Source organism: Salminus brasiliensis, chromosome 14 (assembly GCF_030463535.1).
Source record: "Salminus brasiliensis chromosome 14, fSalBra1.hap2, whole genome shotgun sequence".
NCBI lineage: Eukaryota > Metazoa > Chordata > Actinopteri > Characiformes > Bryconidae > Salminus > Salminus brasiliensis.
This window is the reverse complement of record NC_132891.1, coordinates 7,826,360-7,970,538: the sequence shown is the minus strand read 5'-3', so window position 1 is coordinate 7,970,538 and position 144,179 is coordinate 7,826,360. Positions and strand designations below refer to the sequence as shown.

At 41.6% G+C, this 144,179-nt stretch overlaps 2 protein-coding genes across 4 annotated transcripts; one reads left to right on the top strand and one right to left on the bottom strand.

Annotated features, from left to right (window-relative positions):
* Window positions 1-8,490: 8,490 nt before the first annotated feature.
* On the bottom strand, window positions 8,491-11,074 carry birc5b (baculoviral IAP repeat containing 5b). Its single transcript, XM_072697243.1, has 4 exons — window positions 10,854-11,074; window positions 9,687-9,796; window positions 8,865-8,979; window positions 8,491-8,601 (listed from the first exon to the last, which is right to left on the bottom strand). The coding sequence occupies exons 1-4, from the start codon at window positions 10,977-10,979 to the stop codon at window positions 8,509-8,511; spliced, it is 444 nt and encodes a 147-aa protein (XP_072553344.1). The 5' UTR covers window positions 10,980-11,074; the 3' UTR covers window positions 8,491-8,508.
* Window positions 11,075-33,048: 21,974 nt separating this feature from the next.
* Window positions 33,049-123,278, top strand: znf385a (zinc finger protein 385A). 3 transcript variants are annotated; one of them, XM_072696133.1, is made up of 8 exons: window positions 33,049-33,674; window positions 82,048-82,193; window positions 95,408-95,518; window positions 103,579-103,750; window positions 113,127-113,456; window positions 118,317-118,501; window positions 118,822-118,914; window positions 119,473-123,278. In XM_072696133.1, the coding sequence occupies exons 1-8, from the start codon at window positions 33,665-33,667 to the stop codon at window positions 119,710-119,712; spliced, it is 1,287 nt and encodes a 428-aa protein (XP_072552234.1). In that variant the 5' UTR covers window positions 33,049-33,664; the 3' UTR covers window positions 119,713-123,278. The 3 variants fall into 3 exon arrangements, with proteins under 3 accessions (XP_072552234.1, XP_072552237.1, XP_072552236.1); XM_072696136.1 differs by lacking the exons at window positions 33,049-33,674; window positions 82,048-82,193 and adding an exon at window positions 88,074-88,160; XM_072696135.1 differs by lacking the exons at window positions 33,049-33,674; window positions 82,048-82,193 and adding an exon at window positions 88,188-88,931.
* Window positions 123,279-144,179: the final 20,901 nt, after the last annotated feature.

Here is a 144,179-nt window from a genome sequence, read left to right as displayed (position 1 = left end):
AAAGAATTTATTTGCAAATAATGCTGGAAAATAAGTATTTGGTCACCTACAAACAAGCAAGATTTCTGGCTGTCACAGACCTGTAACTTCTTCTCTAAGAGGTTTCTCTGTCCTTCACTCATTACCTGTATTAATGGCACCTGTTTGAACTTGTTAACAGTATAAAAGACTGTCGAAGGACATCAGAAACAAAATTGTAGACCTGCACCAGGCTGGGAAGACTGAATCTGCAATAGGCAAGCAGCTTGGTGTGAAGAAATCTACTGTGGAAGCAATAATCAGAAAATAGAAGACCTACAAGACCACTGCTAATCTCCCTCGATCAGGGGCTCCAAAAATCCCAGAACCACACGGGGGGACCTAGTGAATGACCTACAGAAAGCTGGGACCAACGTTACAAAGGCTACCATCAGTAACACACTACGCCGCCAGGGACTCAGATCTTGCAGTGCCAGACGTGTTCCCCTGCTTAAGCCAGTACATATCCAGGCGCGTCTGAAGTTTGCTAGAGAGCATTTGGATGTTCCGGAAAAGTACTGGGAGAATGTCTTATGGTCAAATGAAACCAAAGTAGAACTGTTTGGTACACAACTCGCTGTGTTTGGAGGAGAGTGAATGCTGAGTTGCATCCAAAGAACACCATACCAACTGTGGAGCATGGGGGTGGCAACATCATGCTTTGGGGCTGTTTCTCTGCAAAGGTACTAGGACGACTGGTCCGTGTACATGAAAGAATGAATGGGGCCATGTATTGTGAGATTTTGAGTGCAAACCTCCTTCCATCAGCAAGGGCATTAAAGATGAAACGTGGCTGGGTCTTTCAGCATGACAATGATCCCAAGCACACTGCCAGGGCAACAAAGGAGTGACTTCGTTAGAAGCATTTCAAGGTCGTGGAGTGGCCTAGCCAGTCTCCAGATCTCAACCCCATAGAAAACCTTTGGAGGGAGTTGAAAGTCTGTGTTGCCCGCCGACAGCCCCAAAACATCACTGCTCTAGAGGAGATCTGCATGGAGGAATGGGCCAACATACCAGCAACGGTGTGTGCCAACCTTGTGAAGACTTACAGAAAACGTTTGACCTCTGTCATTGCCAACAAAGGATATATAACAAAGTATTGAGATGAACTTTTGTTATTGACCAAATACTTATTTTCCAGCATTATTTGCAAATAAATTCTTTAAAAATCAGACAATGTGATTTTCAGAATTTTTTTTTCTCATTTTGTCTCTCATAGTTGAGGTCTACCTATGATGTCAATTACAGCCTCTCTCATCTTTTTAAGTGGGAGAACTTGCACAATTGGTGACTGACTAAATACTTTTTTCCCCACTGTATATAAATAAATCTATAAACAATCAGTGTTTTATCAGTGACATTTTTGCCTTCACTGATACAATTGTGGAACCGCAATATTGGTTAATATTATCCTTCAATATTGGGTGGATCCTAGTCACCAGAGTTGGAAACAAAATGCTTTATCCATACAGGACTGACATTTGTGCAGCTATGGGCTTCACACACTGGCAGACCACTTCAAATGGCATCTAAGCTTGCAGTGGTCTCTTTTGTTGCAGTGGGCCACAGACGAGTGGACGGACTGAGAGTTGTGATTTAAAAAAGCGAGTGTGAGATGAAGAGAGGATGATGGGACATTAAAGTGCAGTCTGAAACCTCTCTTTCTCCCCCTCGCTTTTTTTTGTCTCTCAGTGGCACTAATCCACTGGCCAAACAACACGAACTCCCACTAAATGAAAGGTCCTGATCCACAGGGGCGAGATGAGGGATAAAGCATTGTGATTAAGATTGTATTAATGGGGCCATAGGAGGCTGGAAGGCTTTAATCAGTGACTGTGCTGCCCTAATCCCTTGCCTTTAAGCTGCTGCTAACACTGTGATCCTCCCTCCTCCTGAGCCACGTCACACACACACACGAAAAAGAAGGGCCAAGGTGCCAAAGCAGGAGCCCAGTGAAATCGAGACAGAGTGAGCGAGACCCAGGGAGCAGCTGGGAGGAGAAACAAGAGAGATGGGGCCAGAGGGAAGAGGAGCTTTGGGAAAAGAGAGACAAAGAGGGGCCGAACTGAATGGGCAAGAACTAGCTGTAGTGAAAGGGACAGAGGGAGAGAGAAGAGGGATGGATAGTAAAAAAAAAAAAAAGTTAGAGATGCACAACTCCTATCCATTTTATTTTTTTTAAAGAAAGTCTTCAGGAAGAAAGAGGTTCATCTGTCAACCTAAAGAAAATATGATGATACTTTATATGGTAACAAGTGATTCAACTCAAATACATACTACATATCAAAGTATTTATTTGAGTCACCCAGTGTAATTGTTTGTTACCGCCAAGTAATTTTTGTTTTTTTGACTGAACAAAACACATTTGTCGAACCCTAATGTATGACACCTTTTCAATTTTAGAATTGTATAAACTTTACAAGATATTTTTAAAGGCCTCCTGCATCAAACACATCAAACACATTTTGTCTTAACTGAAATACTTAAGGAACAGAAGTACATAACCCTCAGGGCGCATTGCATTAAATGCAACTAGATCTGTTTAATATGGTTAAAATGTTGTACAGCACTCTTTGACTGCTTAAATGGTTCCTGGCCTGGGTAGGTGTATATCTGAAGATGTATACTAAAACTGGTTCAAATATTCAGTCCATTGGTCAGCCCTATTTGCCTTTATAGATTTTATTTCATGCAGCTCACAAAGCATAAGAGGCAAAAGTGAGGGACGTTCCTAAAAAAAAAAAATCCATCTATTAATTAGCTTCTTCCTGATCAGGGTTGGTGGGTCTGGAGCCTTCCTGCAATCATTGGGCCTACAACAGGAATACCCCCTTGACAGGTTGCTGGTAAGAGCAGAACATTTCAGTACATTCACTTTTTCTAAATGTCAAGACAAAAAATCTTGTATGCAGACATCCCACCTCTCCTGCACCTCCTGGGATCCTCCTGCATGTTGATTGCAGCTTCCTGATGTTTGCAAGTTGCCTATAATATCCTGGAAATCAGAATTCTGTATATCTGGCACTTTTTTGGGAGTGAGTAATGGGGTGAGAGTGACAGACATAACGAGAGCGAGTATCTTGATTGGTCTCTCTTTATCAGCGACTTATCAGTGTTCTTCTGTTGGCGCGATTTACAATCAACCGCTCTTATTCATTGTGCATCAGTTGGGTTTAGTGTCCTGCAGCTCTGTGGCAGGGCTACCTCCCTGAAATGAGTTTTTGCATGGCATGATTTTGTGTGAAGTCACAGAAGAACCACTTTTAGTTCTCTTTAGTTTTGGTAAAATGAGATGTTAAAATTGAGAACCTTCACCTTATATAAAACCTCTAGGAAGACCTGATTATAGAACAGTCACATTAAGCTGGTGACCTCCTTACAAACATGGATCTTCAGGCAGAAGTATCTCTGGTGTCTCACATATATGCAAAAACTCTAACCTTTACAAGAAAACACATAAAGCAAGTAACTCTATGAACATCTGTTGGAAATCTCTGACTTGTTTGCTAATGAAGGTGCTTCAAATGATTCTTTGTGTGACGCCATAGAAGAAGTACTTTTGACCCATTTCTGTAATAGAGATGTAGGAGTGAGAAGAACTTAATTTTTAAAGTGTAGTTTATTCAGGCTTACAGGAACTGCCCCCATCTCATTAATAAAACTACAACGTTTGCAATAAAATAAACAACACAAGCAACACGTCTTCGGAAAAGATCCAGTGGCAACCACAGAACAGCAGTGGTACATTCACACCTATTCAAACCCAGCTTAGAACAGACAGACAGACAAAGCTCTTAGGCGAGCCGTGTGAGAGCCTAAGCTCAGGAAGGGTTTGTGGTTGATATTGGGGGAAGAATAGGCCGTGCAGTGTGATATTGTGAGAGAAGGCTACAGGGTTGAGCCCGGGCCCTGTGCACAGGGCCCCGTGAGAGTGCCGGGGTGTCAGAGTTAAAGAGCTTCTAATGGGACGGGGATGCTGTCGTGTTTACCCTGGCTCCCCCCCTCCACACGCCCACTGCATTGTGGAGGTGGCCCAGCTTTGAGTTTCCACAATGGCTGGAGAGGAGGGACAGATGGGGGTCTCTATGGAAGGAGGCACAAAAAGAAGGCAAGGTAGGAGGGCCCGGTCGTGTGAGAGAAGGGAGCCTGTGGACCCCTCACAACGCTTGCCATGCAAAGTAATGGAGAGAAAAAGAGAAAGGGATGGAAAAGGAAAGAAAAGAGACAGAAAAAGGGGAGGGAGGGAGGTCGCAGTGGGATTTGGAGCTATGAGTTATTGCCTGTGCGGCCTTTAAACTACAGTACATGAGTACTGATGCGAGCAAACACGGTGGGGTATAGAGGAAGGCCTACAGTCTAGGATAAGGGTCATGGCACGAAAGTCTGTTAGACCTTCACTGGGATCTGCTCATTAAACGTGAGGAGCTTGCAACTGAGACCACATCTTTGATTAAATACTTGGAATGTGTTATAATCGATGAGTGATTCCGGTGATCTGAGTCCAGTACCAAAACTGGCTCCAATCAGATTCCCAGCAGGAAACCACCACACTGGATAGCCAGTCTGAAATAGCACATGCTTGTAGAACATCGTTTCTAAATACGATGAGCTGCAGATGAATACGGTCAGTAATATCACTTTGTTTTTAGGATCAGTTTCTTTAATGAGGCATTCCGGACTGGTTGATTTAGTTTTGTAGACTTTTCTTAAAACAACTGTTTTATAGTGTTTAATATCTCACAATCCAGTCTGACTCTCTTCCCTGACCAATCAGCTCCCAGCTCCTTTACAAAACTGCAGTCAGGTCACTTCCCGTGTGTGTAGTGGCACACACTCTGATATCTGTTGTTGTTTGTCGACTACTGATGTGAAATAACTGGTTTCTAGTGAGATGAATGTGCTATGGTGTGGGTTTTTATAGCGTGTGTATTAACATTAGCATTAGCCTCCACTCAGTTCTGCACTCTTCAGTGGTGGGATAAAAGCAAAGAAAGGCAAACGGTTTTGTACAAGGTGCACTGTACTGGCGATGCCATTCTTTCTCTTAGCTAGTAAATTATGTGAAGGGCTTTAATTAAAAGTAACTACTTTTAAAGTTTAGCAGTTGTTAAGTGAAAAATTACTTCAGTGGAAGGCAAGAGATAGAAGGCAAAAAAACCTCTAATTAATACATTAATTACATATTGAAAATATTGGGTGTGTATTGAATGCGACCAGGAACCGACCTGCAGTATTTCACACAGGGTAATGAACAAGTCTGCTGCTAAAGCTTCCTTAGCTGTGCCACGCCGGTCCGTCTACAGCTTTGAAAATTAATCTACATTGACGTTTGTCTGGCTATTCCATTTTTAATCTACTCTGAAAGGTTGAGCTTATGCAGACTTTTGGGTAAACATTTTAGTGCATCTTGCTGTGGATGAGCTTAAAGACATTATGAGAGTGCTTTAGAACCAATGTGTGCTACAGGATACAGTCTATGTGAATGTCTGTACCTAAATTATCACTATATGGTTTTGTTTTTGATTAATAAACACAGAAAAAAAAAAAGTTTCTTGCTAGAAAAGACATTTTCCCATGCTGATGGTCTGAGGACCACAAGGCCTAAAGGCAAGTAGTGCGAAGGCATTAATGTGTGTGTCAAAGTCCTTAACGATAGGATGTTAACTCAACATAGCTACTGCAGCATTAGCAGCGCACCAGCATTAACCTTGCTATCATGCCAGCTGCCAGGCTCTACCAGCATTGCTGCTGCGGTGTGAGCCACACACGATGTTCATGAGGTCCTGGGCCCTTCACATGAAAACTAGTAAATATGTGGTCTATATCTTAAGGCTCTGAGGACAAGCCTTGAGTCCTTTACCAGGGAGGTCACATGAAATGCTACATGAAATGCTACATGAAATGTAATAGAGGTCATTTTATGCCTCAGAAGTTTTTTCACAATAAAGAGCAGACATTTGGTCCCAAACTCTTCATTGCTGAAATGCCATTGATTATTCTGTGCAGCCAATGGTGGTCTGGCAAAACTAGACAATGTTTTAAAACCTGTGTGATTTTGTATAACTGCATCACAGATTTCTGAACTGTTCATGTTCTATTCATGTATTTCCAGTTGGTTTTCTCTTGACTGAAAGGAAGAAATCCATATCATTGTAACCTCCCATGTATCATGTCTTCAAATGGCAGAGATTGTCCAATCTGGACCCTGAAAGCAGTTTCCGTTGCTGGATGCTTGGTAGGTGTGACACTACATGGACAATCAATTCCACAGCTGTGTAATTAATTAATCAATTAATTTCGAGCAATGATAAAATCCAGGACGGGAAACTGGATTCGAGGTCCAGATTTGATGACATGGGTCCTATGGCTTCTGGTGGACCTTCTCTAGTTTATTCCTCCAATGCCATCTCTTAAGGCATCTGTACTGCAAGACTGAACTTTCTTACTTAACATCTAATGAAATCACCCTGTTATGGAAACATCTGACAAACATCTAATTCATCTGAAAATGTGCGACAATTTGCATTCATTATGAAGACCAGCAAGACCCTTCTGGTCCCATCTGTTACTAACATGAAAGGAAGCCCTGAGCAGCCCCTCCAAAAAAAAAAAAAAAAAAAAAAAGAAGACATTGCATAAAACAGTCTACTGCTGGAAGCCTTTAGGTCAGAATCATAGCAGGGTTAGGTTAAGGACTTGTGATCGACACTTCTAAAGGGAAATCATCGCCCGAAAAAGTCAGCCTGGTGCACTCTACCCTGCTGGGGCACAAGTGCATGGCCTTCATTGAGTGGCCTCCTGTGCTCTTGTGAGTTTAACCCCACACCTCCAGGTGAGGCCCTCATCATTAATTTGCTCAGCATGTAATAAGCAGTGAATGGCTTTGATTATGGGGTTGGAGCTGCTCTGGGTGAAGTGGGGTGGGGGATGCCGAGTGGAGGTGAGGGAGATGAGGGAAAAGGCCCCTCCAGTGTAAGATGAGGAGCGCTGAGGGATCGGGAGGGAGGAACCGAGTGCACACAGCAACAGATGGGCCCCAATGGCGCACTCTCAGGTTGTAAACTTTCTGTTAGGAACATCTGTCCGTTTGTCCATATGCCACACACTCAGGAGCTAAAGCGAGTAAATAACCCACCACCGCTTAGTATAGCAGGCCTATTGGGCACCCGTCACGACTCTGAGTGACAAGACCGAAAGCGATGGGCTATGAGCTGAACGAGAAACAGAGCCGATTATTGTTCTCCGCTCTTTATGTGACGTGGGGATGAAAATTAATAACAGCACTAGGGTGGACCACTAATTGCCAATGCTAATTGCTTGATTAACATAAAGACTAAATACTGTACAAATCCCCGGCACCTGCTACAGTTGGCATTTACACACGCAGCTGGTGCACAGGGCCACGTCCATGGCTTAGGCCAGTTCATGTATATAAAGGATGAATTTAAATGAGAAATAAAATGTATGCTTGCAGTTAGCCCATATAAGAATATAAAGAGGACTCTTCTGAGCTCCTCCACTTGACTGTTACATCATCCCCCTTTTTTTTTTTTGGATTGAAAATGTCTTATTTTTCTATTTGCTCCGTAGCGAGCGGATAAAAAAGAATTAAGCAGCTGATCGGGGCTCAGTGTCCAGAGGGCTGCATTAGACATTAATCCAGGACAGAGGAAGGGGGAGATGGGATAGTATCTCTAATCCTCCCTCCTGCCCCATCCCTCACTCACACACACACACCTCTATAGAAGACCACTCTATAAAGTGCCATTACAACTCTAATAGAGAAGGAAGCAAGAACGATAACACACAAGTAGGAAACTAGACCTGTTTACTTGAATGATTTTTTGTTCAGGTTTTAAAGAAAAGTTTAAACATATTTGATAAAGAAAACTAAAAAAAAAAAAGTGAGCTACTTATCACCAAGGGGGGGGGGACCCCAAAAGTAACCTGAGTCTCATTACCAACATTCACCTGAACAAACCATCACTCTAAATGAGAAACTTTGTCTTCTCCCTTCCTCCCAAAGACTGAGAGGTCTCCACAGTGACAGATGTTGCTGGGGCAACAGTTGGTATTGAGAGGGAGGGGCTTAAGACCATCTGCCCAGGGTCAAGGTTTGGATGAGTGGGGGCTTCCAAAGGGAAAAAAAAAAAGTGGCAACTTTAGCTAAATGTCTGAAACTGCGGTAAACATTTCATTTATTCAGTTATGTTATGTAGCTGCAGGCCTGAGCTCCAGGATTGTGGAAAGGCGGAGCACAAACTGAAAGGAATCTGTGTTTTAGTGTGTGTGTGCACGCACGTGTGTGTAAGCAGTCTGAACTGTAAGTGCTACAGGACACTGCCTCCTTGTGGTGAACTGATAACTGCACAACCAAGACAAGTATACGTGAACAAAATGGATACTTAAAGGGTAAAAAAAAAACAACATTTATTTAAACAAATTATTGAAGATTAACCAATAAAAGACAAGTTACACAAAAACAAACAGTTAAGACACAATATCAAAAAGAGTTCTCAGATTTTTGCTAATATTTTCCACTTCGTCACGGAAATGCGCAATCTTCATATGTGCCATTTTCCTCTGGGATTGAGGTTTGGGAGAGAAACAAGACATTTATTCAGATTTGTAGATCTTATAGGTTTCATAAGAGTTTTGGGCCCACAAAAAAAAAAAAGAAAAAAAAAAAAACCATTCATTGGCATGCAGTATTAATACGCAAGGGTGGGACACTCTTTCCAACCAATAAAAGGTTTGGAAAATCCACACTGAAGCAAAACTGCTTCTCTTATTAAGCAAAGTAACATTTAACACCTGTATTGTAGGCAGAGTGCACCCCTACTTACAATGTAGTTGCGAATCCTTCCGTGCTCCAGATGAAAAAACTCAATAGCTGTAAGCTGATCCCAGGACTTCATCTGAAGGAAGGCACAGTCTGGAGAGCGCTTGGCGTGCTCAGACCTTATTCAGACACACAGAGCAAAAGAAGGACTTGTTCTGAGAGGACATGCTATACACCAGAGCTCATCGGTTTCAGTCCTGGAAGGCCAGCGTCCAGCACAGTTTGGCGATTTGCCTGTAGTGGATGTATTTGAGCAGGATAAATCACCAAACTGTGCTGGACACAGGCCCTCCAGGACTAGAAATGATGAGCTCTGCTATAGACCATTTCTGATATCGCAGTCCTCTAGTCTCCCTGCTCTGGAGATTTCAAACATTATCCAAGCTTTTTTTCTTCTGCATGAAGTTAAGAACAGCACCTCTCAGAAGAATTTCAAATCAGAAGAATCTGGCTCTGGTTTCTTCATTTATTTAATGAATTAAGATTTGCATGTGTTGTATAAAAGTCCAGACAGCTTATGAACATGTTTACATGCATGCCAGCCAAAGTAAATGACAACATGAAATGCCTCTTTTATTGCACCTCACGTCACTCTTCAGTGTTGTAAACCTGTCATCACACGAGCAGAAGGTTGAGAAGCGGTTACGTCCAAACCCATCTTGAATATTTTGCCTACACCAGCCTCTACTTGCACCAACGTCAAGTCAACCAAGACCCTACTTGGGCGATAAACTGCCTTGTTTACATGATCATATTTTAGGTTAAACTAACGCTGAACCATTGGTGTGCAAGTGAACATTGTTAAATTACAGGAAGGAAGGCCTACCAAGGGACATCTTCAGGCTCCCAGCCCTCCAGCTCTTTGAGGCAGTAGAAACAGCAGACCACATCAGGCTCATTCTCACTGGGACAGTGGACGAAACCTGCCTTGGCCATCTGAGGGCAGACAGAGGGACATAAATCCATGTGACCAGCAAAAAATAAAGACATCTGGAGTTGATCTGGGCCCATAGTTATCAAACTTAGGAATTCTGATTAGGGATCAGTATATGCTTTCTACACTGTACAGAGTGAACCGAGACAGCACACATACTTGAAGACTGGCCCTGGCCTTTGCTTCACAGTAAATTAGCTCTCAGTGGACTGGGGGTCACTTTTTGCTTAAGCCAGTCACACAGATGCAGGAAGACCAGACAGTTTAACACATCAGATAAAACAAAACCAATCCAGCACCTGTGGGAGTTTTAATCACTCTGACAAGACAGGAACAGGTGTTTGAGTAAATGAGCCCTGTGCAGTCTTTTGGCTTCCCTTCCTGCTGAAAAATTCAGAAGGTCTAAGCTGTTTTTTGATGGTTAAGGTGGTTGAAAAGCTGCACATTCAGCTGCAAACATACCCTATGCTGGTACACAAGTTGATTAAGCTTGGCCATGTTGATGGTCAAGTTGGTTATACTGGTAAACCAACTAAACCTCCAAATTCAGGCAAATACATAGTCTATGCCGGTAAATCAGCTTAACCAGCTTGAACAGGCTTACTTCCAACCTTATACAACCTATCCCACAGACCCACCAGTCACCATTTAGAAATACTGGAGCCTGTTTTGGAAATATTTCTCTGCAAGTGCTGAAGCGTCAGTATTTATTAAAAATTATAAAAGGAGCCTGAGGGAAATGGAGTCACGTGACACCAAAGTTTTGCACAACATTAATTTCACAACTTCCAGACTTGGCCAAGCATTTTTTTCACTAACATTAACCAAGGAAAAATCTCAACAACATTAATAAAATACGTGACAGCTTTTATTACCAAGGCCTACATCACAACCCTGTGAGCACTACCCCCTTATGGATGTATGAGGGTGCGTTAGCCAATTAGGCTGCGTGGCACACGAGCTTGCTAGACGGGAGCTAGAAAGCCAGCTACACATGAGGTTAATGAGGTGCTTCTCACCTGAAAAGGCCTCCCAACCAACCGAGCACATTTTACTCACCAGCTCGGGTGTGCACTGGCAGTCTTCACGAAAAGGCCAGTCAGAGAAAGTCTGCAGGCGCCTCTCAAAGCTGTACATCTGATCAAAACACAGGAATCGAGCTGCAATTACTTCCGAATGAGACATGTTCAGAATGAGACACGTGAACAGAAGAGCACAGGGACCTTCTGAGCCCAAACCACCACCTCTGTCTGTCACAAACACACTTCACAAATCTATGGAGCTCATGTAGACACTAATGACTGATAAACGAGTCTCAGCTGATTACTCAGCTCAGGTCGCTGCAGTGGCTCAGCCCATTTTCCTGTTCACGCCTTAGACAAATGAAATCTCAGATCCGGTAAATACGGTCAAGTGATTCAAATCGGTGAGTTAATTTGTTGTTAAGTTATTTTTTTTTTGCTTTTTTGGTTTACATTTGTGGTGGTTTTGCTTAAGTGCTTTACATAACGTGACGTATTTATCACACAGGTGCCAGCACGCACCTGTGCTGCCTCCCAGTCTTCTAGGCAGGTTCCTCTTCAGTCTGACGAGATTTCTGTTCATGTGGTTTTGGGTGAAAACAACATGCAATTTATTTTTTGTCTATTTTTAGAATCTATTTTTCTGTTATTTATTTTTTTTTTATCTAGAAAGAACCTAGTATTTATTTAAATACAGTATCTTGTATTTATTTAATGCATGACTAAAAGTGAGCCATTAAAATAATTTTGGCTGCAGGTTTAATGTGTTACTGCTACAAAAAAAAAACAACCTAAAATACAACTGATTTTAAAATATTAGTGGTGTTTTTTTCACAGCAACTTAAGTTTCCCACTATTTAGTATGACTTTATGGTGAATGTGCTGATACCGATGGTTACTTTGCTGCTCTTCTTACAATATCCGCATTCTTTCTGCACCATTTTTCAATACTTGTACAGTACAGTTATATTTGTTGATAAATTTAAAGTGTTTGGCTTTATAATGCATAAAAATCGTGCCTTTTCTGTGTTGTTCTGGCTACTGCGCTTGTGCAGATCTCCACTATTTAGGAGATCCCGACAGGCACGTTGGCCCTCCTCTGCTTGCGGCTTAACCAGCAAGCTGATTGGCTCTTTTTGTTAAAGGCCGGGACTTAATCCGTAAACAGACGCCATGTTGAGCGTTACGAGAACTCCCATTCATTTTCCGGCCGGTCTCCACGTTTACACCGTCTCCAGTTCAGCGTAGATGGGACCGCCTGAGTCTTGGGCACTGAACGCCCTGTTGCTGGTTTGTGGTTTGTCCAGCCTCTGACCACTGTCAGGAGGTACTTACCATGCTGAATGCCTTGTTAGCTATATGACAGATGGACTAACCCAGTCTGGCCATATTTCTGCTGCAACTTTTAGATTACTATTTAATGTATGTCCTAGTCATTGAAATGTTATTTTAATGACATAAATAATGTTAATTGATTAATCTGTGAGGTGTCACAGTGTGTCCGCTTTGCTGTGGTATTTGGGAAAGGGTGTGTATAGTGTGGACTGTGTGTGGACTTTTACATATTTGGGAAGTGAGACACACTTTGACATTTACTGGACAGCACACAAACATCTACACAAATATACACAAGACCACAAGTGTTGACTTTAAGACCGGGTGGAAGTTTCATTCAAGTTCATTCAGACCTCCTAATGTGGTACAAATGTAAGAATGTCTCCCTCTGGTGGTGTAAACCATTATTATTGAGTGCATTTCTTACTTCATCAATACAGACAGCTTTTGTAATGTCTGTATAATTAAGCACCAAAATATGTTTAAATAGTAAGTCTTCTCTGGTCTGGTCTGGTCAGCTGATGCTAAACGGTCTTGCCCAGTAGCCAAGATGTAAACATGAATTGTGGTTTGTGGAAGTAGGGGACAACATTAGTGGTTTGTAGTGTGAACATTTGGGAGCTGTTTATGACAAGGAGACATGTAGAAGGCCTGTAACTGCCACCATGTCCCTGTAACCCTATCCTCCCTGCCCCTGGCTGCTGAAATGTGCTTACTGGTCCAAAATGCAGCCCCTCGAATCCCCTGTGCCCTTCTCCCGCTCACTTGTGCTCAGCGTGTGGCCTAGAGCTGTACTGAAATTACCCTGCTAATGTTCGGGATTAAAAAATCCTCATCCTAAAATGTATTTTATAGAGTGTCGATAATATAATAATTTCTGTTTGTATGCTTTCTGATGATCACACATCTGCTGAGCAGTGCTGTAATGTTGTGTGTCATTTGATAGTCTCTCTAGGGTTTCATATTAGACATGACATTTGGCACATTCATTTCAGGTCTTGGGTCGCTGTAGGTTTGACTCCTTACAATCCTTTTGGATGCATCATACATGAGGAATGGGAATTGACTGAGCTACTGTAGCTGCTGTCCATAGTGGCACAGAAACAGTCATGCAGTGACTGGAATTTTCCTCATGTACAACAGTAGCTGGAAACTTTGATGGAATCTAATGGAAAGTTAAGGATTTGTTCCCTTTACTAGTGCTGTGGCACAAGTGCTCCTTATTTTTGTGCCCCTCTCAAGCAATATTGTGACATAAGAACTTTAGTAGGATTGTACTTTGGTAACTTTGTAACTCTTGTAGCATCACCAATATACATGTGTGTGTGTGTGTGTATGTATATATATTTTACTCTGTAACTTTGGACCTTATCATAGATGGGTTACACAATGTAAATAACATGTGCCATTGTGATTCATTGATTGAGCATATTTGATTATTAAAAAGCGAATGACCCTGCACAGCATCCATAGGATTAAAACTCAATAAAGCCCTCATTTTATTATGGTCCTCTTGTTTGATCATATAGATCCTCATATATCATGTAAGTTTTTTTTGTTATTTTTTTTTTACTTTAATTCTTTCTAAATTTTTAATTAAATTTTAAATTAAAAAGATTTTTTTCAAAAATCTTGTTTCCTAAAAACATTAAGTCCTTATTACATGATTTCCCAGCCTCTCTTCATGCTGTAGAATTAAACAAGCTTTTTTTGTTATTTATATATGTAAAAATCCTGTAATAGATATGTAAATATCTGTTTGGCTTGTGTTCATGCTTTGTTTGAAAGGTGTCTGGGCCAAAACACTCTTTATAAGTTCAGTGTGAATCGGTGTAGCTACACTGCTGTACACTAAATAGATCCATTTTATAGGTAAAAGTATTGGGACATCTGCTCATTCTTTGTTTCTTAGAAAATCAAGGGTCCAGGGAAGGCTTTCTATTAGAGTTTAGAGCATTGTTTTGAGGCTTTGATTGCATTTAGTAACATCAAAAGCAAAAGTAAGTGAGGTCAGAATATTGGATGGTCAACACCCTGCCTCATCAAACCCCCCCCGCCAACTCCCCAACTCCCCAACTCATCAGCAATGGGGAAAAATATTCCACATTGTATTGTTACATTGAGGAAATTCTATTCCCTGAACGTGTGTGGAGTTTAAAAGGGGTTTCCACAAACCTTTGGACATATAATGTACATATGTAAAAAAGTTATTTTGTATAAAATGGGCTGTTTATAAGACACTGATTCGAGAATAAACCGAGGCAGTAAGACCGATAACAAGGCAGATAATTCCGAAATGACAGTGATGATATGCTGATCCCCTGCATTGCATTACAGTGTCCCGAGGAAAGGCTGAGGGCACTGCAGTTTTCCCATGTCTGCAAAGCTGAAGGTATGTTTCTCGGCTTGTGTGTACTGTATGTCTCTCTCTGTACCTCTTCATGCCTTCATTGACACTTGACTCTTCTCCCTGTCCCATCCTCCCCCACCACCCCCCTGCTGCTCTCTCGCTCCTACTTTCCTTCTCTCTCTCTCCCTCTCCTCTCCCCTGCCTGACACAGTTGTCCTCACTTATTAAGGTTCTGCTGTGATTAGCTGCTGGAATGTCTTGCACTTGTTCTGTATTCTCAGTGTGGTGAGATCGAGTGCCGGGAGAAAGGGGAGGGACGCGAGAGGGGCAATGTGTTTGCTCACTTTTTTTTCTTTTCTCAGCATGGCCTGTGTCTCTGCGAACGCATGCTGCCGGGTGTGGGACAGTGCCTCAGTTGCAGTTGACCAGAGTCCACCAGGACTGTTCTGCTTCTCCACTGTAGTTTTTCTGCAGAGTAGTTGAAGGTGCTTTTGGGACCCACAAGTCGTTTATGCCAGTGAGGACTCCTACGGGACATTTGTTGTGTCAAAGTGGAAGCGCAAAACCTCAAGGGGTTGAAAGAGGAGGACTAGAGGAAGGGCAGAGGAAGAGGGTTTAATGTGGGGCCCAGGTAAGAACATCCGTTTATTTCCTATGCAAGCTTGTATGGAAGAGCAGATTGCTGCTGCTGGGTGCAGTAGATGATAGGCCATAGACAAGTCTCTCTAATCTTTAAAGTAAAGATCCCAACCTTGAGGTGAGTTTTTGAGATGATGATGTAGAAGAACCACCAGTTTTTGGGTTCCCTAAAGAACCGTTCAGGAAATCACACTTTTTTTAAAGATCCATTTTGTGGATGAGAGCTTTACATTCTTTACTACTTACATTTAGATCTTTTTAGATTCTTTCAGTTTATGAACCTTCATTTTTAGGTGTGTACTCTTAATTACCCATAACATAAAGGTGTCAAAAAGGCTTTTGGTTCCTTAACCCTTCAAACCCTGTATTTGGGCCTACACTTTAATTCCTCATCAACAAACCACATAAGTTACATGAAACTGAATCATATATAGTAGAAGTCATTTATCATAGATGCTGCATTATTTATTGTAGATATTAAATCATTTACTGTAGATGCCACATTATTAATTGTAGTTGCTGCATCATTTATAATAGAAACTGAGTCATTTAAAGGATATACTGAATCATTTGTTTTATTTGTTGTAGATATCAAATGCATTATTGTAGGTACTGCATTATTTATTGTAGATACTGAGTCATTTGTAGTAGAAACGGAATCATATATAGTAGAAAGCAATTCATTTATCATACAAACCGATTCAATTCAAAGTAGATGCCACATCATTTACTGTAGATACCACATTATTTATTGTAGATGCTGAATAATTTATAAGCATTTATAGAATATACTGAATCATTTATTTAATTTATGAAATCCTTTATAGTATATTTATAGTAGATACTTACAGTAGATAGATACTACATCTTTTTTCCTTGATACTTATTGTAGATTATAATATTTAAACTAAATATTAAACTATTAATAGACAATACTAAATAATATCTAGAAGTCAATATTTGTTATCCAATTTAAATTACCTTTTTAAATTGTAGGGCTTTCCTAGGGCTTTCCTAGAGCTCCTGTTGAGTGAATATTGCAAACATTACAGTGTGGTGAAACTTCAGTAGTGTTTTGAAAGTTGAATTTATAGCTTCCCTAAAAGATTAAAGGTCCTGTCCAAGTAATGAAGGATCGATTTCTAGAGTACTTTAATCAGGTGTTGACAGAACAAAAGTTAAACACTTTCTTTAGAGCGGATTTTCATTTAGAGCAAAAAACAAATGAATTCACTGCAATTTAGCGGAAATCACTTAGTTCACAAACAGCGGTTTATTTATTGAATGTCAACAAATGTGCTTTTTTGTGTGTGTGTAGCTGTAGACACACAGTAAATCAGTGCACCACTAAGTGAACTATTTACAGCAGTGTTAATGTCATGATGCAACCTCTGTAAGCTATACATCAGCATGTAGGGTATAAACTGATAGTATGCGATCTGATACGACTCATGAGGTTACAGCACTCACTGTCCTGCAGTCGGTCTGTCTCTGAATATAGTCCTGTCACTCTTGTCATTAAGAAGATTATATTGCCTTTGAGGAGCAGTGGCACACCTTAACATTTAAACACACTTTTAAAAAAAGTCTTGTTTAATTTTATACCTTCATGCCCTTGGTAAGCTTAAACTCATACCTGTCTTCATGCAGCCATTTATCCTATTAATAATGCGCTGATGAGTTTGACCTCAGAGGCCATGAATGCGCTCTGCTCCCAAACCACAGAACACACAAGCACATAGGCTGTTCTGCAGGGAGATGGAGCGATCGCGCTATTTTCTGTGCGTGTGCGTGCCTTTATACACCATTCAGGCTTAACATTAACACCATCTGCCTAGTCTTGAGTAGGTTCCCCTTGTGCCACCACAACAGATCTGGACTCCGCAAGACCTCAGAAGGTGTCCTGTGGTATCTGGCACCAAGACATTAGCAGCAGATCCTTTAAGTCCTGTAAGTTGTGAGGTGGGGCCTCCATGGATCACTTTATGGGCATCATTATGTACTGTTGCCAATTCACAGGTGGTTCCTGTCTTGGACCACATCTGGTAGGTACTGACCAATGCATACCAGGAAAAACCCCACAAGACCTGCAGATGTTTTGCCTCATTCGGCTAACCATTACCTTCAAGATCTGGCTGATCCCTTCTGCCTAATATATCTACCCCTTGACAGATGCCCCTGTACATGAAGATAATCAGTGTTTTTCACTTCACCTGTCAGTGGTGTTAATGCTGTGGCTAATTAGTGTATGTGGGTCTTCTTCTTCATCTATATCTGTGTGTGTGTATCTGCAGCTTTGCTGTTTACATACTGTTGAGCTTTTTAAACACCCGTGCCAAGGACAAATGAGCTTTCATTTGATTGGCTGTTGTGCTGAATGAGAATTCACTGATATGTAACTGTTAATTAAATGTTTATATCAACAGCGTCCACATATTTTGATGATTGCTGAGGTGGTGTTTGATGTGGTGTGTGAGCTGTTGTAGAGTGTGTTCCAGAAATCAGTAGGCTTCCATGCACCATCACGAGCCTCTCTGTTTTCTGCCAAAGGTGTGAAATTGGTGTCCCCATGTGAGAGTGTGACAGTCAACATCCACATTCCCTCCATACACAGACTTGGAATGATTCACACCTTCGCTACACATTTGGAGGGCCTCCCAACCGAACATATTTTCGGGTGTCGCTTTCAGTCCGCGAAACTGTAAATCGTATCCCCCTTTTCCTGGTGTTGCAGAGGAAACTCACATATCTATCCATTCCTGATCGATATTCTAATTTTAGTGTGATCGCCATGCAAACTGATACTCATGTTCCAGTCTGACTGACTCTGTGCTTTTCAAGGGCAATCTCAAGCGCAGCAGGGGCCTTGTGTCAGCATCCGCTTAGAATATTATAAAGAATGATTCTTTACATTTACATCTGCCTTTAAATCCTCATATTTAAAATATGACTAGCAACCCTATAGGAGCTTTAATGAATTGGATCTTCAGAAGGCTTGTTTCTCATTGTTTCTCAGCAGTAATAAAGGGCTATTTTGGGCTAGGTAGTGCTCATAATGCTTAGATTCTGATATTAATACTGATACCTTGACTTTTTTTTTTTTTTTTTAAATATCGTTCACTTGTTCTCTTGCTTATCTATTTTTGCCATAATGTGAATGATGCTTCATAATATGGACCCAGCAGCTGTTCTTTATTGTATCAAAAAACACCAAAATGCTCTCATTGTATCAGAATTTCATGATGAATGAACCAATCGTTTATATTGACTTTCACTGGAAGTTAAGATTTTTCCTTCTCCTGTAAAGTTGCAATTTTGGATATACATTCTTTCAAAAGGGGGTGTGGTTTAATCTGGAAATGAATGTTAGGTGCTGGAAGTGGGTATATTTATGGACCGTCATTAACTGAAGATTAGTCAACAAGCTCTGACATTAATAAATGTCCAAAATCACTCACTACCTTGTCAAATTCTGTTCCCTTTACTCGTGCCCTATATAGTGATCTGGATTTTCGCATGCAGGGGATAGTGAATAGGGCACAGTTTCGGACATAGCTTGTGTGTTCTTATTTAGATGCTAAGCACCTCAATAACCTGGCTTGTAACTCACTTGCTCTCTGACTTATTTACTCCCTGATGTTTAGCAAGCTATTCCACAAGGTAGCGCTATTAGTCCTTAAACAGTCAACCATGCTTCGCATCAATGGCACAATGACAGCATGTCCTTGTGAATAATTTGACTTTGGTTAAAAGCTGTTTGTATCATTTTGCAGTAATCCTGCTGGAATTAATTTAATAATTGTCTCTTACTGTTCACTTTAATACATAACTAGGCTGAAGGAAAAATAATCTACACTAATCAACCATAACATTAACACCACCTGCCTAATACTGAGTAGGCGCCCTTGTGTGCATGAACTCCACAAGACCTCTGTAGGCGTTCTGTGGTATCTGGCACCAAGACTTAAGCAACAGATCCATGATGCGATCCATGGAGGCCCCACCTCAAAACATTACAGGACTTAAATGATCTGCTGCTAATGTCTTGGTGCCAGATACCACAGGACAGGTGAGCATTGTCCTTTCTTGGACCACTTTTGACATGCACTGACCACTGCATACCAGGAACACCCCACAAGACCTGCCTGATTTTTCGGAGATGTTCTGACCCAGTCGTCTAGCCATCACAATTTGGCCTTTGTGCCAATTTTGACCATTGACCATTTTACCTGCTTCAGGAACTGACTGTTCACTTGCTGCCTAATTAATGCCACTCCTTGACAGATGACACTGTGGATGAAGAAAATCAGTGTTTTTCACTTCACTTGCTAGTGGTGTTAATGTTATAGCTGAATAGGGCTATACCACTATACCACTGTATACTGCTTGCTTATAGACCTTATGTCTTCCAGGTAATTTCTATATTGATGCTTTTTAAGCACAAAGTCATGAAGGCAGAAATGTATGCAGGGGCTTCCGCCACTCCTCTGACCTTTTAGTGCAGACTCTAAATTCACCATCCCCACGCCAGAACACACAGTACTGCTGATCTACACACAGCATGCACCTGAACACATACAACATACACTAGGTCTTTTCACCACATACACGTCTGAACAGTTGCTTTCGAGTGAGAGAAGAGACAAATAGGAACCTAGCACAGGGCTGTGAAATGTACCTCACATGCACAAGTGGTCTATAAGGGCATGCACTTGTCCAATATGACCTTTATATGCTGAAATACAGTAAAGCCGTCAATTTACTTGATTCAAAAGTACAAAGAAAAAAATAATGGATTCAGTTTTGGTCTGCTTGATTTGAATGTGCACATCATTTCCACCTGGACACAATATATTAACTCAGCTTAAAGAGGAAATCTGGCCAGCATTGCTTAAGAGTGATAAGGGGAGAGAGCACCATCTACCCTGCTTTTGTGTGCTGTTGGCATAAAACGTATATATAGTTTTAAAAATATGTATATTTTTCTAAGTCTACCTGGATACTACTGTAAACAAAGTCCTGATTATAAGATTTCTACCTTTAGCATGGCCAGCACCTCAATAACCTGGCTTGTAACTCACTTGCTCTCTGACTTATTTACTCCCTGATGTTTAGCAAGCTGCTCCACAAGGTAGCGCTATTAGTCCTTAAACAGTCAACCATGCTTCGCATCAATGGCACAATGACAGCATGTCCTTGTGAATAATTTGACTTTGGTTAAAAGCTGTTTGTATCATTTTGCAGTAATCCTGCTGGAATTAATGTAATAATTGTCTCTTACTGTTCACTTTAGTACATAACTAGGCTGAAGGAAAAATAATCTACACCAATCAACCATAACATTAACACCACCTGCCTAATACTAAGTAGGCGCCCTTGTGTGCATGAACTCCACAAGACCATGTGGCCATTTTGTTCTCAACCAGATGTTAAAGTGAAATAGAAACATATTTCTATTGAATCAAAAATATAATAATTATAGCCCTGTATTTAGATTTAAATTTTAGTCCTGAATTTAAATGTTAATTTCCAGATATCTGAAGGCCTAGAAGCCCCTAAATGTTCTGCACTGTTTTTTTGGAGTGGTGTGTGCTAAACTACTTTGCCTTATATTAGGAATATTCTGTGATTCATGCATGCATCCCAATGAGGAAACTGAATTTTAGGTCTTGCTGATGAAGGCTTTGTCTGTGTATAATCTATTTCTTTACATTATTTATATCTGGATTCCAATAATTGAGATGTTATTGTAGCACTATAGCATACATAAAACTGAGTGGAAGTGTGGAAAACTGCTTCAAAATGAACAGTTCTGAAACTGCTTTTACAGCTTGTCACAGTCTATAGCTGCTTTCCTTGGCATTTGCTGGCAGCATTGTTTACCATGTAGTTCTATCATCTCACACTTCACATACAATTCATCAGCTGTGTGTGTGTGTGTGTGTGTATACACATTTTGTAAAGTATGACAGACATGCCAGGAATTTGCTTTGGCAACATACAAGGACATACAAGGACACATGGGAACATGTAAGGCACAGATTCGTTCCTACTTCACATGACAGATGAGTTGCTGGGAGCGCTGTTTTTAGTAGTGCAAACTTGGAAACGCAGCACATGTATGATCATCTATGCAGACATGACAGCAGCTGATCTGTGCCGGCATGAAGACAGGGTTAGGAAATGCATTAAATCCATAATAATAAGTAATATAAGTGTCTTGTTTACAGTGAAATTGCTGTGCAGTGACATTTTGCCATGACTGATGCAGAAAGGGCGCAAAGGTAGTGAATAAACGCAGAGTAACTGTAGTAGCAGCAGCAGCAGCATGCAAATGAAAATGTAGACCAGTTTTGCTGTGTTTTTTGGGCTACAGTGAAGTCCAGTGACAAACTGGCAGAAAAACCTAGCCTGAGGGTAATTACTCAAATAATAGAATAGTAGAAATAGCAGAATGTGCATAAATAAGCAATCTAACAGTTGGGCAATGTGAGCAAGCAACATTTGAAGCTTAGAAAACTACAGTGAGGAGATTTGTAGATCACCACTAAAATCCAATGTTTAACTAATTCAGGTCTGTACATTTTATTATTAAAATCCAATGCAGGTTTTTGCAACATTTCTGGTACAGAGAAACATTGACTGGAAAACTGTTGTCAAGATTCATTAAACATTTTTTGTGTATTTTCATTTTCACAGCCTACATTAACATGATTGTTTCCTGAATGATCATTGTCATTTGCATTCTGAGGTCCTGAATTAAAGTTATTAGTCTGTTTAACCAAAAAATAAATAAATAAAGATTTCTTTCAGTTATTTGTCTTGAAATATTTGAATAAGCCCAGTTTGGTTGCATGTAACCACATGTAATTGCTTGTTATTTTTGTAGGTTGAGCAGAGACTACTTTCCGTGTACTGTATATACTGCACGATGTACCCCCCCCCCCCCCCCCTGTAATTTGTGTCCGCACTGCATTCTTTTGAATAGATTTGCTTTCTGTTCTTCTGAAAAAATCTGCAGTGCGTTTCAGCCTCCTTGCCGTCTAAGTCATCTCAAACTCATTCAGTGATGTTAAGGTATTGACTCTGTTTGTTGCTTGTCTTGGATTGTTGCTTTTCTCAGTAAGGGCTTCTTGATCTGTTCCACATCCTTTCAGAACCACAGTGTTGAGTCATCTCCAGCTGTGGGTGTGTTCAGATCTGAAGTGAGAGTGAAGCTTGGTTTGTCTCTTGTTTCCCAAAAATGAAAGTGATTTTAGTGCTGTTTGTCTGATAAGGGCAGTTTTGTAGGTTGCCAGGTCTTGCACGGCTATCAGTGGTGCATTTTCTCTGTATCTTTAATACTTTTTTCTACTTTGATCCTACTACAGCTTTGCTCAAATGATCATTTGTAGTACCTTTATTTTTAAGAGTATAGGAGTGAATTATAAAAAGACCCTTCATTTTACCCCAAGCCAAACCATCTTAGTGCTTATTTAGACATGCAGTCTATAAAACGATACAACCTCAGTCATTCTTAGGCAAAGGACTGGTTAGGAGCACATGCATTGATTTAGATGATGAAGCTTTGGAAGTGATGTGCTGAGTGGGCTTTGAGCTGGCATTAATAGACAAAATACCTAGAAAGGCTGGAACAGACAAATGATGATGAAAGAGCTGTCAAAAGATCTGTGCTGTCTTCAATCCCCAGATCCACTATGCTGTATCTGGTATCTGCATGACTGGCCAGCCCAGTCACCTAGTCCATATTTAATCTCCTGTACTCTTGTCTCTCTTCTGACACATTAAAAATAGAGTAAGCAACCACTCTGATGTTACATTAGGTGCTTACCAATATTCCCCACACACCACCAGTCCTCTGGCCAGACAGGGAAGCCTCTAAGAGTGCCTCAAATCCTATGGCCCACTTCCACAGCACATCACAATTTGTCTCTGTGCCATTGACGCATCAGGTACCCATGGAAAACTCTGCTTCAGCAGCCTGGCTGTGGCCTTGTCCAGTGCTTGGTGATGAAGTGTTAATGGACGTCACTAATTTAAATGATGTTACATGAGGTGCTTTCTCGTACATTTTACCAGTTACCGGTTTCGTAGGTACACATGCCTTGTATCTCCCCTCATTGGCTGCTTTATAAGGTGCATCTACCATATTACAGACTTTAGCTTACCCACCCTTTGCCAGTGGAAAAGAACCCCATTGAACCATGCCATCGACCAGATATGGTTGGATGGTGAACTGTTCTCATTACAGCTGTGATACCACCATGGTAGTGGAGTATTAGCCAAGCGTCCTGTAGAGAAATACTGCCAATAGAATAGGACTTGCTGGAACAGATAAATATTAACCTATTGGCACCATGCCTAATGCCAGGCATGGGCTAGAGTTGTATAAGGCACCCCAGCATTGAGCTGTGGAGCAGTGGCACTGTGCTCTCTGGAATGATGGTGCTCCATCCCATACTTTTGGGATGAGGTGGAGTGGTGATCATTCAACACCCTGACATCAAATATCATGCAGCGCCATCAATAACAAGGTTATTAATATACTTTTTAGAAAAGTCCCCAGAGTATGGCATCATAAATTTCAGTCATGTGAGTGACTTACATTTCCGTCATGTAAAGCATGTTCCACAGGTACGGGAATGTAGCATTAGGACTTTTATTGGAGTAGTATGGTGTGCAGGCCTGGTCAGGGAATCAAACCTGTCTGCCATGGAGAAGGGGATGTTGTTACCCACTGTGCTACACTTACACTTAAAGTTGACTTTTAGGAGTTTTTGTATGACAGCAATGATGCATTCATTTTAGTGGTGAATAACTTTTTTTATTTTATTTATAATTTATAACAAGTCTTATTTGAAGATTTACCAACAACACCTGTATGTCTAATAATTTGGTCAGTGCATGGCTGCTCTAGCCTTGGACTAAATAGGGCAACTTGTTCCCTGAGTGTCTGTTTTGTAATGCCTGTAGGTTTCCGATCCAGTCTCCAAGTAGTTGGTTTGTGTCCAAGGCGTGGTGGGGTCAGTTTGCAGTCGGAGTTAATTTCCAGGCTGGAGGCCGTCCATGCTACAGCTACAGGGGTCTCCACTTGCTCCGAGGGGGGGGTTTGTGGATGTGACACCCCATGGAGTTGTCCCGCTTGTCTAAAAACAGCTCACTAAATAAACCATAATTCTCATGGTAATTGGTGCCCTTTACATGGAGCAAAAAAAAATCCCTAAGTAGCTGGTACGTGCTAAGTCCATGTGGGTACAGTGATATTTTTCTAAACATGCTTATCTCGCAGCCCTTCTCGATCCTCTTACAGTGCCAAAGAACAGACATCCTGTGGCCTACTTTACTAGAATATGTTCCTTAACTTGCATTACTAAACACATGCATCGATTAGCTGTTGGTTGCTATTCTTAAGAGATTGTCTACTGACCATTTGAACCCAAATCGACCAAATAGATTCTGATTTTAGAGGCTTGTGGTAAATAACAAGTAATGTTTAATGCAGATGAGGCAGATTTCTTCGAGAGCGAGCATGCTTGCTGAGGTTGCATGTGCGCCATATTGATTTCTCTCCTAGTTTACAGTTGTGTGCTGGTTTTATTGTACCTGCAGAGGGCAGCAGCGTGCTTTCACAGCGTCACACAGTTTGGGTCTACAGCTTCCACATTAAGTGGAGTCTTAGTTCTGTAATTGCAGCTAATATAAGGGCAGGACCTGAGGGACATGAGTGGAAACCCTCTCGTCTTTGTCGCAGTGCAGCTTCGCAAACCCCCTCACATGGCTCTTACTTTTGGGGACATGCTGTGTTCAGTCCCCCTTCACACCACTCCCCACTCCTGTTTCTGTACCCCTCTTCATCTCCATGATCCTGGTTTCTCCATATATATATGTTTTCTTTCTCTCTCTCACTCTCATTCTCACACTCACTCTCTCTCTTTCTCTCATGCTCTGTCTCTGAACCTCCTCTTTCTATCTCTCTCACTCTTCTCTCTCTTTACCTCTTTCTCTCTCTACCTTTCTATCTCTGTCTTCACTCTGTTTCTGCTGACTCTCTCTGCTTTGTTCTCTGACCACCTCTCTCTCGTAAGCTTTCTCTCCCTCTGCTTTCCTTTCTGATTTTCCTGCTTTCTGTACCTTGTTCTCCCTGCCTCTCTACCTTATTGCCATCTTGTTTCTTACTCTATCTCTCTACCTTGTTTTCTCACTACCCCACCCCTCTCTCTCTTTCTCTCTATACCTCTCCCTCCAATTTTCTCTTCTTTTTTTTCTCACAACCTGCTGACAGTTCTGTCTTCTCTCTCTATTTGCCCCTGTCACTCTTTTTCTGTCTCTATTGCCCCCATTGTCTCTCTCTCCCTCCCTCCCTCCCACTCTCTGCCCCCCCTCCCCCTCACTGTGGCCTCCAGCTGGTGGCGGGGATCGTGGCAGATTACAGGGCTCACACAGCAGCACCTGACTTGCTCGCTCTCTGTCTTCAGATTACCACTGTGCTTCATCATGGCTTATCCTGGCCTGCCATTGCCTGGCACGGCCCGGCATCACCCTAGAGCCCAGGATTTTCCTGTGCTGTTTTAACTTTTAGCTATTAATATCTCCATGACAATACACTCTACAGGATTATACCTCTGGCGGCACCTCAAAATAAGCATCTCTTAGATCATAATCTGCAATCATATTTCATGGATAATGGATGCCTTAGTACCACTTCATTCATTTTGCACATATATTTATCATCATAACTATGAATAACAAAGAAGCAGCATAACCTTGAGAGTGCTGGCACACATTTATGTCCCAGGAGGGGAATAGCGCTACGCCTTGAAGTGTTATTATGCCTCTAAATCTCCATGAAATTTGCTGGTATTAGACACAGCTAGCAATGGTCAGCTAATGAAGCTTTGGTTAAGGTCAAGTACTCAGCCTTTAGTATCCATTAATTTCTATCACAACTCTGTTGGTGTGAGTGGTTCCGCAGTCACTTCAGATCAAGAAGCCCTTAAACGAATGTGGGGTTATTCAATATTAATTATTTTTCACTCATAGCTTACTGACACTAGCAGATTAAATCTATTGAAAAACCATAATTGTGTTATTAGAGTTACCAAAAAAACATTTATTAAGTTTTTGATGAGTAAATAGTTATGCTGCAAGTAGGAGATTTTCAGCTGTAAGTTGAATTTCCTTATGGAAAGTCGGGAGAGCCTCACCATCCCAGAGTTCAGAATTTAAGATGCCTGCATCACACAACAGTAATAAAAGCAGTAGTTTTATTCAGTTTATTAGCACTATTTTTGTCTCATTAAATCAGCCACTGTCAAACGTCTATCTGTGGGCAAGTTTCCATGGTGTTTGGAAGTGGTGTCAATAACTATGCTAACCTAGGACATAAAAATATGGGGCATCTTGTGGTTAGACTTGCCATAAAACACTGGTAAAGCATTGTCAAACCAGTTGTGTCCAAATCTGAGGTCTTTAGCTAACTGTTGGACATGTTTTGAAATGGTGTACAATTATCTGAATCTAACTGGAACAAGCTCAACTTGAGTGTGACATTGTTCCCAGCTCTAACATCCAAGCAAGCCTATTTACAACCCTGTTATTTTGCTTAAGAAAAAAATTGAATAAATAAAATATTTGTTTTAATTTTATGGAGGACGAGCACCAAAAACAGTGTAGTATATTATACTATTTTAAGGCAGCTTTATAATTATATTTAGTAGCATAGCGACATGGAAATCATACTAAACTTTTAAGGGTTCGACAGTTATTTGAATTTAGACTTGTGTAAGAGTCTGTACTTTGGCTGATCTGCTGACCAGTGACCTTTTTCTCTCCTCTCTGTGGGGTGTGATGGGTCTAGTGACCTCAGGAGCTGACGCTGCTGTGCCATTTCTGTCAAACACACAATGACAGCCTAACATTATTGATGTAAATGGCTACTCAGGCAGGAGATGCTGTATACACCTTTTTTCCCCCTCTCCTTCGCCCTCAACTCACATTTCTCCATCAATCCTCCTGTCTGCGCACCTCTCCACTCATGGCCAACCTTCTCTCTCTCTGTGAGAGATATCTACCATGGGCTTCTCACCACACATACACACACACACACACACACACATACATACACCAAAGCCAGGGGTGACAGAGGATCCCCATTCTTGGATTTCACCCTCTCATCATGACATCCATTAAAGTCCTGCTGGGTCCCAGGCCCCAGCGGGTAGACAGCACATTAGCGATCGGCCCATTGAGCTCAACAAGGCCCGTTTCTGAATTATTGATACGAACACAACTAATGAGGAAACACGATACCCTCTACTGCTGACACATAGCGGGTTACACTCCTCCGCGCCCCCCACACAGACACACCGACGACAGTGCCGTCTTTCAGCACGCCTGCCCAACCTGTACCTATAGAACAAACAGAGTTCATCTAGACTGAAGGACAAAAGAGCCGACTTGCAGCACCGCTATCGGGCTGCTACGATTGGTCAATGCAGTCAATTAGCTTTCTTTATTTAATGTTTCAAAGTTGGACAAGCTTCACAGAATATTTAAAACACCCTTTAAAAAAGTGCCACAAAGGATCCTTGAACAGTGGCATGGGAGAAAGGGGGTTCTTCAGTTATGGTCCCAGAGGGCCAGAATCTAGCACCGTTTAATGTCTTCCCTGCTTAAACACACCTGACTTAACTCCCCTGTTAATTACAAGGTTTAGAGGGTGCGTTTTTAGCAGGGAAATGACAACACTGTGCTGGACACCAGCCCTCCAAGACTGGAACTTAAGAACAATCCCCACTAACATGTTCATGTGGAGCCTGCATGGTTGGCCCAACTGGGAACCAGAAAGTTTTACACTCGAGTTTCACATTGGCCCCACACACAAGTAGTGGGACTAGGAGGGGTTAAACATAGGCCCCATCTGGGTTGTACACTGCACATAGGGTACAAACCTACTCCGAGCCAATGCCCACCTGGAACCCATCTTGCCCACGTTCCACTCATGTGAACCCCACATGCGCATATGTATGGCTGGGATGCCAAAGAACCATTTAAGAAACCATCTCATTTTAATGATGGTTCTCCATCAGTAACACGTTACTGCTACTGATGTGTCGACTATGGAGGCTTTGTAATTTTGTAAGGTGACCTTGTCTTTAAATATCTATAAATGATAAATGAAAGTTAATTTGGAGCATTTCTAGTGGTTCATTCGTCAAAAGTATTGGGACACCTACAAGAGCAGAAGTGTAGTTTGCTGTAGTTTCTAAACACTTCCACCTTTCAAAAATACTATTTTCAGTTGATGGTGGAATATCTAGGAGAAGAAAAAATCACTTGTTGCAGTGTGTGCATCCTATTACAGTACCTGGGATTCAGTAAGCTCTTTAGAACCACCCATTTTTTGTGTAAAGGCAGACAGCATGACTAGGTGATTGATTTATACTCCTGTGGCAGTGGGTCTGAATGAAACACCTGAATTCCATGATTAAGAGGTGTATTCCAGTACTTTTGTCCATATACCCAGCTAACATGACCATGTGGGGTATTATATGGGTAGCTTTGTCCTTAGATTCCACATTGGCCCCATATATGGATGCCCAGCTGGGTTAGTGATTGGACCAGGAGGGGTTAAACATCTTTGTTGTACACTGCATGCTGGGCCCATTTGGGAAGCCCAAACTGCACATGCAAACACACTCTGAGCCCATGCCCACCCGGAACCCACCCAACCATGTGAGCCTCACATGAGTATGTTGGCTGGGTATATGTCAAAAAGTGAAAAGCAGCAGAAATAGACAAGGTAATATACAAGATTTATGCATGTCAGCAGCATGATAGGTTGGCAGCATGAGAAAGGAGAAATGCTAACAAGAACCTAGCTAGCTTTAGTTTTAATAGCATATTAAAAATGCATACTTTCTCCATTGTATCAATAGCTGTCCAGCTTGGTTCTCATTATAGAAGGTTTTAGATAGTTTGACAGAGCTGTTAGCTTGCCTAATTTAAACACACTGCTTAAATAGCATTTCTGTTAGCTTAAATTATGATTAGGCTAATCATTATTCAGAAATGAAAGGCAATAACAGTAGGCGATGAAAATACAGTTTGTGTAACTCATGGTCTGAAAACGTGGACCTACTTGCTGCTATAGTTCTGAGTGATGCCCTCTTCTTTGGTCTTCTGCAGACAGTGCCAAAGCAGGTGCTGTGACTCTGGCTTTAGAGGGGAGTTACCCGTGATTACAGGCGGTGGACAGGGTAATCCAGGCTGCTTTGGCATGGCCTTTGTAAAAGCAATGATAAAAAGTAGTTAATGAAAACCCGGCCTATGAACACGTGCTGTGTGCGTGAGCTTCACCATAGTGATCATTTTCAGGAGCCAAGCTTTGGCCTCATAACAATGCTGTTTGCTCAGGTGATGGCAAACAGTATGAGCAGTGTCCGGGATCAGATGACCGCATGTATGTGCGCGCGTGTGTGTGCATCTCTTTGTGTGTGTGTTTTATGCGTGTGTATTTGTATAGCTGTAGTATTATGGTATTAGAGATAATACACACAAATAGTACACAAAGAAAATGCCACTGGCTTTCTCTCTCTTTCTCTCTCTCTCTCTTCTCTTTTGTCCCTCATCCTCTATGCTGGCTGTGCACTGCAGTGCATGTATTTGTATAGTCATAAGTGACAACTACAAAGGGATATTGGGTCATATGCCCCCCCCCCCCCAAACAAAAGAGTGGGGGTCAGTCCTCAGCAATTCTACGGCACAATCACAAGAAAAGCCATCACCGCCAAATTAAGTCTGAAAAGTGTCGCAAAAATGAAACTGGACTATGATGGCTAGAGTGCGTTTCACTGGCTGGTTCTTTCCCCTGCAGGGTTGCCAGATTAATATTTTTCCTGCCAAAATGTCTCCCTCTGTGTCTCTTAGCCTATCACAGTTGAGATCACTGGCATTGAGGACATGAGGAGTGTGTGTTTGTACAGCTGTGGTGTAATAGCAGTACACTTAATACACATTAAATAGCTCTGTTTTGTGTCCTCTCTCTCTCTCTCTCTCTCTCTCTCTCTTTCTCTCTCTGTCTTCTTTATGTCTCTTGTCCTCTGTTTTGGCAGCACTGAACTGTGTGTGTGTGTGTGTGTGTGTGTGTGTGTGTGTGTGTGTGTGTGTGTGTGTGTGAGACATTGGTACTATAGTACTGGACTTAATACACACACACAATGTCTTAGGAATATTTAAACACTGTGACTATCTGTATTATCCAAAAAGACACACTCTTCATAGCCAAACACTTAACACACTTCACCAAAAGTGTGTGTGTGTGTCTCATTTTGCGTCTCTGTCTGTCTATCTGTCTGTCTGTGCGTGTCTCGTCCTCTGTGTTGGCTGAGCACTGTAATAGGCAATGAAGAGTGTAAACGTGCAGCTGTGGTACCGCATTAGTAGCCTTCTGTATTTCTCTCTCTCTCTCTCTCTCTCTCTCTCTCTCTCTCTCTCTCTCTCTCTCTCACTGTGTGTATCTCTGTGTATCTCTCTATGTCTCCTGTCCCCAGTGCTCTCTAATGGCCTATAAAAAGTGTGTATTTGTGTATTTGGGCGCATTCACTTAATCACAAAATGTTTTTGTGTGCACCTCTCTCTCTCTGTCTCTCTTTCTCTGTCTCTCTTTATGTCTCTCTCTCTCTCTGTCTCTCATCCACCGCATTGGCTGCACAGTGGCAGACTAGGAAGGGTGTATTGTATAACCATGGTAATACAGTAGTAGACTATAAAATGTGTCTGATATTGTGTCAGTCTCTCTTTCTCTCTGTGTTTATATCTCTCGTCCTCTATGCTGGCTGTGCACTGTAGTGGGCTATTAAAGAGTGTCAGCCGGCCTCTTTAGTATTCCCTTCACTACTCTCTGACTCACTGCACAAGCCTGAGACAAGGAAGAGGGAGAAAGAGTGAGGAAGATGAGAGAGACACAAAATAAGACGGCATTGCTCTACCTTCAGGCTCATGTTTGCTTGTGGGTCTCTGGATGTGTGTGTGTGTGTGTGTGTGTGTGGGGGGGGGGGGGGGGGGGGGTTGATATTGTATTGCTTTGGGGGATTAATTTCTGACAGCTTTGTTGAGTCCTTTTGCTGTAAGTGCCAGTCTCCCGCCGGCAGCGTGGTTTCTCTGGGTTTGAAGGCGGTGTTGAGCTCTGGGTGTGCTGCGGCTGTGTGCTGCATGCTTCGGGTGAGGGAGGGTTTACATACCAAAGGCACTCTATTTACAGAGCTTTATAAGCGCTGTTTCATCCTAAAAACGGGGGATTCAGATCGGCCTCATTGAACTAAACACGGCTGCAGCAAATTTCAGAGCAATTCCTTATCACATCTGTCTGTCCGTCCGTCCCTCTCTCCATTTCTTTCTCTCGGTCTGTGTTCCCTATGTTTGTGTCTCTCTCTCTTCACTTCCTATTTTTGTCTCGCTCTCTGTCCCCTTGTTGTTTGTTTCTCTCATAATCTTTCTGTCTCTCTCTGTTCCCTTACTATGTTTGTCTCTCTCTCTTTCTCTCTTTCTCTCTCTCTTTCTCTGTCCCCTTGCTGTTTATTTCTCTCTTAATCTTTGGCTCTCTCTGTCCCATTGCTGTTTTTTTTGTCTATCTCTCATTTTCCAGCTCTCTTTTTTTCTTTCTGTCCCCTTGCTATGTTTGTTTGTCTTTTTCTCTCTGTCTTTCTCTCTCATTCTCTCGGCCTAGCTCTTTCCCATTGCTGTTTCTCTCTCTCTCTCTCTCTCTCTCTCTCTCTCTCTCTGTCTCTGTCTCTGTCTCTGTCTCTCTCTCTCTCTGTCTGTCTCTGTCTCTGTCTCTGTCCCGTACCCCCATGCTGTTTATTTCTCTGTCACCTTGCTCTGTTTTGTTTCTTTTGCCGTCTCTCTCTCTCTATTCCTTCCAGTCTTTTCTCCTTGTCACTCCATGTCTCCTCATCCCTCTGTCAGTTTGAATTTAGTTTAATCTCTTCCCCCCTCCACCATTCTTTCGCTCCCTCCGCCCTGTCGCTTTCTATTCTGTCTTTCCATCAACCCCCCCTTCAACCCACCCCCTCCCACCTTCCCATCCCTCTCCCAAAACTCACCTATGAGGCGAAAGACACACGCGCGAGAGGCGTAATCCTAGGCACAACGATCAGAACCTGTAGAAAGATCGTAGACAGACACAGGCAGGGGAAGTTAATCCCCTTACAAGTCCACTGTCACATGGAGTCAAAGAAGAGCGGGAGTTGGGGGGGGGGGGTTGTTGGTTGGGCCGACTGAATAAACAGATTGATGATGAGCTAGAGAGAAAGAGAAGAAGAGATGTAAGGGGAGATGGGGAAAGAGGGATGTAGATAGAAGGGGATATGGTGTGAAAAAGGGACAGAAAGAATGAGAGAGAGATGGTGTGAGAGAGAATAAAAAAATGATTGAGAGAGAGAAAAAAAAGAGGGGATGGGACAGAAGGAGATGATAGGGTGATGGAGAGAGAAGAAAAGGACAGAAAGAAAGACAGACAGATAAATGAGAGAGGACAATAGAAGAGGGAAGGGGAGGTAAATATAAGGGTTTGTGTGGGGAGAGAGAGAGAGAATGAGAGAGAAGAGAAAAATGGATGGACAGAGCAAAATCAAGCAAGAGAGAGATAAAAAGAGAGAGATGAAAAGATGAAAAGAGAGAGAGAGAGAGAGAGAGAGAGATACACAGAGTGGGACTGTGGCATTCTGGGTCCAACGCTGCATGCTTTCCCATTCTGCAGAATGACAAGCGGCTTCTGCTTTTCCGATTGGTTGCGACTGCCACCAATCAGAGCACAGGCATGTAAGGTGCCTTTAGGTTATACCCAACCCCAAAAAACAAGGAGGGAGTGAGAGAGAACGGGAGGGAGTGAGGGAGCAGGGAAGAGAGCGAGAGAGAGAGAGAGAGAGAGAGAGCATCGAGCAGGGAGTAGAGCAGAGCAGGCACCGGCTTGACAGTGTTACTGAGGCATTTTTGTGTGCGCTCTCTGATGAATGGTGCCGTTGAAGGGAAATAGCTCATCAGCTTGTCTTTGGAGGCACACTGTCCGTCCTGCTCCTCCTGATCTCCAGTGGATGGAAATCACTCACTGACCGGAGGGAGCTCTGCGGTTTCTTCTCTTCCCCCCCACCCCTTTTTTTTTTTTTCTTTTGCCTCCTTCAAAAGGTACCCCTCCCCCACCAAACTGCCCTCAGTCTCACCTGAGTGGAGCAGAAGACCTGTAGCCCCCCCTTTCCCCCTCTTGCCTTGCCCCCTGCACCCCCCACAACCACCATCTCCCCAAAGAACACCTGGAGAGAGCAGACGCAAGGGACGCACAATGGACTACAGCTATGCTCCTGCTCAGATAGTGCCGGCTGCTTGAATTGCCTTTTTTTTTTTTAAATATATATATATTTTTTCCTGGAAGAGGAGAAGAGGCGTGTGGTGGAGCAGACTTTGGTCTCAAGGAGCACAGAGAGCAGAGGAGAAGCTTTTTTGATACCAGCAGCGAGAACTTTGTCGGGATGATTTTGGGTAAGTTTCACCTCTCCACCTTTTCTTCAAGCTTCCACATGTTTAAAGTCAGTGGATCGCTCGCTTGGAGCTTGGGAGCCTCAGTATCTCTCCATCGCGACACATTCCTTCGCTGTCTGACCAAATGACTAAAGCGTGTGTGATGGGGGGGTGGCACAGTGCACAGCCCCCTGTGCTGCTTTCTTTAGGGTGAATGCGTCCTGGCAGTAAAGGTCATGGGGCTGGCACTCAGTGGCTGGCTCTGGGAGTTGTTCCACCCCTGGCAAGACTGCCAGTGTTGGCTGGGTTCCTGTAGCTCTGCTTAAAACACAATAAAAGGGATTTGAATGAGTTAATAGTTAATGATGTGGCGGACGGTCAGTAATGCAAACAAATCTACTGTTTTTCAGTAATGTCATGATCTCGTACTTCAGCCTCTGCACCAGTAATTGATATTGCTTTTGATTTGCTTTTGTATTATCTGTACATTCAGTACATTACTTTATGAAAGTCTGTTTATTACTGTTGCAGAAATATAAGAGTGTATATACTATAAATAACGGTTACACAAGGGTACTTTGTGTAAATAACTTTTACAGAAATCTATACAAGTATTATTCATGAAAATAACTATAATATAGTTTATATATAATTATAAACTAAGCATAAATAAACAATAGATTGCTGTATGATAAAGGTCTATATATGTTAAATTACTCTTAGAAAAGGGTATATTAATGATGTGCCTCTAAATGCCTTTGAATTACTTGTATAGTTACATATATAAAATAGTTGATAAGTATTACTTTTCATAATGTAGATATAATTTTGATATGATTTAAAAGAAAGAGTGTCTCTACATTACTTATACAGTTAATAATTATATATATATATATATATATATATATATATATATATATAATCACAAGTATGGTCTATTTAGTGTATGGTATGAACAATTTAAGATTTTTAGATTAAGATTAAGTGTTTTGGTGGAGTTTCTTCACCACTCGGAGGCTCCAGCCTGCAGAGTCAGAGTAGAGCTGCTGCTGATGGCCAGCACACACTCCTGCATAAGCCTTGCACTCTACAGCAGCCCAACTTTGTGGGAGAAAGCCATGAATCATGTTTCTGCAGTGTGCTAAGCATTAAACTTTGTGAGGCTGTTGCAACATATGGTAATAAATAATAAATGAAGTATATAAATTATACGTGAACACATCCTGCGTCAAGGCTGTAAGCATCAAAGCTGAGGTGCTGAGTTGTTAAGCTCTTCCCTTTCTGGAAATGAGTAAGGTTAGGCTTTTATTCCTTAAGCAGTAGGAAGGATTGAACGATCCTAGGGTTTGCTAGGGTTTATTTGGAGTATATCTCGCTTTGAAGTGCTGCAGTGGTCAGAGTGAGTTTGTGGAAGCTTGTATGAAGGCATGCTTCTTTAGTGTGTTGTAGCCCAGGCCTGTGTGTGTGTGTGCGCATCCACCAGTTCAGGCCGCATTGTTTAACGCATGCCTGGGCTAATTCAGCAGTGAAGCTGCTACTTTGCTTGTCTGCTTTTTCCTCAGGACATGTTTTGCTGAGAGCTGAACGCAGTGATTATAGGGCCCTGTGACATGAAGCCAATGTATATGCATGTGTTTGAGGTAGTGATTATTACAAAGAGACACATTTAGAGGGGGCTTCTGTTATAGTGAAGGAACAAAAAAACTGTAGGGTAGAGTTTGTTTTGTAATGGCTGGCCTAGGCACCACGTGTTATGAGTGTGTGTGTGTGTGTGTGTGTGTGCGCATGTGTATATATTGGCCTGGACGCCTCCTGGCTGTAGAAGGCCTTTTCAGATGCTTAACATGTCCCGTCAAAGTCCATCCATCGTCAAAACATGCAGCAGGTAGCGTCTTTGTTTCTTCCCTGTGTGTGTGTGTGTGTGTGTGTGTGTGTGTGTGTGTGTGTGTGTGTGTGTGTGTGTGTGTGTGTGTGTGTGTGTTGCTGGGTGTGTTAAAGACGTGTTACAAAAAAACCCCCAAAAAAACACAAAAACTATTCAGCCTCATTTAACACACAGGCGAGTGCAGCTCCACTCTACACATCAGGAGGGGAGATGGTAGCAAGTAGAGTGATGTGTTAATGGCATCATTAACCCTCTAATAACAGCCGTCCTCCTCCAGACTAATCACTCAGCACTGCGTCTCACACCTCCATTTGCTCTTGTCTTTTAGTCGATTCTGTACGCGGCATTTGTCTCCTACACATACCTTATATAATGTCTATATATTGTAGCTGTACTACAAACCTTGTATTTCAAAAATGATACATTTTCAAGAGAAGGAACAATCCTTCTTAGCTTTTGATGAAGTCAATGTAAAAAAGTATACAATGTACAGAACAACTGCCAGATTTGGTTTGAGATGTCAAAAAGTAAAAATCAGCAAAAATGGGGATGCATGACGTTGACAGTATAATACCTTCACAGCTTCTGTATAATACTTTATATACCTACATCATATAGGTCCGTTTAACCCATTGAACCCTTTATTTATTATTTAGTAATTAATCCTAATGCAGCAACTATTGAGAATTAATAATCATTCTCAGGGTTCTACTGTAGGACCTTTTAAACCAATGGTTAAATATGACAGCAGTGTTGTTATAAGAGTGAAGAAACATAGTGTGGACTTACAGAGAGGGTTAACAGATCAGGGTTAGTGAAGGGCCCATGTGTGTTCACATTTTCCTGTTGATGCTCTTTTTCTTTTAATCAATAAAGTACTTTTGTTTTCTGTCTTTTACATGTACGTACTGCATATGCAGGCCTAACGGGCCTAAGTCTTCAGGGATTTGATGACGCATTGGTATTATTCCAGTGCATTTGTGTTTGTCTATTCTGTATACAGTATTATCTTTTCTGTATATCTATTGACTCTAAATCTTTTGTGTGGACAATAGAAGGGCTATTATGCAGTGCAGTGTTTATCTCTATTCTGTATACAGTTATCATTTCTGTATACCTACTAAATTTGAAACTACTCTGTAGAAAATGGAAAGGCCTAGGCCTAGTCTTTTTCTTTAGTAAACTGGAGTAATGGGCCACTGTATTTGTGTATAAAAATACAGTTGTTCATGAAATCTTATTTGTTTTTGGAATTGTCTTGTTGATGCTTCCTTCGTGCACTGGAATAAGGGGAAGATGCCTCTTAACTTTATTCCATTGCATTGCTATTAAATAAATTTATTATATATATTTGTCAATATAACGGTTATTACATGTCACGCAAAAATCTCATATCTCCAACATTTTACAACTTTACAGAGAATGGACCAATAGACATTCATTTTGAAATTTTGTCTAATGCCTGTAGAGAAATACTGCCAATAGAAAAGGACTCTCTGGAGCAGATAAACATGAGCCTATTTGCACCATGCCTAATGCCAGGCATGGGCTAGAGGGGTATGAAGCCCCCCAGCATTGAATTGTGGAGCAGTGGAACTGTGCTGTCTGGAATGATGATGGTGCTCCATCCAGTACTTTTGGGATGAGTTGGGGAATTGGGAATGAGATGGGGTGGTGATTTTTAAACATCCTGACCTCACCAATGCTCTTGTCGCTGAATGCAATCCAATCCTCACAGCAGTGCTTCTCTAAAGTCTAGTAGAAAGCCTTGCCTGGACAGTAAAGACATTAAGTCCAACAAAGGCAGGATAAGCTCTTTTTAATACTCTTGATTTCAGAAGAAACAATTAATGAGCACGTGTCCCAATACTTTTGTCCATTCTTTATAGTGTATTACGTGTAATTAATACTGCATATGTAATGCTAAGCGGAAGGCTGCGTATTTCATGTTGATGCAGCTGAAAGGTGATCTGGCTCTCCGTGTTGGGGTGACCTCATGTCTTTTAAAGGCGCATGCACATTTAATGCTTTAGAGATTGCACGCCTGCGCAGACAAAGCGCCAGCTAATTCGCAATCTCTCTGTATTGTGCGGCCGAGACGCGGTGTGTTTCCCTATCTGAGCCGCCGGTCTCGGCCTTTCTGCCTGTGTGAGTTATGTTCTGCTATTTGCTTGATGATTTGGCACATTGATATTTCCTCAGAGGCTCTTGTCATTGCGATGACCTTTAGAATGCCGACGCAGTCACATCTCTTCTGCTGTGTGCTGCTTCACACTCCGCTAAATACAAACCACATCACACACACACACACACACAGCCTGACAGTGTACAGTGTATACATATGACACTGAAATGCTTTAATATTTCTGCCTTTTAAAACAGTGATTTCACATTGTGTCTGTGTGTATGTGAGAGTGTGTGTATGTAAGGGAGAGTGTGTGTGTATGTGTGTGTGTGTGTGTGTGTTTCATGCCTTAATTTGTCTCTGTGTACTTTAAATGACCTTCAGCAACTCTTTCCTCACTTCTGTTTTCTTTTGTTACTCATTATTTCCTCTCGCTCACTCTCTCTCCATCACTCTCTCCCTCATGCTCTCTCTTATCTTTCACAATTGTTCTTTAACTCTCCTTTCCCCACCTCCTCTGTTTCTCGTTTCTTCTGTCTCTCATCGTTCCCAATCTCTCTCTCTCTCTCTCTCTCTCTCACTCTCTCTTTCCCAATCTGTGTCTTTTTCTCTCATCTCATTATTTGCATTCATGTTGTTCAAGAATACAGTAACATTCTCCTTCCTCTGTCTCTGTGTGTCTCTCACAACTGGTCAGGAAGACACACACACTTAGGGTGTGTTGCTCTCCCTCAGCGCTGTCATCAGTAGGGTTGAATCGGAGAGCATGGCCTGGCCGGGTGCAAAGGGGCAGCTCGGTAACCTGAGCAGCGCCTCCACAATCACTGACCACTGTGGGCTTTCCATTGTAACTGCTGGCCAAAAATGTTGCCCCTGCACCCAACCTCCCCACCCCCAAAACACACATACACAGGGATACACACGCCTGTTTACAGAGCCATGTATAGAGGGAAAGGTATTATGCCAAATGTGGGCATGTCAGCTGAGGCCCTGTTCATACATGGTATTAAAATCATGTATAAAATCATAATCTGTTAGCTAGATGTTCTCTACTCTAGCTGATGTTAGATAGATGTTTAGTACTTTAGCTGGTTTAGCCAGATGGTTACTACACTTGCTGATATTAGCTAAATGTTCAATTCTTTAGACGAAGACAACCACATTAATCATTTGTTTTGGACACAGACCGAAGTTGACCTCCGCCTTGAAACTATCCCTGAAGTGAACACAAACTTGCACACTGGTGAACAAACACATACGCTGACATAGTGAGCACACGTGCCCAGGGTGGTGGGCAGCCATCGCTGAGTGGGTTAATGGCATTACCCAAGGGCCCAACTGCCCCCTAGCTACTGTGGATGTTTATTACTTTAGCTGATGTTAGCTAGAGGTTACCCCTCCTTAGCTGATGGTGGCTAGATGCTAACTACTGTAGCTGGGACATCGTCCACTGAGGAGAAAATACCTCCTCTAACATACCTGTTCTCATACACCACTGTACTGGTTAGTTTAGCTACTAAAATAAGCTTCTCTGAAGATGAACCCTACTTTAGTCAGTTAATCTAATGTAACCAATTTATGTTGGTTATTTCTGAAGGTTATTTCTGGTTATTGCTTATCAGTGATGGAGCATTTTAACGCTGGTACCTTCATCTAAACAGTACGCCTACAGGCCCACACTAGGAGTTTCTCGGACAGTCACTTTTGCCAGATTAGTTAAATGCAGTAAAATTAATAATAGTAAATTAAATTATTGAAATGCAGCATCATTCCCTGAAAAACTCAAATTATTCCTGACTTCTACCATTATCCGTAGGGAAGAGGAATGAAAATGAAGGTGGGTTAAATCATCACACACTTGCCTCAACTTGCCTGTATGGCTTCTGACAGTGAATGAAGCACTGTTCATGATAGAAATGATCAAACATATGCATGTTAAATATTTTGTAGTCATGGAGAATAGTGTCATACAGTGCCAGAAACCACATAATTGAATATGTTACAGATTCCTTAACTACTCTGTAAACTTTGTATCATAGAACCGCATGCCCATATCATCCCACTCTTGCTTCAGTCCTGCAGATCTACTTTAGCCTTGTAGCGTCAGTCTAAATCTACAGGTAACTACAGGGCCTGCACATGTCTTGGCTGATCAACTGTGTTTGTTGAGGCGAGAGGGAAAAAAATGGATCTTTTTCTGAACTGATGTGATCTTGCATACCTGCAGACAGTGTTGCTCAGCGTGCTGGGCTCAGTGCGAAGGGTCCGTGATATGATTGGTTAAGGAGTGAGCGAACAGTTATAGGATTTAAATATGGAGTCAGCTTCTTTGTCTGTCTGCTCTGGAGAAGCCCTTCATCGTTTGTGGCGTTTAGGAGCAGTGCCCAGGGTCATCTGATGTGTTGGCTGTCTCTCTGTCTGTTTGTCTCTTGGATTTTATGTTCATTGCAGGCACATCTGTCTCTATAATGCCTCCGTTTCTCCTGCTGCCTGTCTGCTCAACTATCTATCACCCCCCTCTCCCTCTCTCTCTGTTTCTCTCTCGCTCTCTCTACCATCTACTTACCTGTCCCCAGAGGATGAACGAGCAAGAAACAAAACTGTATTTGTTGAATAAGCTCAGCAATTTTCTCTGTACTGTTCCCTTTCCTCATCCCTCCCCATGTGCTTCTATTAGAGTGGCACAGCAATTATGAGCTGTGCTCACTAAACCCCACTAAACCCCCACAGGGTTCAAGTCCCAGCTCGGCTTCAGCACAGATGTGGCGTATCTTTACATTTGCACTTTATTCCAAGTGAAAATGCTAAGCAGCAAAACACTATTATCACAGGAAACCGTCACATTAGAGGTTCTTGGGCTTGTGGGTTAATTTCTGACTCCATTTACATTCACATTCACAGCATTTAGCTGATGCTCCTATCCAGAGCAACTTACATTTGAAGCATGCTACACAGGTGGGCAAAATCTAGCAGTAGGAGTCTTGCTTATTGGTGTAGAGTGGTGTGTTTGCAAGGCCAGGGTATTGAACCCTAGCCTGCCATGGGGGAAGGCAATAATAAATTGGCTTTTGCAGTAATGTTAAGAGTCTTTTTCTCTACTTTTTACATGAGGAGTCTGAATGTGTTTCATGTGCACTTGTTTTTCGTGCTCATGCATGTTGACTTGGTTTTGCAGGGTTTCTCCCAGGGCTGGTGATAAACTCCTGTTTATAAGCAAGATGATTTACTGCAGGACAGCCACAGCACTGTCATTGTCTTTGCTATAACCTGATATTACAGCTTAATGGTTAAGCAAGAAGTACATGTTTATGCGCTATAATTGACCGGTGTGTTCAGACCATTCTAAATCTGTGTACGAACAACAACAGGAATGATAATAATAAAAAATAAAATATCATATAAAAATGTTATATAAATAGTTAAGTAAATGAATAATCTTAATAAAAAAAAACAAAACAAGAACAATAGCATCAACCATAATAATAATTTGTATATGACCTCCCAAGGTCATTTCTCAACCACAATGTGTACTTAATAGCAAAAATGCAAAAAATGTTGTGTTTGTTGGAAAAAATTTAAAAGAACAAAATAATAAAGCATCTGTTGTGGTGTGTATTCCCTCATGTCAGTTCAATTAATCTTTTTAAACCCAACACTAACTGTAAACCTCACCCACCTACCCTTCTTTAGCATAGCTGGGCTGAGTGACTGGCTGTCTGGGTGTAACAGACACTAATGAATTGGCTATAAGTGGAGCTCAGGGAGGAGGAATGTATTACACACTGTGTGAGGTCAGGGAGTGCTTGTCATAATGCAGTGCTGTTAAATAAAGTGGTCTGTACAGTATTTTCACCTGCACACACGCATCATATCAAGATGTGGAGTTGTTAAATTATCCCAATGTATAATAGAAATGTAACTATAATTATGTTATAATATTTCCTAAATCCTAAAATCTTGGATTAACTAAACCTAACCTTAACCTTTCATTACCTACCTATAACTCAGTAAACCTCGGTAACCAAAAAAAAAATTGTTTTGCCATTTAAGTTTAATAGTTTTCCCTGAACATGTATAAAACAAACACACACGTATGTTCAGGCCAAGTCTAGTGTCTGGGCTGCCTGTGTGAGTTCTCTAATGCTTTAAGTGTAGTGTGTGTGTGTGGGTGCCAGGTGTCTAATATAGCAGCTCTTTGAGGCAAACAGTGCATTGTGTATGGATACAGCGTGTTTACTTTTGAGGAAAAAAGGGAAACGTTTACTTTTCCAGTCTTTTATATAGAATAGATTAAAGCAACCGGACTCTAACCGAGTTCATATTCCCCATGTCGTTACAGACTCAGCAACTAATTCACATTACAGTTTTTAGTACAATACTGTTGGTGGTGACGGACAACTGAACAGTTCTGTTGTCCATCACTGCAGTTATGTAGAATCCTAATCTTTAGTAATGACACAGTTGTAGAAGTCTATTGTCCTTGATTACGCAATTGTGTAATTTTACTGTCTGTAGTTTCACAGTAGTGGAATTCTGTTGTCGGTGACGGCACAGTAGTGGAATTCGGTTGTTGGTAGTATCACAATAGAGGAATTCTGTTGTCAGTAGTTTCACAATAGTGGAATTCTGTTGTCGGTGACGGCACAGTAGTGGAATTCTGTTGTCAGTAGTTTTACAATAGAGGAATTCTTTTGTCGGTAGTTTCACAATAGTGGAATTCTGTTGTCTGTGACGGCACAGTAGTGGAATTCTGTTGTCTGTAGTTTCACAATAGAAAAAATTTTTTTGTCTGTGACTGCACAGTAGTGAAATTCTGTTGTCTGTAGTTTTACAATAGTGGGATTCTGTTATCGGTGACGGCACAACAGTGGAATTCTGTTGTCGGTGACTGCACAGTAGAGGAATTCTGTTGTCGGTGACGGCACAGTAGAGGATTTCTTGTTGTCGGTGACTGCACAATAGTGGAATTCTGTTGTCGGTGACGGCACAATTATGCAATGTAATTGCCCTTGACTGCACCATAGTACATAGGACCATAGTGTCAGTGACTGCACAGTTGTCTAATTTTATTGTCACTAACAAAACATTAACGTTCTAAACGTATATAGCCAATACCTATATAGCCAAAAATGCTTGACTTTGACTCTGATCGATGCCTGTGACCCATTGGCAGTATGGCCAACCTGACCCTGTGAATGACTCTGGGAGGATATTTCTGAAGTCTGTCAGCAAACAGTTGATACATTTATCTCTATTTTCCGATCAAAGAGCTGACAGGTCAGAAGAATTGGATGAGCCGTGAGAGAGAGGGTGAGGGAGTACAGGAATGGATTACATCCTCATAAAAAGGAAATTTGCTGAGGATATATGTTTTCACTGATGGACAATTGGAATTCCAATGTGTCCTGCTGTCATTAAGATAAGATTTCACTGAAAAAAAGAGGGAGAAAAAAATCGATTCTCCTTGAAACCATGCAAGGTCAGAGCACAGGGCCGTGGAGAAAGGAACAGTAGGGGGAGGGAAGGGTGAAGAGGGGTAAAGATATGTTAGCTCAGAGCAGAGAGAAAGCTCACAGCACTCTGAATATACCCATATTCTGACTCACCCTTATAAGATAGACGGTACCCGAGCACTGCCGCATATACTTTTAATGAGAGGCATCTCTCTCTCTCTCTCTCTTTCTGTGCTTCCAGGGCTGTGAGTTCACACTGTCATCTCTATTACTGTTTTATCTGGCAGTGTGTCATGTCACACTGAGACCAGCAGTGATCAACATGCTAAAACTAACTAGCTACCACAACAAATCAACTCAGTGAATCAAATTGATTACAGTTCTTTAGGAAATGAATCATTGAACCAATGCACCATTTATGTTATATTTTAAAATAGCTAGAAAATAAAAATTGGGCCAAAAAATGAGATTATAAACAGTGTGAATATTGTTACATGTGATTTTAATCAACTCCAGCATTCCCAAGTCTAATTGAATCATCAGCTTCAGGTTGATTCATCATGATGCATTCATGTATTTGTACACCCCTGGTAGCTGCTGTCGTTTATGTTCACTGGGCTCCAGCCAACAACCACTATTGCTGTATTAATAGCTCAAAGATGCTCTTTGAGTGTATTGTGTGGCGTTTCAGAGAGCATGGTGTTAATTTCCTGGGTGTTTGAAGGACAGGAGCAGTAATGAGAGAGTTATGCGGGCTGGGTCTAAACCTGCTCCTGTTCGGCGTTGTGTTAGCGTTGCATGGCTGCCGATGTTGACAGTGTGCTTTAAGATTTAAGTGATTTTGGAAAAGTGCTGTAATTGTCGTCTGCCAGCAGGAATATCTCCGGCATCAGCGTGGTGGACCTGTTTCGAGCGTCTGGTATGCACACCTGTCCCCCTCCACACCCCCTTTACCCACCCACACACTCCTGACTGGGGGCAGAGGATGTGAAAGACTGTGCTTAGACCTGTCCAAGCCCAGAAGGCGGCGTGTGTGTGTGTGTGCGTGTGTGTGTCCCCGTGTAGAATGAGGTAGAGGTGCTCCAGGCTGACAGGGCTAGCCAGGTGTAGTGGTGGACCAAAAGTTATTCTAGTCACTGAGGGAGTATTTAAATACTAGGAATTTTTTACTTCTCCGTTATGCTGCATCCTTGCTAGTCACTTATACTATATGGACAAAAATATTGAGACATCTGCTCAGTCTTTGTTTCTTCTGAAATCAAGGTATTAAAAAAAGCTTCTTTTTTGAGTAACTGTCTCTACTGTCCAGGGAAGACTTTCTACTAGATTTTGAAGCACTGCTGTGAGGATTTGATTGCGTTCAGCGACAAGTGTGTTAGTGAGGTGAGGATGTTGGAAGATCACCACCACACCTTATCCCAAACTCCCCACCTCCTCCCAAAAGTATTGGATTGAGCACCATCCATCATTCCAGAGAACACAGTTCCACTGCTCCACAGCTCAATGCTAGGGGGCTTTACACCCCTCTAGCCCACAACTGGCATTAGGCATGGTGCAAATAGGTTAATGTTTATCTGCAGCAGAGAGCCCTATTCTATTGGCAGTACTTCTCTACAGGGTCTAGACAAGCTGTGTGTATGCATTTGCAGCAATGTGTGCAACCTAAAGTAGCTGAATGCATTCATTAGAGTACTGAAAGTACTGAAATAGTGGCAAAATTACTTTCTGTGGTAACTGACCATGTGCTACAGATGTGAAGAGAGAAATTCGGTTGATTTCCTTACATGCCAGTGGGTGCGTTGACCTTTTGGACAGTGTCCCAACAGCTTTGCTGAGCATTTACTGCATTTAGCAGACACTCTTATCTTTAGCCATAGCTATTCAGTAACAATTCTATTAACTGTTAACCTTTTGACATTTCACTCATCATGATCAATGATCCCCATTAAAAATCATGTCAGACTCAAATGAGGGAGAATCACGTGTTAAAGGAGCACAAATGTTCTGTAAAAAAGTTTAAAAGAGCCTGTGAACTTCTAACAGGGAACACAAATGGGATCAGCTGAAGTTGAGCAAAACCTCCTCTAAAGGCTATTTCTGTTCTCCCAACTGCAGTCTTTAGAGCTTTCGCAGAGGACTCGACTCCCCGGTTCTCCTTAATGCACTCCACGCGCTCATTGAGATGCGGACAGTGGCTGTTAACGCGTTTGGTGAACTCTGCTATGAACAGCAACAAAGCGGATGCTTGAAAAAGAAATAAGCTATTTCCATAAAATTAGCTTAGCAAATGGAGCTGAGAAGCGGCCCTGCAGAGCAGAGACAAGAGCAGCTGGCGGAAAGAACATTCTCTGAGCCCACAAACACACTGCATTTCCCGCTCTTTTCAACAACTGGGCCTGTCAGAATTAGAAAAGGAAAGTGTTTACAGTGAAAGAAGGTGGAGACCGTTTTGTTTTAAAGGGCATTATGTGTTGTATAGCGAATGCTAAAAATAGCATCAGAATGATACGCTAAAAAAATACACTAAATCTACTTACTATTCAGTGGTGTACATCATTTCCAAATGAATGAACACATTATACATTTTTATGTATCTGGCTGCCTGTCTATATAGCTACACTCTGTGCCACATTCATATTAACAGCACTATGCCACGCAAAATGCACAGCATGGATTTTTCTTAAAGTACCACAGCAGAGTTTTTTTGTGTCCTCAATAACAGCCAATCAAAATCAGCATGTTGTTAATGAGCTTAATCATATCACCTATTACCTGTCAAAATGGACTGAAAATCATAGGATCAAGAGAAGCAGCAATACTGTTTAGTACAAGGGTTGGCAGTTCCGGTCAAGGAGGGCCAGATTCCTGCACTGGTTTGTGCTTTTCCTGTTTGTTTCCTGGTTTATTTATTTATTTATTTATTATAAATAAACCTAAGATCAAGGCCACAATCAGTTCCTCACTGCAATGTTCCAACATGTAGTGCAAAGCCTTCCCAGAAGACTAGATGCTTTTACTGCACCGAATGGAGTTTGAGCAGGTGTCTATGTCTGTCTCGTTAGATGTATGTTGTGCTTTCCTTAATGCATTTTATTTATGTAGAAATGAATACATCAGAATTACCTCAATTTAATGCATCACTGTTTCCAGTGTGTTATGGCTCCAATATTGTTGTTGTGTGTGTTTCCATATTAAAGGCTTTCTGTCCTGGGTAACAGGAGTGATTTGGTTTTGCAGCACCCAAATAATCACAGCACAGACAGTGCCACACATCTTCATTAGAGGATTAGCTGTAGGAGATGGATCCTGCCCTCGCCTCTTACTCCTCTGCCTCCGCCTCATCCTCTCTTTTCTCTCCTCCTGTCAGTTCCACTTAGACTGCTCTCTCGCTTCGAACACACACTCAGACAAACACATTAGAGCAAAGTTACATACAGACACATGCACACACACACAAAACAGGGTAAACCATATTTCCAGTATGTGTTGTATACATATTTGAAAGTACCTATATGTTCGATGTCCTTTTCCAAGCCTAAACCACAAAAATGAGACAGACCCACATTAGTTGTGTGCACACACCTTCACAATGTGAGGACAAGGGGTCAACCATATATCCAGTATGTGTTCTATATATTATACATAATAGATTTTGTCTTAATTTCTTTTTTTAAATAACTGATTTTCTCATTTCTAACCAACTAGAAAACTGGAAAATTTATCGGGACATGGAGTCTGCATGTATCCAGTATGTATTATATATATATTTCATATGTATGTTTATCTATATGTTCAACCTTCTTTTCTTTTTTTTTTTTTTTTTTTTTGGTCCTAAACACTTTCTATTTTAAAAGCGTCTTGTACGAAAACAAAATGTACGAAAACAAACTCACACACACATGTCCGCTATGCAAACTCTTCATTCGTTCCCTCAAGGTGCATCAGCAGCCCAGTAGGGGCGCCGACTCAAGACAGAACAAATTAAGGTCACAGCAGGCAGCGGACAGCTCGCAAAAAACCTGCGCCAGAGTGAGCTGGACTGTCTCTCTCTACTGCCGCCATTATCACCACCACCACACACACACACAGCAGAGCTCAGCTCATCGAGACCCTACAGCCACCGGGAGACCCTCAGGATTCATTTATGTAATCCTCAAATCCCCCTAGTGGCTGAAACGACCCTTGTTCTTAGCCCCGAAGATGAAAGGTGATGAGCGTGTCTTTGAATGTAAAGGAGAGAAAGAATGAGGAGGATGAATGCCCATGTGATGCAGTGTGTTATTGCAGCTCTGAGGCTGGGCTTTGATTTCGGGTAGAGCTGAGAAAAAGAGAGAGAGAGAGAGAGAGCAGGAAGAACGAGAGGAAGAAAACAAGACAGACTGAGAGGGAAGAGAAAAACAAAAAGCAAGATAGAAAGATAGAAAGAGGAGGTACACCAAGAGAATGCCTGAGTGAGAGAGAAAGGAGAGAAAAGAGAGGGAAGAGGAGAGATAGAATGTGTAATAGAGAAAGCGCGAGAGCTTCAGCCTGAATGGGACTGATTGGGAATGACTCATCCTGTTCGTTTGTGGTGCCGCTTGCTGTCTTTGAGCCGATGTCAGTCTGGTCTCTGAGCTTCTGTTAATCTACTTCATCTGTAAAGTGTAAAACAGCAGCTGGATGTCTTTTCAGTGTCTGAAAAGGAGCACTGCATTTAATGCCACTTCAGCTCCATTCTGAGGCCCAGGAAAGGACCGATTTATATATGTGCACCTTCGCATGATTTTGTCCTGCCTGACCTTTAGCACCTTCGGTGGGCAGACCTCCTCTCAAGGGCAGTATCCAATTTTGCCTGAGTTTGCGTGGCTATGTAATCCATAGCTGTGGGGAGGATGACCTTCACAGCATGGAGCCACACATACTGCTGCACCGGGCGGAAACAGAGAGCGAGCGAGCGAGCGAGTGAGAGAGTGTGAGAGAGAGAGAGAGAGAGAGAGAGAGAGAGAGAGAGAGAGAGATAACATATCTGCAACAATCAATGCAGTTAATAACAATAAGCTTTATTTGTGTGGCACTTACTATGTGGGGACATGAAGCTCAAAGTGTATATAAAATATCTAGAAAAAGAAATGATGACAATAAGACAAAAAATCATTGAAAACTGGAGGGAAAGATTCATTTATTATTTATTTCAAATAATGATTCACAGAATTTTTCTCTCAGAAAGAAAATAATTTAAATAAAAATAAATAAATAAACAACTGATGGGGGGGGCTTGGTGGCACAGCAGGTAGTCAAGGGGCCTGCTGGGATTGTGGGTTCTCCCCATGTCTGTGTGGGTTTCCCTGGGCTCCTGTTTCCTCCCACCTCATAAAAACACACATGGTAGGTGAAATGGATATTGTCACTGTCATGTAAAAACTGTATCTCCAAAATGGCAACTTTACAGGAGAAGAAAAAAAAAGTAAATGTAAAATATTTTATTCCAATTCTATTAGTTTATTCATCAGGAAATTTGGACATGATGTCCAAATTATGTTTTTTTTTGTTCACATAAAGATGAAAATGCTTGCATGAACATGTTAGTCCTATGTGGGGTAACAGTACCTCATAGACACGAAGAAGGGAGATTCTAAATCTATCTGCAGTCAAAAAATGTTTCTGCTGGACAGCGACAATATTTTAAATTGCCCTTATAATTTTAAAAATGAGATACTACAAAGGGTTGTTTGAGCAATGCTGTAGAACCTGGCCTCTTCCACGGCAGGGCCAAATGATTACTGCTGCGCTGGTGCAGACCAGTTAGAATAATTTGGTTTCTTCTCTGTGCCTGGAACGGTTTGGCCCGCAGTGGAAAAGGTCAGTGTGAAAATCTGGTTATGAACCTTTTGCGTTCAGTTCTTTAAACTCTTAAGTGCTCATCTGACACAAACATGGTTGTTAATGGAATCAAAAATAGTTCTTCTATGGCATCCCTCAAGGATCCATTAGAAGCACCTTCATTTTTTAAAGAGTATAGGCCTGAGTTAAAGGCTGTGTAGCAGTACACCGTGAAGACTGGCAGCCTGTTTAGGGGATATTCCTGCCTTGCACCCAGTAATTCCGGGTAGGCTTTGGTCCAACCACAGTCCTGACCATAAAGAAACAGATAAGAAGATGGATAGATGGATGAATGGATTAATAAATGACTTATCTTTCTCTTATTATGTGTCATAATGAGTTGACCAAACCATCCTCTGAACGCATTAAAAGAAGCTCTGTTAAAGTTAGCATTTTGTAGATCCACTGTTCCCATTGCTGTGATCTGCTTAAACCAGCTGCTTCCACAGCACAGTGCTCTCTCTCTCTCTCAGTGTTCCTCAAGCGGCAGCCCATCAGCGTCTGCAGGCGAGTTTGCTGCTTTCGGGACGCTACTGACACGGGGAAAAGAGCATATGCTTATCAAACATTAATTAATTTCTAAAAGAGAGGAGATCGGAGAGGCGCAGTGATGGGGGAAGCGGATGTAAAGTGTGTGGTGCTGATTCAGCGTTTAGCGAGGGCTCTGCTCACTTTGGGGGATTTTTGTCACATCATCGTCATCATCACTAGAACAGAACAGCATGCACAGGTGCTGCCACCATCTTCATCTCAAACCAATGACCTCTCAGACTGCCCCTTTTCAGACATGCCTATCTCTCTCTCTGTCCTTCACCATGTATTTCTTTCCTGTTACTGATGTGCCATCCCAACATCTCCCTAACTCTCTCTCTCTCTCTCTCTCTCTCTCTCTCTCTCTCTCTCTCCGTCTCTAGCTCTAGCTCGGCACCCCTTTCTTTTCTGTTATTGATGTGTCGTCCCACCACCCCCTTACATTTGTCCTCTCCTGATTTCTTTTACCTCCCTCTCTCTCTCTCTCTCTTTCTCTGCCTCTCTGTTCTCGTTCACCCTCCTCTCTATTTTTGTCAGAAACAATCAGTGGATTTTCCAACTGACTGCCCACTACTGCCGCAGTCACAGACGTGGGTTGAGGTACAGAGGGAGGGGTGAGCAAGAGAGAGAGACCGACAGAGACAGAGAGAGATAAGGAGAAAAGGCAGAAGAAGGACAGTCAAAAGCGAGAGCCGGAGCCGGAAAAGGAGGGCTGCTACGACTCAAAATCCCTTTTTGCCGTAGTGTCACATCTGTCTCTCCTGGTGCCCAGCACTAAAATGACAGTGCTGCAGGATTGCGTTCCGTCACTGAGCAAGAAAGAGAACATAGTGCTCAACTCTCGTCTCTCTTGGAGCTCCACCGCCATTAGCCTGATTTCCAGCTTGAGAAAAGCACTGAGGCATCTTGCGTTCTGACACCAGTGCTTGTGAATTCACATGCAACAGTCCAGGGGCAGGGGGAAGAGGATGGCACAAATATTATCACAAAGAAAAGCTCCAGTGGGATTGAGGGCTTGGGAGCGGGATGGACGTACCATCTGAGAGCTCCTTCTAAACCACTTTTTTAATGACCAGAACCTGGTCAGTGTTTTTCATGTACTGACCATAACTGCAACATGTAAAAAGCCCATTGTGGCCTAATCAATAATGATAACCAGTTTTGAATTATCCTTGTTCCCTCCTATGGTTGAGGCCAGCCACAGGGACCTTTGAGATGTGGTGAATAACATGTTTATGCTTTTTATTTTTTTGCTGCAGAGTGACATCTCAAAATAGCACTCGGGTAGATGGAGAGGAGAGGGAGAGCGAGATAGATACAGACAGAGAGAGTGAGAGAGAGCTAGAGAGGATGGCTGGTTCAGTGACGGCAGACTGACATTCTTCTGGATCAGCAGCTGTGTTGCCCACATATGTCACTGGTGGCCAGAGGTGCACACTCGATATTCATTGAATTAGAAACTCTGACTTCTCCAATTTGTTCCGCCCAGGCTGAGAAGGGTATTACTTAAAGCAGAATTGTCGCAGCTAAACTAGCCTTCTCGGACGTGCTCATCGATTCAGATGGAGAGGATCTCGAAGTGCAATGAACGCTGATTGATCTCTGCGCTTATTACAAACAACTGTACAGCTACCCAAGTAAGCCATCAAGGCCAGGCTCTTGATTGTGATCTACAGCCGTTATGTTGAGATGGAGCGCAGGCGTGACAAATGCCGTACCCTCTGACTTCTGCGCCACGCCATGCAATCACTCAGATGGACCGATTTAATGGACTGCGTGTTATAACAAGCATGACCTCATGATAGCCATCTGCATAGCTATGTAAAAAGCATCCCTGATAGCTGCCTGGAGGAGGGAGGAGTCCTGGTGTTTTTTTTTAAATGCTGTTGACCTCAGTGTCCTTCACTGAGGACTGCAGTAGTTGCTCATTGTTCTCATGTCAGTGAAATGGCTCTGCACAAAGGTTGTCTGCGAGAAGACTAAAAGCAGAGCTAGCACTGATGCATTGTAGTTCCAGAGTCATGCAGTGGTCTTTTTTGTGTTCTTGACTCTTAATCTACCTAAAATGTAAGGACTCCTTGATTTCATGGTTAGCTGAGTAGAGAGGAAGAGAGGCAGGGAGAAAAATGCAGGCTGCTGGGTGAGCTTGGCTCAGTGAAAAGACCCTTTCAGTTATCACCTATTAATCTCGCATCAAGGACTAAAGCAAGGCCGTTTTGATAGAGGAGGAGAGGACCAACTCAGGCAAATGTATGCAGAGGAGCGCTTCCAAATGCACTAAGAGGGCAGATGCATCTATAGTGAACATCTAGCAGATGGATCTTTTATAAACTCTTGATGCATTGTGCCAGCTGTGCACGGAATCTGCATCCGCAAGCTGAGCTGTACCCAACTCATTACCTCAACATATCACTTGAAACAATGAGTGTCCATTACATTGTTTCTCCTCCATCCCTCCCCTCCCTCTGATTCTGGGAAGATCAAAGTCACTGAAGCGTTGGAGATGTTCCTGCAGGTACACATTGTCCCTGAGGGAGAGCTCATCATAGGCTTGTGTTTCCACACAGATACCCGCAGAGGCTGGAGTAGGCCTGTTGGACTGACAAAGAGTGACTATACTGGGTTAAGGTGTATATATAACAAATGACTAGACTGGGTTGATGTAGAGTATATGGACAAAAGTATTGGGACACATTTTCATTCATTGTTTCTTTCAACACTACCGTTCACAGAAGAACAATCTGGGGGCATTCCTGTAATTGCTAAATTTGATTGCACTCAACGACAATAGCATTAGTGAGGTCAGGATGTTGGATGATCACCACCCACCTCATCCCCAACTCCACAACTCATCCCAAAAGTACTGGATGGAGCACTATCATTCCAGACACCACACTTTCACTGATCCACTGATTCACAGCTCAATGCTGAGGGGCGTTATACCCCTCTAGCCCATGCTTGGCATTAGGCATGGTGCAAATAGGTTCATGGGTGCACTGATTGGATTGGGCGGTGCTGGAATAGGATGGTTGGATTAGACTGGGTGGAGTTGGATCAGGAATCAGAGGTTAAATGAGGCTGGTGTGGGATAGGATGGTTGGTTCTCAAGGGCGATCCAGATTCTACTGCTGAGGCATAGGTACGCTTACATTTGAAGACCACCCCTGCTCATCATTCCATATCCAGGGGAATGAGAAAGCAAGAGAGAGAGAAAGGCAGAGGGACGAGGGGTGGTGGGAGAGATTATTGTAAAGTGGATGGGACTAGAAAGGACAGAGATGCGGAGGAGGAGAGGGAGGGCTGATTTGGGATGCGTGGCACGTGGAGGCAGGATAACCATCTTTTCTGCAGCCCTCCTCCGGAGCGCTGTTTGCTCAATCATCATTTACTGCAGAGAGAGAGAGAGAGAGAGAGAGAGACTTAGAAAGAGAGAACAAGAAAAAAGAAGGGAACAGGGGAGTGTGCGTGGATGGGGGGTGTGTGTGGGGGGTTGTGTGTCGGGGGGTTGGGGGTGTTCAGTGATGCAGGAAGGAGGAAGTGAAAGAGTTTGAACAAAAAGCACGAGGGGGGAAAAATTGCTCCGGATACAGAGGCAGGCTGTGAGCACTGCTGCAGAGCTGACGCAGAGAGCCAGATGCATATGTGTGTGTGTGTGTGTGTGTGTGTGTGTGTGTGTGTGTGTGTGTGTGTGTGTGTGTGTAAGGGTTTGTGTAGCTAGTAGTGGAGGCTACAGCCACGCACTTATTCATCAGCAGAGCAGTCTGGTTCAGTGTGTCTGCTGTGCTCCACTGGGTCCAGGCTATGTAACTGCAGCACTCTCCTTTTGGAGTTCAGCCTGTCTGCTCTCTAGCAGGTGTGTGTGTGAGTGTGTGTGCATGTGTGCCCATTTCTTGCGCAGTGTTGTATAATAGTCCACAGCACACCATAACAGTGCACAAAAGATTGCTCACCCCAGGAGACTCTTCCTGCTGAAGCGGATTTGAGAGAAATCCAAGGAGCCCCCCACCTTCCCTTCAGCACACACATACACACTGCTAAAAGGTGCTAAAATGTCTTTTTCATTTCAAGAGATGCTATAGAAAAAGCTATAGAACCATTCTTGAACCATTTTGTTTATGGGATCTAGAATCTCCAACTAATTTAATTTAAAGCCTCAATTAATAGTTTTATACCATGAGTCAAAACCAGGCATTATTAAAGAATCTTTAATTTTGTTTATTGAAAATCAATCAGCCATAACATTTAAACCACCTGCCTAACACTGTGATTGCACCCTTTGTGCCATTAAAACAGCTCTGACCTGTCAAGGCATGGACTCCACAACACCTCTCAAGATGTTTTGTGGTACCTGGCACCAAGACATTAGCAGCAGATCCTTCCTGTATGTTGTGAGGTGGGGCCTCCATCGATAGCATCAATAAGACCTTTGGGCTCTCATGACCCTGTCGCTGGTCCACTTTTGGTAGGTACTGACCACTGCATACCGGGAACACCCCACAAGACCTGCCAGATGTTTTGGAGATGTTCTGACCCAGTTGTCTAGCCATCACAGGTACTTTGTCAGAGTGGCTCAGATCCTTATCCTTTATCATTTTTCCTGCTTCCAACATCACACCTTCAAGAACTGACTGTTCACTTGCTGCTTGTTATGTGGATCCCTTCCATTGACCGGTACCACTGTAACCAGATAATCAGTGTTATTCTCTTCACCGGACTTGTCTTAATGTTATGGCTGATTGGTGTATGTACGTCATTCTCACATGAATAAAATATTACATCAAAATGATTACTGCCAAAATGAAGCAACCTGAAAGAGGAAATGATGTTGATGTGATGTGTTTCATTCATGTGTAAATAATGTTCATATTTGAATTGTGTACACAGCCACACACACAGACACATATACCGGCTCCAGAAAATTCCTAATCTCTCACCCCCCCCCACGCCCAGTGTGCACTCTTCCAAACTGTGAGGGAGTGTGTTTGTGTGCATGCGTGTGTGTGTCTCCAGTACGGAGCAATTACTCAGATGATATCGGCTGCCAGTCAGCGACTCACAGATGAAGCCCCAGCTCTTTTACATGCTAATGGAACGCCACATTCAATCAGGCCTTTGAATGCGAGAGGGAGGGCAGTGCACTCATTAAAAAATAAATCATAATAACAATGAGGGAATCTGCATCACCTCACTCTAGAACCCACCCCCCACCCCACCCCACCCCCCCCGCCTTTCCTTTGGCCCTCGCACTCAAACACGTCTGAAGAGAAAACAAAAAAGGGGTTGGGGGTAAATGTGTGAGTGGTCTAAGAAACTTCAGCAGGTCTATTCTTCAGTTCCTCAGTGTTTTACTTGTAGAAGGTGGTCAAAAGGATGGTTGATCAGGTGACGAATGTGGAAGTACTCCATTAACTTTTGGATACTCCCTGCTGCATTAATACACTGTAAACTGTTGAGTTTACTTTACAAAAAAAAATAAATTTACAATTTAGAATTAAGGCTACAAACTGTTTTTAATGAAGTAAACAATTAAAAATAAAGGAAACATGTTGATGAACAGACAATAATTTTCCTTTTTTTACAATAATTTACAATATTTCTTTTTTTCTAATGTTTTTTTTTATGTGAAGATAAATAAAAGACAGTCAACCAGTCGAACAACAAATTACTAGCTCTTAACCCAAAAATACATTACATAGTATTTGAATAAAAATGACAAAAATAAAATAGTTTTCCCAGGCTTTCATGATGACCATGCAAGTGCAATGCACTATACATTTACGTTTATGGCATTTGGCTGATTCTCTTATCCAAAGCAACTTGCATTTGAGTTATGTTACACAGATAGAAGAATGTAGTGTTAGGAGTCTTGCCCAGGGACTCTTATCTTGATGTAGGTTGCCGGACTAAAGAATTGAACACTGATCTGCTAATGACCTAACCACTATGACCCACCAACCACTGTAAATGGTAATAGTCTGCTTTACTATGCCGTAAACATTTATTAAATTCTTAAATAAATCATGTTTTTAAAACAAAACTAAGTACTGTCTAAATACTGCACGATTCAGGCAAATTTAACTTTCAATTGTGAATATTCATTTTTACAGGAACCATTAAATAAACATGCACATCACCTGTAAGATATAATGCATTCAATAAAAACAATCCACAAACAAATAAACAAACAAACACACAAAAGAAGGGAAGCCATACAGTATAACTGCATGCCGTAAGAACAGAAACAGAAATCATTATCTTACTCAACAAAGTGTTTAACAAAAGAAATAGTATTTTGCCCAGTTAGGAGTTGTTGTGGCCTTCACATTGCGTGTTTGTCTTAAAATTGTTTAACTTAAAATTAACTTAATTAAAGCAGCATAATATCGGAATGGGCATTTCTTGCTCTTGGGCTCCCCCTACAGTCAGAGAGAGCCACGCCTGTAGCACTTTCTCTACTTATGCATTTCTGGACAAGCTGAGAGATACAGAACTCTCACTGAAGGTGAAAGAAGAATGTTACAGGATTTGGCACTAATATGACTCCGGTAACTCTGGCAGCGTTGCACAGTTCTCACAAGTGTTATTCTGCCTGCTTTACCAGAGTTTAGAGCTAGCTATTTAGAGCTAGCTAAATAGTGCAGTTAGCAGTGTGCCAAGCCCAGAATAGAAAAAACTGTGATGCTATTATTCTAATTACAGGTCAGTGGTTTATAAGTTGCTATTGAAGTAAAATGCTACGTAATTGTGCCTCCATGTCCTTACAATCAGTTTCGCTACCTTTTTTTAAAAAAAAAAGTAGATGCAGTATTTGACAGTTGATCATTTTGTGTTGTTGTTATGTGTCCTAAATATGCATATGGAGTTTCTGACACTGTTATATATAAACATGCTCACCAGTACTTTTTCTTTTAAGAAGCAACAGCTTGATGCAGTGTGAGGCAGGTGTGTGAAAACAGGCATGCAGTTTCCACACGGCTAATAGGCTAATTAGCTGCATTAGCCTTGTTCGTAGCTTCAGTGCACGCAAGCTTCAGACACCAAACAGCTATGTGTGAACTCACGGACTGCATTTGGTATAAAAGGAGAAAGAAAAGTGTAAATTAGTTATTTGGTGGAAGGATCATTTTAATATTAATAACTTAATATTAATAAACTTAAATATTAACAAGAGGGTGCCTACTCAGCACTCTATCTCTTTCTGCCCCCTCTTTCTCTTGCCGTCCCAGAGGAGCATCAGCCCCCCATATACTCACCCACTCACCCGCCCACCCGCGCTCTTGCATTTTCAAGCACAGCACAAGGTCGGGCTGCAGAGCTTATGTAAGGAGTGTGCCAGCATGCATTTGTAGGATGTGTGTGAGCGCTACTACTGGCATCATTTGCAGCTGTGGGATTCTGTGTGTGTGTCGTTTGTTTGTGTGTGTGTGTGTGTGTTTATCAGAAAGACTGTAAGCTATACATCCTGATGCGCAATATTTCCAAATGTTTGTGGACATCCCGTCTAATGAATGAATTCAGCTACTTTAATTTGCACCCAACACAGACAAGCAATGCTAACTCAGCTCGTCTAGTCCCTGTTGAGAAGTATTGCCAATAGAATAGGACTTTCTGGAGCAGATAAAAATGAACCAGTTGGCAGCATGCCTATATAACGCCCACATTATTGAGCTGTGGAGCTGTGGAGCCGTGGAACTGTGTTCTCTGGAATGATGGTGCTCCATCCAATACTTTTGGGATTAGTTGGGGGTGAGATAGGATGGTGATCATCCATCATCCTGACCTCAGTAATGCTTTTGTCGTGAATGCAGGTAATCTAATCCTTACAGCAAAGCTCCAAGATCTAGTAAAAGGCCTTCCCTGGACAGTAGAGACAGATAGTCTGATGAATGAGCAGGCGTCCCGATACTTTTGTCCTTATAGTGTGTGTCCTGGTTTAACAACAAAAGTGTATGTGTATGCGTGTGCACATAGAAGGTAAAGAGAAAGAGAAAACACTCAACACTCGACAGTAAATGAGAATCTAACCCTTGTGGGTGAGGGGTGTGTGTGTATGCATTTCTTCGAGGGTGGAGAGAAGCATCAGAAAGGTTTATTTATAGACTCTCCTCGTCCCTCCTGTTAAGAGCAGGGCTGTAATGGAGGTAAATGAGAAGCCGAGGCTCTCGTATGCTAACTGTACTGCGCTCAGATATACGGGGTGACAGTGTTCAGCACCGTTCAGTCAGACAGGTCAGGATTCCCTCTCTGCTCCGGAGTGTTTGTCTCGCTCCTGCTGTTTCCCTGCACGCCGCCTTTGGGGCCTTCACTTTCAAAGAAGATGTGTTTCTAGTCTAACCCATATCCTCTCTCTGTCTCCCTCACTCTCTCTCTCTCTCGTCTCTCACTCAGTCTGTCTCGCACGCTCACGCTCTCTGATGAGAGGAATGCTAAATCACAATAACAAACACTCAGCCAGCATATGTCTCCAACTGAAGCGATTTGGAGAGTTTCAGGCGTTTTTAGCATTATTCAAAAGAGCAGGAGTGCTTTAATCTCCCCCTTCTCTCTTTTTAGTATTATGGAGACGAGCCTTTATCATCTCTCTCTCTCTCTCTCTCTCTCTCTCTCTCTTTCCCTCGCTCACCCTTCTATCCTCCTTTCTTTCTTTTTTGTTTATTCTAGTCGGTTTCTCTCTCCTCTCGTTCTGTTCTGTTCTGTTCTCTCTCTTCCTTCTTTCATGGACTTTTCTGGATTTCCCTGTCTGACCCTGTTTCCACCTGCTCACTTCATGTGACTAGTATCTGGATTGTGTCCTGATCAGATTTTAACCTGATTTTCAGATTTTTACACTCGGTAGTCAAATGCGCCTCCAGTCAGTCAGAATGAAATCTGATTGCTGTGTGGGACAGAATATGGAAATTTGCTTATTGCCTGGCAGTTATTACTGATGTTTTGGTTGTACTGGGAAGGGTTTTGGTTGTGGAAAGCATCTTGGAGAGACGGACGTGTTTACACTACTATAATGTGGCTCAAATACGTCTCTGACCCCATCCTGAAGTGGTTTGACTGATGGGATTTAAGTCAGTTTCAGGGGAGTTTACACCTGCATTTTTATGTGGCTTGGCCTTATCCAGATTTGTCCTGATACTCAAGACGTATGAAGAGACCAGGTATAAATGGGGTCTAACAGTGTTCTAGTTCTCTATCTCTCATTCTTTTCTCTCTTTGACCCCATTTACATCTGGTCACTTGAGTATGCGTCTTGAGTATCAGGACTATATCTGGATAAGGCCAAGCCACATCAAAATACCTGCATTTTTTGATATCCCGTCCCACACAGCAATCAGATTTCAGTCTGACTAATGTGGCGGTGAGGAGGCGGGAGTGAGCACCACCTTACACCACCCTAATGCCGTTCACCTGTGGCCATGCAGGATAACAAGCCAGGTGAACGGCATAAAGGCCGGGCATGCTCAGTCATTCACGAGAGGGATGAACTCAGGGAGAGCATGGACTGAGCTGCCAAAGCGTGGAGCGGAGTATACACGTGTAGAAACTGTTAGAGCCCCGGTTAGGCTTTTATGTTTTGGTGAAGTTTTCGTTTGGGTGTGGTGGAGGGTGCGTAAAATAAAGGTATGTGTGTCACTTGAACCCCAATCAGGTCGCGGTGGTCTTGCCCCTTTTCCCAGGGGTTGTGTCACACTAACCAGAGACGCATTTGACTACCCAATGTACAATCCAGACACTAATCACATGAAGTGAGCAAGTGTAAAGGGGCTCTTTCTGTCCTCCCCCACTATTTATAGATCTGTTTTTCTTTGTCTTTCTTTCCTCTTTCTCTTTGTCTCACTATTCTTCTTCCGTTGTCTTGCTCTCTCTTCTTCTTTTCTCTTTCTCTCTGACTTGCATTCTCCTTTTTCTCTTTTTTGCTCTTTTGCCCTCTTCTTTATTTTCGGTTTACTCTATACTTTCTGTTACTCCTTTTCGTCTTCTTCATTCTTGTTATTCTTCTCGTATTCTCTGTTTCCGTCCTTATTCATTTTTTACTTTCCTCTCTCTCTCTCTCTCTCTCTCTCTCTCTCTCTCTCTCTCTCTCTCTCTCTCTCTCGCCCCTCCTATTCATTTACTTTCATACTTACATTATTTTCTTCTTCTTGTTTTTCCTGCTCTCTCTCTCGCTCTCTCTCTCTCTTTCTGAAATGTTTATCGGTAAAAGAGTCTAGAATGTCCTTTGTCTTTTGAGCTGACAGTGTTCAGATAATCTATGTTTTACATAATTATGAGTAATAAACGGTCTGATGTTTGTCTGCTGGAGAAGAAAGGAAACATCACAGTCCTTCTCTGAGATGCTTTATAAAACTGGCCTGTCATCTGTGGTCATATACCAAGGACAAGTGACATTCAAATGGCCCAGTGCACTTAGGCAGATTGGAACAGAGCTAATAGCGCACACACACACACACACACACACAAAGTGGGGTCTGGTGCCGAGAACTCGTTTGTCAAGTAGCTACATATTAATAAAAGACATACACACACACACACACACACACACACACACACACACACACACACACACACACAGCCACTTGAGAGATATGAACTTCTCAGATGTGAACAGGCTCCTCTCCATTATTCATATGCTGTGCTTTGGCTCACTGTGACTTGGCTTCGCTTGCTTTGCACTTTTTCTTTTTTTCCTTTCTTTTCCCACTCCGAAAGAAGCACTGAACTTTCATGTCCACGTGAATAAAATAGATTACATCAACATAATCACTCACACACACTACTGCGTTAAGGAGCACCCATTACTGACACACATGTTGTTCAGCTTGTCTCTCCAAAGAAAAGCACTGCTAATAGAATTAGATGTCCAGGGATCACTGTGCCCAATGCTAATGCGCAAAGTGTTGGATGAGGGGTACAGAGCCCCCGGTGTTGGGGTGGTTGTGGTGCAGTGGAACTGTGTTCTCTGGAGCTCAAAACCTTTAGAATGAGTTGGAGTGCCATTTGTCTAATGCTCCAACATCAGTGTCTGACCTCACTAATGTTCTCATGACTAAGTGCAAGCAGATCCACACAGCAATGTTCCTACATCTAGTATAAAGCTTTTAAAAAGGGGAGAGGCTGTTACTACAGCAAAATCAGACAACCCTCCTCATTAATAACCCTGAGTTAAGAAGAAACAGAGGATGAGCTGCAGGTGTCTACAACTAATTTTCTCTCCTTTTTATACTTACACTTACCTTTTTCTTATGCTAATTTGTTTATAACACTACATTTATTTATACTGTTTACTGTAAATAAGTAAGTAAATAAATAAGTAAATAAAAAATAAAGTAGTCTTTGTTATATCTGTTATATCTGTTATCTGTTGTTTCTCTTTTACCTTCATGAGTTGGTTTATAACTGCATTTTAAATGAGCAGCAGTTAGACTGTTGTGCCACTCTAGAGCATTGAAACTACACTACATAAAAACACAGCTCTGAGTGAATTTACCTTTCTGTTTGTCCTTGGTCTGAGATGTGACCGGGGGGACTCCTTACCTACAGATGTTTTTAGGTTCAGATGCAAAACTTGTAAAATGTAAGTCAACTCAAAAACATTCTGTAATAAGTTACTTTATCCTTTAAGGTTTGCCTGCCTTTACATTTTTACAGTGTGAAGACTACCTGTCCATTTAGTCACTTTTGTCAATAATTGTGTTTGTGGAATATATATATATATATATATATATATAAATGAAGTTTGAGTTTGTGTTCTTTTTTTTCTTTTCTTCTTACAAAGAACAGTGTTGAGTTCTGGGACTTCCAGCAACTACCCATAAAATAAGCCTAGGGGGATCATTTTACCTGTGGCCTGGCATGTTATCTATGGAGGAATCTCATCTCCCTCTCAGATGAATTTGGGCTAATCCAGCCATTTTGTGCTGAGTGATAGGATTTCATACCTGAGGGCAGGAGGCTTTCAGAAGGCGGGTGGGAAAGAAAGGATGGCCATTGTTTTGTCTGGGCGTGCACTCCTGACTTTTAGAACTTAAGAGAGGGAGACGGATGGGGGGTGGGTTGGTTTGGGGGGAGTGGTGTTGGGGAGAAGCCTGCAGGCTGATTGCAGACAGGTGGAGGACGGGGGTGAGGGCGTGGCTTCGTTCCACAGCCACAGTCAAAGACGGAATGTGGCTCTTTAGTGGTGAGTAAGAGGAGGGTCAGCCATTGCACTGGAAAAAAAGCAATGAGGCATTAAATTGACCTCACTGTTGTCAGATTTTAGATGTAGCTATTGTATGTATATAGTTTATAATAAGTTCTATTAAATAATATACTCCCACCCTCATGCTTAACAGCTGGGAATTATTTATTTTACACTAAAAAGTTTTATTTTGGATTTGTTGGTCCACAGAAGTTTCTTATCATGCAGACTTAAGCAAACTCAGCAGTTTTATGTTGGCAGCAGTGTTCTTTTTGGAAAATAGTGGCTTCCTTCTTGCTATCCTGCTATGCACACCATTTTGCTTCAGTATTTCCACCTGATGGTGGCTTATGAAGGCTCAACACTGGTCTTTTTTAATGCAAGAGAGGCCTGTAGGCATACCAGGATTAGGTAACTATCTTTGCAACTGAAAACATCCTATATGTAATCAATTTATCTGCTATGTCTCATTATGAGATGCAAAGCACTGGAAACTATTTTCCTTCTAGTACTTCTAGTGCTCCCTTATGGAGAATCCTCAGCCTGCTAAATGTGTGTAAGTGGGTTACAACGATACCAAATTATTCTTACATTTTTATATTATATATATATATATATATATATATATATATATATATATATATAGATAGATAGATATTTTTAAATCTTGAAACATCCCAGCTTAAAACAAGGTCAGTGCAGAGATCTGAGGAAACATAGACAGCAGTGAGTCTACAGAGAGTGAAGCTGGTCCATGATCTGTTGGGTAATGGTAGAAAAATGACTGGGTGCCCTGTCCAACTCACATTCACACAGACTGACAGTGGTGTCTAGCTGTCATGGCGAGTGGAGCTGTGAGTGCACAGAGTGTTAGATCACCAGCCACGCTGCCTTTAATGTTCTCTCTCCCTCTCTTCTTTTTTTCTGCTCATCGTCTCATTCTTTTCTTCCCACTTTCTACCACTTCTGCCACTTTCTGCAATGGATCACAATTTTTTCACAGCCAGTAGAACTCCACAAGCTCTGCAGCACCATCCTGTCTATCCCTTAGTGAGTCAACCGTGCCCCACAGCCAAGAACATGCAGTGGCTAAGAGTAGATAATCTTCCCAGCCAAGCTGGCCCACAGCCAAGCACACCTCATTTACAAAGAAATGCTGAAGAAATGCGGGAAAGTTAAGACTGGTGTTGGTGCAGAAGAAGGGAGAGGAGGCACTGGGGAGGAAGATGAATGAGGCGTAATTAGAAGATCTGTAAATCACTTCTGCAGCATTTTAGCCTGTGTTTGGATCGGACACTTTGGTGAGCTACATTGTAGCACAAACATGACGTAATTGAGTGTGTTAAATATGAGAAGCCGTAGGTATGAAATAGTCAGAAGTGTGTTTTCATGACCTAGGGCGAGTGATATGGCGAGAATCTGAGTGTAACATGATTACAGTGGAAAAGGACATAACAGGAAGCCCCATAAAAAATAACTGCAATGTTTGTAAACAATTGTTAAAAATAAGCGAATAAAATAAGAAGCTGTCATCCTAGTAATAAATGTTTGTGACCAAATAGCCTTTTCCCACAGGCCCCCCACAGAATTACATGTGCATGTTGATGTGGCACAGAATAAAATAAACCCAGCATGTCAGACCAGTGATTTCTGTAAACTGCCACGACAACTTTCCTACTGCTGTATTAAAGATGTACAAGACTTTCAGTCTTGTTGGATGTGCTGTGTTTTTCTTGAGTGAGAGCACAGGTTTATTTAAAGCCATTTGGATCAGTAAGCACTTTAATTATTGTGTTTTCCTCTTCAAAATGAGAGTTTTTATACTGACTAAATAAAAATCTATAAATGGGCTTAGTTAGATAATGTGGGGCACATGTCAAGTAGGCCTAAATTCTACAACCTTACTGAGGTGCTACAATAATAATAGAGAAATAGTGGCCCTTTGGTTATAAATTCTGTTCCTTTTAGCCTACCTATTATTTAGCTACTTTTTAATCTGCCGCCAAACTGCTGACTCAGCAGCACATCTTTAAATTGTAAATCTGTAGAATTTTGTTGTGCAGCACAGCACATTTAACATTTACCTCCATTAACAACATTTAACATTGTGTATAAATGTTTTTTTTCTCATGGTGTTCTAGCTCTCCCCATAGTGTTGCCCATACAGTGCATAGTTCTGTCAGTACACAGTCAATGTGGGGCCTGCATGTGAGCACTAGCGGTGCTGTGTGGGTGGAAAGTTGCATATTTCTCTGATTTGCTCTGTATAGAACAGCGCAATGAAAGGATTTACTGTAGCTGGGTTTGTTGTTCTGTGCTCCGTGTATCTCTGAGCTCTGTCTAGTCATGAATGATTAGTTTTCATCTGTTGGGTTTGACCTCAATTCACTTGCTCCTCGTACTGTTTACCCTGCCAATTCACTAATGTCCAAATCCTTTAATGAAAAAAGAGTTGCACACTCATAATATCATAATATGATATCACAATAGCCTCATAATATCACAGTTACATAGTACCGTTACATTATGTATCAGCTTGACTTTTTTCTATTCAAAAATACAAAAAATATGGATGTGAAGATATGAAGTATATTTCTTTTTGCAAAACAAGATGTAAAGCAATAACTTTTCACCAATATTCAAATCATTTCTTGAAATTACTTACTTTACTTACATTACTCGAAAGTTGAGAATCTACTTTTCTGACAGAATTTGATAAAACAGCTGAGAAATAGATGTATAATGATTCACAAATCCCAGTCTGTTTTTTTTTCTGTTTCGCCTCCATCACTCCAGCGCCAGCCATGTGCTTTTGATGATGTTTTGGTTTCTGTCTCTATCTTTCCTCTGTGTTTTTTGTCAGACCCGCATGCAGTCTGTAGCCCCGCCCTCTTATCATTGCTTCCAGGCATTTTTTGTTTATTCTCTGTGCATTTAAACCCTTGTGTTGAATAAGGCCCATCCACACATATCCAGATATTTTTAGTCTGCCTTCGTCTGTGTTCGTCGGCACGAAAACACCATTTTTGGTCACTGGAGCTTTTCGAAGATGCTTTCCAAAGTGGAGATTTTTGAAAACTCTCTGACACACAGAAAATGATAAAACTGCAACAATATTTGAAAGTAATTAAGAGTAAATTGCACCATGTTTTTATTATTGACGGCAATAACTGTGACTTCTACGGATTAAAAAACTATTTTCCTGTTAAAGATATTGACATCTGTGTTTTACAGGCTTTCACACTCAGAATTTAAGGCTTGTCTGTATACATAATGTATTTCCCTTATTCTGGATGCAAGCTTTGCTCAGTAGCTCTGAGATTACATTGAGATCATGAAAGGATCTTCAGCCGAGCTCCAGTCCTTCACTTCAAGGTGTTTTGATGTTGTGCAAAACTGCAGAATCCCTCCTTATGAACTATATCCGCAGTCTTTAGGAGATTCTAGCAGAATTAAGGGTGCGCTTCGGCTGTTGCTCCACAGTGGAGCCTGATGTCGGGTGCATTTCAGGCCTGCCTCCTGCAGAGCTAGGCCCCACAGTGCAGCCAAGAGCAGATTTATCAAAGGATTAGGATATGCATCTGCTCCTGGGCCTGGAGCACGTGAGCAAGGCTGGGGAGGGCGAGGGGGGGTTATGAGGGGATACACAAAAGCGCCACAGGGAAGTGGAAAGCACCTGTAAACTTCTCCTAAACTTTGTCTCAGCTTTAAGCGGCTTCCTGAGTCCCTGTGTGCAGGTGGGTTTGGGTTGAGACTGTTTAGGCCTCTACCTCTGGAGACAGACTCAGCGTTTTTTCCGCCACAGAGACAGGCCGGTAATTAAAGTCTCACAGCCTGGATTCACCTACTTACCAGATCAAGCCTGGGTCCTTTTAAGGGCTTTTGGGCTTCAGTCATGCTATTATCTCCACAGGGTGTCATTACGTACATACTGTATACTTTATTATTTCATCCAAATGTTTTCGAATCCTGGCTTCCTCTCGAAAAACAGGATATGTCTGTTTATACAGTTATGCAGTGCTCAGAAGTTGATTGGCTGAGCCACATTCAAATCCATTGTATTTTTTAATTTCCTATATGAATTCTTTTAAATTCATTCCATTAATATGCTAAAGTATTGCATACCATGTTAATTGGTTGATCTTTAGTCATTATATCACAGTCTTAACTTACTGTTAATAAACTTCATTGCTTAGGGAAATATTTATTTATTTATTGCACATATTAATAATAAATTGTATTATTTATTGACTATTGGTGTTTATAACAGGGTACAGTTTATGAAAGCAATAAGCCACTCAAAGTCCTGTGTCACAGTGAGTTTGTACAGTTTTTTAAAACGATTCACTATATGGCCAAAAGTTTGTGGACACCAGCTCACAATTCAACATTTCTTTCGAAATCAAGGAAATTAAAAAGGGATTTGTTCTTCCTCTTCCCAAGTAACTGTCTCTACTGCTCAGCCAAGGCTTTCCACTAGAACAGGGCTTTCATCATGAACATTGCTGTGAGGATTTCATTGAATTCAGTGACAAAAGGATTATTAAGATCAGGTACTAATGTTGGGTGATTAGTTCTGGCTATACAATCTTGTCTCAAAGGAACTGAATGGAGCTTATTCAAGAAAACAGTTCCATTGCTTCACAGCCAAACACTAGGGGCTTTGTAATGTTTCCCCAATAGTCCATGATTGCCATTTAGTTTTATTGGTAATGCTTTTATGTGGAGCGTATATCAGCTGTGTGTGGGCATTCAAACACCTGTGGTAGAAGTGTGGGTGCACATTGCAATAACAGAGTTCACAAATAAGCAGGGGTGTCCTCAAACTTTTGGACATATAGCATACTTTTCCACTTTGTCCAAAAAAAGAACAGTATGATTTCAGCCTCAGTATTAGTTTCAGAAAACAAAGAGGGGACCAGTTGTGCCATTTCTAATCACAAGGGTATAGGGATAAATAAGTGTGTGTGTGTGTGTGTGTGTGTGTGTGTGTGTGTGTGTGTGTGTGTGCATTTGAGTATGGGATGAAACTGGAAGGTTAAATTCATTGGTAATGGATCTCCTCGATGTTCTGCAGCGATGTTCTTGCTGGCTCTGCTGTCGTGCTGGTAAGACTCGGGTTTCGGGTGAGGAGGGGGCTGCTGCAGGCTACGTTTAAAAACCTGTTTATTTATCATGTGTCCCCTCATTATTTCTTGTGTGCAGAATATGAGAATGATGGGGATCCCCTCCTCCTTTAACGCGAGCTCATTTAACACACCCTCCAATGAAAGGACTCTAAACTCTGCCGCAGGATTTGGAACTGATGCGCTGCTGTCCTAAGCATTTGTGCACAAACCATGACCCGGAGTATAATTCAGAAGACAGCAAATCAAGATAAAATAGTGAAATTACAGCACTAGTAAATTGCGTTAGGGCCACAGTGATGCCACATTTTATGTAGGCATATAATTTGTGGTGACATTTTAAATCATAGGTCTGTGCACACTTTTTTTTTATCTCTCTTTATATGCTCTCTTTCTTTTAACACAGACAAACACACACACCACACACAGTGTTTGGCAGTACATCGATAATACTAGTATATCATGTTTAGATTCATTTTACAGTACATTTTTTAAATGTTAGCAATATTAAAACTATATAACATGCTTGTTATATACAAGTTTTTTTTCTTTTTCTGTAAAGTAAAGAATTTTTAAATTTTAAGATTTCTGTATGAGAGCTGTGATATACACACATTTAATAACTGTAATGTTTGCCATTGTCTTGGTGGACTAGCCTGGAAGCAGTTAAAATACAGCTTAAAATTCGAATAAACTATAATAAATAATACCTAGCACTAGCAGTTCTCAGAACATATAGATTCATGAAATAATTCATAATTAAATATCTTACAACATAATATTTTCCACAAATAATGTGAAAGTTTAGCATGTTTACAGAATTAAAGCATTTTTTTTAAATGTCTAACATGCATTTAACCATTCAAGTAGAGTTTTTAATTATAAGGTGTAATTTTTTACAAAGTGTCTTCGCTGAAATTAATAACATGGTTAGTTTTTAACCATAGAATTAGCAAAGAAATACACAAAACGTAAGCTAGCACCCATGCTAATACATGATGACCTTAGGAACATTTTGAGGATTTACTTAAAGCAACATTATGTAGCATTTTTACTTTAAATATAGTCTCTGAGCCAGAACTCTGCTACTGCACTACAGAACAGCAAAGCGCAGCAAAGTCATATTTGTATAAAATCCTGTTACGTTACTCAACTGCCTGCTTCTTTCATTCCGTATCTCTCACCTTGTCAACAATTGCATGTGTACAGCTGTCCATGAGGGGGACGCTCAGAGTGTAAATGTGAATTACTCTCCGCAACTGTAAGGGAAGCCCAAGAGCAACAACATACCAATTCTTGCATAATGCTGCTTTAAAATGTATTATATTTAAATAATAATCACATTTGTGGCAGTAATTTGGGTGACAGGGTTGAACTTTTAAAGTGACTCAAAAATATAATGAAAGAACCTTTTTTCCTTCATCATCTTTAGGACATTTGAATGATGTAACCTCCTGCTTACCATTATTGTGGAGTATTCCAAGAACTCCATATAGGAGGATGTGTTCAGGTAACAGTGTTGAGTGAATGTTAAAATTTACATTTTTCATTAACTTCAAAACTTCAAAAACGTTCATGACAACACGTGCACACACACACACACACACACCCCTGTACATTAGTAGGTTATTTGTGTATGTAGTGGATTTAAATGCTGGGACTTATTTCAGCCTCCACATTGCTATGCTTAAACATCCCCAAACCCTTCCTCAGCCAGTCGCCTACCTGCTGGCCCCACACTCCGCTTCACTACGTGGAAGGCATTGAGTTGTGCTTTAATGGGGATGAAAATGCTCACAGTACAACCTGCCTTCTTCCAGAATAATCCATCTTAAAGAGCGTAGCATGACTTCAGAGCTTCCAGGCCTAAAGGAAGCATTCACATTCAGCACAGACTTTTACTAAAAAGATTTTATCTGTCTGTGAATGTTTTACTTAGCATAATAACATGCCGGGGAAAGGGGAGCTGTGGGATAGGGCTGGAAAAGCAAATTGATTAAGCATCTCAAAAAGTGATAACAGTGGGTTTTTTTTTTGCTGTTCAGTTTCAAGCAGAGAAGTTACCTGAGCACCTCCTTGTGGACAGAGATAAATTATCTGTATTTTTCTTAATGTCCAAAAATGTCATTCTAAATATTAAATTCTAAATGTCAGTGTTTATGATAGTGCTTCTATTTTTAGCACTATTTTTAGCACTATTTTTTTCTATGTCGGCTGCTCATCTGGGCATCTGGCCAGTCACATTACACAATGTTTCAAATACAGGTCAGCTCTTCTTGTTACAGTAAAGTCAGGTAACCACTTGTTACCTGCATCTTCTTGATCTTTTGATGGCCATAGCCAATCAGATCTTATCCTTTCAGTTCCAGAACGTAATTACAGCGGATTCAGATTTTGCTCCTGATCTCAAGACGACTGAGACCAAGTCTAGACAGCCATCCACCGTCTAATCCTCTTAACCCAAGCACTGCTAATTTAAAATGACTGCTTAGACTATTGACTTTAATTATTAGCCTTATGGTCCAGTGGTGGAAAGAGCACTTACAAAACACTCAAAAGGAGCACTTAAAGGAATACTCCTGCATTTTGTCACCTAATCTCCATCTGCTGTATCTATGGGACTCAGTCGATTACAGCTTGATTTCCGCTGAAAAAAGCAGCAGCACTTTGGAGGCACATGATTCAGTCGTGAATCAAAACAACTAAATGTTTATGTGAGCTATTTTATTCATGTGCAGCAACTCGACACATCATGAACCATTTATTTTACGCATACTTTCAAAGGAAGAGAAAAACCCATTTACTCAAAATGCACTTATAATGGAAGTCAATGGGCAGCTGCTGAGCTTCATTTTGTTGTGTGTCAGTGGATTTTCTGTTCTCTTAATATGTTCAGAGAAACAGCTCAGTAGTATCATCTGCATGCTACAGACATGGCATATAGAGGTTAGTATGCAGGAGTGTTCCTTTCTAAAATATGACTTGCAGATAGTGGCGATACCACCTAAAATCAATTATGATCTGTTGAACTTTTCACCTCGATTAAGATTAATTAAAGATTATAGCAGCTGATCGAGTTTCTCAGTTGGCTCAGTGTTTAAAGAAATGAGAACAGTTTCTGCATACAGGCTTAGAAAATAGGAATATATATATATATAACGTGTACATTCAACATAGGCATTATAACAAATTATAAATATAAAATATCTATATCAATTATCCATATAAATATAATATTATTTTGGTACAATGTATTGTATTTGTGTGCGACCACTGATGTGTGTCATATTTTAATTATAAATTCAAAGCCAGCACTTCTTTCAGTGACACAAGCTCTAAAGAATGGATTAGTGCACACTGTAAGGAAAATGGAGGGATAACTACAAGATGGTGAAACCCTCATCTTATGTAAATCATCATATAAAAATAACCATCCTGTATATGATTCGTTTAAGCGGATTTGGCACAGAATAAAATGCAACCGAGCACAGTTTTAAAGTCACATTACGTTCTGTAGTGTGTAATGTGTTGTAGTATTTACAGAAACATGAACACTACATGTAACCCTCTGCTTTTCAGCGAAAGAGAGAGAGAGAGAGAGCTATTTCTTATAACAAAGTGGGGTAAGGCTTGCATGTGCATCAGACCTCTAAGGCTGTTTATTCATGTCAGTAATTGCTATCCAGCAGCCAGCCGATCGTGTAAATCACTAAATGACTTGTATTTGCTTCTATTATTCACTGCCTCTGTTATTATTTGTAATGGCCGTTGATATTTCCTGGACCTGGCCCATGCGGCCGAGTTAGTTCAGACAGTCACTTGCCTGATTGTGGTGCTGAGGATTCACGCTAATTAAATGCACATGTTAAATGAGGAGTTTTCTCCATAGACCCGGCCTGGCTTTCATGTGCGGTAACGGGACGCCTGCATTAGTTGTCTGTTGTTGACCCAGACACTTTGAACAGAAGCACTGCGGTATTACTCAGTGCAGCAATGCAGAAGATAATAGCGGGGTACTCACGACGTGCTCTTGACGTAAGCAGAGCTAATGTACAGGTACGGGGCATAGTACTGCGTGTTAGAGAGAGAGAGAGAGAGAGAGAGAGAGAGAGAGATTATGGAGCATTTCTATTGGCCCCTTCATCATGAAACGTGGACACAATTTAAAAAAACGACTGCCAGATTCACATTGTGTTAAAAGGTACAAAACGGCAAAAATGGACATACATTTTTGTGTGATAGTAAAAATATAATCTGAAACCTGAGTCCTGAGTCTAAATCTGAGTCCTCTTTGTGTCCTCTCGGCAGAATGTGCTAAAGAGATTGCATCTGGCCGGCTAGTGTTAGCTTTAAGCCTAGCACCCACCTAGCAACTGCTCGCTTCCCCAGCTTTGGCTTCCTAAGTCGGCACTTATGAGTTTTTCTGCTGATGTGTGGTTAGCTTATTTTGGACGGGGAATAAGTAAAGGCCAGTCAGCTAGAGATTTAGCCTACCATTGAGACAGTTTTTCATTCTAGGGCACCTTTAAGCTCATAATAATAGGCTACAGATAATGGCTTATGGTCTTTACTTCATGTTAGCAATGTAATAAATTTCCTTCATGTGGGAATAATACACATTCACATCAACACAATGCATCATCTCATCAGTGCATAAATATATGTTTATATATATATGTGTATATATGTGTGTATGTGTGTGTGTGTGTGTGTGTGTGTGTGTGTGTGTGGTACCACACTGCAGTGCTGTTTTGTCTGGAGGTTGATTTGGACTATATATTGGCTTGGCAAGGTCAGGTGAAGGTTCTGTCTCTCTCTCCTGCCTCTCTGCAGACAGCGTCGGAATACAAAGCAGAGCTGGGCTGCCGGTCCGCTAATTGGACCTAAACTGGCTAAATGAATGAGCCATTTCTGCAGCTTTGGTCACAGCTGAGCACAGAACGGACACAGACACAGCAGCAGTGTTGCACAGAGATAGTAGCCGGCCCAGTTGTTTTCTTTTTGCTAAATGTGGAAAATAAATCATGAGGATTGTGACCCATGAGTGCAAATTTCTCTGTTTTGAAGGCTGGGAAGGTTTAAGTCAGCATTTGTTCTTGCATTTGATTGCACAGAAAAAACAGGAGGCCTTTGCATCTCTTTGTGCTTCTGCTTCAATTTGCTGAGGCAGTCTTTGGAAAATGGCAGGCCATCTGGAAGGGCAGGGTAAAGGAGAAATGAATGACCAGGTGAATGAGATTAGATTCAAATAAAGAGCACATTTAGTGCCGACATCAATAAAGTAATCATGCTAAAACATGCAGATTTCATCAGATTTAATTTTCACAGATGATGTTAATCACAACAAAATCCTCAGTTTACTAAGAGCCGATGCTAGTGAGTGGAAAAGATGAATCGCCCTGTATTAAGACGTGTTAAGAATAGCACAGCTCCGAGCCACTGCCTTTAATAATTAAATTGTCAGAAGAGACAGCATGTGCATTCAGTGGCAAAATAATGATGAGCAAACGCCTTGTGCTCCCCTTGCTGATTGCGTCCTCAAATATGCGGCAAATGTTCTTGCTTACAACGTTCACTTGATCAGTAGAGGAGGTGTCACCTGCCTACTGTAGTTAGCTGCTGTAGTAATTACACACTTCTGCCAGGCACTAGATTCCCTCGCTCTAGCGTTCCTCTTGTTTGTCTCCAAGACTTTGAGATGTTCTCCACTAACAATGTAAACCTGCAGGGAATGCTGTCAAAAAACACCTTTTTTCATTTTCTACACCTTTCAGATATTGTTTACAGACCACCAGCGCAGCTGTGTGACACTGACATAATTTGGTTTAGAGATATGTGAAGCAACAAGAGGAGTATGACCATCTGTTCTCCTCTATTCAGTGATGCACCTAAGCCTGCACTTTATTATGTTCCTCGATACATGTTGTTTGATTGTTTTTCTCTCCTAGATTACTGTAGGAAGGAGTCAGAGGTTCTTCTGCTTCTAAACCCTTAACTGTGACCATATTTGGGTTTGTAATTTATTATTGTTCAAGTTTCCTGGGGTTTGAATTTGAGTTTATTCAAATTAAGATTCACACATGTAGATCATTTACACTCGAAGGAAGTAAATTACATCAACATAGTTAATAATAAGTAAAGGATGGAAGTAAAGGTTCAAATCAAAGTGTGCCAGTGTAACAGATTGATAAGATAATATTTATAGGTAGATTCATGTGGAAATTTCTACAATTAATACTCTTCTTTTACATCAAAACAAATATAAAAGTCATCGCTTTTGTGCAGGTCAACTGTAAACTAAATTCTTTATGTGATTCACAGCTAAAAAAAGTAATTTAAGTAAAGTGTGCACATTAGTTCCAATTAGGGCTGCACTATGTTGGACAAAACTGACATTGCGATGCCTGTATTGCAATATTAGAAAAAATAGGAATTGTCACCAGTTTTTTCCAGAAGTCAATCCAACAGTCTTTGACAACAATAAGAAAAATAAACAATGTTGGGCAGATATAATGAGAAGTGCAATTTTGTTTCAAGCAAGTTGCATTTTTTTTTTTTTTTTATTTGCCCTGCATGATATTGCACATCCTGCGTTGTGACTATGCATGTGCACATTGTGTTGACATTGCTGAAACTATACATTGTGCAGCCCTAGTTCCAACGTACTGTGTTCATTTGAGGTTAACGCTTTTAGATTAAGAAGCTTTTGTATAAATAATAAACTAATAAAATATTAGATAAGATAAATATTAGATATGATAAAATATGATAAAAATTATATACATGAATGTATATTTAAAAGATGTCATAATTATATACATTTAGCCATTCCCACTAACACTTTAGCTATCCAATCTGAAAGTTTGGACTGATATTAAAAATTCTAGGTTTAGCCAGGTAGTGGTTGCTCAAGACAGTGGATATTGCCCAGTTTTTACTTGTGCCACTTGTGCCTAACGTGTCTCTCATCTCCCACTCAAATGTAAATGTGCGAGGCGTGAGTAAGGAAAGACAATAAGGCAAAAATGTAATTGTATAGTGTAAATGTAATGTAAAGACATTTTTACAATACATGATGTGTACCCGGATACCAGGACACAGACGGTGGAATGGATGCAGTGTTCCATCAAAAACTAAATGCTATGCTTAAGAAAACCCCACCAAAACAAACCATAATGAGCTTTTTTATTGGAATGTTTAGATTTACAAAAAATGAAGGACTTGTTACTGTGCAGTTTCACTGAAGTAGCTGATTTTGCAGTTGCTGTTGTTTATAGACTCTAGAATTGTGCTTTATGATGCGTGTAGTTGTTGTTATTAGTGGCTAGTTGACTACTTCAGCACTTATAGTCCCTTTGAGGCAAAGAACGTCCGGACGATTTCCAGACGTTCTAAGACTATGGCAATACCAGTCCCACAATGCTTTGCAGCATCTCTATGGCAGGTGCTCACTGAGGGCCCCTGAGGGACCCTGCAGGGGAGAAGGACATTGCTGTTTCAATACTTTATGTCTCTTTAAAGTTTGCACAGGGCCGTTGCTTCTCACCTGAGGGACACTCATCTTCATCCGAAGCTAAAATCCTCCTGTCCTCCTTCTCTGCTCGTCTATTCTTTCATTCCTTTCTCTTATCTTCTCTCCGAGCCCTTTTTCTGCTTTGTCTCTTAGGCAGAGAGACGGGGAGAGAGAGAGCGAGTGAAAGAACATGACACGCACAAAGACAGCGCAGTGAGTGGTTGGGGAGTACAGCTCCCAGTTCCCTTCACTACAAAACACCCCATGTATTCAAATAATGATTTGCTGTAATGTTGCACAGGGGAACAGGCTGTCTGAGCTCTGCTCTGCTCCCTCGGGTGGCTCTCTGTGCACCTGAAGACATGACTGCACTCATTTCTGCCCCACCTTGACCAATTAAACCACTGACCCCTCGCATCTGAGCTGGTCAGCCAGCTAATGAGATGGAGCTTAGATAGCTGCGGAAGTCCAGCTACAGTGGCCTGCAAGTGTGTGTGTGTGTGTGTGTGTGTGTGCTAAGCCTAAACGTATTATTCAGTTTATGAGTTTTCTCAACATTTATAGAAATATTACAAATAAGCAATAAGCAAAGATAACCCACATACACATAGTGCTAAATACGCTAATATTAGCATGTTTACCTGAACAGCTAAGGGGAGGGACATTTCAGTTGTGTTTTAAGTGAAAAGGTAGATGTCCCTCAATTATCTCCTGCTGTGGTCAGCTGTAGTCTGAGGAAGTTCAGTTTTCAAGACATTGGGTATAAGAAAGGAATGACCAGTGTCTCTTGTGATTAGCCTTTAGCCTTGCTTCAACGCTAGCCGCTTGCTGCATTTCTGTTCCCTGTTGCAGTGCCCACGCAGATGTGCAAATGCACATACACACAGCTTCTGTAGTCCCTTTAGGGACGTACTGTTAATATGACTCTCTAGTGCAGATAAACATGAACCTGTTGGCACCATGCCTAATGCCAGGCGTGGGCTAGAGGGGTATAAAGCCCCCCAGCATTGAGCTGTGGTGCAGTGTAACTATGTGCTCTGGAATGATGGCTGGTGCTCCATCCAGTACTTTTGGAATGAGTTGGGGATGAGGTGAGGTGGAGATCATCAAACATCCTGACTTCACTAATGATCTTGTCGCTGAATGCAATCAAATACACAAATGCACTCACAGCAATGCTACAGAATCTAGTAGAAAGCCTTTTCCCTGGACAGTAGAGACAGTTACTCCAACAAAAGCAAAGTACACTTTTTTTTATACCCCTGATTTTAGAAGAAACAATTAATGAGCAGGTGTCCCAATACTTTTGTCCATATAGTGTAAGTTTTGTTTGTGTATTTTTATGTTTTTAATGTGTAAGAAACTGAAGTCTGAGCCCTTAGAACTTAAGGGCTTTATTCCTAATCATCATTATTTTTCTCAGCCCAAGTCTTTTACTTTCTTGACCTTCTGACGATCACTGCTTATCTTCTAATGTGTTCATTTTTCCCTTATTGCCTCTCCTGTACAGTACAAGCTCGGCACAAATGGCAAATGCGCCGACTAAGAAACAGGATTGTCAGGCTGGAGTATTAGAGAGAAGCACGAACGTCTGATGTTCCATTTATCAGGGCCGAACAGACCCGGAATTATTTCAGTTTGGTGAATCGCTTTCCAGTGCCTTTGATCTTCCCATGCCCTTCTGTCTATTTATAAACCCCCAGCCACCCCCCTAACTAAAGCACTGCGCCTCTGTTATTCACACCAAATAACGGCTCCCAAATCCTGCTTCCAAGCTGCAGTGAGTATTCCTTTCACACCAGCTTCAGCACCCGTGCGCTCTGAGAGGGATGCTTTGAATTTGCTTGATTCAAATTGACACATCATTTACATATGAATGAAATACAGTATAGTACAGAACAATGATTATCGAAAGTAAGTGATGATTGAAAATTGAAAGACATTATGGGAGTACTCACACTAGCCCCAGTTTCCTTGTACCCCGTCTACTCCCCCGGCAGGCCTGCACTTACATTGTGCTTAACGTTTCTGATATCGTATTCTGACTGATCAAGAAAAGTTTACTACAAAAATGTAAATGTAAATTAACACACATGCGCCGTCTGGATCGAGCAGGCAACGCAGACTGTGTTTATTTTGTGGATTATTTGGCATGGTTTTGGGTGCACTGATGCACACCCCTCTGAGATGCCTTTGATTTATTGACAATGCAACCCAGCAATGTTCTGTTAATCGTGCTGCATGAATGTTCGAGTGTGATCACTAGTTGGGCACGGCACAGATTGCCTAGTCTGAGTACACCCTATGTTAACCCATTAGCTAAATTTAGTTGGGAAAATGTATAAGATGTATCTATATTTATAATATATATCTTTAAGATATTAAGATATAAAGTTAATCATCTAACAGTACCCATATGAAATGATTTTTTCCCTAGTTTTTAGCTTAGCACCCAACTAGCACTTTCTTCACCAGCTTCCTCACAGCATGTGGCACTTTCCAGGCCTTTAATCAAAAATCTTCACTGGCTAGCCTTTTTAGCTTCACTTCCATATTTTCCCGAAGTAGCCGTTGCATATAGCCTTTACATGGATTTTTCTGTTTACAATGTCAGTTCCCAAAACCGAAATCTCATTATTCAGTTGTTCAGTTTATTTTGCTCTTGATCCGAGTCTCTTAATGAGCATTAGCCGATACAGGGTGAATGTGCTGTGATTTGGGTGTGATAGCGTGTGGGTATTAGCATTAGCATTAAACTCCACTCAGTTCTGAATGTGCTCTGCAGTGCTGGTTTAAAATCAGAGAAAGGTGTGCGGCTCTCCCGCCAGTAAAACAGAGAGCTTCAGTGATAGTTTTATAAGTGTTCAGATATTATGGTCTGTTTTCATGTTCCACTGTAAAATAGCTCCACACTGCAGACTACCAACTCTTTTATTTACCTTCTTAAAACGTCTGCTCTGCCACCAGCTGGGCAATAATGTCCGTTAATCGCTCATTGGGACCACCAGATGACATAATACTCAGAACTAGAATGGGATTAAAATAGCCAATACCCGATTCATTAAAATATGCCTGGACACCCCTAATGCAATAAATACATTCAAGAGATTAAAAAAAAAAAAAAAGTAGATTTAATGTGAAAACGAAAATGTAGCCATATGGTTTGAATGAAAAAAAAAATTATAAATCTTGTATAATGTTTCCATTGCAGAGACAGAAGGCTAATTAAGTAATTAACTGTAATCAAAAAACAAACAATTTCATTTTCTTTTTAATTCATATATAGTATAGTATAATTAATAAATACATTTAAATCAAGTAACTTCAATCTATCACTTTTACAGCGTACCACATCACATTTGAATGTGGTATTGCAGCCCCCGGTGCTGTCTGTCCACTGTGGGCTGTTTAAGAGCCGTGATTATGGCCTCTGCGTGTGTTGCAGGATTCTTGGCATGTCACGAGCTTTTAACGACTTCTAAAGGCCCAGTCAACCCCCCCACCCCCAGACCGCTCTGTCTGTCATTCACTCATGCCCCTATCAGGTTGCCGGGGGCTAGTTAAGAGAGAGTGCGGATCATCCTAGGGCAAAACAACATAGCTGCCGGGCACTGTGGGGGTTTGATGAGGCTGCTAAGACCGCAGTATTATCATCAAGGCAGTTTGTCCGTCAGCAGAGGATCTAGCAGTGCTGCCGAAGTCTAATCAGCACCCTTGTTTGAGTTGATGCATAAAGCCCCTGATCTGAGACAGCTGTATTTATTTATTTAATACTATATGTGGCACTCATGCTAATTCATCGGGCATGGCTCTGTACCACTGTGTGAGGCTTTTTCAGGTGTGGTCACATACACATAGCCATGTATATCACACAGTACTGTATCATTGATGTGATATGGGAAGCATAACCACCTTCATTATTGATATACGTAATGCACTTATGCTAATATGACCATCCAGTCTATCCACATATCATCACTGTCCAGTGAAAAACAAAATGATGATTTTACAGGAGAAGGCAAAACTGTGCTTAACTTTGAATGGAAGTCAATGTAAAACAAGAGTGTATTCCAAGTAATTTAGATCATTTCTTTTGGTCCATTCATCTATGACTACTGTATTTACACAGTGTACAGAGCAGCTACAGGGTTCAAAACATGGAGAAAACAATAAAAAATGCCAATAAAAACAAAACAAATTGACATACATGTTTTTTATTGGACAGCAGCGATATTTATATTCATATCTCTGAGGTTCAGCTCAAGAGACCGTCAGGGCCATTCCAAAAGCTTCAGTCTGTGTCTTCTCTGGTTCTGTCTTTTAACAAGTGGTTTGAAATTTTCATCCAGGATTTGCTAAAATTTTACTTTACTACCCATGTAGTACTGCCAATGACACTGGCAGCAAAACAAACTGAAAGGATTTTTCACAGTTGGCAAGGTGTTCTTTTCATGAAATGCAGTTCATTTTTACTCTTCATGAAACCATACCTTTTCTTATTGGAGCCAAAGAATTCTGTTTTTACTTTACCAGTTCACAGCACTTAAAAACCACTTATCTGGCTTTAATGCAGGTTCTTGGCAGTTGATTCAAAGCAAATTAAGCATTTGTACCTTACTTATGCCCTCAGGGCTGAATGCAATTGAATTGGAGGCCGTTATTGCAGCAAAGAGGGGACAGATATATGATGAACACCTTGATTTCAGAATGATATTGGATGAGCAGGTGTCCACAACTATATAATACAACACATAATGATTCATACGGCGTAAATCACTGGCTATATATGAGTGAGGCAGTATACATTATTTGCCATATTTGCCTGGAACAAGTTATTGTTACTTCAGAGTTACAAGCATGTGTTCTTCTCCTATAAACTTTCATTTTGGAGATATAAGGTTTTGTAATGACAGCAACAGTATATAAAAGCACACACCTACTCACAAACACACACACACGTTCACACCGTGTGAGTGTGATTTACTATGAGCGCCAGGTCCCGAAAGGGTGCTTTATTTAATGAGGTAATTATACACTAGGTCAAGGAAGCAGCCGGGACCTGATTTATACACACTGGCTGTGGTGCACTGTCTCTCTCTCGCACACACACACACACACACACACACACACACACACCATGACTCTGACTACTGCAAGGACAACTGTACCCAAAGCCTGCCCATCAGACACTCACACACACATACACCTCCCTCTTGTCTGCAATAGCACTCACTTTACTTAGTCTTCTGCCCTTTCTTTTTCAGTCTCTCTCTCTCTCTCTCTCTCTCTCTCTCTCTCTCTCTCTCTCTCTGCCGTCACAGTTTGCAGGCTGTTTCACAGCTGGCGTGAGAACAGACTAAAGAGGCTGACACCGTCTCCGTCTCTGATTGGCCGATGCACACGCTCGGTGTGTGATGCCAGTGCCGCATTGCAATGACAAATGCAGCAGCAATGACGCGTGCTGCGGTTCAGAGGGCAGTGTGCTGTAGCCTGCGGTCAGGGGCTGCAGGGCCCGTCCCCTCAGCACCCTGCAAAGAGTGCTAGTCTCAGTTACACACAGTGCATGTGTGTGAGGATCCGAGGTCACATGAGTGTATGAGGGAGTCAGGACCAGCAGATACTCTGGTGTATGCTTTCTACCTCAATGCCTCCTTCTCTGTCTCTCTCTCTCTGTCTCTGTCTCTCTCTCTCTCTCTCTCTCTCTTCTTCATTCAATTCAGTTCATTTCAATCTCAGTTTGCCTTTACAAGCAACATGTATTCATACATTCTTGGGACAAAACCTTGTATGTCCATTTGCTTCTTTTGTATGCCATCATACTTTTTACATAATTTGAAAATGACAGCTGCCCTTTACACCGTGTGAACAAATTTATAATGAATAATAGTGTGGATAAAATAGTCCAAATGGCTTAATAATATCTTCCATCACAATTAACCTTCTTATAGTTACACTAAGACAATGGTGTTCCTTGATCCTCCTTCAACAGCTTTTCACTTTTTGTGCAAATGACCCATTCAGGAAGGGGATACACAAGTCAACCAGCCGGTTAACTTGCACAGTTGGGGTAAATCTAGGCATGAACTAACACATATTACTGAACGGTTTAATGAGCCAGTCTCATATAGATGGATAAATTCTTCAACTCTGATGCTACGGGAGAAAAATAAGTACTACTAGCTCATATTTTATTATGTAAACAGTGAAGCACTTTAGATGTATGCCAGTCTGAGGATCAGACACAGACACACATTTTGAGTAGCAAATTGATGATATGTTTATGTTATGCTAATGTTGGTGTCCAATCTGTTTACCCTAACCAGGCTCTTAACTCAGCGATCACATACGTTTTTCTGTCACGTTTCTGCTGTTAAACAAAAATATATTTGTTAGCGGGTGTAGAACAAAAAAAATTCAATTATTTTTGTTTTGTCAACTTTCTGTGTACACTTATACATTTTTACACACTTATACACCTCCATTTTTAGCTTCCAGACAATGATATTCTTTTATCACATCGACACACAGTGGACGCAATTGGCATTACAATCTATTTAGTGAGGAGTATATGGCCGAACAACTGAGGATTTTTCACCACGGCACTTTGTTGGGTTGTTAGAATGCCTGTTAAAGGGTTAGAACCACTGACATTTTGAAGATACAAGTTTTTGTTATTTTGTTCTCTCTCTCTTTCTCTCTCTCTCTCTTTCTCTGTATGTGCACAACTGCCACGTTGAGCTTACATGCTTTACTGTGACTTAATGAAGCAGAGGCCTGTCCAGACATGAGGCTTCCAGACGCAGCTTGGGAGCTTCTGAGCCTGGACTTACCCCCTTAACCAGCAGACTTAACATTCACTTATTCATCATTTAGCAACTACAATGACTTATTTAGTAGCTAGAGTGTAAGACGTGAGGTTATGAAAGTGAGGAACTGAAGCATGGGCCCACATACAGCAACCATCAATGCACATTTCTTCTCAAACCCTCTTCTCGTCTCTTATCTTCTCTCTCTACACACATACTGACAGCTATGCACAGTGGCACAGCTCTGTTTTCAACCCAATCCAGTGATGGGCCTCGCTGAGAACCCGTCTGAGAAGTGTACTGCAAAATCAAGAGAGAGAAGTAGAAGCCTGACAAGCAATCTTGAAAGAGGAGCTGGGAAAGGGCAAAAAAATTGAGAACCTGAGATTAAGAAGGCTGAGAGATGGAGAGAGAAAGCGCACGGCACAGAAACAGTGCGCGAGAGAGAGAAGGGGGAAGAGATTTAAGACTGCAGGGAATTGGAGGCGAGGAAAATCCAGCTGTGAAAATTAAGCAGCTTTAAGTAACTGCTTGCTAAAGCTGCATTCTGAAGAGTGGCTCCTTTCAGAGACTCATCCACAAGGTTGCACTGGTTGCAGGGGATAAGAGGGGAGAGACAGAGGGAGGGAGAGAGAGTGGGAGGGAGAGAGAGAGAGGGAAGGAGGGAGGGAGTGAGGAAGGAAGGAAGGAAGAGAGAGAGAGGGAGATGACAGTGACAGAGGCTCAGGCTGTTTCATAACACATGGCTTACAGCGATGTGCTGAATTAATGCTCACAAAAGGTGCCTCATCAGAACAGCTTTTTATTTCAGCATCTTCCTTCCTCTTCTCCGAGCACACCTAGCCACAGTCACTTAAAGAGGCATGCTATCTCAGAGGTTATAGCTATAGTTACCTATAACTTCCTCTCTTCTTTCATTGTTTACAGGAAGTATCAACCGAACCGGGGCGGTCCCCACATTTCTGCGGACCCCCACAGTCATCCAGCCTCATTTGGACATGAAGCCCTTCCTGCAGTTCCCCATGGAGACGCCTCCGCCTCACAGCGTTGGACTCTTTCACAATTTTAACACGGTGAAAATCTCATAATGATTATAGATTATAATTCTTTAGGAAATTATTCACATCTTAAATTTCAACACAATTCCAATTTCCATACAATTCCCACTCTGTTTTCAGAATTCCAAAATGATCACTTCAATACAAAATGTTTGCAGATGAATTACCACCAGCACCACCAAATCTTAAATAGTGACACCCCCACCTTTTTCATAGCATGGCTCCTGAAGATTAAGTATTTGTTAAATAGGTCCAGCCATCCACTCATTCATCCATCCATCTATCCATCCATCCATCCATCCACATAAACATGAATAGCAGATAAACATGAACCTATTTGCTTAATGTCAAGTGTGAACATAAAAGGGTATAGATCATTCCAGAAAATATTTTCTCTGGGTGCTGATAATGGGTGCTGATAATCCAACATTCTGTCTTCACTAACGCTCCCATTAAACATAGTAGAAAGCCTTCCCTAGACAGTAGAGACAGTTTCTCCAACAAACGTAGGATAAACTGTATCTTTAATACCCTTAATTTCGAATAAATAATAGGTGTCCCAATACTTTTGTCCATTTTGTGTAGTTGTCTATATGTGCTAGTGTACAATTGTGAGGCATATGAAGCCATCCAACCACACCTTTTCAAACTGGAGCTCAACATGCTTGAAGGAGAGCAGTTCTGTTAAGTCAGCTAACAGACCCCCACACTACTGTGACTGGGGAGAAGAAAGACCATCCGACTTACCTAGAGTCAGCGAGGCCAGTTGTGCTTACTGGAACGTTTTTAAGACAGTGTTTCTTAAATTATGCAAGACTTCTAGCTACAGACTCTTCCCCCATCTCCCTGGTGAGGTTCTACCACCTGCACCTTTTCAAATGTCTGTGGGGTGTTTGTCTGCACTGGTCCTCATTGATTTCTGTCAGGCCTGGAATAATAAAGCGTGAGTTATGGCTAATCATAACCAGCGCTACCCTTTTCTCACACTCAGCACTCCTTCTGCGAATCCATGTGGTATGTTTTTTTTTCCCAGATTGCACTCTGCAATGCAGATTAGGCTCCTGGTCAGCAAAACAATGATGACAGCCTGATCACGTGAGCAAAGTGTGCCTGAGGCTTACGTTGTGTATAGAAATCAATTCTGATTTGCGATTCGGGGGTCGGCTTGGGCGTATGCTAGCACTTGTTGCCACTGTAAAATATGGCATGCACTTTGGCTGTCTCTCTGACAACAGGGAGAGAGAAGGAGAGAGAAAACACAGTCTTTATGTGCCAGCTCAACAAATCTCAAGCGAGTGATTTAAAAACCGTCTGGTTTCGGGCCAAATCCTCCAAATCATATTTGGAATAAGAAGCCAAACAGACATTTTAATGGTGTGAAAGATATATGAGGAAGAGCTTATGGTTGTGTAAGAGTTTAACACCAGGTCCTTTTAGTCTGAGTTTTGGTTAAAGCATATTCAAGGACAGGCATCTGACGATTGTTGAGGTTTTAAATTTGCAGCAGGCTGTAAATCTCTGCTGTAATGGCTCCATGGGACCACAGTGGTAGAGGCAAGGAGAGGATGATGAGGGGGGGAAATGTGCCTGCTGCCCAGCAGATGGGGGTGTTGGAGAGGCTGGAGGACGCACTGACCTCCCTCTGTAGGACACGCACCGCTGAAAGCACACTGCAGTGCCTGCGCCATTGCCTAATGGATCACTGACATTTACAAGAATCCCCCAACACAGGTAGTAATGGCTGGGCTTTTTGCTGGGACAGGACAGCATACCTAGACAGGGGTTCTAAGATTGCAGCACTTAGTAATCAGAAAAGACAGCTTTGCACTCATTAGCATGCATTATGTGTCTTTGAAACCAGTGTAAGAGGTAGCATAAACATGTTAAAGCTCATGCTTTTGCTATTGGAATTGATATGCAAGTGCAAGTCTGCAGTCTTGTTCTTGGGCTCTTAGTAGGGTTAAATACATATCCTTTGCTGTATTATTTAAATGCAATTACACAATTACATATTTTCTTGCCTAGAAATTTAGGCAGTCAGTTAAAAATATTTACATTCACTTAGCTCAATGTATAGCCAGTTTTATAGTAAAGGCCATGGTTTATATTTTTATACAGTTGTTGGATGTAGATAACTTAATGCCAACACTCTCTCACCACACGCAACTCTTCGGAAGACAAAAAACATTTTTATTCACCCTTTGGTCAGTTATTGTGAACTTTCTCAGGTGATGTAAACTCACTCTACCAAGCACTGTTGGTGGACAACCATTGTGATGGATCAGCATTCACTGAATAACCTGAACATTTACGAAAATGTCAGATGTAGCAGTACCACCCCCAAAAGGTGCTCAAATTAAGTTACAGATACCCAGATTGTTTATAAAGTGTCTCGGTGTGAGCATTTTACCAAGATGCTAAGCTTGAACTGTTAAAGACATGACTGAGAAAAGCTAGTGCAGTTTTGTTGTTTCCTTACCAGACTAACTACGCTAGCCGATCAGCAACAAAGCCACCACTAAGAAGAAATGACCCTGTGTAGAAGACGACTTAAGTCTTAATAAGCATCCTTTGCCAGTTAGCTCACTCTGTGTGATGCCAGGCAGTGCAGGCATCTGTTAGCTGAAGTAACAGAACTGGTTACATGGTTAATTGGTGGTTTGGTGTTCTCCACTAAGTTTATTTAATTGTCCAATTACGTTGAGTTAGCAGGAGTTCATAAAGATGTGGTGGAGTTCATAACATTTTGGTCTGCTTTTGACCACCTATCCACACAAAATAGGGCTTTTTGAATGGAAATATTCTCAAAAATGGAGGAAGGTAAATCTCAGTTTTTAAAAATCATTGTGTGATGGGGGAGTCCTAGCTGCTGGTGGGATATTGCTAAATTTGGGGAAAAAATTATGGGGAAAAATGTCTTCTATGTATTCTAATGTTTGTCTCCAATTGTCTTTTCCAATGTTAAGTCATTTTTAGGGGGTGGTCAGGTTAATCCTGAATTCTGAGCTCTTTTCCAAAAGTTTTACACAATTTATGGAAAGAAATTTACTGCCTCCATCGATGCCATAAAAGCTTAACCAGCAGATCTTTGTTGGAGCATGATTTACTTAAAATGATTAGTTTTAGTGTCTTGGTCCAGGGAGCTTGGACAGGGAAGGAATCTGTAAACAAAACAAGAGAGCAGACCTCTGTGTTTGGGGTCCACTTCATAGCCCCTCCACTGAAAGGAAGCAGTCTAGGGCGTTCCTGTGTAACATTTACATGGGTCAAATGAGTTACTTACTTATAAAACTGAGGCACATTGCTGGAGGCACTCTGGCAGGACTCCCGTCCATAGTGCCTGGAAACTGTCAGTGAAGGTGAAAGGAACGGGAATCGGCTGCTTATGAGAACTTGAAGGATTTAGGTCTTTGGAAATCGTTACATACCACATTTTATGTCCAAGATAACAGAATTTGCCAAGCTAATCCACCTCAGTTTGACTCAGATGTGGGCTTGTGTATTTAAGGAGTTGGGGGCAATTGACCCCCTCGTCCTGTATTGCCTCATGCAGGGGCTTTAATGTGAATGTAATGTGATTTGCCATCTACCTGCCTGTCCGAATGGATGTGCTCATAGGCACAGACGTGCCTGCATAATTTATCGGCAGCAGCTGGCTGGATCGTGGAGACTCACGAGTGCCTGGCACACACTTGCTTGTGCTGCAGAGTCAGGAATTTCCGTTCAAAGTCGCTCGAGCGGGCAGGTTGTGTGCTGACTTGTTGCCGTTCACCTGCTGCATCCCCTTGGAATTCAGCATACCATCTTGCAAAAACACAAAGGCTGCATCCCAATTGCAAGGTTTAAACAATATGCTAATGCATAAGTGTATATATAATATTCTACTGCCAGTTTGGCAGGTTGGTACCAAAAATATTAATATACCTGTTTTGTACTAACAGGAAGTGATGAAGCATTGCTATGCCAACATACGTGACTGCATTGCATTGTGGGATAAAAGTGTCCATCGTAACCACATTCGAAAACTAAGTATGCATTGTGGATATTTTAATAAACTCAACTTTGACATTTCTATCTATACTAAATACTTCATACCCAAAAATGAGTAGTAGTATTTTTTTTGGGACACACCCATTGACAGTTGCAGGCCTTGATCTATTTAGGAGGCACCTCAGATGACTTAACCCTAGTTGCAAGGCTAATATAATAAATTAAATTAACATCTTAATGCTTAGACATTTGTCTTAAATTATACCATTTATACCAAAAGAATGATGCACATATATAAATAAATATATATATATATATATATATATATATATATATATATATATATATATATATATATATATATATATATATAAATCTGCCTTTTGTGGTTGAAAATCCATCATAGGCTTATATTACTTGTTAGCATAGGACTGTCACAACTAATCAATTAAAACCTAATAAATTGGCATAGTGATTAGTTTGCAATGTGAATAAAAAACAGGTCATTATAAAGCTGTAGTCAGCAGTCTTAACATTCTCCAAAAGAGAGGATACTGCATTAGCGCTACAGTTGCTTTTGTGTTGGAAAATGGAAAACCCACACCAACAGCATCTCACCAATGCATGTACGTCCATCGTTTCAAATTTCACCAAACAGCCATAACATTAGCATCCCCTGGCTAATTTTGAGTAGGGCCCCTTGTGCCACATCTGACCGTTTGAGGCATGGACTCCACAAAACCTCTGAAGGCAACCTGTAGTATCTGGCACCAAGATGTTAGCAGCAGATCCTGTAAGTTGTGAGGTTGGGCCTCCATAGTTCACCTCAGTAAGACTCAGGCGCTCATGACCCTGTCGCTGGTTCACTGGTTGTCTTTTCTTGAAGCACTTTTGGTAGGTACTGACCACTGCGTGCCAGAAAAACCCCACAAGACCTGCCTGATGTTTTGGAGATGTTCTGACCCAGTTGTCTAGCCTTCTAAACTTGGACCTTATCTCTTGTTCAGGCCCTTCTAGGGTTTTATTAAAGATTCACTGTAAAAAAGTCAGAAACCTGCCACTTGAGTGTCTGTTCCAAGCTTCAAATACTTAAAACATCTTTAAATGCAGTTTAAGCAGGGCTGGCTTAAGTGGGATTAAACTCTGTGTGGGAAGTGAAGGTATGCCACTGCTAGCTTCAGTGTTGAGGTAACACTGAAATTCCTATACAGGTGCTAGTGGGCTGGTACTTAAGGTTATTTGGAGAGTGAAGGTTTCTGAATTACACAGTATGATATTATGATATGCATGGCTGTGACAAGCTCATGAGACAATTGTCTTAAAGCAGCATTAAAGATTTCTCAAGATTTCTTCCTTTTAACTCCAGCATTAAAAAACACTTTGAAAAGCACTGAACTGAATTAGCTGCTACTCACAGACATATTGCTAATGCATATTTCACATTCCACTACTGGTCTCTTTTACAAGTATTTTGGAATCTGTGAATGACTCTGCACAGTGTGCTGTGGTCCAGTTAAAGCCATTCTGACTGTTTGACCTTTTAATAAGACAGAGTTACTTGTGATTAATCATGAAAGTATTCATTAGTTTACTCCATTAATATTGGAATTAAAAGTGACAGCTACACTAGCCTCATATATCCAGTGCAAAACTAACGAAGCAAATTTTGAAGCCCAAGCCTGTTCTGGCTGACCGACTTTTGGGGTAAGATGATCATATCAGTTTTCAGTTTAACCCAAGGCTGTTCAATGTTCCTCTGATAGATGCAGGGCTGCAGCTGCATGAACACTGTTGGAGTTAGGGAGGCATTTAATGTAAGCGTTTGACTCACTATGGGGGGAGCCGGGGGAGGGGTGAATTAGACAAGCTGTTCAGAGCTATGTGCCGGTAGATGCTGTGAAGGAGAAGAGTAAGAGAGCGTGAGAGAGAGAGAGAGAGACAGAGAAAGCAGAGGAGAGTGCATGACATTTCCACTGCATCTGGACAGATTGAGTGAGTATGCCTATGTGTGTGTGTATGAATGCCTGAATAAGAGACTGTGTAAGACAGAGAGATAGAAGGAAGTTGGTCAGGGAAAGAAGAGAATAAAGGAACAGAGTGAATTAATGAGTGAAAGAGGCAGGAAAGGGGTGGAAAAATGGAAACATAAAGGGGGAAGAGAGAAAGAAAGAGTGAGAGAGACGGAGGGCATTAAAGGCATAAGATCTTGGCTAACACTGGAGCAACAGAAGATAGTGATAGTAGATAGACCTTAGCCAACAAAAGGAGCAACAAGAAGGATGAAGATAGTTAGTGTGTGACAGAAAGAGAGAGAGAGAGAGAGAGAGAGAGAATGAAAGAGAGAGAGAGAGAGAGAGAGAGAGAGAGAGAGAGAGAGAGAGAGAGAAGGAGAGCGAGAGAGACCAGCAAAGAATGACAGAAGTTTCAACATTACAGCCTGCAGTGTGGAGAGAGAGAAGCAAAGGAACACCGGAGAAAAAGAAGAAGAAGAGAGGGACTAATCCATGATCAGTAAACACGACAGTGTGTGTGTGCATGGAGTTCCCGGATTTCTTAAAAAGAGGAGATGCTCAGCTGTGTGTGTGTGTTTGTGTGTGCACACGTGGGTGTGTGAGGAAGAAGCGAGCGTGGGAATCAGGTGGTGCAGTGGGACAGTGAGGATCACTTCTGAATAATCTACCCACACGCACACACACACACAGACACACTCACACTCGCAGACGGATGCAGCTGAAAGCTCCTAGCGGTGCTGAGGACAGAAAGGTGAGTGTCTCACATGGACGAGGAACTGAGGCTGAGTGAGGGAAAAACAAAGCAGAGCCATTCCCGGACTCTCTGGGCTCTACAGGCTGGACTCTATTCAAAGCAGTACAGTTACTTCAAAGGCTGTTTTAACTGGCGAGGTGCAGGTTTTAGTTGCTGATGCCAGAATATTCCTGTGGCGGGGCATGTATCAGAGCTTGTGGCACTGATATTTGCATAGAAATGTATGAAAGGAAGTATCAGAGGGGGAGGAATGATGGCTCTCCAGGGTCTTCACTTGTGTCTGAGTGAGTTAACTGTTAGTTCAGTCTTGGTTAAGAGGTTTTCTGAGTATCTTGATTTCGATGGTCTTTGGTAAAAGGCTGAATGCTGAATGACTGACGTAGTATTAGGTTCTAGATTTAAGGAATGGAAGTAATAGTAGTTTCTTGTAGTTTTCAATGGTTAAATGATGCCGCTGTTTCATTAGCATGACAGTTATGCTAGATGGTCTTGTTTGGGGTGGTGCTGAAGTGTGTCTGAATGTCATTTGGAGGACAAATTAGGTTTACATGTAATTTTTAATGAAACATTATGTTGCATTTGTGCCTTAATAATTACAACTTCTAAATCGCTGATATTCTCCACTGTCTTGTAATTGAAAGAATAGCATCATTGTTGCTTGGGGCTGCTACACAGTGCTTCTTAATAATATAATTACTTTTGCTTTATTGAAATACAACAGAAAGATATACTGAATATACACACTTGGTTCATTCGTGTACTAACGTTTTTGGTGTATTATGTATGGTGAGTGTATTCAGTTGTGGTGTTTATTGGTTGTATTTGTATGTTATATATTGTGTTGTTTTGTATCCCGTGTGTAGTCTTTCCTCCCACACTACATTCTCTTGGTTATACATTTATATGTAAGAGCAAATTGCCATTGTCTGTACTGCTAAGGTTTGGCTGATTACTGCAGATGTCACTTATTATACAGTATAACTGATTATACTGTCAGTTAAATCAGTTACCTTATGTATTTCAGTTGTTCTAACACAGAATTGTGTAATGTACATTTGTGTAAAATCCTGTAATCTTACTCCACCTGTCAGTCCACATGCTTATTTCACTCTCTGTGATGGCTCTGTATCTCTCAGCTTGTCCAGAAATGCATGTGTAAAGTGTGACTCCTAGGTGTGACTTAAAGCATGAATTATGCTTCGAGACTGTACGGGGAGTCCAGTCCAGCAAGGAATATCAATTTTTGCATAATACATTTTAAAGGGGATTCCCACATGACAGTGTTATATTATAGACTCACAGAATGGAAGCAATTGTAGTTTCATGTGGTTTCAAGGGTTAAATGAGACTGCTGTTTCATCAGCATGACAGCTCTGCCAGCTGGCCTTGTTTGGGATGGTGTGCTGAAGTGTGTCAAATGGTCAGTTGGAGTCTAAAGCTTTTTCTGAACTGAATAAGTTTTACTTGATGAGTTACTGTGTATTTTAAATGGGATCGGTTATGTCAATCTAGTATGAATCTGCAGTATTTGTACTTTTTCAGCCATAGTTGTTAAGAGTCAAAAGATGGATAGTGATTTTAGAGTAAATGGCCCTCTGAAATTGGCCAAACCCTTGGCTCCCTCAGCAATAGTCCTGTTCCAGTCCATCCCAAGGAAAGGACAAAGCCTGCTGTTAAGCAGTGTTGTGTGCCGTTTTTTTTTCTTCACTGAGTGTGGACCCTGTTGTGTAATGCTGACATCAAATTACAGAGATATGTTATCCTGCATGAACTGTCCAGCCAAATTTCTTATCTCCAGAACATCTGTTGAGAAACCCAGCTTGAATAGTGCAGAAGGAGAATTGATTGAACTGAACTGATTTCTGCATAATGTAGTTATTATGTGTCATTCAGAGTGCTGTGATGTCAAATGGTACATTGTTGAGAAAATGACCAACTTTACAATGCAAACATAGTAACCCACAATAATCAGTGAACCTATATATATGTATATATAGTGTTTTTAGGGGAAATGCTCAGACGTGATGTTACAAGCGTATTTACAACCCTGTTTACAACCCTGTTGTTTTACCTCAGAATAAAACATGGTGATTCCCCTTTTACAGTGGGTGTCTGGGAAAGAAATGAATGCTTAGCTCTGCTCCACATTTAATAGCATAGTTTTAACACTGTAATAAAAACACTGTAATCGTGCCCAAGTCTTACCAGATAGAGTTGCTGTTCTCTTGTTGAGTCCTCTCAGTGCAATCAGTGTGCTGTTTGCAAGCTAAAGCAATTGTTGCCGATTAGCCTTTAGCCTTGCCCTGACTCCCTTCCCTGGGTTAGTCTTTCTCAAGCCTTCCCATTAAAGAAAAGTTAACCATACTTTCCCTTCTGATGTGTGTTTAGCTCCAGTTTGGATCAGTTGAGGGAGCAGACACTAGAGAGAAGAAGGGGTAAAGTGCTGGCATTCGCTTTTAGCTTAGCAAGGATTCCTGTTTGCCCCTGTAGCTTTCACTTCATTATGTGCAGAGTTTGAGCTCCCCTTATGCAGACACTGGCACAGAAAAAGCTGCAGTCATGAGGCCTGGTTCCCATAATGACCTATATTGCCATAACTAGCAGAGTCTGGAGGTGATGAGCTGCCCACCAGTATCAACAATTTGATGTTTTCCCGTTTGACTAGGGCTTTAGCTGGAGGCCTGGGTTTATGTATGGTTCGAGGGTCTAAATAGTCAAGACTGTTACGAAACTGTCCTGGGATTCTGGAATTGGCCTGAATTCCAGCCCTGTTTTGGTTATGTTGGATTTGGCATTTTATGGTCCCTTTAAATAGTGGTAAATCTGACAGTATGCCACTATTTGGGGACTATTTCTTGCAACTATCCCTTGCAACACCTTGCATGTAACTCTCCCTCATGTATACGTTTTAAAAGAGGTTTGGGTGTCTGCTTTCTATCACCACCACTGCAATAAACCACTTGGAATGACTTTGTTTATATCCGAATGTTTTAACTGTGCAGAAAGTATGAACATTTGGTGGAATCCCGCTTTGAACAGTGACACAGTGAAAAAAAAGATAAAGTGTCCCTCAATGGAAGAAAGGACAGTAGACTGCGCTGGTCAGATGGTAGACTCTCTGCTCTACTTTCTGAGTTGACGCTGCACATGTAAGCTGCTGTTCAGTGGGTCACTCTGCTGATGCATGTTCTCTCTGGACCATCATAAGTCACCACAGTCATCATAAGGGAAGACAACCACAGATATTTAGATCTCCTCTACACAGACCCAGGATGACAGAGTTGGTTTTCAAACACTGTTGTGATAAGTGAACATTTTTCCCCTGGATATCAGCTAGATGCTATTATCGACACTTTAGCCAAGAGTGCTTTTGTCATGTTAGTGAGATCACATGATTCAGTATGTTTATGATTCATCTCTGACCTCTAAAATAACCGCAATGGGTGTGAGATATGCGTGTAAAGTGCAGAAGGAGCAAATAGCAGCAGCTCTGCACTGAGGGCTATTTTTGTCAAGGCACAAGGCACAGAGGGGCGACTCCCTGGATTTTTGTGCTGGAGCAACACTTTGGCGCTTATGTTCGTTTTTCTTCGTAAGGGTGGTCTCCTTAAAGCGCTTTTAGCTGACTTTAAAATGCTTCAGCGTTCTTAAACTAATCTGAGGCTAATGAGAGGCCTTTCCAAACCTCGTCTCTTTTTTCCAAACCTCTGCGCGCTTCTCCGAAGCCCGTCGTCCATCTCCTGGCAGAGCCGGTTAGCGCTGACAGTTGTATCTGTTCTATTGATGCGCTCTGGCTTGCGGCGTTCTGATTACCCAGCTAACTGCCAGCTCCAGTTAATCCCTGGAAGATTCATGACGGCAAAGCCATAGAACAACATCATCATGGCTAATCCAGTGCCTGTCTGGCTGTTGCGGCGCTGTAGACTTCGCATATGTGTGGCACTAGCCGACCCCCTCCTCTGCCCGCGAAGAGCTTGGGAGGACGGATGAGTTTGGGGTGTGCAGCCAAACGAGATAAGAGGGGAACTATCCCAGGAAGTCCGGTGCTAGGCCCGTTAGCCTACAGATGGTGTGTGTCTGCACCGTCACCCCCCTCCCGCTCCATGCCTGAACCCTCTGCGTATTTACCTCTAATAGAAGGTTGCCTGGATACAGTGCTTGTGCTAAGTTTCAAACTGTTTTTGTTTGACTTAGGGAATATTAATTTTAGCCTCTCCCCACTTAGCCAGGGAATGGAGGATGTTGCATGCAGGCCTGCTAAAGCCTGTTGTTCTTAGAAGTCGAAATGAACGGCATGACTATCATCTAAATGAGTTCTGAAATGTTAAAAAGATAATGCTTTGTGTAATTGAAGTGACTCTCAAAATGTTGCTTAGCATAATCAGAGTGTCTGAATTAAACCCCAAGTTGAATTTACTAATTTATAACATATCATCAAATCACACACTTCCTACAAGTGTTTAGACTAACATATAAACCACCCTGCTTAAAGAAACAGCTCAGAACAGCATTAATTATGTGCTGGTCTAAGCTGATTTATACTGGTTAATTCTGGTGATGCTGGTAATTCTGGTTTAGCGTACAGAACAGACGCTGTGATTCCCTTCTGTTTTATAGAAATAAAATCAAAACTGTCCACCATGTTGTTAAATTTGCAACCAGTGTATGTGCAGTAGAGACCAGAGAGCAGGAGCCAGACTTGACAATGCATTTTATAGACCAGCCCCTGTCTCCCAGATGACGTGTGTCTCAGACCGCCTTCATTGAGCTTACAGATCACAAGCAAAGTGGATTTTCCCAATGGAATCCCAGTTTGTCCACTAAGTGAAGTGTTTCAACAGTATTAGTGTAGTTCATTCATGTCTATGTGTAACCCCACCTTTTTGTTCTATAGCAGAATATTGTTTTAAAAGCTGATTTTTGGGGAGAATTTTAGCACAGGAAAAACTAACTGTTGGAATTAGACATTGGGGCTGGAAAGACAGTTTAGAGGAGAAAAGATGGGCTGTTTTGTTATTGAAACATGGGGATACATCATACTGCATACTAGACCTGTGGTGGCTTCACTTTAAAGAAAGGTTGCACAGTCCATGTTTTCTACAGTCATTGATTCATCTGGTCAGCCAGCATGGTCTCAAAAAGAATTACATTTTGCTGGTGATTAGCATAGCTTTCACTGCCAGTTACCAGCATACTGGTGTCCAAAACACATTGTTTGCTGGCTCAATATTCAGAGCAAAAACTGAGCTTTAAAGTGCTCTTAATGTACCACTCCTACCACAAGCTAGCACATTAGCCACAATACAACACAATAAGACCACCCTTTATGCTGGTTTATGCTGTTCTGGTAATGGTTTAGCTGGTCAGCTAGCATGGTCGTGATGGTTGACCAGCATACCAGTGTCTTAAACATGGCATAACACTGTATGCATTTATGGATACAACGGACCTAAGGAGAGAAGATTCATTATTTTTTCTGTTTGTTTGAGCATCAGAAATGATAAGTACAATATTTTTAACAAAAACTGGGAATGTCTTAATCTTATGCTGTAAGATGTTATATAACCCCCAAACTAACATACTAGAAACACACTAGCATGCTAGACACGATACAACACAATAAGATATAATGTGATATAACTGGGTGTAAAACGATACGTCGTCACTGTCACACCACTCTTACAAGCTAATCTTAATCAGTGCAAATAGGTTGATAGCAGAGCATGGCTCTCTGTGTGTACAGAGCTCATTTTGACATTTTTAAGGCAACCAGTTCAATTTATTCCAAGCCTGGGGTGATGGACACCTCAGCTGAAACAATTAGGGTGATGTCACTGGATACACCACTGCTAGAGAATGTCTGACAAAACAGTTAGTGCAGTTCAGTCCTTCAAGGGCTGTGCTGTTTACTGCCAGGAGCTAACTCATCTCTGGGTAAAGAAATTTACGATATTTCCAGACGTTTTCCTCATGATCAATGCAGTGAAGAAGCCTTTATGCAACCGTTATCCCCTCTGAAGTGATGCTTTTTCAGTGTGTGGTGAATTTGAGCCGGTAATCCGTACGTTCTACTTAAAGATACTGATGAATTGGCTTTGGTGTGCATGCTAAGTGCTAATTCCCTAATTATCTAACATGGCATGGTGGGGAGCCAGCTCAGAGTTATCAGTAAATGAGTTGGGTTGTCTCTGTTAATTAGCCAAGTTGTTGATACTCTGTAATACAATACAGGGACATATAATACATGAGAAGTGGTGCTTACCTAGACTGTCTCACAGCGGCCTGACCTTTTTCTCTGTCTGACCCTGCCATACCCGCTGAACCTCTAACCTACAGGCCATTTAGACCACTCAATCAACATGATTAGTAGCCTGTCTGTTTCATGGGCTCTGCTTCTGTGTACAAGAGCTAAGTTTCATTCCTTTCTCTTTCCCCTTCCCCTTTCTCTCTCCCGTTTTTTTTTTTTTCTTCAGATGGATCCTGTTCAGAAGGCGGTCATCAACCACACTTTTGGCGTCCCTTTGGTGAAGACCAAGCGGCCCATCATCTCCTGTAACGTCTGTCAGATTCGGTTCAACTCGGAGGTACGCTGTCTGTCTGATGCTAGTGCACTGGCTGGATGGCTGGACACTCTGTCTGAGAACTCTCCCAGTGCCCGTGGTTGTTATTGCTATAATTCCAAAGACAGTGCTTGCACATGGCAGTATCTGACGTGTTTTGGATGTGTAAGGGGTGTTCTGTTTGCTTGGTGCTGAGGCCTCTTTTTTATCCTGCTTTTCACTCTCAAAGTAGAACACTGTAAATCCACCAGCGTTCAGCTGCGCTATGTATCTGCATAACATTTCCATGTTGCCGGGGAGGCCCGGAGCGTGAAATGGGATTCCCCCCCCCCCCCCCCCCCCCCCCGTCTTGATTTCAAAGGGCTTTTTAAAATCCTTATCAACATGCAGAGTTGATTAAGATCTTATGGGGGGTGGACAGTAATATCAGCCAAGTGTATGAGTGTGTTTAAAATTCTCTGGTTACATAAAGACAAAAAAGAGGAAAAATAAGCCAACATTTTGGTCCAAACGAGACTGTGAGAACAATGTAATGCCTTATATTTCTCCTTCTCTCAAAGGAGCCTATAAAAGCACAGTCGATCTCTGAAAACAGTTATCATTTCTGTGGATCGTGTTTTGAATGGCGTCGAAGTGGTTATGCTTGTTAAGGAGAAACTGGAGCCTGGAATATTCTGCTGCTGAGTTCAGGTGGCAGCTGTGATAGGCAGTGCACAGTGCATGGGGCTAGTTACAGAGCAAATCCTGGGAGTGCCTCGCAATCCTGCGCTATTTTTATGGCGCAGCACTGTAATCATGGGTAGAATGTGGTGTTCTTGGTGGAAGGGCTGTAATCTTCAGCTTCCACTCAGCAGATGTATGGCCGACTTTGAGCCACAGACGCTGAGAGTCGAGGCTTCAGGCCGTGAATTTTGGTCTGCCTGCGGAGGCTTGTTAAGTAGCTATAGGGCCAAAGTAGTAACAAAAGATTTATGAGAAGACACACTGAGACTACCCGGCTTACAAGCAAGCTCGCCTTTTTCCGGGCCGCAGAACTCCAGGTTGCTATATATAGGCCCCGTTCAGGGAATAACGATCACCTTCTTGTGTCCATGGGTAAACTTGCTTTGCTTAGTTGTAGTTATGTTAGCTTAGTGTAACTCTCTGATGGCCTGGGCTGTCTGTAGAAGCCTCGGTTTATAGCCTGGCTCGTGACCTGCTAGCCAAACCAGTTTTGACACGTTGCCCCCTCGTAAATATTGACACATGCTGAATAATAAAACATTAAGTGCCTCTTACCCGACATCTTTGACACCAGCAGCTGCCCTGGTTTGTAAAATACCACCATAAAACACCCTGGGTGTGCTCAGTGCCCCCCTGTAGGTGTAAATGCACAACTGCAGGCTCTACCCACCGCACTCACATGGATGCTGCTGTTGTCTTTGTGATGTATACTTAGCAATTGGAGTCTTGTTTTATCGGCACACCCAGCAGACAAAGACAGATGGATAAGCAATCAACAGGAGGCAGAGATTGTGCACGACTTCAAAGCGCCTGAAGTTGACGCGGCGGAGACCCGAGCGCATCCATCACACAGCATTAGCTGTGCCAAAACATTTCAGCTGCCTTTTGTTGCACCACTTTCAGGGAAGATCGCGTTATAATTCCCACGTGTCATTAATCGGGTGCACAGAGCGAATGCAGCAGTTTCCCTCAGCAGCGCCGCCTGGAGAGAGCGCCACATTGATTCCCTTCAAAAATCCGTCCGCTCGCCCCATGCCACTGTTATTTCACGCCTCATTATGGATTCATATATTCCTAATCCCCCTTTTTCCTGATAAGGGAGCATATTTACTGTGGGGAGAAAAAAAACTGCAGATTGGCTGCCAGCCTTTATCACGCACTGCATTCATCAAGCCCGAGGGTGGGGGGGCTTTGTTGAAGCTGTGTTGCTGTGATGTCGCAAGGCAGCAGCCTCTAGTATCCTCTCCATCCCTCTTGCCCTCTCTCCCTCTTTCTCTCACGTGAGACGAAGGTATAACCTTGCCGTGCTGCAGGAGAGTGATGTCACCACATTGTGCCACAATTTGCTGCAGGATGGGGTTGAATGCGCCCCCCACCCCTCCCCCCACCACCACGCACACACACACACAGACACACACACCCTTCCTAACCCCTCAGCATCAGAGCTGCAGTCGCCCTCCCCTGTGGCTTACTGTCTGTCAGTCTCTGGGCCCATCACTCTCTGTCAGTAGAGGAGCTTTACCCCATAGCGGGGTTTACACAGCTCTAAAATGACTGTGGCTGCTGCTCCCCCTGCTGCCATCTTAGTCTATTGGCTGTATTTAGTGATTGCATCTGTCATTGTGAGCACATGTGGATGAGCGAGAAGTGGTAATCCGTGCCTGTAGAATGGTACGGTACAGCGCCCTATCAGAAGGTGTCCTCATTTGTCCTTGAGAATAAACGCTTAAGCCGATTGTCCTTTAGTTTCATGAGCCGCGGTCATAACCCGCTCTTCCAAGCATTTCCTATCAGATGCGTCCAGATTCTCTACTTTCTTCAAAAATAAAAAGTGTCAAAAGGGGTTGTTTGTAGTGAAGAACCAGTTGTGGTTGTAATATCCTCTTTAGGGATGCACCAGTCTAGGATTTTGGGAAGTTGTCACTATCTGAGATTTATTTTGTTGTCAATGCTGATACACCCAGATTCGTACAATTGGGGCTAAACTGGACTAACTCCCAACTAATTTAGGACTGCACTAGCTTTGCAGAGAATATAACATTTGTATATTGTATATTTGGTATATCTTTAAACTGAATTAAAGTGAATGGATGGATGATCCACAGCTCAATGCTGGGGGACTTCATACCCCTCTATCCCACACCTGGCATTAGGCATGATGCCAATAGGTTCATGTTTATCTACTCTACTAGCAGTACGTCTCTACATGGACTAGACAATCTGTGTCAACACTGAGTGCAACTTAAAGCAGCACATAAGTCAGTCTGTTTAAGTGGTTAAAGTGTTAATAAGGCCCCTTATTATAGCTTAAGGCATTTCCACACAAGATTATGTTTGTCTATGAATTTAGTGTTTTTCTAGAAGCATCTAGGCCAAGAATAATCTAAGAACCTATATTTGGAAGTGTTTTTCTCAAACAGCGCCTTGTTTCTTAAACAGAAAAGATCGGAGAACCGGACTGAAACAAGTGTTTGTTATATTCCCCATGTGGCAGTAATATATGGTGTGTTTTTTTCCATTAATTCTTGGAATAAGTGTCTATGTTTATCATTTTCCATTCAGCCTGTTTTGGCTCTTGTCGTTCCCAATCAGACTTTAAGTAATCAAACTATTTTCTCTTTGCAAAATTCACTTTTCCTTTCTGTGACCTTGACCCTTGTCTGTTCTGTAGCACATGCTTAACACCTGGACCTGAGTATGTTATTTGTGGCTTGTTGGCGATAGTTAAGAGATCATGCACGTCTGCTGGTGTCATTCAGAGCCATAGATCTTCTCCTAAGTCCTCCTTGATCCCAGAGATGTGGGCTTGCTAAGCAGTGACCTAGCTTCTCCTCAATGACCTCCGTTCTGATCTCACAGCTTTAGACAGGCAACTCCTTAGAGTCCCCCTGGGGCTTTGGTTACAGACCACCAGCTATATAAGGGCCTGTCATCACCAATTACAGCCCACAGTCAGCCCATCCTGTCCCTGGCAATGTGTCTGTCTGCTGCTGCCATAGAGGTGGGCTTGGGTCAGGCCTTCTTCTGTTCTGAGCGTCCAAGTCTCTCAGCATCTGTGCTACCACGCTGCCACATGTCTGTGTTTGCTCTGATCTTTGAGCCTCAGTGCCATGTGTCTCTGCACTGTCATTAGCCTGCTAGCCACAACAGGCTGCTATTTTGCCACTGAGCCATGTCTCTGAGAAAACAGTGCTTTGAAGTCGCTTGATTCAAATGTGAGTGCATATGAATGAATGATTGTACACGGACACGATTTGTGCTAAAGGTGGTCAAAGCGACAGCCAAAACTGTGTGTTGCTATTTTATTCATGTGGAAATGATGTACACACACCTGAACAGGAAGGGTTTTTAGAGTAGTGTGGTAGAGGTACATTTCTACATTTGTTATTGAATAAAGTAAATTGAAAGCACTATTTTTATTTGGTGTGTTTCTGAGTTTTGCGGTCCCCAGCCTTTGCTCCAGCACCAGACATTTGTTCTCTATGTGCTTCTCCAATGCCTGCAGCAGCTGTCATCAACTTTCAGCTCTTCTAAGAGAATGACAGGAGATAATCCTTCTACTTAATAATCACCAGTACCGTCCTGATAGTCAGTGGGCTGTGTTTGGTGCCATAGAACATTGCAGTGTAGAGTAGAAGGGCATAATGTAAGGCTGGCTGATGTGTTATTAGCTGATAAATGTAAAAAAGTATAGGTATGCACCAATATGTAAATTCAGGGTTGACACCTATATTTGATATATAGATATATTTGATATATATGCCAGATTGTTGAATATGGGAATGCCGTTTTACATTGTATCCAATTTAATGGCCCAATAGAAATGCTCCAAAATAGAAATGCTGACTTGGAGTGGAAGACAACATTTTTATTCTAAGTTCAGGAGTTTTTTCTCTCTTGTGTAAAGCTGCTGTTTTTTTTTGAGATACAAGATTTTTTCTTACAGCGTCATTTTAATTCTTAAGCATTACAAATGTAGCACAGTTAATACAGATACAAGGGTGTTAAAAAGAGTTTAAACTGCTTTTGTTGGAGTAACTGTCTCTACTATCCAGGGAAGAAGGCTTTCTGCTAGATTTTGGAGCAGTTCTGTAAGGATTTAATTGCATTCATTGACAAGAGAGTTAGTGAGGTCATGATGTTGGATGATCACCACCCCACCTCACCCCCACCTCATCCTCAACCCTACAATCGATCCCAAAGGTATTGGATAGAGCACCATCCATCATTTCAGAGAACATGGCTCTACTGCTCCACAGCTTAATACCCCTCTAGCCCAGGCCTGGCATTCTACTGGCCTATTCTACTGGCAGTACCTCTCTACAGTGGCTAGACAAGCTATGTTTGTGCATTTGCACATCTGTGTCAGCTATGAGTGCAACTTAAGCAAAAGGTATTCATTAAAATGTTGTTTCCACAAACATTTGGACGCACTGTGTACTTTATTGCCCGGCAATGCCAGATTGTCAGCAGGTCAAAAAGAAGTGATGGCTGTCTTCACATGTATAGGCGAAGACTTGTTCATACCCTCCTAGTGTCAGGAGCATTGCTAGTGTTAGGGGGAGTTACAAACAGGTGGATTAATTGGCAGCACAACGTTGTGAGAAAAAGGGAACAAACAAATAAACAATCAATAAAATAAGTTGCAGTTACATTAATAAGTTACATTATTGGTTATTGGCTTGAGGATAGGCCAGAACAAGGTTCATTTCCAGTTACAGGCCCCGTAATGCCATATAGGTGCCTCCCTTGACTGTGTTGTGGGGCACACTGACCACTCAAGTCATGCAGGACCTCTGTCCTTCATAACAATGACGTGGACCTCATGCGACAGTTCCTGTGCGTTCATTTCTGGAAACATCCACAACGTGTCCCCACCAGAGGTCAAGAGTAGAAGTCAACAGTATGATGGATGGGTGGAGCGTACCATCCCACACCAAAGGGGTGGGATTTTTCCTGGAGATTAAGGAACACAATAGTCTGCTATTTTGTACCCATCTGTTCCTCTTTTTTCATTGGCCACAGCCTCCTCTTTGCCCTGTCCACTGGGGCAGCTAAATATATAGTGCTAGCTGGTGACATTCTCAGACAAATGTGTCCTCCAAGACAAACAATTACACTGTAATATTTTTCTTTGGTGGTCTGACCTACCTACACGACCAGGCTCAGAGGGCCTGATATGTTTTCCTGTAACAGCCACCAACAGGCTCCCCGAAAAAGCCACAGTCAGAGCAACCACTAAGGATACTATTTAGCCTTGTGGTCCCTGTGAGCAAATATTTGAAATGAGGAAAAGCCGGACTAAACAAAATCCATCTGAGTGAAGGATGGTGAGCTAATGGAATGCAATTTAGGTGTTTATGTTTGTTCCTCAGCCTGGCTTCAATTCTACTGGCACGTCTCTCGCAAGCCTAGTCTAGTGTGGCAGTCATTGCATACCCTTTTAAGCCAAGGTGCTAGAACAGGCCAAAGGGACGTCCAGCACCTGCCTCAGATGTGACTGGTCCACAGAACTCCAGTAATAGAGCCAGTGGTTTTCATATCACTTGCTGCGTGCAAATTGTCAGTTGCTAGTGGGATCTGCCTGCAGTCTGCTGGTCTTCTGTCCCCTGTGGATATAGAATGGCACTCGTACGTCTGCCAGGCATTATTTAGACAGGGCTCATTGTGCTCTACTGTGGCCAAGTTGGTGTACTGTGTCACTGTAGCATGACATCATGAGTGCTGCTGTTGTGGTTTCTTTGCTGTGTAATGAATGAGTTGTTTTGTTAATGGGTGTGTATCTATCCTGATGTTTACTACTATGTTATATACCAACACAGAGCGGTCCAGGTCTGCTTAAAACTTTGTGTAAGGTAAACCCGCTGGCTTGGTTTACATTGTATCTACACTCAAGTACGCTTTCAGTATACGCTTGCATTTCTTGCAAGGTTACAAATAATGATTACCCATCTGTTGATGCACTATTTATCAGCCTCCCATTGCTAAACCCATCAGTGGAAGGGAACCACCACAGTACCACTGCTAACCAGATATTATTTAGGTGGTGGACCATTTCCGACACAGCATAGACACTGTTGTGGTGTTGTGGCTTTGCTTAGTGTCAATACTACTGGATTGAGAATAGTTCCTCAGCCAAAAATAAAATATCCAGCCAGCAATGGTCCTGTGGTCAGAAACTGACCACTAATAAAGGGCTAGCGTATGGCTGTCAGAGCTGGAAAACACTCAAATAATTGTTTTTTGTCTATTATTTTTGGCAGATCTGCACTTTACTCTGTATTTTAAGATGTTGTTCTTTGATGTATAAATAGCAATGTACTTTGGTTGGAGTGAAACTGCTCAGATGTGGCTTTACAAGCCCTTTTACCACCCTGTTATTTTGCCTCAGAATCAAAACACACTGTTTACCTCTTTATTGCGGACTCGTGAAAATAAATAATAATCTCTGCTTTTATTGGCTGGTTTTACGACACCATGATGGCCCACAGCTGCATAACATCTTCCAGTCTGGCCTAGTCTAGCTAGCTGAAGTGATTATAGAAAGATCTGGTAAGGTTAGCTTTTAGCCTAGTACCCATTGGCTCCTCAGAGCTCTCAATACTTTTCTTGTGGCCAACTCGCATGGCACGCAGCTCATTTCTCAACTCTTAACTGACCATTATGCAGATACCAGCAGCAGAGCTTTCCCCCATTGGCTAGCTTTAGCAATAGCTTCTAGTCTGATTCTCCCAAAGTAGCTGTTGGGTTGTCAAAGGCTAATAGGCTGGGTAAAAGAAGTCAGGACAGAGTTATGTTACAATTTTGGGGTTTGGGTAATTTTTTGGTTATGCTGGATTTTCTTTTCACTGTAGAGAAAACATTTTTAAGGTCATTGCTTGGTCACTTTAAAATGTCTGTATTTCCAATCAGTGTTTATTTGTTGTATGTTTTATATGTGAACCCCAATTTAGTAATTTCCAATTACCATCCCCTTGATATCACACAATTCCACCTCTACTGGGAGGGTGAAGTCTAGCATGTGCTTTTTTTGAGGCACAAAACCAGCCAAATGCCATGGACCTGCATGATGGAACGTATTAGCTCATGCTCAACACTAGAGCCAATGTGAGAGGGACTTCATACCTCATTTTCCTTCTATACTGTGACATACAGTGAGATTCTGATATTTTTCTCTGTACTTCTTCCTTCCTTTTAACTCTATAACCACAAAGTGTCCCAACAAGATTTCTAACAAAGTGACCAGTAGGTGTGTGAAAAATAGAAAATATAATAGAAGAGAAATTGTGGCTCTTCTCAGGGTTCTTGAGAGCTTCACTGGGAATCTCCAGGCAGGCCCTAAATTATCTTTCTTGTTTCAGAGTCAGGCAGAGGCCCACTACAAAGGGAACCGCCATGCCAGAAGAGTCAAAGGCATTGAGACCTCTAAGAGTCGTCCACAGGAAAGTGACAAGCCTCCCCCTGGGCCCACCTCCTCCCCATCACCCCCTGGAGCCCTGCCGGTCACCGCAGACACGGACTCCAGCAAAGCAGGTAAAAACAACACATTCTACATAGCACGTATCTAACATAACACTAACATAGGAGATACAGTATTAGTCTTATAGCCACTAGAACTGTCTATTCTCAACCAATAAAGCAGCCACCCTATCGTCACCAGGCTGAAATAGCCTAGCCTACAGGTTATTTTCCATGGCTGTATGTGATTGTGCTGAACACATAACATATTAACTGTAGGAATACGTGCAGGAAAGAATTTCGGACACTGACTTAATGCTGCTAATCATTACAATATGTGAACAACTCGAGGCCCTGTTTGCTTATATTTCCAGGCATGTAACTCAAGCAGACTAGCAAAACTATCAGGAGTCTTGTCATACCATTATATATCTCCCCAAACTGTGTGGTCTGACCTTTCCATTCCGAAAGGAGCCCAGAGCTTTCCCAGTGCTAGGGTTGAGAGGGCAGTTCCAGGCCCTATCCAGCAGAGCAACACAAGCGAGAGCAACACAAAGGAAACGTCCTTCCGACCTAGCCCAGGAAATTGCAAAGCAAGACTGCTAATAATGCAGATAGAGCACAACAATCTTCAGTTGTGGTTCTGAAATTCTTGGAGGAGGTCTGGGTGAAGGCCTGAAATGTCAGCCCTCGTTTAGAGGCTGATCTCATGTAGTCGGTGTGACTGTGCACAGTGCCACGGGAGCATGGCACTTGTTTTGCATCTTTATTAAGCAGGACCAGCTGAAGTGCTTATGACACTGTGGGTGGTATGAGTGGGTATTAGAAAGCCATTTGTCTCTGTTTCAAAATAAACTGCAGGATTGAAAGGGGCTGACTGGGAGCAACGGGCAAATAGTGAGATGGAGTGAAAGTGATGGCGTGAGTCAGGGAGGTTGCATGTGGAAAAAAGAGTGAAAGAGCAGAGAGTTCACAAGTCTAAGGGGGGTTAGCTGAGAGAAAATAGTGTGAAATAGCCACAGAAACATCACAGCTGGTCTTTGTATAATCACACTTATTAAACATTAGCAGATAATTTAATCCAGGCAGGTTAAGAGGACAATAAGATAGGTGAAGGGTGCCTCTATTGGTCATTAAGAGCTGCAGGCCAAATGTCTGGACCGACTGCACCAAGGTTATTAGACTTTTTTTTTCTTGGCAATTCATCAGTAACTCAAACTCAAAACTAAACAATATTCAGTTAATTGGCTTGAATATGATATGAGTTAGCAATGCCAAAAAGCATGTTTACCATAATTAACACTACAGCAGCTTTTAACAGGTGTAGCATTTTACCATGCTAGTTCACCTGAATGCTTACTTGAACCTGACCCAGATGTCCAAACCTGAAGAAACCTGCTGTAAATAGTTAGGTCCTGTCAGGTTCAGACTTCTGCACCTCCCTTTTCCTTTCCCCAGTTGTCTTTCTGCCTCAGCCCTCCTCTTTCCATTCTATCATCACCACCAACTCAGTGCTGGATCAAAACATTAGGAAAGTGGGAAGCACCCAAAGCTTCATGACATTTTCCAAAGGTTGTGAGCAAGTGCTGGATTGCCCTTTTCAGCTTCACCCCGGTCGTCACGACAGATGCAAACTCTGAGAGCACCCCAGGGTCATTCATAAGGTTGCTGCAAGACGTTTGTAGAGAGGCAGCTTTTCTACACTTCTCATCCACACCACGTACAGTCAGTGCAGATACAGTGTGGTAAGAATCAACAGAGCACAAGCCTGTTCTTCATAACAATCTCCTGAATCTGTATTTTTCTTCCTGTTCGCATCCTGCTGGTTGCCCGTCTTCTCTGAAGAGCACAGAGAGGGCAGGGTTCAACAGAGAGGACACTTTAGCCATGTCCGACGCCTAGGGATTTAACTGCATATAGAGAGCAGTCATCTCCTCATGAAGGCCAGGAAGAATTCGAGCAGGAGGGAGCCAAAACAAGCCGGCCCATGATCTAAATGTGAAACCAGATACATGTGAAAGAATGCTTTTTTCCGTCCAAACTTCAATGCTTTGACCCTCCCCCTCTTCACACACACACACACACACACTCTCTCTCTCTCTCTACCAGAATTCCAATGCATCGCCGTTAGCTCATATCTCTCAGCGGTTTCTTTGTTTTGATGGCTTTCTGTAATACCAGTTTCACAACACAGCCTCCATGGAACTGACAGCCCCTAGGGAGCCAACAGCTGCAGTCCCATCTGGCCATTGGAAGCCCTGTGTCCGGGGGTAGAACCGAATGGATTGTGTGTGTGATGTGTGTCAGAACAGTTTGGAGGCATCATCTAGTGGTTCACCGAGGTTATTCCTCATTATCTCACACTTGTACTCTTTAAAAAGAAAGATGCCAAAATGGCTCTTTAGGGTGATGCAATAAAAGAACCACACTTGGTTTCTTCAAGAAAGGTTCAATGGATGGTTCTTTAAAGAGATGAGCAAGTGTAAAAATCTAATCAAAGTAATTAGACACTTAAACTAAGCTATTTGCGCCAGCATAAAGACTGGAGTTTTTTTGGGCTGGAGTTCAAGTGGCTTCTGCTTAGAGCTAGTAGACCAGACCAGTCTAAAGAGTGGAGCTAGAACTGAGAGATAGGACTGAGTTAAAGTAAAAATACAGGGTGGTGGTGGTGGTGGAAACTTGACAAGGGACATGAAAGGTATAGATGGGAATTTGCAGGATGTTAGATTGGGACAAGCAGGGGCTTCAGGCATGTTCCTCTTCCCCAGAATTCTGTTATTTCATAACCCCACCTTTAGTGATGCTATAAAAGCACCACTTTTGGTTCACCTTGAGATTTTTCAGTGTGTAGAACGTTGAAATAATGGTTCCACCAATTTCAGGGTTCTTCCTTCTTTAAATTTCAAAATATTTCCTGAAACTCAAACCAAAAATGTTTTCAAATGTTTCTTGGGGAAATAAATTTAAAACGTTTAGAAACTTTTTTTAGAAATTTTTTTGAACGGTTCTTTGGGAAATAAACAGTGCTCCTTCTGTAGCATTGCCCCAAAGAACCATTTAGAATCTTTGTTTTTGAGAATGTCAATATTCACATACAGTCATATGCAAAATGGCGGGAACCCCTGATCACGTTACATGCACGTTATTATTATTATAATTATTATTGTGAAAATAAGTGAACAAATCTACAAAAGACAGAAATTGAAATTGAATTTTAATACACAACTACTGTTTAAATGCTTAATTTAGTTTATTAAAATACATAACATGCAGCATATACATATACAAATACAGGGTTTATGGCACATTTTAAATGTTTTATTTTTTAGCAAATAAGTGCCCAAATACCATATTTAAGCTTCTTTCCTGTATATGATTGGTTTATTTGTTAACTCATTTTCACTTGAAAATCAGCTAAATGTAATTTGCATACCACTATGTGTGTTTATGGGTGTGTTTGTTGCCTTGTAATATGGCAGCAGTTAATGGAACTTGAGAAGTGTTTTCCACATTTGCTCCATTTGCTCTTTGTGCACATGTGTGTGTGTGTGTGTGTGTGTGTTTGGGGTGGGAGGTCGGGCTGGAAGGAGAATTCCCACGCTTCATGAGAACTGCTGCCATGCAGTGCTAAACTAGACCTGAAACTGTTATTATTTATTGAAGACTTGCTTTCACGCATCATCGGAGCCAGCCTCTTCCAGAAGGAGGAAAGACAAAACCCCCAGTCCGAAAAGTCACCCCTTTTTTTTGACCGGCGTGGGTGTAAAGTTTCAGCTGTTGCCAGGAGACCCAATCGAATGAATCTATCTCCACACTGAGAGCCTGTTTCCTGGACATCGCTTAAGTCCAAGGCTCTGGGGAGAAAGAGGCCAGGTCAGTCCTGAGGGACTTGGGGAGCTGGAGGTTTGACAGGGATCTTCAGACTCTCTGTTTACTCCCTACTGGTTTCACTCCTTCATGACCCCTCCCTCCCTAATGAAGGGTTGCACTAAAACCAGTATGTCAACCAAAACATCTTGTGGCCTGGGCCTCTCACATTCAAACGCTAGCTTTGGGCTGCCACATCTGGCCTGTAGCTATAGCAGAAGAGTATATTAGTGTGCAGAAGCTGAATAGAGATTGAAATAGCACAAGGGGGCTCATCTGTGCCTGTTCCTGGCCCAATGTGACTGTTGGCAGAAAACCTTGCATCTTAGAAACAATGTTTTTATGCTCATAATTTGTATGTACAATACTGTGAAAAAAATATTTAGCCCAGTTATTCCCAATTTCTTCTATTGTAACATATTTAATGTGCCGGATCATCCAATATAAGATAAAGACAATTACCTGAGTTAACAATGGGTCAGTCCATTTACTAAAGATGAAGACCACCCCTGGATAAAATAGCATTTCTTTCACAGCACTGTATATTAATGTAGAGATTTTATTGGATCAGTTTGTACCATTTCTGTTGGTCTACTGATGATCAAATGTTTACTGCAACATAAAGGGCAGCCTGCATTTTTAAACAGAGTAACATAAACTGACTGTAATAATAAGCTCTTAGATCTGCTTCCCTGAGCTTCTCTAAAATATACAATAGACAATGCATGTCCATTTATGTGCATGAAATTAGCATTTCCTAAAAACATTGCATTGAAGTCATTTTGGTCATTTTCTATTGGTTTACAGCTGGCATCAAACAGTTTTAATAAAATGGAGTTGCTAAGTTGTCTTGTGACAGCAATGATAAGCTCCTAGCCTCGCGTCCCTAAGCTCCTCTAAATCTCCTCGACTGCTTCCGTCATCATACACCTCCAAAGCTACAGTGGCAGGATCTCCGCAACACCCTCAGTCTATAAAGATGACAGGAAGGGTTTGGTAAATAGGCGAGTGCTGCTGGATGGGAGAAGTGTGTCTGGGCCTGTGTGACTCAGTGTTTAAAGCAGGAGCCAGAAATGAAAGAGAGAGAGAGATAGAGAGAGAGAGGGAGGGAAAGAGAGAGAGAGAGAGTGAACGCACCTCCCTCCATAATTAATCAGCCACAGTGCTCGTATTGGGCCTTGTGTTTCAGTGCTTGTTAATGATTAACTAGGGGTGGGGTGACTGGTGGCTTTTGGCCCTCTCTCCTATCTGACCCCTTTAACACACCTGTCACACACACAGGCCGTGCTGCTGCAGTTTTGTCTGCTGCTATGAAGAAACTACAAAGCTAGTGTTTTTTATATATGTGAGCTATTGCTTTAATTCTTATGAGTCCAAAATCCTGTTAAGTTTAATAAGTCTCAAGTGGCACAACTGTCTAAGTGCACACCTCTTATTGGGAGTTAATAAGTGATGCCACAGCCATTTATGACTCTGAGTCAAAGAGAGCATAATTGGTCTCTCTGGGTGGGTAGGATGGCCCTTCCTTTATCCACATCACTCAGGGTGAACCTAGCCAGTATTGGCTGGCATGGCATAGCTGGCTGGATGGCACTACAGTGTTAGCAGTTTGCAGGAATTATCCTCCAAGCATGTTGAGATGTCCAGTTATGTTTCGTTAGCGGCAGTGTATAAAGACACAGTGGAGCACCAACCAGACATTCCAGACAACACAGTTCCACTGCTCCACAGCACAATGCTGGGAAGCTTTATACCCCTCTAGCCCATGCCTGGCATTACGCATGGTGTCAATAGGTTTAAGTGTATTTGCTCCAGAGAGTCCTATTCTATTGGCAGTACTTATCTACATGGACTAGAAAAGCTTTGATTTGATCAGGATTAATAGAACTGAGAGATCCAATAAAATCATCAGCTCTGATAGCCACCTTTTAGATGAGATGAGGACACTGGAAACTGTTTAATATGTAAAATAAATTACAAAAAAATATATTGTATTGTATTGTATGTATGTATGTATGTATTTGCTTCCTATAGAACATATGTACTATTAAATCCATTGAATTCTATGCATCACTGTTTTGGTGTTGGAATATGTATCAGCATGGGAGTTTGCTGGTGGGAAACATGCAGAGGATTTTAGAGTAAGTTTAATTGCCTTATTTGTGTGGTGTGCATAGTTACACCATAACTGCTCTCTTAGAATCAAATAGCATGCCCACTTTTGGTTCTCTGTGCCTGGTTTAAACATTTCACTATTAGAAAATAATATTTAGTGTTGTTTTCCCCTCTGAACCCGTTCTTAAAATATTTATGGTACGGCCTGGCTGTGTTTGGAGAACGCCTCTGTTTTTGATAGCTTATGCAAGTCTTGTCTCATTTGAGTGTAAAATGTGTGCACCGCTCAAGAGTGGATGGTCGGGTTAGGCTGTGAAGTGTGCAGGACAGAGTGCAGTAAGGTCAGGACTGCACCTGGTGTAGTGCGCAAGCTGGAGATGGAGATGATGGTTGTAAATGAAACGGTTCAGCTCTAAGAGAACCACAAGAACCCCCCGTTACTCTCACTCCACCTTTCCTCACTCTTCTAGAGCTTAACCCAAACCACATGCACGCTGCAGAGTTTGCAGTGCCTCACCACCCACTCACTGCCACTCACTAGACTTTTTTTTTCAGCAGACCTGATGCTGTGCTCGTAAGGTTGTGAGTGTACATGTGGGTGGGTGTGTGTGTAATGATGATGATCATGGTGAATAATTGTGGGTGTATATGAGAATAAGCAGTGCTGCGAGTATTAGGTTGGAGTGGAAGTTCAGCTGCGCTTCATTAAGAAAACAAACCAAGGGGCACGGAAAAGCAAAACACAAAAAGTAGGAGCTTATTGCTTTTAAAATGAAAGCCACTATAATATGATCAAATTATTTGTATTATAGCAACAACTAATTATATTTTATATTAGTAATAATCACTTCTTCCACCAATTAGTGTTTATTAACAGAATGCTATGTTACAGCTTTTTAAAGGGCCCATCTCATGGAAAACCATATTTTCTCATTGTTTTGAGGTAGCTGTTGTAGATAAACATTGTTAAGCTTCCAAAACACTTTACTTACTAGATCATACATTTTATTTATGCAAACAAGTGGTAAAATATCCCATAAAAAAACTATTAAAGCTATTTATTGGTCTTGTACATTAACATACTGTAAGTGCATAATGTGGTCATCCTAGCACTTTTGGATCAAATGGAAGATGTGCAGCTGTGCAGCTGCCTGTGTGTATACAACTGCTTTGTAAATGTATGTAAATGTATTTGTAAATGGCTCAGTCAGTCAGATTTTAGAGCCAAAGCTATCCCCTTTATAAATTCCACTCCCTCCAAACATGTCCATACATTCACTTCTTCAGAGGGCTAATAGCACACAGTACTGTGTGCATAGAGTCATTACTCTCCCCTCTGTGTGTAACAGGTCACAAGGGTCGTTTGCTCGAACATCCTGTATCTTCCCGCAGAGGCATTCCCCTTTACACTGCACTTTCATCCAGCTGATCTTCATGAGCCTCTGAAAGCTGGTCAGCCTGGAAGACACACAGGCCCACATCTGCTCTGCAAACTGAAAAATAGTTAATAGAGACAGTGAGGGAAAGATAGGGAGCAGAGAGTTGGCGAGTGAGAATGAGAGAGAGATATAGAGCAGGGGGCGTTAGGGACTTTCAGCATGAAGTCAGAATGAGCTCTAAAGTGGCTCCTCCACCTGTAAGACTCCGCCAGAAACAGCTAGAACATTCAGCTAGAACATTTCTGCTACATAAGATTATGTTATGTATGGCACAGCTGAGCGCTGCTCAGGGTGTAACCGTTAAAAACGCAGCGTGAGCATGAGTTTGTGTAAGAGCTCATGGGCTAAGTAGTTGGAAATGGTAAAGGCCTACGTAATCCTTAAACGGAAATGAGCATTTAAAGTCAGTGTTTACGTTTCTCGCCTGAACTGTTCTGACATATTCTCTCCAAGACCATAATGTGTGACTGAACTTGGCTCTCAGTGCCTTCGGTTTGGGAAGATATCGCTTTATTTTTACTAGAGGTGACTGACGGAACTCTGGAATACTCCCCCACCCAAATTTAGGGGGTCTTTGTGGTACTCCACCCAGAATCTTGCTGAATGCCTAAAGCATTACTCATAGGAGGGGATAGCCTTATTCAAAACAGGCGTGTGTTCTGTATCCTCGTATCCTGTGTGTGAGAGTGTGTTTCCGTACATTTTTAGGAGAAAAAAGTCCTTTTTGACAAAAGCCATGTCTCCATGTTTCACTGGAAGGAAAAAAGCATTTATTATGATCTGATTTTTTTAGATTATAAAATGCCCTATTAAATATAACTGCACACACATGTCCATTTTTTAAAACATTTTTTCACTTTCTTATATGATGTGAATCTGACAGTTGTTCTATACATTGTGATCATAAATGGACCAATAGAAATGCTCCAAAGTGACTTGGAATACAATCTTTATACATTGACTTCCATTGAAAGTTCTTCTCCTGTAAAGTTGCTGTTTTGTAGATACAAGGATGTTGAGAGACAATACTTTGTACAATATATGTCCAAATGTTTGTGGACACCCTTTCTAATAAATGTATTGAGCTGTACTGCAAGTTTCACCCATTGCTGATGCAGATGTGCAAATGTACACACACACACACACATTGTCTTGTCCCTGTAAAAAACTCTCTGGAGCAGATCTATTGAATCTATGGCACCATGCCTAATGCCAGGTGTGGACTAGAGGGGTATAAAGCCCCCCAGCATTAAGCTGTAGAGCAGCGGAACTGTGTTCTCTGTAATGATGGATGGTGCACGCTCTAACGCTCTTGTCGCTGAATGCAGTCAAATCCTCACAGCAATGCCCCTCCAAAATCTAGTAGAAAGCCTTCTTCCCTGGACATAGAGATGGTTACTTAAACAAAAGCAAGATAAACTGTTATTAAATACCCTTTATTTCAGAGAAAACTATAAATGAGCAGGTGTCCCAATACTTTTGCCATTATAGTTTATAGGGCATGTAGTGATTTGTGTATGAACATATGTATATGTGTGTTTGTGAGTGTGTGTTTTCTTTCACTTTCTCACCCAAAAATACCAGAAAGGAAAACAAACCCATCTGTTTTCCATTTCTTTCCTCTGGTGCAGAAGGGTGAAACCACATCACACGGTCCTGTCCTCAACTTTCTGAACCCTCTGTGTCCAAAATACTGCAAATGATCCCTTTCATTTGCTGTACAAATTAAAAAGAACACATTTAAATTTGTGCAGCAACCCTAAAGATTATCAGAAATACCTTTTTATGTCAATTTAAAGCATTGTGCTTCATGAGCTGGTATTTCTGAATGCTGTTTTTCTATGCTCCATAAACTCTGTGGTGTGTACTACCTGGCAGGCCTTCAAGGCCAGCTCAATTGGAGGTTTGAGGGGGAAAAAAAGACATTCCAATCCCATTCTTTATTGTGAGGAATGCAAAAGCAAGACTCTAATTACCTCGGAACAGAAAAGCAGCAGTTGATATAATAGTGGTGTTTCTTTGTTTTGTAGATGAGACACAGCCTGGTCCTCAGTTGAACCGGTCTGTGGCGGCTCAGGGGCCTCTGCCTGCGTCAACTTCTCCTACCCCAGACTCGCCCGGCCCCTCCGCTGGTGCCCTCATGCCAAGCCCTGCCACTCCTGTCCCCCCACCTGCTAGCAGTTCCTCCCCTGGCTGTGGCCCCACCAACCCGGAGCAGTCCAGCCCCGGAACCCCTGCAGCAACCACAGCCGCCTCCGGCAACCCCGAAACAGAGGAAGACAAGGCCAAGAAGCTGCTGTACTGCTCACTGTGCAAAGTGGCCGTCAACTCTCTCTCCCAGCTGGAGGCTCACAACAAAGGTGAGCTTCACCACACATTCCATCTGCAGCCCTGCAGGTGCAAATATGGGTTCTTTGGAGCGATGAATTAGAAGAACTATGTTCTATTCCCTAAGGATCCATTCAGTGGATGTTTTCCACAACCCAGCGCACATTGGAACAATCCAAATTGGGTTGGAGTGCCATCCTGTGTGTTCTAGCATGTGCTCCTCCTTTTAAACTGTTCTAGAAAGTTCTTCTTTATTTATATCCTTCTTAAATGCTCTGCCCTGTTCACACTGTTCTAGACTACTCAACCTCATTCACATGTTTCTAGAATGTTCTCCTTCATGTATGTCCTTCTAGGATGCTCTGCCACATTTTCACTGATCTAGAACGTTTTCCTTCTTTCACAGTTTTAGATTTTCCCAGTTCTACAGTTTCTTTTTTGTTCTAGCATGTTCTCCATCGTTTGTGTCCTTCTAGAATGCTCCGTCACATTCATACTCCTCTAGAATGGCACATTTACACTCTTCTACAATGTTCTCCCTCATACACCCTGTTCTAGAATGTGTTCCTCTTTTCATATTTTTGGATGTTTCTGTCCCCAGTCACACAGTTAGAATGTGTTCCTCTATCCATGCTGTTCTAAAATGTTCTCCTCAGTTGTTCTGCCCCTGTTCACACTGTTCGTCTTTTTACGCTGTTTTGACGTTTTCTGTTCCCATTTAGGCAGCATGTTCTCCGCTGATATAGAATGTCCTCCCAACTTGTACTGATCTAGACTGATCTGCCCAATTCACCCTGTCCTAGAACGTTCTCCACCTTTCCTCCGTTCCCACTGCTCCAGAATGTTCTCCCTATTTTCACTGCTCTAGAATATTCTCCTCTATTCGCAGCTGTTCATTGCCCAGTTCCCCTTTCACACTCTTCTAGATTGTTCTTCTCCATATGCACAGTTAAATAATGCTTACATAAGCAGTATGGACAAAAGCATTGGGACACCTGCTCATTCACTGCTAATTCTGGTATTAAGGATATTAAAATTTGTTAATTGTACTTTCGTTGGATTAACTGTCTCTAATGTCCAGGGAAGAAGGCTTTCTACTAGATAACCCCTCTAACCCACCATGCTTCATACAAGTAGGCATGGTGACAGCAGGTTTATGTTCATCTGCTCAATCAGAAAGTCTTACTCTATAGGCAATATGTCTCTACTGGGACTAGACAAGCTCTGTGCGTGCATTTGCAGTCGCTTTTTTCTAGATTGCATAATGCCTCCTGCAGTATCACATCTGCAGAACACTACATCATTGGAATAATCAGTGCAAGTGATTTATAGGTATTTAAACCCAGAGCACGGTTCATGCTTTACTCACTTCAAATGCTTGGTCTGGTCTCCCCGGGCGAACAGGTCATCCCTCTCAGTTCATAGTACGACGATTTAAAATGCAAAAGTCATTTGGAGTTGGATGGGTGTCAGGTCTCCAAGTTAACAAATTCAGCACAGGTGTTTGGTTACTTATGCCGAGGACTGACTTTCCATTGTAGCTGCACAAAAATGATGGGACACAACTTAGGTGTGCTGTCAGATAAATATTCCTGCTCTGCTGCCAGGATTGTTAATACACGTCTGCCTATGATCCCGCATACCTGCACGAGGCTGCTCAGCTAAACGCGTAATTATTTAAAGAAATCAGCTGCTAAAAAATGCATGTTTTAGCTTGTGCTTTGAGCTGCAGCAATGTGCTGAGCCAGGCTCAAGGCACCACACTTCACTTGGTTGAAGGGGCAGACTAGCAATTATGGTCGCTGCAGAACGCCTGTTTAAATGTCTAAAATCAGATGGTTGCTGTGTCTCTGTGAAAGAGATTTCACTCACTTTTCTGTGATTTACACATGACTAGGCTCTGTTACAATGCCCTGGGGGGCCTAAAAACCATTAGACAGTCTTAGTGTGGAGTATTTGCATTCATTACTATATTAAGCTGTTTTATGTGAACAGGCACTGCTCTGCAGTATAATTTAGTATTTCTTATACTTTGTTATATGGCATTCTTGTATATTTCGCAGGTGTGTTCCTTTTATTATTGCCCAGTATTGTCTTTAGTACAGTATACTCACTATCCCATTTAGTACAAAATTATGGTTATTCTTGTTAGTACAGTATTTAGTAAAAGTATACAAATACTTCAGAATACTTAAAAAAAAGTATTTACTACAATATAACACACATTTCCTTTACCTTAGTATACTCAAATGTTCTCTTTAGTACAGTATACTCAATCTATCTGTAGTGCAATGTAATTGGTATTCGGTTTGGTACAGTATATTCAGTATTTCATTTACTTCAGTATACTCAGTGTACTCCGTGTACATTATATACCCAGTATTTTCAGTCCGTTTTAATTTTTATGCTACAGTCAGTGTTCCCTTTAGACTAACATAATCTGTATCTCCTTAGTACAATATAATTCATATTCTATTTCTTATTGGCTCAGTATATATCCAGTATTTTCTTTAATACAATATGTGACACTCATTGGTACATAATACTTAGTATTGACTACAGTATACTCAGTATCCTCTTTACGTTAGCATACACAATGCCCCCTTTAGTACAGTCTACCTAATATCTCATTAGTACAATATACTCAGTAGTATTTATTATATATATATATATATATATATATATATATATATATATATATATATATATATATATTCCCTTAGTTTCAGTATACTCAGTGTTTCCACTGGCACAGTATGTATCCAGTATTTCCTTTGGTGCCAAACACTCAGGATTCCAATTAGTACAGTACACCCGGTATCTGCTTTAGTGCTGATTAATTGTTCTCATTAGTTCAATAGACTCAGTGTTTACTTTAGTTCAGTATACTTGGTATTCGCTGTAGTACAGTTTAGTCAGTACTCCCTTTACTTCAGTACATTCAGTGTTCTCTTTGATACAGTATACAGCATTTCCTTAAGCAGCCAACCTGTTTTTTTCCCTAAACGCAATATACTGACTTGGAAACCTGAATGAAGCACATTGCTATAGCCTTCTATCTTTTTGGCTCACTCTTCATCTCTTCATTTGGTGGGCAGCCGCTCTGATCAAGATCAAATTCATGTCATTTAAAGTACCCTGAAATGAGATTGGCTGTTTAGATAAGTTGATTAGAGGCGAAAACATGCCAAGCTTGTTAAATTGACTAGCCAGGCCTTTAAATCACTGTTACACTTTCCAGATGATATTAATGATCTGAATCAGGATTGACTGTTAATCGTGTTTGACCCCTTTTACCAACACCGGGCATTTCCTGTTTTTCTGGAGTTCTCACTTTATGTACACACAAGATGTCACTCTTCTTGTGTACACATCAAACAAGTGGGGTGGGGGAGAGAGCAGACATTAAAGGCTGCTGGAGGGGGTGGTTAATAAGTCATCCTTAAGCAGAACATCGCAATCTGGAAGTCATATAGCCAAACAAATCTTTAAAAAAAATGACAGAGGCCCAAAAATAAAAGCACATGTGCAGACGTGGAGCGGCAGAGTGGAAGTAGGTGGAGAAATGAAGGTTGAGGAGCTGGAAGGGCTCAGTGTTTGCTCATAAAGGCGGCTCTGTTGGTTTCCTCAGTCTGTTGGCCAAACTCATGTGTCAATACTTGTGTCATCTGTTTGTTTATGCCCCAGAATGTATTTACAGATCGAGTCCAGACAGAGAGGCGAGCAACTCTTATTGTCTGTCCAATTTGGAACCAAGATGAAGACAAACATTGCAAGAGTGCATTTTTGGCCAGCATGTCACTCTCTCACTGCCCTCCCTCTTCCCCCCACGCTCTTTCCCTCACTGTTACCCAAACCACCACCACCCCCCCCCCCCCACACACACACACACTGCTCAGGGATCTGGGGGCTCAAGGCAAATTCTCGGTCAAAGGGAGACGATGGCTGCTTTCGATCTGACTGGAATTGTTTTTTAACCAAGAAAAAAACATGCAATTAACTGTGAGTGAGGAACTGAGTGGGCTGGACCATTATGTTTTTATACGCATCATGAAGAACATTGATGGTTCGTCGGTTTCCAAGCATGTGGCTATTGCGTGTTCTCTGCCTTAAAGGCTTAGCCATGTTTTCATCCTCATAGGCCCGGGACATGACACTCACACACTTAAACAGAAACATGTGTGAGACTTTATTAAACCCAGCAATGAAAATTGATGAAGTTCATGTTTGGCAAAACACTGTGTCTGCGAGTCGGAAAAGAGCCTAAAGAATGCAGTTTTGCAAGAGCTGTGAAAGAGTGCGGTCTCAACTATTGCCCTCATTGCTTAAGTCAGTACTCTGCAAACCCTGGAGAAACATTAGATTTATGAATAAATTACTGCATTCAGTGGAATGTAGCAAGTACCTACATCAGCTTTCCTCACATTGCCAGATATGATTCTCAGTGAGCGTAATGATGTATTGCCATCAAAATGACAAGGAAACAGAAAACGCAGAAGATAGATTTTCCACTGTATCTCCATCCGTGTCAGTGTTTCCAGCCTGCAGACTGTAGCTCAGTCCTGTGGACATGGTATGAAGATACTGACTGAGCCCCCTAGTGCTTGAGGCAGGCCATTACTTCTCACATGTGTGTTCATTTAAGGCAGAAACTTGTGAAAGTGTGAATGCTTAAATGAGTCTTTATCTTTCCCTAGAGGTTCAAAGGTATAGTAAGAAGGCAGTCTAGGCCATTAGTCTGTGTGACAGAGCAGATGCTCTTTTTCTGAGTCATGCCTGACTATAGCCCCTGGTGTTATTCCTCTAATATACCTTCCATTTGGTTTGGTGAAGCGTGTGATTTATTGAGTGTCAGCAATAGCACCTGTCTTATGTGTCTCTATGTTTCTTAGGCACCAAACACAAAACCATTCTGGAGGCCAGGAGCGGGCTGGGCCCCATTAAGGCGTACCCCCGTCTAGGCCCCAAGCCCAGTGGGGAGCAGGGAGGTGGGGCAACAGATCCCAACACTCAGGAACGCACCTTCCACTGTGAGATCTGCAATGTGCGGGTCAATTCGGAACTGCAGCTCAAACAGGTGAGGAAAAACAGCATATTACTGTGTTCGTGTTAAACTGCAGGGTGCAGGAGCTCTCGCTGCAGTGAAGAAAGTAATGCATTCGATGTACATCTGAAATGTGTACGTAGTTTACACGGGTGTTGTCAAAATGAATGAAACCGAGTTGCAATAAAATGTCATTTTTAAGTCAGTACTATAATCCATTCCTAATCCCTTTTTTGTTTGTTTTTAGCTTTTTGGAAGCTCGCACACACGGCAATGAATAATTCATAAGTTTTATCAGAAATGTATTTTTTAATAATTACTATGCTGACTGCTTCTGTGTTCTATGTCTGCAGCACATATCAAGTCGAAGGCACCGGGATGGAGTGGCAGGGAAGCCCAACCCACTCCTAAGCCGACACAAAAAGCACAGGGGAGCAGACCTCACGGTAAGTGTCCCATGGGTGCACAAACTCTCCTAAATGAAAAATCTAAATATGGGGTTTCCCTAGTATCGCCTAGATATCACAGTTTGGTTCTTGTCAAACTATCTCAGATTCTTATGCTTGCCCATTTCTCCTGCTTTTCATACATCACCTTTAAGAACTGACTGTTCACTTGCTGCCTAATATATCCACCCCTTGATAGATGCCATTGGAACTAGGTTAACAATGTTAATCGCTTTACCTGCCAGTGGTTTTAATGTAATGGCTGATAGATATTTAAAAATGTTATATGTATAAGCAATTCTAAATGCATTTTAAAGGTTCACAGTAGCTTTTAAACAGAACTTGTTTTTCTAAACACTGTTTACCTGCCTGTTGAACTGTCTCTGACTGTCAGTTGATTTTATTATTGATTTTATTTATTTACTGAGCAATTAGCTCAGTGCACTGAACGGGACTATGTGGCTAAAGTGGCCAGATTTATTGATGGAGATTGTTAAGACCCAGTCACCCAGCTCTGCCGTGCAGCTCAATCAGTTTTGCTCTCCGTCTTTCTTTCAGGATCTCACCAAAGCGTTGGGCGCTGGTCTCCTGCCCAGTCCTCTGGCCGTTGCTGCAGCAATGGCAGCCGCTGCTTCCTCCAATCCGCTGGCTCTCCGCGCCGCAGCTCCCGCCCCCCATCCGCATCATCATCATCATCATCATCTCCTGCAGGGCCCACCCCTTAGCCATGCCATCCTGAGACCGGCCCCCGGGCCCATCCGCACCTCACACGGGCCAATCCTCTTCTCCCCCTACTGACACGCACCCTCCCTCAACCTACAGCCAGTCAGGAGCAACACCTCCAAAAGCACACTGTGAAGAAATTAAGAAAAAAAAAAAAACAATAGTAAACCACCGAGTTAACTCATCCACCTACTACTCAATTCTAAAAAAAGAACAAACTAGAGTGAGAGGAAAATAGAGAAGAAAGAAGGGAGAAGACGACTTGACAGGCGTTCCATCCCTCCTCTATCCCCTTGCCCTGCCCCTCCACCTTTGGAGGGAACTGACTGAGTGAGTGGCCGATGAATTAGCAAATTGTAAAAAGGAGAGATATGGTAAATAAGACTTTCTTCAGATCCGCTGTGCATCGACGTCTACCCTTCCCTTCTTTTCACACATACACTGTGAGATAGAGGCAGTCACGTAGGAACCGGGCACACTGCTTACGTTAAGTTCTGAAGGTTTAATACAGACATTAGCATACACACACATAAAGAATAAAGACTACTGCTAACCGTTTCTGTATGTACTGTGGGTCGCAGTACATGTAAGATTCCCTATCTTTCATTCCGGTTCGGTGTGTCCTCAGCCCTATGCACCTTGGAAAAAATAAGTACAAAAGAAAAGAAAATAAAAGAAAAGAAACCCTATTCCCTCAGTAGGATAGCTGCTTCACGTGGTTTCTGCTTTAACCAGCTCGTGACGTCTGAAGCTCTGGCCTGGGATATCGTAAGCATGTTAGCATCTTTTCAGTACGGAGACTTTGCTTCTGAGTTGTGCACTCACATCAGTTCCTGGGTGATCAACGTCATACTGGGCCATGGCAGGACGCAGGAGAAGAAGGAGACAAGAGGGGGCGTTGGCTGTATGTGGATGATATGAGAGGGATCCCAATTCCGGCCTAATGCTGGATGATGCTAGATGGTGGAAACATCTACTCGTCGGAGAAGCAGTTACCAGGATTCTGATTCAAAACTGATGAACATTAAAAATCAATCACTTATCATCCCACTCAGTCCCTCTCTCCCAAGATGGAAGGAAGATGAGATGCAGAGAAGATCCTCCAGTTCTTCATATCTCTGCTACCCGTCAATCTGTGCTCTGTGAGCTGATAGACTGGTTGGTTGTTTGGCTGGTTGCAATCAGTCCTGCACATCTACCCTTATAGTTTCCAAAGGAAGACCAGTAGATATCTATTTATTCTATCGTGTAGTGTAGTGTAGTCCAGATCCTCTGAGCTGGTTGATATCAGTAGTAACACAACATAACTGAGATATGTTACCTATAAGATGGCGTAGCTGTTAGCAGACTCACAGTGGCGTTTGAGGAACCATTGGACTGGGTGCTGGGAGAGCAGACAGCACAAGCACATGTTTGGACTCTCACAAGCTCTTCTGACCATCCACTCTATCTCTCTCTCTCTTTCTTTTTCTCTCTCTTTCTCTCTACATCTGTCTTTCTTCTTTCTCTCTCAACCCCCTCCCCATATATGAGTGTAAAATGATTATGCAACCTCAATGAAAAAGACCAGCAATATGAATCCAGCTCTTTCTCCACCACCTGCTCCTGTGTCTCTCAGCCTGAAGCCCAGCCAGGCTCCACCTCCAGCTCCACCAACTGGCAACCCTGAGAAAGAGGGATGACAAAAATAAAAAAACAACAACCAGGAGAATATTAACTAAGCAGGAAGTCAGGGGGTGGGGTAGGGAGAGAAGATATCCAGAGAATCTAAGCTGAAGGTCAGAAGGTCACAAATGGACAAGGTCAAGACCGTACAATCTCCTGTTCTTTGGTCTGAACTTCCTGTCTTGAATCTAAAGCCATGCAATGCATCTAATTTTTATTTTACTATGACTATGATGGATTTAATGTTATTGTTTTTGTTGGTTATTATGATTTTTGTTTGTTTGTTCATTTTCATAGAACACTGTTTTGTTGATTACATAGTGATGTGAAGATTATGAGGGAAAAAAAAACTCCACATGAAAAAGAAAAAAAATATTTTTCTATGTAGGTAGAAAACCTGCACGACAGGGGGGTGGGGGGTACTCTGGGGGGACGTGGCCTACTCACTGTAGATAATGATGTACCTGGGCAAGTGGAAGCATCGACTCGGAGGACGAGACAAATGAGAACAATGGCCCGCTATGTTGGATGCATTTCTCACAAAGTACTGCTGGAGATACACAATGCCCTTCCATTGACAAGCAATGCGCTGACGCGCTAACATGTCTTACTGTTGTTTGGATATTGCAATGCAATAAGTAATTGATTTATGTGACTTGTTCTAGATGAGCATTATACACCAAATGTACAGGGTTCTGTAAAACGGTTGCGTGTGCATCCGTGTTCGTCCACAGAGATGCTAGCCTTTTCAGTGCAGCAGGAGGGACTTTGAGGGAGGAGGGGGGGGCAGTCGCTGGCCCTTCATATTAAAGGGCCTTATGAATCTCTGCTAAGGGACCCAGGACACAGCAAAACCTGAGTGAAAACAATATATAGTCAGCCATACCCTTTGCATATGTAGCTTAGTTTCAAAGTTTGTTTGTTTTTGTGTGTGTGTGTGTGTGTGTGTGTGTGTGTGTGGACAGCAGGTCTAGTATAGTCTCATGATAATAATGCCATTACTTAATGCTAACGGATGTTGGCGTCCACCATCGTGCTTTGATTGAACTGACCTCTATTTGCAGATGTATTTGATTTTTTTTCTCTTTAGTTAGCGAGGCACTAGCAAGGGTGCTATAGTTCTTGTTGGTGTGTATCTTCTAGTGTTGTGTGTGTGTGAGTGTGTGTACAGACCTCTCCAGACTTGTCTAGGTGGCCTACAGACCACTCTGGGCCCTGGTGTGCTCACAACTGATCTATGCTCTAAAGTGTCCTCTAAGTGCAGATGCTCACTATACAGTGGATATAGCTGATTCAGGATCTGCAGTTAAAGGAGATTTTTCAGTTAGCGCTGCCGCTAACACAGTAAAAACGGGCCACCAGGGGCTTCAGTAACACTCTACGGGCTGTGAACCCCACACAGTAAAAGTGATCCACCACTTTGCACACTCCACACAAGCATGAGACAGACACACTTAGTTCCATCCGTGAAAAAAATAAAATAACTCTGTAAAGAAAGATGCTCATCCTGTAGTCACCCCCAGAAGAAGCATCATCAGTGTACATAAATGTCTGGAGTTCTTTGGTAGATCCATCCAACCTTTCAGGGCAGGTGTAACGTTAGTGATGAAGTGTGTTTTAGCCGTAGCCTTATTCCACCCTAAGCCTCTCCAGGAGCAGAGAAAAGGGAAAAATACGGAGAAGCTTTGGTCAAACCTCGTCTTGCCAATAAAAGTTATTTTTGAACTGAATTGTCAGAGGGGCGAAGAGTATGTATGGCGAAACGTAGCAATATTCAACTCATACTGGCTACTCTTGTTTATTGCAATAAAGGAGATCAACCAATAAATGCATATGTGAGTACAATATCATAGATGTAATTTAAATGAAACACAGAACTTTATGGAAATATTATTGGTATCAAGAGAACCTTGGAGTTACCACAGAAAAAAAAAACAGATTAATGTCTATAAATCAATAAAGAATATTAAACCTCATTCTTTGCAGTGCCCTTGCTTTATCAATAATTCAACCGATCCTCTAATAAATAATGAAAGGTGTAATATTATGATATCAGGTGGGATTATAATATTTGGTTTATTAAGGATCTTCACAGTGTACACTTGTCAAGTTTTCATGAGTGGTTGAGATAGAGAGTAAATGCTCACCCCTACCCCACACCACCCCACCCCACCCCACCCATACTCCACCCCTCATCCCGCACTATCACAGCAAATGTTCAGCTGAACTGATTCTCTTCAATTTTAAATGAAGCTATAGTTCATCATAGGTCTGTCTGGTTCTACAGCTGTTATAAATGACCTGCAGTTCCTCATATGCCCACTAGAGAGTGAGCGTGCGCACATGGAAGTGATCATGAAGCTACACTGCCTGAAATCCACCACTAGATGGAGCGCTTCTATTTGCCACTCAAGGAAAAGGAGGCGCTGTGCGGAGCGATGCATGTGGTCTGATCGAGCTCCCTCAGACCTGCTGTGAACTGTGATCACAGAAAAGCTTTGTTTAGTTTTATGAGACGTTTTAGAGCTGCTAGGAGGGAAGTTATTATGAGACAATCAAATATTATCATTGCATTATAAGCTTAACTGCATTTTATGGTCCTGTTGGTTCTCATGGGCATTGTAAACCTAATTGCTGGACTGCAGTGCATTATCCTGTTAAAAGCAGCTGGTGATCATAACCGTGACCTTATACTGACCAGATGAGTGAAGGCGTACACTAAAGTTTTATATGATTTTGTTGATTTTGTTGAAGTGGAAATAAGTGATTTTAAGTTTTAGATAAGTTATCTTCTGATTTTAACATGAATCAGAACACTAATATGAAAATTAATACTAATAACATTCCAAAAACCAGTGATTTTATCACTAAAACATCTCCAGAGTTCTCCTCATGGAGTCTAGTATTATTTATAGTGATCATCCAACACCTGGTTTGGTAAATCAGGGCTTAATGATGGTAAATCAGGTGAGCTGCTGCTGATGGAGTTGAACACATCCAGGCTGTGCTGGCTGGACTGGGGGCGTCCAGGAGAAATCCAAGAGAACCAAGCTTTGCTCTTCAAACTAGCTTCAGATAAAAAAAAAATCTTTTACTTTTAAACTTTACTTTTAAATTGATTTTTAGCTGCATCTCTTCTCTGATCTGATATAAAAATATATACAGTCATATCATCATAGCATATAATCATATAATGTATATGATGATGCCTAAGCCAGTTTATTCTGGGGAATTCTCAATACAAAGTACGCCAAGTTGGGACTGGTGTATTTGGTAGAACTGACTTGCCAGTACAGACTGCTGAGGACGGGAGAACGCTGCGCGGTCATTTTGCTATCGGAATGAGGTGCGTAATGCATTCTGGGATGTTTGACCGTGTCAAGTCCACACAAGTCCCATCCTGATGCATCCTCAATAACATGGGTGGAACAAGAACACACCTGGGCATTCGGACGGTACTTGGCTAGATGTGAACCTTTGACTGGAGCTGTGCTTGGGCTGCAAATTATGACATTTCCCAAGAACACAGGAACACAGACAAGAAGAATTGGCCCCTATCTCTACGTACGTGACAAAAGAGAGGGAGAAATAAAGGCAGGGAGAGGAGAGAAGAAAGAGGGGTAGATGTCAAGTCAAGTCAAATTTATTTGTATAGCGCTTTTTACAACTGTTGTCGTCACAAAGCAGCTTTACATAATTAGTACTTAATAAAGGACAGAGACAGAGAAGAAAGAAGAAATAACATGAAGGGTCAAAGACCCCCGTTAGCAAGCCAACGGCGACAGTGGCTAGGAAAAACTCCCCCAGAGCTGGAGGAAGAAACCTTGGGAGGAACCAAGACTCACAAGGGGGACCCATCCTCCTCTGGCCAGACTATTTTAAACATTAATGATAAAAATGACCAAACCAGATACAACAGAAAGTTGATAGTGGTGATATTAATAGTGTCAGACAGACACAAGTCCATCTAGGTTTTAGCACGGCCACCAAACAGGCAGCAGCGGCAGGCGGGTGAGCCATGGGTGGTGGTGGGTTGGGGGAGACCCGCTGGCCGGACTGGTAGGTGGCAGCTGGTTGGACGCAGGTAGAGGGGATCTCAGCGGGCAATCTTCCAGCAGGTCGGGCTGGGTGGCCATTTACTCGAAGAAGGTAAAAAGAGAAAAGTTAGTTCTAAGAAGAATTTTATGGAGGGCAGAGAATGTTGAGAATCAGCATCTGGGTATGTCTGATGACTCCGGCAGGTCTGATTATCACAGCATAATTAAAAGGAGATAGCCAGAAGGTAACACGGACACGGGCGCACCCTGAGAACATCAGCATCTATCTGCTCCACCGTCAACAAACCTGAGTGATCGCGTGTAAGCAGCGAGACGACAACTCCAGCATCTCAGTGTACTACAATTCCCTGGGTCCGCGAACTCCTGGACCTGCAGCCCTTACCTAAGAAACATTAATTACCAAAAGCTAAACTAAACATATAAGTTTTCAGCTTAGATTTAAAGATTGAGACTGTGTCTGAGTCTCGAACATTATCTGGAAGGTTATTCCAGAGCTGGGGGGCTTTATAAGAAAAGGCTCTTCCCCCTGCTGAGGTTTTCTGAATTTTGGGAATGAGTAAGAGGCCAGCACCCTGAGATCTAAGTAGTCTTGATGGTTCGTAATATACAATAAGATCCCGCAGGTGCTCAGGAGCGAGGCCATGTAGGGCCTTATATGTTAATTGAAGAATTATGTTTTCGATACGGAATTTAACTGGGAGCCAATGAAGTGCTGATAGAACTGGACTGATATGGTCAAATTTTTTAGTTTTAGTAAGGACCCTGGCTGCAGCATTTTGCACTAGCTGAAGTTTATTGAGGTTCCTGCTGGAACAACCTGACAGTAGTGCGTTACAATAATCTAGCCTTGAGGTAATAAAAGCATGTACTAGCTTTTCTGCGTCTTGTAGTGATAAGGAGTTTCTTAGTTTGGAGATGTTCCTAAGCTGCATAAAGGCTGTTGTGACGATGGAATGATGGAAGAATCAGCCAAGTCTAACATTAAGTCTGATAGTTTATTTCTAGAGTCTTTTGGACCTAAAAGGAGAACTTGGGTTTTGTCACTGTTGAGGAGAAGGAAGTTATGTGACATCCAGAGTTTTATATCCTTTACACAGTCCTCCATTTTCTGTAGTCTAAATTTATCGTCAGGTTTGGCTGATATATAGAGCTGTGTGTCATCTGCATAGAAATGGAAATTAACACCATGTCTGCTTATAACTGAGCCCAGTGGTAACATGTATAATGTAAATAATAGCAGTCCTAAAATTGAGCCTTGCGGAAGTCCATATCTTACTTCTGCGTAGTTTGAAGATAAATCTTTTATCTTTACAAATTGATAGCGTCCCGTTAGATATGATTGGAACCATGATAGGGCTGTCCCTGTGATTCCAACCATTTTCTCTAATCTTTCTAGTAATATAGTATGATCTATTGTATCAAAGGCTGCACTAAGGTCTAGTAGGACTAATAAAGATACGTAGCCTTGATCAGAGGCAAGAAGGAGATCATTCGTAATCTTCACTAGGGCTGTTCCTGTGCTGTGATTGGGTCTAAATCCAGACTGGAATTTCTCATACATGTCATTTTTACTCAGGTATAAGCAGAGTTGTTGGGCCACAGCTTTTTCTAATATCTTAGATACGAATGTTAAGCTTGAGATGGGTCTATAATTAGATAATACACTAGGATCAAGATTTGGTTTCTTGATTAAAGGTTTTATAACTGCTAATTTTGGGGTTTGGGGTACATGCCCTAGGCTAAGGGATGAATTTACAATTGTTAAAAGAGGTCTGATTATAATTGGGAGAATTTCTTTTAGCAATTTAGAGGGAATCGGGTCGAGTGTACATGTTGTACAATTAGCTGAGGATATAATTTTTTCTAGTTCAGGCTGTGGAAGTGGGTAGAAGGCTTCCAGCCTTTGTTCTACAACTAAGTTATGTTCTAAAGCAACTACATCAGGTGACGGCCATGTTTGATTTAATAAGCAGGGTTGGATTTGTTGTCTAATATTTTCTATTTTATTATTAAAATAGTCCATAAAAACATGACTGGTTAAAGATGTTGGGATCTGGGGTTGAGTATCTGCCTGGCTTTTAGTAAGTTTAGAGAATTCTGGGATTGTTTTTGTTTTTCTCGATCAGCGAGGCCAAATACACTGAGCGAGATGAAATAGCTAACAGTAAGTTAGAGAGGTTTTACTGTTCAAAAGAACATCATTACTTCGCAATGTACTGTAAAGCCATCAGCAGAAGCACTGCAGCAGTGTCCATTTAAAACATATATGTAAGTGCTTTTCAAAATGAATACATTTCAGATGCTCATTTGTGAACGTGTGTAACAGCTGTCCTTCACAAGCTGCTAAAATCCAATTAACTTTGCTTTACACTCGGGTGTTTTTTTTTTCCTGTGGTACACAGACCTCAGTCTGTCGCTGGGGGTAATTGGTGGGAGATGATGTTACTCATCCATGCAGCAAAGAAAACAGATCGGTACATAGCCTCATTCTCCATCACCTTACCTCTGGCCCTCAGATTTCACTGGACACTGTGCTCGAAACGTAGGCCAAGGTAAAGACGTCATTTCAGTGCTTTTCATCAGACAGTATGATCAGACGTCTAAATGATTCAATGTCTCCTAATGGTGAGCTGCATTTCTGAATTTCTGCATTCTGAGTTTCACATAATACTGTGGATCCAGTGCAGCAGAGTCAGATGCACTAGAGGGCACTGCTCGACCTGCATGGTCTGTTGTTCACAGTGATTCACTCTTTATATCTTATTTTATTTGGGAGGAATTGGGATGGTTTTGGGTGGCACAGTGGCACCATAAGTAGTGTGTATGTGTGTCACGTGGCTCAAGGGGTCTGGGGTTGTGGGTACGATCCTTGCTCCAGTCACTGTCTGTGAGGAGTTTGCTGTGTTCTCCCAGTGTCCGTGTGGGTTTTCTCCAGATACTCTGATTTCCCACCTCCCAAATCACATGATAGGACAATTTGCTACACTGTTTTGTAAATTGTTTGTGTATGGAACCTTGTGATGGACTGGTGCCCTGTCCAGGGGGTATTCCGGCCTTGCGCCCTACGATTCCAGGTAGGTTCTGGACCTGCTGTGACGCTGTTCAGGAAGAAGCGAATAAGAAGAAGAAATATTTTTAAGCAACTTCATAACAAAGACAGCTGATGTTTGATGATGGCTAATTTGTAGAATTGCATATATGATATAGTACATAGTCAATATTGGCAAAAGTACTGTGAGTACTGGAGTAGAAAAGCACTCATTAAGTATGAAAATACTTCTCATAAGTACATGTGTTTATATATTTATAATAAATACTTAGGTATGCAAATACTTGCATAATCCCCTAAAATATTTCATTAATATTCAAAATGTATAATAAACACTTAAAATTTTTTTAAATGATACCATATTAACACTGGATTGCTTCTCTTATTTTAATAATTGCTCACTTATTATACTCTATATTTATCTATATATCTATATACATTTTCTTAACTGCACAAAAGCAATAGAGCACATTGTGTTTATATATAACCATCAACCTTACCAAACACTCAAAACATGTGTTTTTAGAGTGTAGTGGTTACGTGTTTCTCAGGAAGTGTTTCACTGTATTTCACCTCTGTTCCTAGAACAGGATCTACCAATAAATAGGTTCAAATTTGTTTCAGTGTGAGTCGTATACTGAACTTATCCAACTGTAGGCCTGCAGAACAGCGTCTGATGGAGGGATGCAATGAGAGCAGTGCCTTGGTGAGATTGGCGTATTATTAGAACTATAGTGCTCTTTTTCTCAGACACTTGAGAGACGAAGAGGGGCTGGAGGAAGTCACTTATGGAGAGGAGGAGATGGGATGGAAGTAGAAGCAAAAAAAAGGTGTCCGCAACTCCTCTCTCGAAGAGGAAAGCTTCTGAAATTGAAAGGCTCAGGCTTTTCTCTTACAAAATGAACAACTCCATCAGCAGCCGAATGCACTTTCGTCACACATTTTAATGCCATCACACACACACACACACACACACACACAAACACAGCATACTAGGGTTGCACAAATCCAACTCTGTCTTTCCTGAAACCGACTGGTATATCTGAACACTAAATTTTTCTCATTTAAATAAATTTACTCATTAACATATCTCCGCCTATTCAGCCTACTGCAGTTTAGCCCATCCCACTCTCACTGCAGTTTTCAGGAGTGTTTCAGCTCTGAGTGCTTTCTGAATGGCACACCCTACAGCACAGCCAATCAAAACAGAGCTACAAACATTTTCACACACTTACTCCTTGTACTCCTAGTGCGCCCCCAAGTGGTTGGAAATTCAACTCTGCTGCATCCATAACTCTGCCTCAGCTGACGCGGAAAGAGAGAGGATTGTTCCTCTTCATTACGTAGCGTTGGCACTGGTGGCACCACTGGTGGGAGCAATGACATAGGAGGCAGAACAGTCTCTGATTGGCTTTGTTCTCCTCTGCCCATTCCTCACCAAGCTCCGCCTCCACATGCTTGTTATCAACCCTCTAAAGTGCAAATGTGTTACGAGGGCGGGAGACCCTGATATTAAGGGTGGGTGTACTTTAAGGCACAGTAACAAACAGCCTACTTGAGAACTTATTATTGCAATATGTATATATCATTTGTAAAAATTATTTATGAGAATTACAGGAATATAAAACATTTATGAAAAGTGAAAAATTGAAAAATGGTAGCCTACGGGCGCTTCAGTTGTTTTATTAGCTAAATTGGAAAACTATACTTTTACTATGAGTTTAGTATGAGGATGAGTTTGGGCTAGAAGATCAGAGATCATTTGTGACTGTACAATTTTAACTACAGTATACAGAACGTATACATTGGCTCTGTTGAAATTGTAGAATGACTGTGACTGCTAAACACTACAGACTATGGACTGGTCGCATTCAGGATCCCGTAATGTTATGTTACGGACTATGAAACTGTCATAACTGCTTGTAATAATCCATTAAAACTGGCAGAGAAGGCTGAGAAGACTTCTCTCCACACATATTAAACTCCGTCAACCACAATGAGGAATAAACATGACCTCACAAATGCAATCATGTCATGATAATTTATTTAGACTGAGATTAAACGATAATTGCCATCCATTCAAATCACTGGAAGTAAAACAACTGCCAGGAAATCAATGCTTCATTGTGTGCAGTTGTGACTCATCGTTGGCTTCGTTTTGGTTTTATTGATATTTAAATGAGTTTCATTGGTTGCGTGTCAAAGAGGCTCGCGATCACCTTTGCATGTGATTGTGTTACTCTTACGAATAATCGTACTGTAAAATATCATTAAGACAGTTGCAACAGAAGGCAGAAATTTGCATATAGTTCACTGCTTTGAGTTTCTGCACATCTGTCATGTTTTGCTCAGTTACAGTGGTTACAGTGGTCTGGGAGCCTCCTGGTTAATGCACACACCTGGTTTCTACTGCAGTCAAAGGTCTGGTTCCCCCAGACTACTCTAAAATAAAGACGTTAACACACTGAGCCCTGTGCAAGTAAAATAATTGTTAGTCCTCCAGCAGAAGTACCTTTCCATAAAAACAACTTTATACAAAAGTCGTAGCTCAGGAAGCTCTGAGTAACTTAGTAAGTAAGAACTGCCATGAACTTCTTTGCACATCCAGCAAGTATCAGCATTGAAATTGAAGTTTGTTTGGAGCCTTTCTTGTCCTCTTGATGCACGCTTGTTCTAACATAAAATGCTAAACCTCAGAAGAGTCTGATTACGAAGAATTGTAACTAAAAGCAAATATGCAAGCAATGCAATGCCACCATTGAAAACAAGAGGCATTCTTCAAGAGGCATGCATGACGTAAACATCCTAGGAAGTGATAAACCCCCAAAACTGCCTACGTTGTTTTTCTCTCCCAAACATTTTCACTCTGCTTGGTTTAAAAACATCATTAAAACATCTGCACATCCTACATAGTCCCCTACTAGAAGGGATCTATTAGTGTGATTTCAATGCACGACTCACCTCTTTCTGCCTTAAAAAATAAGCGTGCAGGGGTTCCTGAGTGGCTCAACTGTCTAAGCGCTAGCAGACACTTAGGGTTCTCCTCAAGTGTTCAGCTGTTCAATGGTTTGTGACAGCAGCAGATCTAACTATTTGGTGAGAACTGGACCTGACTAAAAGGTCCAGTTTTCACACTAGAGCTTTCTTCTGGACTTGCTCTGCAAATTCGGTATGTTTGATCAAGTGCGAAAACTGTTTCTGAGCCCGGGAGCGGCCCAGGGCACTGATCTCTGATGCTTCTAAAATTTGTGGTCCAGGATCCGTGTCCTCTGGCCCACTTGATTACTTGTATGGCTAAAAACCTTCTCTGACCAGAACGGCTCCTAGTTTGCAGGTGTTCATGAACACAAAAAGAGTGTTTTCTGAGGAAAATAATAAAAATGAATAAACCAATGAAAGGCACAAAAAGTGACCTCTGTAATTGTGCAATTGATCCACGGTTTGATCTGAATTATTGTGGAAACACCAAAAAAGGTGTGTAAAGGGTTCTTTGGAGTGATGCCATAGACAAATCCGTTCCACTGGTTCCATAAAGAAACTTTCAAGGGTGGTGCTCATTAAGGCCTTGTCCACATGTATGCAGATATTGTTAAAAACATAACTTTCTCTCTGAGTTTTGACCTTTTTTATAAAGCAGTTTTATAAAATAAAAATGACTTTGTAAAAACCCTTTCCATTGTACAGATTTCAGAGTAGTCTTTCAGTGCTTACATGTAAATGCGCAAATCTAGCCTTTTTGAACATGCTGACATCATTCAGTTTACTTGCTCATGGTTGTTGGTGACTAACAGCTGCGTTTACCTTTTCTCACTCTCACTGAGTGATACTGGACTGCACTCAACTTAGGAAAAAGCTACAAAACCTCCACTTCTCTGCCTGATCGAGAGTGTGTGGGTGACAGCGGAGTAGCCACGGCAATGTAACTCTATATGAAGGCCACCCCTTAGAGAGTGTGTAGTACACTGGATGGCTAGCGAGAGAAAATAGTTTTTTCATGGTCAGCTTTGTTCCTGAGCAAATTAGCCTCTGTGGCTGTTTTGAATGATGAAGATAGCTTAAGGCCTCAGACTTCAAAGGAGAATGGCCCATCCTGGTAATTGGAGAGGGTGTAATTTGTCAAATAATAGACATAAAAAGGTGCTTCAGGATCACATGCCAAAAGAATTAATGCCCCAGACTGCAACTTGTGTTCTGCCTCATTTGGCCATTGTGTGCGGGGCACCTAAATAAACAAAGGCAACAGCTCTCAACAAAACCGAGGCTCAATAAAGGTTGGGTCCTGAAATCTACACAGTGTCAGCTGTTTTGTATCACAATGAGGTGGAAAATGGAAATACACAGCTTTATGCTTTCTTCAACGCCTCCTCATCACACACACACACACACACACACACACACACACTTATACACACAAAGACGAAGAGATTTGCTTTGCTCTGTCTTTATGAGGAAAGCTACACATCACAGTTATACTTCCTCCTAAGTGTGTGCATGCCCCCATATGTGTCTAATAGGAGAATGAGAAGAATTAATCCCACTCAATGTCCCCAGGTTCCTCTGGCAAAACAATACAAGCTGGCAGGTTCAGGTGTGGACTCCTCATTATGGTAATTAGGCCCATCTCCTTACACACTCTGGTCCACAAGGGGCCCCACAGTGAGACGCCAACAGTTGTTGCCCTTTTTCATCCCATACCCTCAGATGAGTCAACCTATAATAGACTAATATGCAGGCAAATAATGTCCCTCAGTAAAACACGACTTTCTCAGCTTCAGATGAAGACAAATGAAAGAAAGCAAGAAGTAAAGGTTCCTTCTTTACATGGCAGTGTAAACGCAGTCACCAACAGCTCTGAAAAAGGCTTTAGCAAAAATAAAAAAAGAAAAGAGTAAAAGCAATCATGAAAAAATGCATTATTGTTTTTTTTAGCCGTACACCTATGCAAACGTTCGAAATGGACCTATATATGTAAAATGTAGAATATGGGTCTTTTATAAAAGGTTTGATGAACTTCGGCACTGCAACTTAAATTGCAATTACAACTAAAGTTGACATCTTTTAAGTCTAGCAAACAACCTCTTGGTTTAACTGCATGTGTGAACCAATGGATTAACATGTCACTGCATATACTGTGTGTATATAATATGAATCGATGGGTGAATGAATGAATAAATGAATGAATAGGAGCATGGATGGATGGATGGATTTAGTGTAACTGTAATACCCAGAGTGTACAGGGGTCAAGGTTGTTTCTCACAAGACTGAAAGCAGATGGAAATGACTCAACGCTGTGCAATTTAGTTTCTGAAACGAGAACATGCTTGATTTTTACAGAAACATTTAATATGCTTTCATAAAGGGGTCATCAATCAATATTCTTCAGAGACCTTTGCAAAGAGCAAACACCAAATTGGAACAAAGTAAAAGCCCATTTATAGAGCTTTGACAAGAGCTGTGACTGTGCCATTCTCATGGCCTTTTGTCTTAACTGGTTGTGGATTTATTTGTTCCGTGTTATTTTAATAGATTTCTCATTAACTGGTTTATTTTAGTAAAACTAAATACAAAATAACATCTTTGTAATAATGAAACACTTTAAATAGGTATGATTTCATATCCAAACCCAAGGGAGAGCATTTAAAGCCACTGCCAATATAACAATATTGTTTGTTATTTCTTATTTGAAATCACAGTAACTGAATATATGGATTCCTAGTTGACTAAGTTTAAATGTTTTTTGCATGTTTCATATCTGACTTAGTGTCACTAAACACTGTAAGTAGTTTTAGTGCTAAATCTAAACATCTTACTACAACTAATTGCAATAAACCAACCACTCCAGATAATCCCTCCCTCTGTCTCCTGCAGAAACGCTACCCCTTTTTGCAGAGCAGTGAGGAAGACATCACTGTAGGTTTCCTGGTAAGAGGCTGACAAAGATGACAAATTAAATTAGCTTAGTTTTAATTACATTACATAGTTGACATAGAACTAGACAAATGTGACAGTGAGACAAGTGAGACAGTTTGACGGGCAGTCTTGTTATCTCTCTCTTTCCTCTCTGCTCTCTGTGTCTTCCTCTTTTATTGCCTCTGAAATGAAGTCAAACTCCATCCTTTTATATGTCATTAACATTAAAGCTGTGATCAGGAATATGTAAACACACTTGTATGTAAACCAAACACATTGCATCAGAACATTGGTTCTTCCCACATACACACACACACACACACACACACACACACACATATATATATATATATATATATATATACTTATAGAAGAGCAATTTAAATAGCTCAACACTGCTAATAGAACAAGAGCTTTCTCCAAACTCAGATAACACAGAATACCAATTTTAATGATGACTGCAGTGTCAGAATTATTTGACCCCTTCATGACAAGCATCTTTAGGACTTAGTAGAGCACCCTTCTGCTGTTTTTTATCTGCTGCAAACATGATAAATTGCCGGACACCAGCTTCTGGCAGCATTTCTGAGGAATTTTAATAAGCAATGTCCTCCAGGTCACTAATATCATTGGTTTTGCTGTGATGACCACTCCAGAATTGTCCAGGACTAAATCCAAGCCTTGATGGACTTTAAGGTATGCTTGGGATCATGGTCCTGCTGGAAGGTCCAGAGACACCTCAGGCTATCGGACCAATAGAATCTTTAAAAAAATTAAATAACCATATACAAAGAACTATTTAACAAGGCAAACAACTCTTTCAGTTGTCATGGTCTTACACAGAAGCAATGCTATTAAAGAACCATTTAAGATCCTGCTTTTTTAAAAGAATGTATTAAAAAAACTTAAATAGCTGCTGATGATACAAACCAGAGAAAAATCCACTTCTTACCTGGATCCAGTCTCTAAATCTGTAATACAACAATTCCAGTACTAGAAAAGTGAGTGGACCGGTTAGAAACAAGCTCCTCATGAACTCATGTTTAAAACCAGGCAAAATATGGTGGATTTCTATCACACATTAGTCATATTTTAATTATGCTGCTATATATTAATATATTCTGTAATGGAACTGATATTTGGTATTCTGAGTGGCTTTAATACACTCGCAACTGTACATTAATATAGTCCATTTAATATTTTTTAATTGTCACTTGCGTGCGCACACACACAGACACACACATTAAGCAAGTTAGGCTGAGATTATTACTTCATATCAAGCTCTTAGAGATGGATAATGTGAGGTCCAGTGATAAAATGGAACTGTCATCCTATCTCTCTATTGGTGCATAGAGATATGACACGGCGCTGAGGAGATTATCACCCACCTGGATGAGACTAATTGATATTTTAACTCGGTTAATGAGGCAAATGGAAAGCAGATCGAGAGTCCATTTGTTTCTGTCTGTTTGCACAGACAGCTTAATGAGACCCTTCCATTGTGCTGACATGTAGAACTGCTTATCTGATACATTACAGAATTGGAGAGATTGAAATCACTTTATGGTAACGGGACATTATTGCTGCATAAAGCTTTAGTTGTCTGACCAACTGTGCTGAACGCAAAGGGCAATGTGCGGTTAAATGTAAACAAACTGTGTTTTAGTGAAACAGCACATTTGGGCCTTGTGCAGAGTAGCCCAGCAACTCAAAGGCATCAGCTGAAAGGCAGCTTATATTTGCGCAACCTAAATGGAGCCCAGTCATTACATAGTAACAATCCAGTACAGACCAAATTTCAGAAGTACCAACTAAACCAACTAAGAAAACATTGCAATAAGCTTTAGAAACCATTCAAACCTTTCAAATCCTATAAACACTACTGTACCACACATCCTAAACGCATACGCTACCATTCACAGATTTGGATTCACTTTTCATCTGAATATTGTTTTGTTAATTTATTAACAATAACTGTTCATACCATGTAGATTTAAATAATCTAAACTACACATCAGAAGTATTTTGGCCACATTAACAAGTTACTCAATAATAAGTAACATTTATTACAGTACTTTTTATTTTATTTTTTATTATTATTTATTTATTTTAATATGACAGGGTTCATTATCAATCCTTGGATGGTTGTTAAAACAGCAACCTAAAATAATCAAAGATTTATCAAAAATAGCACATGCTGACAATTTATACAGAGACTACACCCAGCACTACCACAAAAAAAGCTTGTTTCAGCTTCCTTGACAACAAACATTAAGCTCTAAAAAGTAGATTTATTCTTGGGACACAGAGCAGGAACATTACAAAATCATTGCACAATTATGCACTACCAAGTTTGCCTGGAAAGGTTAATATAGCACCCTGTGCTGCCCATAATCAGCATTGGCCCCAAAAAACACTGGTTCATCTCTAATTCATAACATGTAAAGTATGAGTAAATAATGACATAAAAGTATGCTGCATGCTTATGTGTTTCTATACTGTACATTTAACAATTACCAATTAACATAAAGTAGTTTAAACATGGGCCATGTATCCAAGAGGAAGTTACAAGGCTACAACACTGCTAACCAAGGGGAGCATAATTAAACGCTTTACTTTGATGACCCCCAAACTCCAAGTGTCAAAAGGGGAGCTTTTTGTAAAACAGTGGTATGAGGCTAATACAGAATCCCACAATAAGAACATGAACCTAGCATTCAAACATGGTGGTGGTAGTGTGCTGGATGATCTATGGATGTTTTTCTGATGTTTGATTTAGAGGTTTACTTGCCTGCCATAATTGATGGAACAATTAACTCTGCGCTCTATCAAAGAAGTTGAAGTGCAGCTGGATTATGTGTGAGACAACAATCAGAATCGTGCTTCCCCCTCTGGACAAAAAAACTGTATTAAAGTTTTGAAGGGGCCTAGCCGAAGTCCTGATTTGAATCCCATTCAGATGCTGCCACAGGACCCCTAAATGGGCAGTTAATGCTCAAAAGCCCTCAAGTGTGACAAAAAACGAGCGTGAGAAAGGTCCTCCACAGCAAAGTGAAAGACGAATCTCCAGTTAGAAGAAGTATTTGGTCGCAGCTGTTGCTGCTAAAAAGTGGCACAACTAGTTAAAAATTTTAGATGAAATAATACAGTTTCAGACAGAAGATACATACCCATCAGACCATCTGAGGTATGGACTCCACAAGACCTCTGAAGGTGTCCTCTGATACTGGCACCATATTAGCAGCTGATTGTTTAAGTCCTGTAAGTGGTGAGGTGAGGCCTCTATGGATTGCATTTATGAGCCTTGGGTGCCCATGATCACAGGTGGTTCCTCTCTTGAACATTTTCTTGATGGTACTGACTACTGTATATCAGAAAAAAACCCACAGAACTGTTCACTTGCTGCCTAATATATCCCACCCCTTGACAGATGCCACTGTAGATGAGGAAAATCCATGTTTGTCACTTCACCGGTTCAGTGGTATTAATGTTATGGCTGATCAGTGTAGATATGGGAAAATATTTTCCTTCAATAAGTGAAATGCTTGTGTTTTTTTCTATTCTGGTCCATGAGTTCCCTGGTTTTGATAACCAAACCTCAAGTTCCAGGCTTAGCTATTAACCAATTGGAGCACTGCTGTGTAAGGGCAGCTCTTATTCTAGAGCAATTTCACATTGGCCAATTCTTGCCATTTCAGCCAATACCAACCTTGACTTCACTGGACATGCTTAATGAGAGAATTTAAAAGCAAAGCTTTAGGAGGAACCTTCACTTGTGCTCTGTCAAAAGTCATTAAGCATTGTCTCCAAAAGGCCTCCAAAGCAATAACCATGCCCATTTGGGTGTAATGGAACTGGAGTGGAGAGAGCTACATGAATAATGTGTTTAATAGACTTCAATTTCTTTTTGTCTTCCTCCAAAAAGGAAACAAAAGAGGGAAATGTCAAGTGCAATGAGCAAGGCAGAGCTAGATTATTGCTTCTGAAATTACCTTTACACCCGTGGCCTTTGCCCCCGGAGAGGTGGTATGCTGCTGTGGCAATACATCACATGCCATAGAGCCGGAAGGCCTACTGCTTATGCAAAGGCACGGCTGCAGCACCTGTGAATGCATATGCTCATCCCTCTTAAAGACACATCAAACCCTCAGGTTTTCATTAAAACACAGAGTTGATCATTAGATATTTGAGATTCAGGCTATATCATTGGTTTAGGTAGAGTAGGAATTACACAATAACATACGAAGGGTCAAGTTTCTTTCATCAGTTTTTTAGAAATGTTATTTTAAAAGTGGGCAAGCGTAAGGATCTGAGGGACTCAGACAAAGGCCAAAAAATCAGAACATCTACAAAACTGCAAGTCTTGTGGGGTGTTCCTGGTATCCAGCGGTCCAAAAGAGGACAACGGGTGAATGAGCGTCAGGGTCATTGACACCCAACACTCATTAATACTCATGGAGGCCCCACCTCGCAAGACGTCAGCTGCTGGGCTCTGGCTGGGCCACTTAAGGACATTCACAGACTTTCCCTGAAGCCACTCCTTTGTTTTCTTGGCTGTGTGCTTTAGGTCATTATGATGTTGTAAAGTAAACCTTTGCCCCAGTCAGAGGTCCAGAGCGCTCTGGAGGGGGTTTTCTTCAAGGATTTTCAAGGATTTCAGTTGGTTTGGTGGTTCCATACTTTACCTATTTACACATGATGGTGGGCACTGTGCTCTTTGTGCTCTTTCAGCAATTGATCTGTACCATTCTCCAGATCTATGTCTTGACAAAATTATGTTTTTGTGGTCTGCAGAAAATTAACACTAATAATTGCTCTGACATGCACTGTCAACAGTGGGACCTTATATAAGCAGATGTGGACAATCCTCAATCACATCCAATCAATTGAATTTACCACAGGTGGACTCCAGTTAAGTTGTAAAAACATCTCTAGCAGTATCAGTGGAAACAAAATACACCTCAGCTCACTACTGTCATACCAAAGGGTGTATTTTACATTTAGATTTTTAATAAATTAGCACAAATTTCTAAAAACCTGCTGTTTATTGTAGAAAAAGTCAGTAATATAATAAAACACTGAAATGTGAAAAAGATGTGCAGACCTTCCGGCTTGACTGTAATATGTATACACACACCATATATATATATGTGTGTGTGTGTGCATTCCTGTGCATTTGCTAGATGCATTGCATAGTCAGATGCTATAGATGTCAAATAGCATCCAACTGCACCCTTATGACAGTTCCACACAGAGCAAGTGGAATGGGAGAAACAAGAAAAAATATAATGAGGTAAAGATTGCTCCCTCCTCTGCAATCAGCAAACACATAATGCAGTCAGAAGAGTTAAATCTTCTCCAATCTCTCTTTCTGCTATTGCCTGGCCCATCCTGATCCCTGTCATGTTGCAATTTCCCTTAAACATTTCTGATAAATGCAGAGGAAAGCACCGGCAGACAGAGGTCGGGGGACCAACAGGACTCATATAAAGAAATTTAAACCAAGTAATAAAGCCTCATAGTTCTGCACATCCATCAGAAGAGATCCATCGGAAAGAATGTCCCAAATCCATCCTACTCTTTTTACAAAACGTCAGTCATACAACATCACATTCAGATGTTTCCTACTTGAAACTATTCTGAGTGATTTTAATACACAACATATTGGGCAGAGTAAGAAAAAGACAATACACCACGGTTGATTAGAGAAGATGAGAGAAGGTAATCTGTAATGTCCTTCTGCAATAGAATCTAAGAAACAAAAGCATTACCTGCTCTCCTGTGTTTGCTGATGTTGCATCATAACATACACTCTTTATAATAAGGTCGTTTGTATAGTTCTAGAGCGTTTATAGGATACAGAGCATTTACTCATCCTTAATGGTACCAAAGAATACATTTATTGAGTATTTTAAATTGTTCTTCAATGTAGACTTTGGAAACAGACTTTAGCTAGTGAAAAAATAGCAATAGTCCAAATGTATTTACAACCCCATTATTTTGCCACATAAAACACCATGATTTTCAAACTTGATACATGATACAGATACACCTGACTTTAATGCTGTGTTCAAGTGGTGTTGGAAATATAATTTGTAAATTGCATTCAAACAGCCAGTGAAGTCGTATTTACAAGTGAGGAAATTCAGGATTCTATCGTGCTTTCAAGCGAATGTTGGATGGTAGAAAAAGTGATGAATGGTTTAAAGCGATGTTATTAATAGAATTAATGTACAAATTGTATTTGTATGTTATTGTTTGATATTTTACCATTAATCAACTGTTTGGTCATGTTGGATATAGTGTTTATGTCACAACTTGGCCAGTTCATGCTGCACTGAAAATTTCCATGTGTATGACTTTAGTGTCTGACTTCAGAGGGTGTTCTTGTGGTGCTTCCTGGTTGGAAACCTGTTTTTCAGATAAAACCGACCCCACATGAATTAACATATATCACATCTCACACATCTTATACTCTCTCTGTATGTAACCCTTTAATGAAAGGGTTTTTGCTATTTAGACTGCAGTGCTCAGCTGACTAATATAAATTAATTTATTGTGATATTTTGCAGTGTTTGTGAACTTCTCAAAACTACCATGGTTAGAGGGCTGATCTCTCAACAAGCTCCCAAACAGAGTACAATTGTATTTACCAGTCACTTGTATTTACTAGTGTACTTCCATCTGGTAAGCACAACCTTCCAATGAGGACTGAACACAGCATAATATTCAGATCACCCTGAAGACCTGGATCAGCCGTGATTAATTTGTGTTTATGTAAACTCTGAAGGATGGTAGAACTCCAGGATCAGGGGGAATATATATATGCTTTAAAGAGGTCTTCTCACCGTTACATCTCATCTCATTTGATGAAACTACTACAAGATTTTTTATGGAACTAAAACTGGTTCTCTTATGGCATCGCTTCTTAATATCTTTATTTTTAAGTGTAAACTAGAAAGTAAGAGACCTTCAGCTGATGCCAATCTAGAGTCTCTGGTGGACTCCATATAAACCCAAAAAGATGGGAAATCCAAACACGCTCTCACCTTATTAGCTTGCTTTTTAATTACCAATGTTTTGGCCAGACAGCAGTCAAGGAGTCAGAAATCCCGAGGCAAATCCTTAAACCCATTCACCACCTGTTGATAATCATGATGTCCTGATTATGCATCCTGTACAACCTGAATATCACACACAAGTAGGCCTACTACAACAATTCCCTTCCTTCAGGGCTGGTAAGGTATGAGGTCAAATAAATGTGTATGTAAAGATCATGTTTGTGCAAATGAAAAATATCATGATTGTGATAATAGCTGCTATGCCAGCGTAAGCCGAACATCTTCCAGAGGTAGTGCAGATCACCGGCCACCCAATCCTACAGCGGACTCTTAAAGCAGTAAGTGCTGCGACCGACCTGCAGCAGACTCTTAAAGCAGTAAGTGCTGCGGCCGACTCTTAAACACATTTGAGCTTCTCTTAAGGGACTCCTTTACACACACAGACATGGCCCTGAATATTTCATTTCAGACTGCAGAAAATGAGCAGCCCACCTGATATCCTCCATGTTCATGGCATTACAAAAGCATTGAGACATTTCGAGCAGTGCCGGGATCTTTCAGCATGAACAAACGATGTCACTGAAGATGCTTTTTTAAAACCTCAAGTGTGCTCTCCATGGTCATTAATTACCACTCCAACGATACGCAAGACTACTCAGTGTGCATTACAGTGTGTTGAATAGTGCTAGCATCTTTCCCCTCTAGGCCCTGTGTATTTTTAGAGCACTAGTAAGCCGCTGGAAGTTCTGTCAGTGCTCAGCTTAATGGACAGATCACTGTCACTGTCGCTGCCTTAATCAACACTACACAAACACACAGCCATCGCCTGAAGAGCTTCACAAGTTTAGTTATGTGTAAAGCATCTAAGCCTAGTTCCTATTTTCATGGCAGATTAGTTAGTGAGAACGGCTGTATGACGTTAGTGCATGGCCCTGGACATTTCTATTAGCAAATCCGAGTTTAGCAACACAGAGGATGCAGCGGCAATGGGCAGTTATGGCTGAATTAGGATTTTTAGGAGTTTGATTAGGAGTTTAAAATGGTGTTCTTTAGGGTTTCAGGGTAAGACAAAGGTTTGTTAAGCTTGAGTCTGGGCCTGCAAGGTTCGGATGGTGCCATGGGTCCTCCAGGGTCCCTATCCCTGGTACTGTTTCACAGAGGAGTGTGTCTGGTAGTGGGGTAGGGTTGTTAGGGTTGTAAGGGGAAGGTTGTAGGGGTCCACTGGGGTGTTCCGGAGGTTGGAGAAACATTTTTTCAAACATAATTTCAAACCTCACACTGTGCAATACTTACAACTCCAAACTAACTGAGGGGCATCACCTAAACCTTAACTGTGTTTCTGAAAAATTATTGTCTTTATTAATATCTGTTACCCTGAAATATCACATCTTAAATCGAAAATGGCACATGGCAGTGGACATGGCCATGTACCCGCTATGATAAAATACACTTGTATTTTGCAAGACCCACAGATGTACAAGGCCTTGAGAGACCGCCGAACAGTTAGCGCCTTTTCAGTTCTTTACAAAACCCTTTTTTCTAGAGCAGAAAGTGCACCCTACCTGTACTTCCACAACTAGCAATGTGCAAGCTATGCTAGTCTTGCTAGCTGTAACGATGTCAGCCACAGTAAGTCCATTACTTCAGACTAGATTAGATTAGATTAGAATTTTTGTACAGAGATTTGTATTCAGAGATTACATACCATATGGTCTCATACTTTTGGGCATGGCAATTAAAATCCATCCCTAAAATTATTTTAGAAACTACCTGCAGAAAATGACCAAATGTCATGGGCAACGGCTTTCAAATCAAAGAGCAAACATGATAAAAAGGTAAAACAGTACGAGTGAGGCTGATTACCTCTTAAAAAGAGGAGCAGCAAATTAGTAAAAGCCCAGTATCATGGCGCTATTTTCAGCTTTGGCGTGACAGACTGTGAATAGGCAATGTTATTTATGTCATTCTGAAGAGCCAAATCAAAATCGGAGTGGTGTTTTTTACCCTCTGGTGTCCACAGATTGAATCCTGATGTAGCGTGGAACACTGTGAATGATGAGCAACAATGAGTGGAATACAAAACAGACTGGAGATATCACAGAATTTAATGTTGTCCTAACAACATAACTGCACAACATGACGGCAAAGCCGTTGCAGTGCTGTGCAGCTTCCTAGACATTACTGATGCATCGTGGCACTTTCAAGTTTCCAAGTTGTGTCACTGAGGATGATGCTACCAGTTCTGAATTAACATTTAGATGACAGTGACATCAAGGTTTTGAGGCGAGTGAACTGTTTGGAAGAGGGAAGAGAAAAAACAGTCAGGAAGCCGGACCCAGTTAGACCCAGAAGCCCAAAAGTGCATGGAGTGTCTGTAAAGTCCCTCAGCTCATCACAGCCTATTAATCCAATTAGCACGGAGTGTGTGTGAGGTTTACACATACAGTGGGGAGGTCTAGGCTTCCTCTTTATTGGCTTTATTTTTGGCCCTGTCGTGTCGCCACCGGGAGCGGCAAGCAGCATGGAGCTGAGAGAGCGTGATAGTCCCTGTGTCGCTTAGTGAGATTCCCTGCCCATCTGACACATCCCTTACACAATGCCTCCCCCCCTCAGGCCTCACTGGCCATCGATCCCCTGCTGCCCTGCCGAAGCCTGTCCTCAGAGTCAGACTCAGCCTGTCCTCAGTGTCTTCACAGACACTCTGACTGCTCTGGCTTTTAATAACCCACTTCCTGTGAAGGTGTAAAAAACCTTTTTGTCAGGAGACTCAAGGCTGACTTTTATTCATCCATTAAAGAA

What these genes read in the sequence shown, in the direction of transcription:
- birc5b (XM_072697243.1), bottom strand. Translation starts at nt 10,979, where the DNA reads ATGTCTCATTCGGAAGTAATTGCAGCTCGATTCCTGTGTTTTGATCAG. An exon ending in GCCAGTGCACACCCGAGCTG is followed by an intron (nt 9,797 to 10,853) that starts GTGAGTAAAATG and finishes GTCTGCCCTCAG; the next exon opens with ATGGCCAAGGCAGGTTTCGT. An exon ending in GAAGGATTCGCAACTACATT is followed by an intron (nt 8,602 to 8,864) that starts GTAAGTAGGGGT and finishes CCTCAATCCCAG; the next exon opens with AGGAAAATGGCACATATGAA.
- znf385a (XM_072696133.1), top strand. An exon ending in GCTGGAGGCTCACAACAAAG is followed by an intron (nt 113,457 to 118,316) that starts GTGAGCTTCACC and finishes TATGTTTCTTAG; the next exon opens with GCACCAAACACAAAACCATT. An exon ending in ACAGGGGAGCAGACCTCACG is followed by an intron (nt 118,915 to 119,472) that starts GTAAGTGTCCCA and finishes TCTTTCTTTCAG; the next exon opens with GATCTCACCAAAGCGTTGGG.